This window comes from Bubalus kerabau, chromosome 3 (assembly GCF_029407905.1).
Source record: "Bubalus kerabau isolate K-KA32 ecotype Philippines breed swamp buffalo chromosome 3, PCC_UOA_SB_1v2, whole genome shotgun sequence".
Lineage (NCBI taxonomy): Eukaryota > Metazoa > Chordata > Mammalia > Artiodactyla > Bovidae > Bubalus > Bubalus kerabau.
The window spans coordinates 76,452,930-76,574,825 of NC_073626.1; the positions used below are offsets into that span (position 1 = coordinate 76,452,930).

The window sequence follows — 121,896 nt, forward strand, 5'->3', positions numbered from 1 at the left end:
AGAAGAACTGGCTGTCTCAGAAAGCAGCCTGTTCATAACAGATAACACCTCTAGGGGAAAAAAGTGTTTTTATCTTGAGCACCGGATCAAAAGTAATAAGAGAACACTGAATAGGTACACTAATGAAATAAAATGTTACCTTTTGTATTAAGTTCTGGAACTTTGGAGGCAGGACAACTGAAATGGATTCTGCACAGCAGAGTGTCAATCACAGAGTTCTTGTTAGGGGAGGAGACTTCAAAAAAAAGAAAATCTACCTGGCTTTGGTTTCTTTGAGATTTTTCTGCAGGAGAGAGTAGGGGCCTGGTGAGTGGACAAAAGATCAACAGAAAAAAAATTATTACAGGAGGTCTAATTCTGGCACAATGTGAATGGACACCTGGGCATGGTAAGGGTAAGGGAGACCACTTTTTCTCAAATACCATCTACCAGTTTTTGAACTTATTCTTGCCCGAAGTGTTCTTTCCACATGCAAAAGGAAAAACCAGCAGAAAATGTGAAAATTTCTCTCGAGTTCTGCAGAGCTAATGGCCAAACCAGTATTTGCATTCCCTGACTCTCACGTTTAAAACTTTATTCTGAATGCAGAAGTATTTAGAAGGTTTATGCAAATTTGAAGGTAGACCGGAATGGAGACATATACTGAATTTAAACTGCAAAAAACTGTTTGCAGCCCTTCCCTTGCCTGGAATTCAGCAGATGCCTGATGGGCTAGCTGACAGGAGGCTTGGGTGAAGTCACCAAGGGAACTGTTTGGCTTGTGGCTCATGATTTAAGTCTGTTTAATTGTTTTGGCACGGTCAATATGTTGTTCATGGATGGAAATAGAAGTAATGAGGATATTTAGGTTGATGCTGTTTCTGATTTTCCTGAAGGAGCCGCAGTAGGATTTTTTGATCTTTAACATCCAGAATGGAGATTTAGACCCTCCTCCCCCCCCCGCCCCGCCCCCAGGAAAGAAGATGTTGAGTGATGACATCCACTCCTTAACTTCAATGAAAACTGGATTCCTCCAGGGAAAGAAATCCAATCCCCTGGAAAGCAGTCTTGGAGAGAAAGTGGCAGAGTTTGTGATAACTGATTCATTTGTGAAAATTAAAAACACTCTGTAACTGGACATGGTGAATAGAAGCTTGTACTTTTCTTGATGAGGTTTCCTATTATATATGTGTGTCTTTTCATGGTGACACCTTACTTACTAATACTCAGTTATCTGAGACTTTGCCATGATCCCAAAAGTGAGATAAAATTGGTTGAACTGGATGCCCCTGAGTCCATTAACTAAAGCCCTTGCACTGCATCTGTAGATGTGCTTGAGATTTTCTTCCAGTGTGTTCTCACTTGAGTAGAACACCAGCGCATACTGTCTCTCCACTTGCATGACCCAGACCTCTAATAATCATCCCAAGGCTCTTGCCTTCATCCTGGCACACCCATCCAGGCCATGCTGCACTGACCTGAGTAGCTCTCAAATGGTCTTCTCCCTTTCACCCATAGGAGTTCGTTTATTTTGTGCAACAGAGACCTTTGGCAGCCTGGTGAAGCCTATGAGCCTCTTTTCAGAATAAGACTTAAATTCATGAAATAAAGCACATACGATTACAAAGGAAGCCAATTATGTTAAAATGCAGATATCAAAATATTAAAAATGGAATTATAATCAAATACATGCTTCTTTATTAATGGATTGTATGATAACATGATATAGTGGCAGGCCTGACAGCTGTAGTAATTTCCAAGCAATATTGAGTGTAAATGATATCTTCATGTATCCGCAGCAGCTGTAATGTGACCTGAACACACCTGTGACTCCTCTTGGTTACAAGGTCACAGGTGGTGCTGATACGACTGTCGATTATTATCTATTACACAGTCCTCATGGAAGGAGATTAAATTTCAGTCAGAAGTTGGTGAAAATAAAGAAGTGCTCGTTTTCCCATCTAAGTTCACAGATTCTGTGGAGCCCAGACTGAGAACTCTGGCCTTAGTCTAAGCCACCAGATGTTCTTCCACGCTCTCCTATTAGACATACATATGCATCCAAGCCATCCTGCACTCTGTGGCTAAGGCGGTGTTTCCAAATGCAAAATTTGTCGTCACCGGTCTCTCACACACTTATGCCTCAGCCGCCCCCGTTGCTCTTAGACTAGAGACTGAAAGACCTGGGTCTCAGCCTTGGGGCTTCTGTGTCGTGGGCTCTCTTGGTCCTCTTAGACCATAGGGGTTTTGCACACGTGTTTCCTGCTGCTGGGAATGTTCTCCATGCTTTTCTTCACCAGTTAATGCTTCCAGATTTCAGCTCAAACACCACTTGCTCAAAGAAGCCTCCTCTGGTCTCCCTGATTAGTTCTGGGTTCCCTGCACCCGAGTCTCTCATTCCTCAGAAAGGCTGTTGAATTTATTTGTGCGGTTCTCTGGCTAATCTCTGTCTGCACCCATTGGCTCTGGGTTCCATGAGAATGGGATCTACTCTGTCCCCAGGATGGTGCCTGGCACATAGAAGAGGCTCATTCAGTACTAGCAGGATGAAGAAATGAGTGAATGAAGAGTTCCAACAAGCATTTAGTGTCTAAAATCCAGTGGTGGTGTAGGGAGTGAGATCGAGGAGGAAAGAAGAGCACAGAGGCAGTCTCGTGACAGCAGAGAGAAGTAATGATTATCTCTTGTTCTCTCAGTTGAGGCAACAGAAATCCTCAACAGCAAAGAAGTAAATAAAACAGACACCTTCTCCCCTGAGACTGAAGCCTTTCAGTATAACCCAAGAAAGAGAAAGGTTTATGTACGTGGACAGGATCCTGTAATACAGTACCACTGTTTTACAGGAGAGAATATTAACTTTCATTCTAAGGTCAACTCTAAATATTAAGAAAAGGTTAAGTTCCATTATTATATTCACATATTAAAAAGAAAGGTTACAAAAATGATAATCAAGACTTGCTTTTGAAAAGCAATAATTATTTGGAAAATAAACTAATATTGATCTATGTGGTCAGATGATTACAGCATGTGTGTTTATGCATATACGTACATATTTATTTACTTCCTAGAATTGTATTCTTTAATCTCAATATTTAGATATTTAATTTCCTATTGACATATGTACATATATATATATATATTCCTTCAACGAATTAACTGAGAAGTAGAATAATCAGTGGGTACCAATGGAGATTATTAATGAGGCCAATTTATGGGTAATTTTCTTACAGACTAGGTGATGGCATTGTAAGATTTCAATCCCACCTCCAGCTGGACATGGTACAAATGCAGGCCTAGGGGATTTGATAGAAGTACATGGATGGATGGTATATATCTAACCTCCTTAATTACAAGATGCCTCAGGTTGACTTCTATAACATAATTTTCAGTATAGAAGAAAACAATAGAATGGGAAAGACTAGAGAGCTCTTCAGGAAAATTGGAAATACCAAGGAAACATTTCAGGCAAAGATGGGCTCGATAAAGGACAGAAATGGCATGGACCTAACAGAAGCAGAAGATATTAAGAAGAGGTGGCAAGAATACACAGAAGAACTGTACAAAAAAGATTTTTACGACCCAGATAATCACAATGGTGTGATCATTCACACTCACCTAGAGCCAGACATCTTGGAATGTGAAGTCAAGTGGGCCTTAGAAAGCATCACTACAAACAAAGCTAGTGCAGGTGATGGAATTCCAGTTGAGCTATTTCAAATCCTGAAAGATGGTGCTGTGAAAGTGCTGCACTCAATATGCCAGCAAATTTGGAAAACTCAGCAGTGGCCACAGGACTGGAAAAGGTCAGTTTTCATTCCAATCCTAAAGAAAGACAATGCCAAAGAATGCTCAAACTACTGCACAATTGCACTCATCTCACACGCTAGTAAAGTAATGCTCAAAATTCTCCAAGCCAGGCTTCAGCAATACATGAACCATGAACTTCCAGATGTTCAAGCTGGTTTTAGAAAAGGCAGAGGAACCAGAGATCAAATTGCCAACATCTGCTGGATCATGGAGAAAGCAAGAGAGTTCCAGAAAAACATCTATTTCTGCTTTATTGACTATACCAAAGCCTTTGACTGTGTGGATCACAATAAACTGTGGAAAATTCTGAAGGAGATGGGAATACCAGACCACCTGACCTGCCTCTTAAGAAATCTGTATGCAGGTCAAGAAGCAACAGTTAGAACTGGACATGGAAAAACAGACTGGTTCCAAATAGGAAAAGGAGCACATCAAGGCTGTATATTGTCACCCTGCTTATCTAACTTCTATGCAGAGTACATCTTGCCTGGAAAGTCCCATGAATGGAGGAGCCTGGTGGGCTGCAGTCCATGGGGTCGCTAAGAGTCAGATATGACTAAGTGACTTCACTTTCACTTTCATGCATTGGAGAGGGAAATGGCAACCCACTCCAGTGTTCTTGCCTGGAGAATCCCAGGGACGGGGGAGCCTGGTAGGCTGCCGTCTATGGGGTCGCACAGAGTCGGACATGACTGAAGCGACTTAGCAGCAGCAGCAGCAGAGTACATCATGAGAAATGCTGGGCTGGAAGAAGCACAAACTGGAATCAAGATTGCCAGGAGAAATCTCAATAACCTCAGATATGCAGATGACACCACCCTTATGGCAGAAAGTGAAGAGGAACTAAAGAGCCTCTTGATGAAAGTGAAAGAGGAGAATGAAAAAGTTGGCTTAAAGCTCAACATTCAGAAAACGAAGATCATGGCATCCGGTCCCATCACTTTATGGCAAATAGATGGGGAAACAGTGGAAAGAGTGGCTGACTTTATTTTTCTGGGCTCCAAAATCACTGCAGATGGTGATTGCAGCCATGAAATGAAAAGACACCTACTTCTTGGAAGGAAAGTTATGACCAACCTAGATAGCATATTAAAAAACAGAGACAGTACTTTGTCAACAAAGGTCTGTCTAGTCAAGGCTATGGTTTTTCCAGTGGTCATGTATGGATGTGAGAGTTGGACTGTGAAGAAAGCTGAGTGCTGAAGAATTGATGCCTTTGAACTGTGGTATTGGAGAAGACTCTTGAGAGCCCCTTGGACTGCAAGGAGATCCAACCAGTCCATCCTAAAGGAGATCAGTCCTGGGTGTTCATTAGAAGGACTGATGTTGAAGCTGAAACTCCAATACTTTAGCCATCTGATGCAGAGAGCTGACTCATTTGCAAAGACCCTGATGCTGGGAAAGATTGAGGGCAGGAGGACAAGGGGACGACAGAGGAACAGATAGTTGGATGGCATCACTGACTCAGTGGACATGAGTTTGGGTAAACTCTGGCAGTTGATGATGGACTGCGAGGCCTGGCGTGCTGCGGTTCATGGGGTCGCAAAGAGTCAGACATGACTGAGTGACTGAAGTGAACTGAACTGAACTGAACTGTGGTCAGGGCTTGGTAGCAGGTACTGAGATGTGTGGAAATCCCATAACAGCATTGGGTCTGTTTTCTTATATGATTGGATGCATTCTTACTGAGCTTGGATTGCTGTATGGGGTCTCCTTTACAGGAAAAAGGTGTGAATAGTAGTCCTTGGCTGGCAAAAGGCAGGACATTTTTAATCTGATGGCCCACAGTGGAAGATAAATCATCCGGTACTTACCCTGCACACCCTCTGCATGTGAGGCAAAGCTTGGAGCAGCAACTCTGGAGGGGTTGTTCTCTCCAAGATGTTCCAGGAAGGACAGGAACCACTCTGCATCTCTCAAACACTGTTCAAGATTTGGATGCAAACAAAAAGTTAACTGATAGGCTCGTCTGTTGCTCATCTCTTACTTAAAGTAAAACTACATAGAACCCTCTTTCCTTGAGGAGGAGGCGAGTGCAAGCCGGGAAAGTGATTGACTGTGTGGACTGGAGCCGAGGGCCTGGGCTCCAGCCATTAGTGATTGCTTGGGCCTATCTTCATTCCATTTTTTTTGTGCTGAGTTTGGACTCAGCAGCCTGAAACAATGCCAGTGAAGCTGTCACACGCTGTTGTGTCAAAGGGACTCAAGCATCTTTGGGCTGGGACCCCTGAAATGATGGAGTGTTATGGTTTTCCTTCTTAATGCTCATTTAATGCCTATTCAGGGAGCACTTTATTTACACATCATTTACATGCAATTTTGGGTGAAAATTCAGTATGCTCTTGCATGGGAGCCATATTTTTATTTAAATAAGATGAGCTGTTTATACTCTCTGTGCAGGGCCTGTGTGTATATTTCTAAACTATTTGCAGTGAGAATTTATCATAGAATTACATTACAATTTTTAACAAAAATAATGCTCAGGTTTCAAAGGAAGAAAAATAGGTTGAAACAAGAAAAGATTTATATAATTCTTAAGAATAATTCAGAAGAATTACGGTCTTATGTAAGTAAGCTTTAGCCTAGAGGTTAATTACCTTATCTATGTCTTAGGTTGATAGATAGTAGAAATACAAATGCCAATATAATACAAACCTTGGAGAAGTCAAATCATTATGTATTATATTTACTGGACAATTTCAGAGATTATTTATATTGTTTCTGATTCCTGGTTCATAGAGTTAAAAAGCATGGAATGAGGCTTTATGCATATACAAGAATAATCCAAATATAAAATTAAATATCATAGAAAAGAATAGTAATGGTTCATGGAGATCCCATCATACCCAGATATTGAAACAGAAGAACATTCGTTTTCAAGTCAGAGTTTTATTATCTTGAAGCAATGACTGGCAAACCAATGAGGTGTCTTAGTAGTTAAACAAATAGAGACCTGTATTTCACTTACTTATGATGCTTATAAGTGACCAGGGCGAGAATTTTAAAGCCATTATCACAAGGATAGTATCAATCACTCCTAGTCCATTTCTGTTTTTTAATGGGTATGTAAAGCAACAGAACATGTAATTCATAGACAGTTCTTTTAATTAAAGTTGGAGATAAAAGAGTTATTTGGGAGCTGTTTCTCTAAATGAAGCTTATTGATATTTTTAATTGAATTCTGAATTGAATTTCCAATAAACTGGAATGCAGGGATTTCTCTCCAACTACATGGAATATTTTAGAGATTAATGACCAATCATTTTAAGAGTCAAACGGACTTGAACCAGCTTTTGATGTGAGAGAAGGAACCACTGTATTTCCATTTTAAGTGTTTATTCAGCTGTGGTTTGAGACACATTAAGAATAAATTGATTTCAAAGTTAAAGCTGTTGATATTATTAATTTGTAGCGTAGTTGGCAATTATTTAACCTGTGTAATAGCTCCTCTGTCCTATGCCAGCTTCATTTCCACACCTATGGCTTAGAGATGCCATTTCCCCTTAGTAATTATGAAGCTGGAAAGGACTCTTTGCACCTGGTTTTTGGTGCTTTTTGCCACTCACAGTGTTCGATGACTATAAAACCCTGGCGTTTGGTTGATCTGGGGGAATGTTCATTTCTGGTCCACACATCTTGTGATAGCACGTGGAAATGGGCCTGCTTTTTATAGACGACTGAAGACTGCGAGGGGATTTGTAGTCCCTGCATAAAAGGTATTATAAAGTGGCAGAAGAAAAAAATGGAAAATACAAAAATGCGAAGAAAATTCCCCCAACAGCACAACAAAAAGATTCTCTATAGCCACGGATAGCCCTTCTGCACCCAAATCCCACCTGAATGGAGGTGTTTATTCACACGCCTCATGGACAGCCCAGTGCAGAGCTGCTCTGGAGGAAACAGTGACGCGGGTCTCTGGCTTGTCTTTGGCTTGTTTAACCTCCCAGGTCAGCACTCTTCTCGCCCCTTCCCCATTAGGAGCCTCACTTCCACTCTTCTTCCATGTCAGGGTCTCAGTGTCCCTTTCTCTGTTTTAATCTTTGTTTAGGTAGCAAAGCCTGTTCGCCAGGACCCAGGGGCATAGATCCCAGAGGAGCTGTTATTCAGCCCAGAGACATAGCAGACTGTAAGAATTCCGACAGATACTGTAAGGTCACTTAATCAATTGTGTGCTTTGCTCATTTAGGCTATAATTTCACACACAACCTTTCAGCTCACGTAAAGCAAGAGAAATGATGACTGGAGGCACAAGATGTAGGAACTGAGGCCCTGAAGAAGGAAGCTGAAATGAAACTTTGTGTATTTTCGCTTGTTCATCTTTGTTAAAAATTGATTTCACAAAGAGTTTCTTATTTTAATCTTATAGAGCCAATACTTGGCCTCTTTGATCATCTCTCTATTTTGTGTTTGTTTTCATTTCATTCACTTCTGGGCACTTATATTTTTAACAACTTCTTGTTTTTTTTCTCTCCTGTTTTAAATTGGATACTCAACTCATTAATTTTTGGTTTTTAAATTATCTAACCATAAGCATTTAAAGATATATTATACATTTCTCTCTATGTACTATTTTTGCTACATCCACAGGGTTTGATGTGTAGTATTTTCATTATTATTAATTTCTGAGTATGTCTAAATATCCATGACTTTTATTTTGAGTTATTAGAAGTTTGATCCTTAAAGTTTCAAGTATGTAGTCCCCACCCCCTCCCCACCTCACCCCAATTGCAATCTTTTTGCAATTGACTTCTGATTCTTCTGTATTGAATTGTTTTGTGGTCAGAGGGCAGGTTCTATTTGACATAGATTTCTTGAAATTTGCTGAGACTTGTTTGGCCTAAAATTGTGGTCAGTTTTTATTAATGTCCCATGTGTATACTTGGGAAAAATACATACATTGTCAGATCCAGGGTTCTATTTGCACCTAATGAACTAAACTTGAAAATGATGTTGTTCAGGAACTTCCCTAGTGGTTCAGTGGCTTGGACTCTGCATTCCCAATGCAGGGGGCCTGGGTTCAATCCCTGGTTGGGGAACTAGATCCCACACACTGCAACTAAGAAAATGAAATGAAAAGGATGTTGTTCAGATCAGCTCTGTCTGTGCTGGCTCTTCTCTCTTTGCCCCTCCAGATGCCCTTTCTAAGCTTTCTCACCCTACTTTGTGCCGCAGGAGGCTGACCTGTGTGAACTATACCAAGGACTCCCCACCCCTGGCTCCCTTGGCTCAGCAAATGGGGATGTAGGTAGGAGATCAGAAAGAGATGGAAAGAAAGGTCAGAACAGTAACTCATCCAGCTCTCTCCTTCTGGGCCGTTTTGGCAAAGACTGCAATCCTGCAATCCTCTGAAGAATTCCACTGAGATTGTCAGGCCGTGGTGTTGGTGACCAAGTGCTTTAGGCCTAGGCAGGATAAGCAACCTTGCTGCTAGCCCTGGCTGTTCTCCATCCATCCCTGCTTGGGGTCCCTTAACCTCGCCACACTTTGTGAATATTTAAACTCTCTCTTCACCTCATGTGAGTGTGGCATCACTTTTCTGCTAAGATCTGACTGATAGCATCCTGGGTACATTTTGCCTGTGTGACTTAACAATAATTGAGAGAGATGGAATGAGATCTTCCATTATGACAGTGAGCTTGCTAAGTTCTATGCTTTCTGTATTTGGAAGCACTTCTTTAAAAGTGCATGTAAGTTTAGATTTGTCCTATCTTCCTAGTGAAGTGAATCTTTTATCATACTTTTTGGATTCTTTAACATTCTTAATCTCAGGGTTAATCTCAGGATTCTTTGACATTCTTAAGAATTATTGAGAACCTCAGAGAGTTATGCTTAAATGGGTTATATTTAACCATATTTACCATGTTAGAAACTAAAACTGAGAAAAGATTATTAATTCATTAGAAAATGACAATAAACATTACATGTAACACAACATTTAAAAAATTTTAAAGTTCTATTTTCTGAAACAAAAATTAGTGGAAAAAGTGGCATTGCTTTATATTTTTGTGAATCTCTTTAAATTCTGGCTTATTTAAAGATAACTAAATTCTCATTACTGCTTCTGCATCTAATCTGTTTGAATGTGTTGTTTTGGTTGTGGGTAAAGTATATGAAAAAAATCCAGCTTCACACGGATATGTGGTTGGAAAAGGCAACAGCATTACCACAGCCTTTTAAGACAGCCATGGACATTCATGTTTGTTACCACTCTGAAACTCAACAAGGGCTTCCCAGGTGGCGTGGTGGTAAAGAATCCACCTGCCAATGCAGGAGACACAGGAGACACAAGTTTGATCCCTGGGTTGGGACGATCCCCTAGAGAAGGAATGGCAACCTGCTCCAGTATTCTTGCTTGGGAAATCCCATGGACAGAGGAGTCTGGTGGGCTACAGTCTGCGAGGCCCCAAAAAGTCAGACATGATTGAGTGACAAAGCACAGCACAGCAAAACTCAACAAAGGGTGGTTCCTTAAAGGTTAGTTACAATGTGAAATCTGAAAACAGATCAATGAACTTTTCATATTCATTAAAATTCATTGATCTGTCTTGCACTTTGAATGGATCTCTTGTCCCTCCATGATTTTATGTTGTTATTCATTGTTGTTTGGGAAATATTGGTTCACTGAGCCGTGCACATCCTCTAAATGTTGACACATTTTGTTATATGATATAAAACCCTCCATATTTGTGTTGTGCATTGAACATAAAGAACCAGTTCTAGCTTCCACTCTGCTTCCAATTTACTGTCCTTAGACAGTTAGTTTTCCCATGTGTAAAATGAAAGTGATGCATATGCTTTTCTCTCAGTGTGTCTTGGAGTAAGAAATGATGCCATGGCATGAGGGCATTTTGTGAGTGCTCAGATGCAACTGAAACAGCTTTAAAGATGGAAAGTTTAGAAAATTGTGTTCTTGTTGTCTTTTCTCAAATATGTTTAGATGTTAGCATGTTAATAAACACAATGATTATATTACATTAATATTCTTCTATTCAAAAGTAATTGGTATAATATTCACTTTTTGCCATGGAGAATCAGCAAAGTATTAATAATTTGCATTTTGAGTGAATAAAAGAACACATTTGGCTCATTGATGTATTTGTTTTTCTTGAAATGAGCTCTCTTTTTTTGGCTGCTTTTAATTTCAGCAAAGACTGACTTTAAATTAATTTTTGTATATTTATTTGTTTATTTTTGAATGTACTGTGCAGCATGCAGGATCCTAGTCCCTGGATCAGGGATGGAATCGGTTCCCTCTGTAGAGGAAGCTCAGATTCTTAACCACTGGACCCCCAGGGAAGTCCCTTGAATTAGCCCTTTCTGAGAGAGGCTGCTTTCACTAATCAGTGTTGACCTTTTCATTGTATGGATAAGGTAGATGAGAATCTAAGAAGGTCGGTGACTTCCCCAGGGACCTACATCACGTGAAAGGCAGACTTAGGTCAAAGTCTTCATTTTCTGACTGTTTGCCTCACTATACCATTTCTCAAAGTTCTATTGGTAACATTTTGAGTATCTTCAGAGGGAAGAAGAGAATGTATATGTATGTTTTTAGTTTTTAGGTTTCTGAAATCCTATCATCTGTTCTACTGATTCTTTCCAATTCATGGCAACCTTTTGAATACTTGAATTTTCTGGTAGCACCCATGAAGGTTAAAAAAAAAAAAAAATTGAAAAAAATTTTAAACAGTCATCACATTATTTGCCTACTCTTTTAGCACCAAATCCTGTTTGCATAGACTTGTTAGCTGGCTGGTCTATACAGTCTTTTAAATTTATAGGTGGAAAGGCCTAGTTTTGCATTGAACATGGGATCTCTTCCAGGCTGGCTTGACGTTACCCTATACCTGTTTCCTTCTACTGACAGGAACTTGTACCAGCCCCCAGGCTGCCTACTGTGACCCATTCAGCTCAAGATTTCACCTGGCAGACATTGCTAGTATGTGTTCTCAATTACAGCAAAAGTACAGTTTACACACTGATCAAACTTTGATGGCACCCTTGGCAGGGTTCAGGGTTCACCAAGGTACCATGAACACAGAAGAGAATGAGTGGGCTGCAAGCGGTTGCCATAGTGAAAGCCCTAAGGATGTCAGGCCCTGTCTCACTGCCTCTGCATCACCCAGCTCCTTTCTGAGGGATCAATGTGAATTCCTGTATAATCTGTCCTGCCCTGTCTCCTGAACTAGCCAAGAAACAGAGTAAAGATTCAACATTATCTCTCCATCACTCCTTTGCTTAGTCAGTGGGGTTTAGGATAGGTTTTCTCTCTGCCTGTCCCAACAGACACAATCAGATAGTCTCATTTGTTCTTAAGGCACATTAACATCCATCAACTCTGTCGCCCAAAGAGAGGACACTCAAGTGTCCTAGTTGCTTGTGGACTATCTTCTCCACACCTCAGGCTGCCTCCTCATCCCCAACCCCTTTCCATGACTCAGCAGGCCTCTTCCAAACCCCCATGTGGTCTTCAGGGCCCAGTTTCTGCCCTAATTTTGCTTGTGCTCCTCTCCAAGGTTGGAGTCTTAACCTTGAGAGTAGGCTGGGACAAGGGGGTGGGGCTGGGTTGGGTAGGGGTAGTGGGACTGAGAATTTTTCCTCAAGTGTTGGTTTATTTATAGAGAAAATATTGAAATTCATATTCTAGCCCTAGTGAAATATTTTATGGACTCATTACCAGGAAACCCACCCCTCCACCCCCCCCCCCCCAACACACACATGTTGAGTTTGGCCTAAGGGGCAAACTCTTTATGAAGGATATGCATGTGTGTGCTAGGTTGCTTTAGTTGTGTCCAACTCTTTGTAGCCCTATGAACTGTAGCCCACCAGGCTCCTGTGTCCACAGGGATTCTCCAGGCAAGTATACTGGAGTGGGTTGCCATGCCCTCCTCCAGGGGATCTTCCCAACCCAGGGATAGAACAGGCATCTCTTTCATTGCAGGTGGATTCTTTACCACTGAGCCACCAGGGAAGCCCATAAAGGATATAACTTGGGGCAAAAGGACACATTCTAAACTTTAGCCCCTAGACTGGACCCAAATAAACCTCCTTTCCCCCTAAAATCAGAGGATGAGATGGTTGGATGGCATCACCGACTTGATGGACATGGGTTTGGGTGGATTCCAGGAGTTGGTGATGGACAGGGAGGCCTGGCATGCTGCAGTTCACGGGGTCGCAAAGAGTCGGACATGACTGAGCGACTGAACTGACTGACCCCCTAAAATGAAAGTGAAAGTCGCTCATTGGTGTCCAACTCTTTGTGACCCCACAGAGTGTAGCCTGCCAGGCTTCTCTGTCCATGGAATTCTCTACAGAAAAATACTGGAGTGGGTAGCTGTTTCCTTCTCCAGGTGACCTTCCCAACCCAGGGATCAAACTCAGGTCTCCCACATTGCATATAGATTCTTTACCACCTGAACCACCAGGGAAGCCTTTTCCCCCTAAAAGACTGAACAAACAAAAGCCCCTCCAAACAACAAATTGCAAAGCAGTCTGACAAACAACTGGCAGGTTCACAGACTCATTTTTGCAGTTAATGATACAAATAACCAAATCCGACTGAGTCTTGAGCCATTCATTTGGATGCAGAAAATCCTCTACGGTGTCAGAGAGACCGAAGGTAAAATCACTACCAAATTACTTGAAGAGAAAATGAGTCAAACACCCAACCAACCAAACAAACAAAAATATGGAAAAGAAATAGCTGAATACACTGAGTTATGTAAGAGTCTGAGAAAGAATTCATAGGGTTTCTGGAAACACAATTTCATCAAGAGCTGAAGGAAAATGAAAAGGAAGACAGCGGGCGTAATTGCTGTGAGCAATCGTTTCCTGCTGAGACAGAAGAGTTTTACCATCAGCTCCGTGAGAATACATCCAGGCAAATACAGAAAACATGGAAATAAATACTTCTCATAAAATCAGGATGGGAGGACAAAAGGGCACCCAGAGACAGGCCACGTGTAGCAGAAAAGAGAGTGGGCAAAGGCCAGATAAGGTGATAATAGAAAAAGGGAAGTGAGAAAATTACATCTCTGTGGGCATCATTAGGGTGAGGGAAAGCAGGCAAATGGAAGACGCTTAAAATGTAACAGAGCAAAGCATCCAGAACACCGCAGGTCAAATCCTGTTAGAGCAAATGGTGTCACAAAGAAAATCTCTTTATAACAAAGAAGGAGGAGTGTAAGCGCCGAAGGGAAGGTGGCAGCTGGAAGTCAGGAGAATTGGGTTGGGTTTTTGCTGCTTTCACTGCCTGGCTCCGTTTTGGGTCTGCTTGCTAACTTTTTTTGGTCTGTAACATTGAGGACTTAGCCTTGAGGAGTAAGTAAGCTTTTGGCACCTGGCCCCTTTAAGAATACAGTAAAATTTATTATCTTCTCCTGGGACAAGTTTACATGAGCTTATACTAGATATTTCATATTTCCAGAGAGTCATGTATATTCAGAAAGGGGATACTGGACTTTAGTATCGCAATATTGACTGGTCTCTTATAGTTTTTCCAGTTTGGATAACCAGTGGTTCTATGATTTCCAGAGTGTTGAGTGTCTATTATTTGCAGTAATATTTAATTCAGCATAGCTCCAGCAGAAGACAGGTTGTTGGAGCTTGCATAAAGAGTCCTACGATTCAGTGGTGAAACTCACACAAGGAAGGCAGTGCAGGGATTAGTAAGTGGTTTGCCATACTTCAGCCTTTCTCACTTAGGAGTACTGGATTTAACCCACTCTCTATTTCAGCGAAACGTAACCTCCTGGCAGGACTTGTCTTGGCTCAATCTTCTGTTTTTTTAATCTTCTGCTCTTTGCCTTGCCCCATCATCTCACTTTCCTTTTCTCTGAATTTCTCACCCTCTTTTCTCTGACTTTTGCATGAAGGGATGAAGTGATTAGAGGTGGTGCCTTGAAGGTAGACTCGAGAAAAAACTTTCCATGTGCCAGAACTAGTGCCAAGGCAGGGAGAACTATAAAGAAGTGAGACAGAACCTCCACTGCCAGGGAATTTTCATTGTAGTTGGGAACACATGAAAAGTGAGACAGTCATAAAGCATGAGATTTTAAGAGAGGCGATGACAGGAGAAGAAGTGTCTTCAAAGAGTATATCTGTCATGTGGAGGAACCTCGAGGGGCTGCTGCTGCTGCTGCTGCTAAGTTGCTTCAGTCGTGTCCGACTCTGTGTGACCCCATAGACGGCAGCCCACCAGATTCTCCAGGCAAGAGGGAGGTGCTGGCAAATACAGTGTCTGGTGAGAGCCAGCTTGCTGGAGCAGAGCCATTGTCTCCTCACTGTGCCCTCATGTGGCGGAAGGTCCGAGGGAGCTCTCTGGGGTCCTTTGGTAACCACAGGGGATTGGTTCCAGGAGCCTCCTTTAACCTGAAAATCTGCAGATGCTCAAGTCCCTTACATAAAAATAGCTCAGGAGAATAAGCCCTCTGGCTTCTTATTCCTGAGAGCTCCATCCACCTTCTGACCTAATCACCTCTCAAAGGCCCCATCTCCACATATCAACCTGTTGGGGATTAGGTTTCAATATCCAGGTGGTGCTGCCTGCCAATGCAAGAGACATGAAACTCGAATTCAGTCCCTGGATCAGGAAGATCCCCTGGAGGAGGGCCTAGCAACTCACTCTAGTATTCTTGCCTGGAGAATCTCAAGAACAGAGGAGCCTGCAGGGCGGCAGTCCTTGGGATCACACAGAGTTGATTGTGACTGAAGCAACTAAGCATGCACATAATACGAATTTTGAAGGGACAGAGACATTTAGAATAGCATTCTTATTCAAATTCATCTTGGTTCTCTCTTTTCCAGGACTCTGGCTGGAAGCACTGCCTCCCAGTGTGTAAGTCAAATTACAATTTAGAAGACAACGAACTTGGTAGGCTACATAAAATGGAGCCAACTTTTGGGGTAAGGAAAAGAGCACTTTTTTTTTTACATCTACTAGGAAAAGAAAGAAAAGCTGGGGTGGCTACTTTTTTAAAAAGTGTTTTAAAGTTTATGATCATTATTATTTGCTGTGCCGGGTCGTCGTTGCTGCGCAGGTTTTTCTCTAGTTGCGGCAAGCGGGGGCTGCTCTCTAGCTGTGTGTGCAGGCTTCTCGTTGCAGGGCTTCTCTTGTGGAGCACAAGCTCTAGGGCACTCGGGCTTCAGGAGTTGCACCTCCTGGGCTCTGGAACACAGGCTCAGTAGTTGCGGTGCACAGGCTTCGTTGTCCCGAGGCATGTGGGATCTTCCTGGAACAGGGATTGAACTCATGTCTCTTGCATTAGCAGACAGATTCTCGACCACTGAGCCACCAGGGAAGCCCTGGAGTGCCTAATTTTTTTTTTTAAATTCATTCATTCAGTATTCATTGACAACTAATATCAGTCAGGTGCTGTGCTCCACTGTGGGGGACACAGCAGTAAACAGGACAGGCAGCTTGACCCCTTGAAGCTTAGAGAAGGAAAGCCAGACACCAGCCTACGTTCTGTATGCAGAAGATGGCTGACTGCCACACTGTTGCCGTCCCTGATTTCAGGTCGATTTAGAGGCTTGATACAACCTACCTTTATTCTATCAAGAGCTGTTCTATTATTCAGTTGGTGGTTGGTTAGTGAGGGCCACCGTGAGCAGCACTTATCCAGGGGCAGAAGCTCTGATTCTGGAAAATGACAAACACACCGAGAGAACATATAAATCAAAGCAGTAAGTGGGATTTCAGCATTCGGTTCCAGATTAATGAAGCCAGAAGTGCAGCAAGAATACAACATGGGGATCTTCCCAAGGGTTGGGAGAGGTACGTTATAGCGATTGGTGGTTTTAACCAAGAATACAAATAGCAGGTAGGAACAAGAAGGGCTTTTGAAAAGATGCCCAAAACTAGGCAGCACAACAAGAGATAAATAAAATACACAGTAAAGAAGCAAAATAATAAAATACTGTAATTTGGCCTCCCAGCATGAAAGAGGGAAGCTGAGAGTAGAAGAATGGATTAGAATTCATGAGTCATTTGTTTGGTTTTGAACTGATGGAGCTCTGGCTGGTTGGAAAGGCTGGAGCAAGCTGATTGTTCTTCCTTCCAATCTTGGGATCCCTGCAGAATGTACCTGCTCTCTTGGACTTTCTCCTACGAGGCTAACCATTTTTAAAGCAACAATTTTGGGCCCAGCACTGTGCTTAGGTGTTCATGTGTATTACCCCTCATCTTCACAAAGTCTCACAAGGAATAGATGAGGATTCCAGTGCTCAGAGATATCTCAAAGGTAACTCAGCTAGTGTGGAGGCCACAGCTAATTGCTGTCTTTTCAACTCTGTTGTTGGCTCCTCTCATGTCCCAAATGGCAACCCACTCCAGTATTCTTGCCTAGAGAATCCTGTGGACAGGGGAGCCTGGTGGGCTGCCGTCTATGGGGTTGCACAGAGTCGGACACGACTGAAGCGACTTAGCATGCATGCATGCGTGCATGTCCCATGGCTTCTTGTGTCTTTTGGCATTTGACAAATGACCTCTGGTTGAGATGCAAAGCAAAAGCCTCATAAAAGTGAGCTCCAGGGAGCCTCACTGTCTACAAATATCCTTTCTCATGGATAAAAGTCAGGGACATCCTTTTAATTACCTACTTCTGCTGCTGCTGCTGCTAAGTCGCTTCAGTTGTGTCCGACTCTGTGCTACCCCATAGATGGAAGCCCACCAGGCTCCCCCGTCCCTGGAATTCCCCAGGCAAGAGGACTGGAGTGGGTTGCCATTTCCTTCTCCAATGCATGAAAGCGAAAAGTGAAAGTGAAGTCGCTCAGTCGTGTCCGACTCCTAGCGACCCCATGGACTGCAGCCCACCAGGCTCCGCCGTCCACGGGATTTTCCAGGCAAGAGTACTGGAGTGGGGTGCCATACCTACTTCTGGGGCCACCTTAAATCATGGTCTGTTGAGGATGTGATTTGAGAAGCAAGTTGCTTCTTGTAGTGCCAGAGAGGAGAAAAGTGCTTAAAGCCAAAAACAACCAAGCCCCACATTGACTGGGGGTGTGTCAGACGGAGCCTGGAGCCCACTGAAAGAGCTTCCATGACAAAAACTGAAAGTGTTTGAGTGACAAAATAAAGTAGTGTTGGATTATAATCCGAAGCATAAAATTAGTATCCAACAGTCCAGACTGATATAAATAAAGGATTGGGTAGATAAACAAATCGAGGGAAAGACACAAGTGTCCTATGCAGAATAATTCCAAATAATCTATGTAGGTTCCTCAACCTCAAGGATGTGGCTTTAGCTCCTCCGTCCTTAACTCTGGGCTGTGTGCAGTGACTGCTTTCCAAAGAGCACAGGGTGGGAAGGGGTCAGAGAGAGTAACTTCACAGTGGAAAATCTGACATACCACCTCTGCCAGATGATCAAGGTCAACATCAACAGTGTAAGTCATGTGGTTTGTACACACTCTTGGAATTGTGGTCTTTCTCCCAAACCCACATAATCTCGATAGAAGAGCATTCTACAAAATAACTTCCCAGAACTCCTTGAAACTGTGGAAGTCCTCAAAAACAAAGAAAGTCTGAAAAACCATCAGAGCCAAGAGGAGCCTAAGGAGACCCCACATTAAATGTGATGGTGGGCTGCCGTCTATGGGGTTGCACATGTGGGGTCCTGGGTGGAATCCTGCAACAGAAAAAGGACGTTTGGTTAAAACTCAGGAACTCAGAATAAAAATATGGACTTTAGTTAAAAATGATATACCAATACTGGTTCATAAATTGTTGTGAATGTACCATGTTAGTGTACAATGTTAATAATAGGAAAAACCTATTATAGGGTATATAACTCTATAACTCCATAACTCTATAACTCTTTTACTTTTCTATAAATCTGAAACTGTTCTCAAAAGTAAAGTAAAGTCTATTTTAAAACCAGGCGATTACATTCTGTTATCAAGATATTTTGAGTACGAATTTACAGTGCCTCATGTGGACAGGGAATATTGTCTCTGTGATGTTGTTTATTGCATCTCCAGTCTTGTTCCTGACCTTGAGTGCAAGCCAAGGTTTGGTGAAGGGAGCTGCGTCCTAGGAAGTAAGTGGGCCCAGGAAACTAAGCCTCATTCCTTCTTCTTTTTAAAAAAAAATTATTTATTTTTGGCTATGCTGGGTTTTTGTTGCTGCGTGCAGCCTTTCTCTAGTTGTGGAGTGCGGGAGCTACTCTCTAGCTGTAGGACATGGGCTTTTCACTGCAGTGGCTTCTCTTGTTGCAGGGCACGGGCTCTAGGCGCACAGGCTCAGTAGTTGTGTCTATCAGGCTTAGTTGCTCCATGGCATGTGGGATCTTCCTGGACCAGGGATTCAACGTGTGTCCCCTTCATTGGCAGGTGATTCTTTACCACTGGACCACCAGGGAAGTCCCCTCATTCCTTCTTTGTCTCTAAGACTCTTGCAGCTGAGTAGCATGTGCTGTCTGGAGAGGAGATCAGGTTGAGGTCTTGAAGCTGCATTGTCTGGGGGTAGGGCTGGGCTGGACAGGGTAGTGAGAGCAGCCTCAGAAGCCAGGTGGGTTTCCTGCCTTTCTCCCCACCACACTCATGGGCTCACTTTTATGCCTGCGTGGCCCCTTCCCAGAAGGCCCTTGTGCAATTGTGTAAACCCTAAGCCTATCTTTTATTCTTCCTTCTATTTATTTAAACACGTCTTCATTGAGCACTAATGATGTGCCTTGCATTGTGCTAGGTGTGGGTCTAGAACACCTTATATCTGTAAGAAAGACAGATGATTAAGGCAAACGAATGATTACAGGTTATAAGCCCCTTGAAGGAAACAGAGCACTTAAATAGACCATAAGGGAAGGGGCTCCAATTGAGATGGGATAGTTATCAGAGGCCTTACTGAAAGGAGGACACTTCAGCTGGGCCCTGAAGGATGATGGAGAGAAGTCACGCACAGCTCTTACAGAGGGAACCGCATGTGAGAGTCCTCAGAGGCCAGGATTTTGCGTATTGGAGGAACTGAAAGATTTCCAGAGAGGATGAATGTGGGGAGGGAAGGCGAAGGGCACAGAGGGGGCTGTAGAAATGAATCCAGCCATTACTTGATGGCCAAACAGACACCTCACACGTAACCCACCTACACAGACCTGCTAGTTCTTTCCCCCAGACATGGCCCATCTTGCTAAGTGGCACTGCCCTCCACAAATCAAGGGGTTATCTTTGCTTCTTCACTTTCTCTGGTCTCCACATCTACTCCTGTGGTGGTTCCTGTCGGCTCCACTCCAGAGTGCGTCTTTCTCGCTATGTCCCCTGCCGCAGTCATCCATGGCCCAAGCTGCCATCTTAGAGGGCCTTCTCTCCTGCCTTCTCCTGTTGGCTCCAAGTCTCCTCTGGCCTCAAAGGTGCTGAGCTGGTTTCCGTGTCAGGCGTTTACAGTTCTTTTTCCCCTGATGGTTCCACGGCTGACTCCCTCATCACTTAGGTCTCACCTCAGTTCTCGCTTCTTCTGAGAGATTTCTTCCTCTCAGCTCCAATCCCAGTTATTAATATTTTCTGCTGCATTAGCTTATTTACCCCTTAGAGTGCTTGTCAGAAATGGATATCATCTGACTTCTTTACCAGTTTATTTTCTGTCTTTCACATGACATTTGCTTGAGGGCAGACACTGGCTTGGCCCCCATGGGTGCCGTCACGTCTCTCTCAGATCCCAACAAACATCCGGCCCAGGTGGGCTGTGGCTCCGAGGAGAGCCAGCTCCTACCAGTTAGTGACAGGCCTGAGGCTGAAGACCCGATGACCATGATGGTCTCTGTAAAATGACGAGTTTGAACTTGATGACTTCCAAGTGCAAAGAGTCTATGATTGATTATTACATGTGAACATCAGCTCCAAAAAAGATTTGGTAGAGGAGCTTTTTAAACTACTAAAGAAACCTCACCTGAATTGGGTTGCTTTTTGTTTGTTTATGCCTGTGGCTGGTGTGAGAAAAAAAGTATCGAGGAGTATTTACTTCTCTAGGCTAAATAAAGGCTTTCCCATTGAGTCCATCCCTCTGGGAAACTCCAAGACTGGAAGGCTCTGAATTGAATTCTTGCTCAGTTAAAGACCTGCCTGTAGATTATATGCAAGTCTTCTAAAATCAGGTTTATCTTAAATTTAGAAAATTTAAGGAATTTAGCCTCTGAGTAAATGCACAGGCTTGACAACAGTTTTTTCCTCACTTAGGGTGATTGAGTGGCTAGCTGGCTTTTTCTTGGGAGCCCCTCAAATGTCAGATTAGAGAACAAATTTTCACATTTTATATTTGCCCCCAACATTTCCAGTTGTCTTAATGGTAAATGGTAAATGATATTAATACTTCTATTCTATTCTACCAGTGCCCAGATTAATGGAAATATAAACTATAGTTTATATTTTAAGCAGCACCTCGAATTGGAATCTCACTGTCTTTGGCTCTTTAACTCCTCCAGGAGAGAAAAGAATGGTGTATATGTTCATATGGTATTTGTCTTTCTCTTTATGATTTACCTCACTTGATATGATAATCTCTGGGTCCATCTGTGTTGCTATAAATGGCACTGTTTCATTCTTTTTTGTGCCTGGGTAGTATCCCATTCTACCTATGTACCACGGCTTCTTTATCCATTCATCTCCTTGGTTTGTTCTCTTCCCTGTTTCTGCTGGAGGCTGCACATCCCTGGAGGCTCTCTGGTGATCCCTGGTTTTCCATTTATAGTTGAAGGTGAGGCACTAACAAGCTGATCAGAACCTCTGAATAAATGCATATGCTCGACAGCCGTTTTTTCCCTTTTTCTCACTATAGAGTCACTGAGTGGCTTAGCTGGGTTTTTTTGTTGGGGGACCCCCAAATGTAGGATTACTCTTTGAAGCTGTCCACTTTCTCTAAAAAGGAGTCCTTCAGTCTTTTGGTGGATTGGGGTTGGATGGAGGATGGTGGAAATATGTGGCTGGCCACCAGCATCTGGAAGCAGGACAGGGGCATGAGCCAGGGGTCTCCCCATTCAGCAGGCAGAAACTCATGGAATTCCCATTTCTGGTTCTAGAGCTTGCTCCACCCTCCTTCATGCCTCTCTGCCTTCCTTTTCCCAGGGAGTACACAGTTTTGATCTGGAGAATGGTAGGTGATTGCTGCGTGGGGTCAGCGGGGAGTCTGGGGATCTACCCTACTGTGCTGCAGCCTTCCGCTCAGTTCCGTGTCCCCTGCTCATGTCTCACCCACACCATCCCAGGCCCTGGGGCTCAGCCTCTATGTCTTCCTGGGGCTTTATGGGAGCATCTCAGTTTGCTCCTCATTGTCTGTCATCCCTCTCTGAAGGAACTCTGCTGAGTCAGGTAAAATTCCTCCATCCACTTTCTATCTCCTGAATTTTGTTGACATTTTTTGGATACATTACTATCTCCTTGCTCATACTCCTTGTCCTCATGAGTTTTTGTTTATTTCATTTCTTTTATAAGGGAAATGAGATAAATACATGTGTTCAAGCTGATTATCTCTTGAGGATCCCTAAGCATTAGCTCCAAGAATCTCTCTTATTTCTCATAGCGATATTACTAGGTAGACCCCATTTCAGGAGGGGTATCTAAGGAGGAAGAGGAACAAGTCTAAGGTCTGACATCTAAGAGGGAACTAGGGTCTAGGCAGGGTTTTCTGACTCCAAAGTCCAGGTCCTTGAATTTTGTGCTGGATCGCCTTCTATTAAAATGGAGTCCAGTTTGCTTTCAGCTTAGCTGGATATCTTATGTTCTTACGTAGAAAACAGTATTCTTCTTTTCCCAGGCAGATTAATGGTGATGAACTTTGCTGGTGACTGGGGACAGAAAGAGAGTCAACCTCAAACGTTATTTTCTGTAGGACACACAAAGGTGTTTATTTATTTGTTTTTTCTATTTGAACCACACTATTAATATGGAAACTTATGTAAAAATACATTTGCCATTGAAGAAATTTTCTGGATAGAGTCAGCACAGAACTGTTATCCTTTTTCCCCAAGAGGGCATTTACTGCCCAGGTGATTTTTTTCCTTGGTCCAGAGTCAGCAGTCAATGTTGGTTGGTTTGTTGTTTTGCTTTGTGTGAACCTGAGTCTCATAGCTCTCATACTAAGTTTTATAGATAGACCTTTGGTTGGTTCAGGGAAGGCTTATTCAACTCTCATTGAAATCTGCATTTCTTCTGGTGTGTCAGTATTTCATTAGGGTATTGGTCTCAAGCACATCACTGTTAATACAGAGTAGCAGGCAATGTTTTCTAAATGTTTCTATTGCACTAGAGCATTTTGGAAATGTGAAGTGACTTAAAGTCATCTATAAAACAGTTTTAGGACTGGTATTTCTTACATAAAAACGATCATTTTATGTGCTAAACAAGTCACACCATATTTTATGTTTTACTTCATGTGGTCCTTTTCCTTATACCTCATTCCAGAAATTGGAATGTGTAGCTTTGGCATAATTGTCATTCTTTGTAAAGCATTGCTTTTTTTTTTTTTTTCTTGACCACACCACATAGCTTACAGGATCTTGTTCCCCAGACTAGAGATTGATCCCAGGCCCACAGCAATGAAAGAGCTGAGTCCAACTACTAAACTGCCAGGGAACTCCCTGTAACACATTGTTTTTGATCTTGGCTAAATAAGTGGAAGACTAATGGCTGACTTCTATGCCTGGTTTAGGTGCAGCAAAATGTGTTTCTTTTCTCTTTCTTCCTTTCTGTTGTTTGGGATCTTGCTCATCCGGTGGGAGCAGAGACTTCACAATGAGCACTGCTGCCAGGCTGGGAGAGGTGATTGATACAGCAAGACGATTTGCCTGGTTGCTCCCTCCACTCTGACAGTCATGACTGTTCAGGCCTGCATCCGCCGAGGACTGCAGGATAGCCAGGTGGGGCTCTAACCATAACCTTCAAGGTCTGAAACTGGGTTGCTCCATCCAACCCAGTGGGGACATCCAATCTTCCCAGCTTTTCCTTACCCTACAGATTCCTAGGGGTGTTCACCAGGGAGGTTGGCCATGTGACGTAGGCCGATGGGTCTGCACAAAGCCTTGAGCACCAAGTCCTCCTGATGAAGGATCGGAAGGTGGTGGGTTGTCTGCTGATCAGGTACATGTTCTCCATGCGTTGAAGGAGAACTTGCTGGCAGGGGCGCTGGATGCCAGCGAGGAGGCTCTTGCCCTGCCCCGAGGTGGTCAGTGTGACCCGCTCTCTGCAGGCTCCCTTCATGCATAGCCCTTCCAGGGTCAGCGTCTAGAGTCCCAGACCACCCCCTCATTTTTACCAGGCCCCAGTTCTAACCTCCTCTTAGTCTTGAGGAGACCCAGAGGTTCCTCTTTCCTTCACATCTCCTTCACACGATAGAGGTGGAGAGAGGATGGAGGCTTATCAGAGGGTGACACTGTGGAAAACAAGGTGACTTGGTGGCGGAAGCAGAGTGTAGACCCTGCCTGGGCTCCCGGGTGCTTTCGGTCAGCCGGAAGTGCTCCATGACTGTCTCCTCTCTGACTCTAAGCTTTATCTGCAGACCCTTCAGGGCTTTGTAGATGTCACCTAGGGGTTAGACCGTGAGCCCGAGAACACAAGCCCTCCTCCTAGCCACCCCATGTCCACCTCAGCAACCTCGGTGGCTGCCACATGTTTCATTCTTTTATCTGATGAACCCTTGGGATTTGGTCCACTTGTCTCTCATTTCTGAATTCTTGCTCCCCTGGACCTGTCTTCACAGAAAGCTGCATCTTTTCCATCAGCCCTCTTTCCTTGCTCTCATTGAAATACAATCACAATATCTTTCATTTTTAAGGGCTTTTTTACTGTTAGTCTCTCCAGGGAGCTGATACAAGTAACACATATTTGGATAGAAATGTAGGTTGTGAAGTAGCAGTCATGCATTGTTCTGGGTTTTACCCCGAGTTGTAAATGGTCTGGGCTTCTTCCTGTCCCCTTCTCTGCACCCTCCTTCTGGGCGTCATTGTGATATTGTCTGTAGTGACTGTTCTGTCCAGCCTTCTCTGGGTTGGATGCTGAGCTGAACTTCTTAGAGTTTAGGTGCTTTTAGGTTGGTGTCATTTCCAGGATCAACAGCCACATTTCCTGGAAGGCCTTTCTTTTTATTTTATTTTACTTCTTTTTACTTTTTTTGGCTGTACTGCATGGCGTGTGGGATCTTAGTTCCCCAACCAGGGATCGAACCTGTATTACCTGCATCCTTGCATTGTAAGTGTGGAATCTCAACCACTGGACCACCAGGGAAGTCCTAGAGGCCCTTCTTAACCTGGATCTTGGCTCTCTTCCAGCTTTCTTACTTGGGGCCCCCTTGGTGTCTCTCAGTGAGCCCTGTGGCCCAGGTGCTGGACATTGTCCCTGGGTCCCTGTCCTCTCCTCTCTTCCCAGTTTGGTTTGAGTCTAACTGAGCCATGCAGAAATTTTCCTGCATGTTCTAGCCTTAAGTGGATAGGGCCTGTTCCTTCAGCTATTGCTTTATAACACTTGGCGGGGTCGGGGACAGAGGATATTATGAATAATCATTGTTGTAAAATGACCCCAAAGTGGAAGTAAGAGAGCCTAATGGTTAAAGCAGCAGGCTCTGGAGTCTGATGACCTGGCTTGTAGCTGGGCTCCACCATGGAGTATTTGTGTGATCTTTAGACATTGACTTGGCCCTCAAAGTGGGGAGGGTACATCGACAGATAGTTATTAAATATATAGATGGTTGTTGGGAAGATTACATATCAAGCTCTCAGGTTAGGACCTGGCTGGTGGAAGGTGCTAGATCACCTTCTTTAGAGGTGGGGGAACTGAGACATGGAGAAGCTGGGTTACTTCCTCAAGGTCACCTAGCTGGAAGTGGAGGAATCGAGGTCCAAGCCCAACGTAGGCTGGCTCCAGAGTCTTCTCTCTTAGCCACCAAGTGGTATCAGCTCACCTCCCAGGCCTGACCTACTTCAGCCCTCTGTCACAGCTCCTACATGGCTGTCTAGCTTTTGGGCACGTCCCCTGGCTCTGTTACTGGTGTGCTGACCAGGTTTGGGAGGCTGAGTGGCTGTGCCCACTGAACCCACCAGTTTCTGCTGGCCCATCACTCCCTCCACATGCTTGCTTTGTTCTCTGGGCTCCATCACCCAGATGCATCTCTTGTCCTCAGGGGAGTGCTCTGTAATCATCCCCAAAGCCTAAAACACTCAGCACCACAACTGACATTATTTCCACCCAAGGAAGAAAGGGGTCCCTTGCACAAGTACGGACAAACCAGCTCAGGTACAAAAGAACATCGTTTTGGGCTTTCGTCCAGAACTCAAAACACACAAGCGCACAATTATTTTTCAGGTTTAAAATTGTTCAGGAAACAATGTTCCAGTTTTCCAAGGCCTTGATTATTCAGCTTTTGTCCAGGTTCATAAGGAGATGTTTTGAAATACCACAAGAAAATCTGAGGCTGGGGGAGAGAGAGCTTTTCTTAAGATCAGGAAGAATGGAAGAGCTTGGACCCTAGCCGGGCTTTGCCATGTTTCTGGCCCCATTGTGAAGCCGGAGGTGGTTTGGCCAAACATCAGAACGAGGTGGGTGTTACTTTGAATTGAGCTTTGCTGCAAAGGGAACATACAGGAGGAACTCCAGCTTGATAAATTGCAAAAGTGTGCTTTTTTTCCTTTTCTTTTTGGTTTGAAAGTTCTAGCATTTTGCTAGACAGGGAATGTGGAAACAAGTCGGAGCAGTGACTGTGGAGGCAGGAAGCCTGGGCTCCTGTGCGGGCAAGTCCCTGGGACTCCCCGGACCTGGGGATCTTTCCTGGGTGGGATGGCCGGGTCATGTACCCCATAAGCCCGCACAGCGGCCACATCCAAAGTAGCAGCTTCTTATCTCTTTCCAGGGACACACACCAATGTCAGCAACCAGAGTCAGGTATAATTTCATTACTTGGAATCCCTTACTGATGCTTCATGAGATGTCCATTCAGAATGGAAACCGACACTCCTCGCTTCAGGCACAGTTTTAGTTACATGAATTTGATGAGTGAGCCCAGTCGCTACCTTGATCTTTTAAATGGGGACCCGTTATTCTAGTGCACATCAGGACTAAAATATTTGTTGCTTTATGAAAAGCTTTTTAATGCAATATCTTATCATATTTACAAAATAGAAATTAGGAGAAAGCTTTAAAAAGGATACCTACATAATGCAATATTATTTTTTTCACTTCTAAAAATTTTTAATTATGGAAATTGTACACATATACACAAAAATAGATAGAATACTAAAATGAACTCCTGCTGTGGACTAATTGTTGTTTGTGTCTCCTAAATTCATAAGCTGAAAGTGTAATCCCCAGTGATGGCATCTGGAGGTGGGGCCTTTGGGAGGTGACTAGGTCACAAGGGTGGAGCCTCACAGGGGGATTAGTGCCCTTATAGAAAGAGACAGGAGAAAATTTGCTTCCTCTTTGAGAAGACAGAGTGTACAAACCTGGGGGGGGATGGCTCTCCCCAGATACTGAATCTGTCAGCCCCTCAGTTTTGGACTTCCCAGCCTGCGGAACTGTTGGGGAGTAAAGGTTTGTTGTTTAAGCTATGCTGTGTGTGTGTTAGTCGCTCTCAGTCATGTCTGACTTGCTGCAAACCCATGGACTGTAGCCCACCAGGCTACACTGTCCATGCAATTCTCTTGGCAATAAAACTGGAGAAGGTTGCCATTCCCTTTCCCAGGGTATCTTCCCGACCCAGGGATTGACCCTGGGTCCCCTGCATTGCAGGCGGATTCTTCACCATCTGAGCCACCAGGGAAGCCCCTAAGCTACCTTGTCTGTGGTATTTTGTTGCAGCAGCTTGAACTGAGACCACTCCATGTACCCACTATTGTTCAGTTGCTAAGTCACATCCGACTCTTTGCGACTCCATGGACTGTAGCACGCCAGGCTTCCCTGTCCTCCACTATTTCCTGGAGTTTGCCCAAACTCATGTCCCTTGAGTTTGTGATGCCATCCAACCATCTCATCCTCTGTTGCCCCCACTACCAGTTTCAACAGTTAGGATCTCTTGGCCTGTCTTATTTCCTCTATGCTCTCTCACCCTTGCTTCTCTACATTATTTTGAAGGAAATCAGACATTATATAACTTTATCCATAAGTGTTTAATACGTTTGTCTAAAAGATACGCACTGTTTCACTCTGACATTTTGTTAGGAAAAATTTCAAGCATACAACACAATTAAAACTGTATGCACAACCATCTTGATTCTACTGTTCACATTTCACAGTTTCCCATTCAGGCACATTCCTGTCCACCTAACTATGCCTCTATCCATCCATCAAGCCATCTTGTTTTGTTTTTGATTTATTGCAAAATAATTTGCATTCATCTGTACATTTCCACTTAAATGCTTCAACATACATATGGTTAGAGTTCAGTATTTGTTTACATTTTTTTTTACCATTGGATATAATATTTACATCAATGAAACACACAAATCTGAAATATATATTTGTTGCACTTGACAAATGTAACTCAGCCTCCCAACAAAATATAAAAAGAAGTAATACCCAGAATGTTCCCTCATGCTTCTTTCCTAGTCAATCCCAACCCAATCTGATGTTTTCCCATTTAGAGTAGTCAAAATAATATTTTAGAAAATTTTTCTTATCTGTTGTAACAGAAAATTAACATAATAGAAACTTCTTCTGGAAAGATTGATTTTCCCTCTAAATGTCTGGGATTTTTAAAACATGTTTCCCAGGTTTTGGTTGTGGGGCATGGAGGGGGTGCATTGGTTTCCAGCCTCATTGCCTTGCACTGTGTGTATGTGTAAAACTTTGAGGAAGATGATTTATTGCTAGCGGAGATTTAAAAACTAATGCTCTAGTCCTTTCAGCTCTGAGTTTATGTGCATTTGTAAACATTTTTGGCCACAGGAGTTCCTGAGAAGTTGTATACTTAATAGTGTCCAGAGTTACTTGGTCATGAGAGCCATCTGTCTAATCTTTCCTTGCAAAGAAGTCCAAGGGCTTTCAAGATTTCTTGAAGTGTAGCCAGGAGGTATTCTGTTCAAATTATCTTCTCATCCCCATCTCCAGTCAATAAAACTCCAAACTGAAAACCTCCCCCAAGTTAACAATGAGACACGGGATTTAGACCCTATCTTTCCTCGAAGTACCAGTTTGTTTTGTAATTCCTTGTCCCCTGAAGTTCAAATGAAGTTAGAGAGAATGCCATCCTGAGAACAGGCGGTGCCTCTGCCTCCAAGGAGCTCTCTGGGCAGCCCGGGGCATGACTTGTTTTCCTTGTCACTCTGGCCTGGCTCCAACATCTGCTGAACTCTTCAGTGTCTGGGTCACCTCACTCTCCTCTGTGAGCTCTCTTCTGAGCCCTTGTAAACGTTTAGGAATTTAGAGGTTTACATCAAAGAAATGCAAAAACTTTAACAATTTTAATCCCAGAGATTCCCATTTCTAAAGAACCTCTTATCTACTTAGTCATATTGCTCAGCTATGCACTCTCCTCTCTCCTCTTCCTGAAACTCCTATTTTTTTTTTCCCCATGTAGAATTTTTTTTCTTTCTTTCTTTTTCCTTGCCTTTTTTCCCAAGATGCCCTCACCCTGCAGGCTTCTTGAGACTATTTTTCTTGCTACCACTATAAGAGAAAGTGGAGTACCAACATGAAGATTTTATATATATATATGTATAAAATCTTGGCTTTAAGTTTAGAGATGCCCACTTAACTGCCTGACTCTATATTCTCATTTGTAAAATGGAAATGGAGGCAATGCCAGCCTTCGTGAAGATCAGTTGTGATAACATATTTGAAAGCATTTTGTAAACGGAAAAGTGTTTGTGCAAACAACCTAAATGTCCATCAGCGGATGAATGGAAAAAGAAATGTGGTGTATATGTGTGCGTGTATATATATATATATAATGGAGTATTATTCAGCCATAAGAAAGAAAAGGGTTTTGCCAATATCTTAAAATATGCCTGGTAGTTGCCAGATGCCCAGGGGTTGTCTTCTGAATCATCTTTGCTTAATAGACTGATCGACAAGCATGTATTGACTTGCAAATCCATCCATTAGATTTCTAGTTCAGGTTCAACTGATATTCTCTATATAGCTGAGCAAGTTAAATTAGGAAGTTAAAGGAAATAACCTTGTTATTAATGTGAGTTCTAAGCAAAAATCTGTGGTGATGACAATAATAATAGCCATGGCCACTTGTTGAATGTTTACCAGCTGCCTGGTGTTGCGCCCTTGTGGGTAACCTGCGGTGCTGAGCACAGCCACAGTGAAAGCACAGGGAGGGTGAGAAGGGAGGTCGGGGAGCTGCTGCTGCAGGTGTGGCCCAGCCCAGGTCTCGCAGGAGATGCAGTGGGCCCCTGCTTCGCTCAACTGGAAGATTCTAGCTGAAACAAAGGAGAGTCTACTAGTAAAGGATAGGCACAGAGGGGTGGGGTCTTGTAGCAAGTGCTCAGTCCATTAGTTATATTCTCTTACCTCCTTCCAGGTTTTCTTTTGATTCCTGCCTGTCAGGATAGAGCTGGGGGCCCGAGGAGTACAAGGGGAAATAAAGCACGCAGACATAGATGAGCTGCTAGGGGAGGAGCAAGGACGAACTAGGGCGGGCGGTGGCCCCTCCCTTCTCTATCTCCTCTCTCTCACTCTCCCTCCCATTTCCTTTGGTCCCCCTCTTCCAGAAAATCGAATACCTAAATATGTGCCCAGCTTAGATGATGGAGATACACTGCTGGGTAAGACAGATAAGATCTACGGTCTTTAATTTCTAATGGGAAAGACAAATGGTAAGTAAGTAAACAAAGAAAAGTCAAAGTGAAGTCGCTCAGTCGTACCCGACTCTTGGCGACCCCGTGGACTGCAGCCTACCGGGCTTCTCCGTCCATGGGATTTTCCAGGCAAGAGTACTGGAGTGGGTTTCTTCTCTAAACAAAGAAATACACATAAAGAAATTTGAAGAAAAAAAAAGAAGGTGATGTGACAGAGATGGACTAAACCAGGCTTGTGATTGCCACACCCCTGCATGGCTTTCTCTGAGGTTGACCACACAGGGCACTGCCAGTGGTTTAATGCTCTACATTAAAGTCACCATCTTGCAATTCTTGATGTTTCTAACAAGGGGCCTTGTATTTTCCTTTCGCCTTGTCCTGGGCCCAGCCTGAGGGCAGAGGGAGTAGTGAGGCAGAGCTACCTGGGCACGTCTTGTTGAAGCAGGAATCGTCTGTGCACAGAATCATTTTCTCATACAGCCGTTGGAGGAGGCTGTAGAATCCCCTTTCTCTGAAGAGTTTTAAAAATGGCACAAAGCCTCCCTCTCCTGCCACGCGTAAACGTGTGCGGCTCTGCTTAATGGCGGGCAACATGGGCATTATTCTGGAGGAACCTGCCTCCCTGTCTACAAATGCTTTGTGAGAACAGAGAACTTCAAGGAGGGTCAGGGCATCCACGTGGCATTGAGTTTTTCTTTTCTAGTTGTTACATAAAAGTTTTGTGAAGAAACTATTTCCCCCTTTTTAAAGGCTGCATTGAACTTCACAAAAACTTGTCTGAGAGAGCCTGAAACGATCCAGGAGATGCAAGGGAGTGTTCCCACCCAGCACACTGTGCCAGTTTGTTCGGGGCACGTGAAATGCTGGCCAGGGCTGCTGTAAACCGTTGTCTGGGAAAAGCTGAGAGCATTTTGATGACAGGCCCCACTGCATATTTAAAAAGGAAGTTATAATGACTGCCCTTTGAGATGTGTCCTGGTAAATACAGAAAACCATCTAGTTTTCCAAAAATATTTGAAATAATTTTTTTTGTTTTCCACAATAAGGGGAGAGATAATATGTTCCTTCTAGAAACAGGGCTTCCCTTGTGGCTCAGCTGGTTAAAAAATCTGCCTGCAATGCGGGAGACCTGGGTTTGATCCCTGGATTGGGAAGATCCCCTGGAGAAGGGAAAAGCCACCCACTCCAGTATTCTGGCCTGGAGAATTCCATGGACTGTATAGTCCATGGGGTTGCAAAGAGTCGGACACGACTGAGCGACTTTCACTTTCACTTTCTAGAAACTGAAGGCCTAGTTGTTTCTGCAGATTGCATTTGAAGCAATCAGTTCTGGCAATCATGGGTGTGGGTTATCTGATGCTAACTTTAATCCAGAGGTGGATTTGAATTATTGGCATTCGTATTATTTTAGAAACTTTCCTCTCCCTGTTGAAAAGGATAGGAGGACAACAGCCGAGCGAAGAGACTTCTGTCAAGTGTGTGCTCACACTATGTATGTTAGTCGCTCAGTCGTGTCTGACTCCTTGTGACCCCGTAGACTGTAGCCCACCAGGCTCCTCTGTCCATGGGATTTTCCAGGCAAGAATATTGGTGTGGGTAGCCACTCCCTTCTCCTGAGGATCTTCCTGACCTGGAGATGGAACTCAGGTCTCCTGCATTGCAGGCAGATTCTTTACCGTCTGAGCCACCAGGGAAGCCTGTGCTCATACTATGCTAGGTATTTTGATGGCCAATGAGAGAAGTGTTGATTGAATTTCTTAACCTTTAGTGATACTCTCTTCCATGTATCCTGTTGCTTGGTATGTATTATGTGTGTGCAGGTACTTCGTATCTTTCTATTAGTTGCTTTATTTTTTTTTCCTGAGGGAAGATGATCAATGTTTTTATTTCCCCTCATCTCGGTAGATTTGAAGTACATATCATGATGGGAGAAAAATTACTAGACAGAGGTTTAAGGGAAGTAGCTGCAGGCAATTATAGAAATCGTGTTAGGAAAGAAATACGCCTTCAAGAAACTCCACCTCTTATCTGGGTGGAGAAACAATTAGAGAACAATACGAGACAGTATATAATCAAGTGCTAAATTGTGTGGTAGGGATAATGAGTGCTATAGGAATTCAGAGAAAAGGAGCGGAAGACTATGGAACAATTCACAGCATTTTGTGCCGACGATCCCACTTCCAGGGAGTGATGTCTGCATTTTCTCTGAGAGTTGATTGTGAGGCTCATCTGGCCCGCTTTGTGAATCTATCATTAATGGGCAGGATCGGGTCTTTTGTATGTTCTATTGCATATCAGTTCTGATGGAGCCACGATAAATGGGATGTAGAAACCATTAACTTAGAGCGAGTCCTCCGTCCGGGTGAGTATGCTGACAAGACCGTCTCTGCATGACAAGCGCCAGTTTCAGTCTCCCTGACAACAATTTCTGAAGAGTTGAAAGCCATTAAGGGGTGGATCTCTACAGTGATAGCCTACATTTTCCAAGGGATAAATCTTTTCTGCTACAGAGGTTGGCAGCTGAATTTTGGTTCCCCTTGCCCGCGCCCTTACCCCTCATCCCCAACACACACACGCACTCTTCACAGAGCAGCTCAAAGGCTAGCAGCAGCTGATGGGGATGGTAAATATTTCTTGCAGAGTGCGAGATGGTAGGGGGAAAATCTCTCCTGATTTATAACGAGACATCACCTTCTCAGTGGGAAGGGTTAAAGTCAGTCAGGCTGTGAATGTTTGTAGCTTTCAGCTCTTCCCCAGGAAGTGCAATACCTAGAGATTTTGAAAGATTCTGACATACCTGAAGTTTTGACACACTTATGTCCTAAAAGAGAAATTCTCCACCAGGTATATGTGGTCCATTTTCTCTGACAGATGTAAGTGAGAACAAAAAGCTTCAGGAGAGCTGAACCAGCTTGAGCAATCAGTTTGAATCTATATTCAAGTCAAGCTCCAATCAAAGAATGCTGATTAATTAAGACCCATTTAGCCTGCCTATAGCAGGATGGTTAACTATACCCCATTGCTTGTCGGAGACACCAGTTTGGTTGAACTAATTTGTCTATCATGGTTTGTAGTGGACACAAACCCAGAAGAGGCCCCTTCCCACCCCATTTTATTGCTTTGGTTTTGTTTTGTTTTTTCTGTACTATAGAAATGGTATGGACCTAACAGAAGCAGGAGATATTAAGAAGAAGTGGCAAGAATATACAGAAAAACTATTCAAAAAAAGATCTTCATGACCAGGATAACCATGAGAGTGAGATCACTCTCCTAGAGCCAGATGTCCTAGAATGCGAAGTCAAGTAAGCCTTACTAAGCATCACTATGAACAAAGTTAGTAGAGGTGATGGAGTTCCAGTTGAGCTGTTTCAAATCCTAAAAGATGATGCTGTGAAAGTGCTGCACTCAATATGCCAGCAAATTTGGAAAACTTAGCAGTGGCCACAGGCCTGGAAAAGGTCAGTTTTCATTCCAATCCCAAAGAAAGGCAATGCCAAAGAATGTTCAAACTACTGCACAATTGTACTCATCTCACAAGCTAGCAAAGTAATGCTGAAAATTCTCCAAGCCGGGCTTCAACAGTACACGAACCAAGAACTTCCAGATGTTCAAGCTGGATTTAGAAAAGGCAGAGGAACCAGAGATCAAATTGCCAACATCTGTTGGATCATCAAAAAAGGAAGAGAGTTCCAGAAAAACATCTACCTCTGCTTTATTGACTCTGTCAAAGCCTTTGACTGTGTGGATCACAACAAACTGTGGAAAATTCTTCAAGAGATGGGAATACCACCTGCCCTGCCTCCTGTGAAATCTGTATGCAGGTCAGGAAGCAACAGTTAGAACTGGACATGGAACAACAGACTGGTTCCAAATAGGAAAAGGAGTACATCAAGGCTGTATATTGTCACCCTGCTTATTTAACTTATATGCAGAGTACATCATGAGAGACGCTGAGCTGGATGAAGCACAAGCTGGAATCAAATTTACCAGGAGAAATATCAATAACCTCAGATATGCAAATGACACCACCCTTATGACAGAAAACAAAGAACTAAAGAGCCTCTTGATGAAAGTGAAAGGAGAGTGAAAAAGTTGGCTTAAAACTCAACATTCAGAAAACTAAGATCATGGCATCCAGGCCCATCACTTCATGGCAAATAGATGGGGAAACAGTGGAAACAGTGACAGACTTTATTTTCTTAAGCTCCAAAATCACTGTAGACAGTGACTGCAGCCATGAAATTAAAAGACACTTGCTTCTTGGAAGAAAAGCTATGACAAACCTAGGCAGCTTGTTAAAAAGCAGAGACATTACTTTACCAACAAAGGTCCATCTAGTCAATGCTATGGTTTTTCCAGTAGTCATGTATGGATGTGTGAGAGTTGGACTGTGAAGAAAGCTGAGCGCCGAAGAATTGATGCTTTTGAACTTTGGTGCTGGAGAAGACTCTTGAGAATCTCTTGGACTGCAAGGACATCCAATCAGTCCATCCTAAAGGAAATCAGTCCTGAATATTCATTGGAAGGACTGATGCTGAAGCTGAAACTCCAGTACTTTGGCCACCTGATGCAAAGAACTGAGTCATTGGAAAAGACCCTGATGCTGGGAAAGATTGATGGCTGGAGGAGAAGAGAATGATAGAGGATGAGATGCTTGGATGGCATCACTGACTTGATGGACATGAGTTTTAGCAAGTTCTGGGAGTTGGTGATGAACACGGAGGCCTGGCATGCTGCAGTCCATGGGGTCGCAAAGAGTCAGACATGACTGAGCGACTGAACTGAACTGAACTGAAGTATGGGAATAGGAGCAAGCCCATGGATGCCCAGCAGGTATTACTATGATTAGATTTTAATATGCTTTTAAAAATTAAGTTATTTTTGCAAGGTATTATTTTCTATCTCAGTGGGTTAAAAAAATTGTGATTGCAAAAGAGAGTATTTCATGTTTTTTGTCTACAGAACATTGCTGTTTTTATATCAAGGCCTGAATTCAGTCAATGAGTGGAACTAGACTATGAAAGAGCATCTTTTTAAAATAAATTTATTTATTTGTTTTATTTGGCTGCAGTGGGTCTTAGTTGCAGTGTGGAATCTAGTTCCCTGAAAGTGAAGTCACTCAGTCGTGCCCGACTCTTTGCGACCCCATCGATAGTAGCCTGCACCAAGCTCCTCTGTCCATGGGATTTTCAAGGCAAGAGTACTGGAGTGGGTTGCCATTTCCTTCTCCAGGGAACCTTCCCAACCCAGGGATCGAACCCAGGTCTCTCACATTGTAGACAGACGCTTTACTTTCTGAGCCACCACCAAGGGTTAAACCCAGGCCTCCAGCATTTTGAGCATGGAGTCTTAGCTACTGGACCACTAGGTAAGTCCCTGTGCAAGAGCATCTTGCAATCAGGACCTCCCTGCCCTACCCCTTTTGGCAACCATAGTAAAGAACATTACCTGGCAGTTGATAATAATAATAATGATAGAGGGGAGGAGAAGGCGAGATGTATGAAAAGAGTAACATGGAAACTTACATTACCATATGTAAGATAGGCAACGGGAATTTGCTGTATGGCTCAGGAAACTCAAACAGGGGCTCTGTATCAACCTAGAGGGGTGGGATGGGGAGGGAGATGGGAGGGAGGTTCAACAGGGAGGGGATATATGTATACCTATAGCTGATTCATGTTGAGGTTTGACAGAAAACAGTAAAATTATGTAAAGTAATTATCCTTCAATAAAAAATAATTTTAAAAATAATAATGATAGGTTATATTTCTTCAGCCCTTACCATGGGCAGATATATAGTTTCTTATCATCTTCATAACAATTATATGGTTCATTGTACAGATGAGGAAGCACCTTAAAAGACAGTATCTTGCCCCAAGTTACAGTAGCTAGAGAGTAGTAGAACTGGGCTCCATCCCATGCAGTTTCATGCCAAATACATGCACCTGACTGTCATTCCATTGTGACCAACATGGTCTGGTTTGACAGGTTTTGATGCACTGTGGAAAAATCTCTTGTAAATCTGGACGCAACTGAGAGCAAGGACAACCGGGTCAAGAAATCCAAGGGCAATGGGAGAGCTGCTTCAGTGAGACTGAGGTTGATGGAGCAATGCCTTCTTTTTCTTGAGGTGGATGTAGTAGGCAGTCTGCTTGCCTTGCTAGTAAAGAGTGCTTGTCTGAGTTCTCCATCCCTCAAGATTTTGAGCAGCTTCTAGCTAGCTTAGGTGACAGTCTCCTAAAGTTTTTTACTTCCCATTGAACAAAATTTGAGTCAAGAAACATCTCTATGAGTGAGAAAGGATGAAGTTGGAGTTTTTCCCAAAGGAATTGATTACACATAGGTGTAGGTTGGATATCACCCTGGTGGCTCAGACAGTAAAGAATCTGCCTGCAATGCAGGAGACCTGAGGTTGATCCCTGGGTTGGGAAGATCCCCTGGAGGAGGAAATGGCACCCCACTCCAATATTCTTGGCTGGAGAATTCCATGAACAGAAGAGACTGGTGGGCTACAGTGCATGAAATTGCAAAAGAGTTGGACATGACTAGGCTGGATAACTACTTCTATCATTTATTCAGGGCCAGTGAAGTCACTTGATTGATCCTGTTTACACAGTCAAAGAAGGTTATTCCCAGATCAGCCAATCAAGGCTCTCTCTCACATGCTTAAACAATACTGCCATTATGGTAAAAGTTGGATTTGCCGAGTTATTATCTGACTTGCTAAATTTGCATCAGTCCTTCTCCCATGTGCTTATAACACCTCATCATCCCTGTAAACAAATGCAGCAATTTTTCATGCCTTTCATTCTCACTAAGCAAAAACCATTAGGTATTGATTTTCTTTTAGTGAATGTACCATAGAGATTTCCCTTTAGTGGAAACAGTAGAAACATTATTCAATATATCATATTTCTGGAAAGATTACTACTGATTTTTATTAGATCAAAGGTTGAATTCCTTTAAGCCCATTTTTAGTCTTCTTACAGGATTGGATCTGTTTAGTTTTTGCTTTCATGGTCTTTACAGGACTTGTAAGGCATGTCAAGAATGGAAGTGAAACTTACTTCTGAAGAACTTGTCTTAACAGTAGTGTGGTCAAGTCACACCCTAGAAAGATTTATGGTCTAGGAAGTCTGGTAATAGCTGGAGTTTAAAACTAGTTTAAAACAAAGCCCAAGCTCCCTTACAAATGAAGTGGCCAGTTAACTGGGGCTGAAAAGGAAAAGTCTTTCTAAGTGCTTATTTCACTAACGTATCATTTTCAAGTTGTTATTGGGACAAGCAAGACTTACTCCAGTCTGATTTTGATGAATGGGAGTTGTCATTGCAATTACTTGTTTCTTTGTGGGTTGTCCAGGACGCTTGAGGGTTTGTATCAGTATCATTAGAACCAGCATCTGATGGTTCGAACTTCAAGATCAACTCTAAATCCATTCCTTTATTTGAGGCACCCCTTTCCTGAATGACAATGAGATAAGTTTCCAAACTTGTTGGAACCATGCTGTTAATAAAAGTGTCACTAACAGGAAAGAAACCCTCATCAAGACTTCAGTGTTGCCTCACTTGCAAAGGGAGTTACTAAACACCCTGGAACAGACACCTCTCAGCTACTGCTTTTGAGCTCTCCCTGGGGCATTTTCCAGCAACTGTCTTTTACCTCCATCATCCAAGACTTGCCAAGGAAGCTTACAGTTAGGGAATAGCTCACTCTTGTCTGCCTTTGTTTCCTTGTCTCTAGGACTGAAGGGAGTAATCAAGCCTGAATCTTGGAGAAATTCCCAGTTAATACCAAAAAGCAATCAACCAACTCAAACTGTTGGTGAAGTGTAGGGAATGAGGAAGAGTGGTGGTTAACTTTCTTCCCTCATGTTTTGGATAAACTCCACTCTAATTTGCCTAACACAGAATCAGATCGTGTGCCCCCCAATCCATGTTCATTTTTGAAATCCTTCTCCTCCACTCAGTATCTCTTCCTGTTATTTTTTTCAGAGTCTAGAACTGAATCAAACCTGTGAACCATTCAATAAAAAATATTGGGTATTGATTAAATGAAGGGACTATGGAAGATTAAAAATGGCTGCAAATACCATTGAAAAGTGGGGTCTTTCCCCACTCCCCTTGACTCTGCACAGGCTTTGAGACTACTTGGACCAATAGAATATGGCAGAAGGGTTTCTGTGCCAGTTTCGGGGCCCAGCTCTCAAGAAAGATGCAACTTCCGCTTCCTGTCTCTTGGAGCACTCTCTCTTGGAGCTCGGAACTTCCAACAGAACCCGGAAGTTCTGTTGCTCTGACACGGCTGTTCTGGAGAGACCGCTCTCTGGTCCACAGTCTCAGCTAACTCCAGGTTGGAGACCGTGAGAATAGTCTCTAGAGCCTTCTAAATGAGACTGCCTGTCTCAGCCCGTATTTCCAATCCACAAAATCATGAGATTTCATGATTACTGTTTTAAGTCATTCAATAACCTCAAATTAGGATAAATGTTTTGCTAAAATCTGCGCTCTAATGCCGCTTTGAAAAACTGAAGTGGCAATGAGCTAATGCGAGTAAAGGGCTTATCACAGTGGCTAGAACCCAGTAAACACTCAGTGAAGGCTCGCTTTTGTATCTATCACTGTAATAGTACCCCTACTGTTCTCCCTGTTCTTAGCTTTTGCCTCTAGGTTCCATGTTTGACATCTCTGTCAGAATAAACTTCCCAAATCATAGTCCTATGTTTAGTATAGCAGCTACAGCTAGTTGCCTCTCCATTAAGAAATCTTGTCTTTCTTCTCAGTAACAGAACCTTTGTACGCTGCTTGGGTATATGGAGGCCCAAACTAAAGATTACATTTCGCAGTCTCCCATATGGCTGGGCAGAGCCAGACAACTACATTTTGTCTAATGGTGAAAGTCGCTCAGTTGTGTCCAGCTCTTTGGGACCACAAAGACTGTAGTCTGCCAGGCTCCTCTGTCCATGGGATTTTCCAGGCAAGAATACTGAAGTAGATTGCCATTCCCTTCTCCAGGAGATCTTCCCAACCCAGGGATTGAAGCTGGGACTCCTGGATTGCAGGCAGATTCTTTGCAGCCTGAGCCACCAGGGAATCTGAGGCAATGGTAGTTAAGCAAAAGTGGTTGTGCAACTTTCAGAAAGTGTCTGTCAAGGGAGAGACATGGCTTTCTCCTCCTCTGTGCTGCTTGGAGGTTAAGTATGTTACCTAGAGCCCATTTATCATCTTAGACAAGGTTAGCAAGGGTCTCATCCTTAGGGTGGGCTTCCCTGGTGGTTCAGTGGTAAAGAATCCACCTGCCAAGCAGGAGATGTGGGTTTGATCCCTGGAGGAAGAAATGGCAACCCAGTCCAGTATTCTTGCCTGGAGAATCCCATTAACAGAGGAGCCTTGGACAGAGGAGCCTGGCGGGCTATAGTCCATGGGGTTGCAAGAGATGGACACGACTTAGGGACTAAGCAATAACAACATCCTTTGAGTGGTGGGGGATAAAACTGGAAGGACTGTGGGATCCTGACCCATTTGTGGATTTGCCTTAGTAGCTCTGGATTCTCTTCTCTGGATTTTTACTTAAGAGAAAAAAATCTTGTGGATTTAAGCTTTTTTTGCTGGGGTGGGGGCGGTTGCAGGGTGTCAAATAAATGTAGCTCTATCTAATTTTAACTAAAAGACCTACTACTTATTAGATGCAGACTATGAAGGAGAATAAAAAAATGAGGCTTCTGCTCTTCTGGATGTCCATCTTCATGGGAAGATATAAATGAATAGAATAGTAAAGGGCTATAGAATAGATGAAACAGATTTAATTTCACATTTTATGTGTACCAAGGACAACTTTTCATTTATTCTCTCCCCTTGTCTTCACAATGGTCCTGTAAAATAACAGTTGTTAAATCTGTTTTAGAGAGGAGGAAAAAGACTCAGAAAGTTTGGGTCATTTGCTTAGGGTCATGTTTGCAGGAGGTAAACCCCGAATCTACACCCTTCTCTTCTGGCTCCAGTCTGTCACTATTTCTGCCATATCACATTGCAATAAGGAGGATATTATTGAGTTCAATCAATGAGACAACTTTTACAAAAATAAGTACATATTTAGAAGACACAGATGGATGGGAAGGGGGTTCCAGAAGGGATAGAAAAGCTTAAGTGGTACAGCACCAACAGGGCATGCTGGGAACATGGCAAGTCTAGACGGGCTGCTGGAAAACTGAGGGCGGTCTGATTATGAAGGGCTCTGAGGCTGTACTTTCTTTGCCTTCATACCATGCTTTTCTGCTTTCTTGTAGTCTTAGGCAGGCTCTCCCCTCCGTGAGTCTAGCTTTCTCTCCCTTATAAAATGAAGTTAGTAGGGACTCCCCGGCGATCCAGTGGCTAATACTCCTCACTCCCAATGCAGGGAGCCTGGGTTCAATCCCTGGGCAGGGAACTAGATTCCACATGCCGTAACTAAGAGTTCACATGTCCTGCATGTGAACTAATGATTCCGCATGCCATAACTAAGACCTGGTGCAGCTGAATAAATAAATAATAATTAAAAAATAAAATGTAGTAATAACTTTTGTATCAATCAGGACACCTAATGCTGGTTGCTACAACAAGAAGTCGACAAATCCTGACTGCGTGTCACCATAAAGGTTTATTACCTGCTCCTTGTGGCTCAGATGGTAAAGCATCTGCCTACAATGTGGGAGACCTGGGTTCGATCCCTGGGTCAGGAAGATCTCCTGGAGAAGGAAATGGCAACCCACTCCAGTACTCTTGCTTGGAAAATCCCATGGACGGAGGAGCCCAGTAGGCTATAGTCCATGGGGTCGCAAGGAGTCAGACACGACTGAATGACTTCACTTACTTCACTTATAAATTCTAAAGCAGTTGTCAAGGGGATCAAGGTTATGTGTATGTGTGTGTGTGGTTAGGAGTAGAATTCTAGAAAAAGCAATGACTCAGGTTTCCTTGAGGGTATTTTTTTGTAGTGCTTGTCATATTCTGAGACTTCCTTGGAGTTCTTTGATGAATTCTTTGCATTCAGCTGGCTGCTAAGTAGTAAGAAAGTGTGGAGTATTACATAGGTTTGATGATCAAGCTTGAAAGTGGCATCCTTCTTGTCTGTCCATAGTTCATTGACCAGACTGAGTAACATGATTCCAACCTAACTGCAAGGGGGAAAATGTGATTAGGCACCGCTAGCAAGTATCAGCCACAAAACTCCAACTTCTTCATGGAGGCAAGCTAAGAGTTTAATGAAATCATATGTGTGAAAGTACTCTATAAAATTCCTGGAGTGTAATTTGCATTGGGTTTCATTTCTTCATGTTTGCATGTTCAAATCTTACCTATTCTTCCAGTGTCACCTTCCCTGTGGAGTCATCGTGAATCCCACTCTCTTTCTCTCTTTGAGCATCTTGATAGTTAAAGGTTATCTTTGTCTTTCAACACTTTATTGCACTATTTGAATCTTTATAATTTTCTTTATACATCTTTAATCTGTTTATACATCTTTTTATCCTAAGGACATGTGACCGTGGTCGGCACAGTGTCTTGCATATATAGTGTGCAAGTTTTGATAAATGATTGATATTTTGCATTCCAAAAGATTCACTTTCTAGGGTAACCAGCATATTCACCTAAACATATTTGAGTCTCTCATCACTTTCTCCTACCAAGTTGCTGTGTAAGGAGGACATAATGTTGAATCAAGCATGAAAATGAAAACCAAGATTATATAAAATTGACCATAAACATTAGTTGGTTTAGTGCATATTTAACCAAGAGAGAAAGTAAGGACTATAAGGCAAAGAGACCCATGTTCAACAGTGGACAATCACCTCTCCCTTGACTTCATTGTTCTCATACCAGTCTCCTGGCTGCTGGGAAGGAGGGTCTGGGTTGCTTACAGCAAGACAGAGGGGCTTTGGACATAGTCACAACTGGGACTCTCGCCTACCTCTTGCCAGAGGGAAGCTTTCCCTTGTCTGTCTACCACGCCATTGATACCTAATTATCATGGTTTATGAATGTTTACGGGATTCCCTGGTGGCTCAGATGGTAAAGCATCTGCCTGCAATGCAAGAGACCCAGGTTTGATCCCGGGTCGGGAAGATCCCCTGGAATAGGAAATGGTAACCCACTCCAGTACTCTTGTCTAAAAAATTCCATGGATGGAGGAACCTGGTGGGCTACAGTCCATGGGGTTGCAAAGAGTAATTAAGGCCCTTCCCACTTATGCAGAGACTTAGTTGCACATTTTTCTGGTCTTAATAAAACCAACATAGGTTCTGGTATACCTGTAGTATTCTATTTCCATGTGAAAGCTACATTAAGTGGGTCATTTTGCTCCTTCCAAAAGAATTCTCTACAAAATGGAGGGAACACGTGTACCTATGGCTGATTCATATTGATGTATGGCAAAAACCATCATAATATTGTAAAGTAATTATTCTCTAAAATAAATAATTAAAAAACAAAAGAATTCTCTACCAAATAATTTACTATGTACTCCCTTAAATAACAAGATTCTTTGTTATATTGAGAGTGTGATTCTCTTTACCAAAATGCAATTACATACAGCATTTTGAGAACTCATGTAGCATGAACTCTTGTACTTACTTGGTGGGGTACTGGCTGGGCTTTGGATAGTAGCGAGTCTGTCTTCTGGTCTATCTCTAATTTTTCCTAGTTTTAAATGAAATCATTGGCCCCATTTACTTTTTTTTAATTTTTTTCAATTTTATTTTCCCATTAGGGAAGCACATGGCTCTCAGATGAATGTGCTGAAGGAAATGCACCAGGGAATCCCAAGCAGGGTGCAATCAGTCACTATTAATGCTCACAAGTATCAAAGCTACTTAAAGAGATATGACTGCTTATGAGATGGGTGATAAAATTGAATTCATGAAGCAGTTCCTTCTCCGTGGGTGATTTCTTGGTGCTGAAGAACCAAAATTTCATGCACACTGTGAGTATCAGAACTCCACACTGCAGTTTGCACACTTTAAAGAACAGGTATTGAATTTTAGCTGAGTCTAGCATCATCTTTTTCAATTCCAAGGACAGCTGTTAAATTATAAAATATTTTGAGATTATAAAGCTCTTGCCTCTGAGAGATCTTCTCTTTTTTCTTTAAGATCAGCATCTATGAAATTTTATGTGAAGGAGTTGACAACTTTGAAAATCAGCAGATATTTAGCGACTATCTTTAAGTTGGTATTAAACCTTTTAAAAATCAATGACAAAGTTATAAAAACGGGTTTGATGTTTCAGGCACATCTGCTTAACCATGTAACCTGAAGATAGAGTAATTTGAATCTGGTTGATTGTGAAAAGAAATTAAAATAACATATATCATTTGATGAAACCATCTTCATAGAATTCTAATTTAACTCAAATAATAAGTATTTCAATGGTTCTCCTATGTGCTTATTTTTAGTCTCGTATTCTGTAAGTTACAAGAGAGTTGCTTTCATGCATGTGAAATGTAATTCTCTTCTTGTAAAAACTTGACACAATGCTTATCCATTTGATTTGATTGCATTTGTGTGTTCATTAATATAATTGAAACATGTAGCTTCCCCCAAGTTTTTACAGGTTCATTCCTATCTAACTGTTGGCATTTCTCACATTACATGTTAATATAACAGAGTTAGGCCAATTTATTCATGAAATAGGAAAAAGTTGATCAGAGGAAGGGAGGGGTGGGTTCAGACCACTCAGTACTGATTAGGGGAGCTGTGGGCAGCCCTTGAAATCTCTACTGTTTTAACTTCTGAATTAAAGCTTCCAGGGAGACCTACATGGGCTCAGGTGATATGGACTCAAGAAAGAAGGACTACCTTCGGGAGAAAATCTTCACCAATTGGGCCCCAAACTGAAAATCAATTTCCTAAGTATGTTCTATGTATTGGGCCTCCCAGAGGTAAAGAACCTACCTGCCAATGCAGGAGACATAAGAGACATTGGTTTGATCCCTCAGTGGGGAGGATTCCCTGGAGGAGGGCATGACAACCCATTCTAGTATTCTTGCCTGGAAAATCCCATGGACAGAGGAACCTGGTGGGCTACAGTCCATGGGATCACATGGAGTTGGACACGACTGAAGCAATATACCAGGCATGCATGTTCTATGTATTTTCAGAGTAGTTTGAAGATAGATAGTGATAGTGGTGATGTAGAACTAGGATCTATGAATTTGGAAGGAGAAAATGGAGGTTCTAATTCTTGCTTGGATACTTTTGAGCTCTGTGATATTACATGAGTGAGCTAATCTTGAGTGTATTTCATCACAGGGCTATAATAGGGTTTTAAATATAATAATTATGCAATCAGTATATGCTCTTCTAAACACCTGGCTTTTTTTGGGAGAGGAAAATATATATATATATATATATTCTACATATAAAGGTAGAAAATAAAAGGCATAAAGGAGGTGGTCAATAAAACAGACAAAGGAGTTTTAAATAGGGATAACTTTTCAAACCAAATATTTAAAACCCTATTTTTTGTCATTTACAGAGTAATGTGAGGATACCTGACTAAAAAGAATTAAAGAACTCCCTCTCTTATTTTAGTGTCTCATATGGTAACGAACCTGCCTGTAGCGCAGGAGACCTGGGTTCGATTCTTGTGTCAGGAAGTTCCCCTGGAAAAGGGAATGGCTACCCACTCCATTATTCTTGCCTGGAGAATTCCATGGACAGAGGAGCCTGGTGGGCTACAGTCCAGGGTGTCATAAAGAGTTGGACATGACTGAAGCGACTTAGCACGCATGCATTCTTATTTTTGCTTAAGTATTATACTTGTTTCACCACATAATAGAATTAGATTGGTTACTTAAGCAAAACTAATGTGATAAATTCATAGTAATCAGGGAATATTTCATTTGAAAAGCCCCACTTTTTGTTTTAATGACATGAAAAGAATTTGCTAGGCACCTCCTTTCTAATAATAGCTGTATTACTTTTTATCTTATATTGCTGTCCCATTATATGCTTATATTCTTTTGGAAGGGGTCAATGTAAGTAATAAAACCAAAGATCTCTCAGCTCTTGTCCATACAGAAGGGGAGATCTATCAGGGTTGCTGTTTAAGCAGATGTAATCAGAGGAACAGTAGGTCCCAGGGATTCTCAAGTCAGGGAGGAAGTGATGCCTCAGGACTGGGCCTGTTGAAGAACACCATCAGCATCACAAAGACAGTTTCAGTTCAGTTCAGTTGGTCAGTCGTGTCTCACTCTTTGTGACCCCATGGACTGCAGCACGCCAGGCTTCCCTGTCCATCACCAACTCCCAGAGCTTGCTCAAACTCATGTCCATCAAGTCGGTAATGCCATCCAACCATCTCATCCTCTGTTGTCCCCTTCTCCTCCTGCCTTCAATCTTTCCCAACATCACAGTCTACTCTTTGAAAACTGGTTTGTCCATGACACTGAATAACCACATTCCTCTGTATATCTGAAATGGTCAAAAATCTGTATTGGAATTAGCAGGTATCTTTGGAAGAGGGATTGCTGCCCCTTGTGAAACGAAAAGGCTAAAAGAACTGAGCTTCCTGTCTGGTAGTTTCAGCCCTATCCTGGCAAGATTCATTAGACTAGTGTCTTTTCCATACAGGTAAAGTTTTGAATAAGAAAGGAAGTGTTGAATTTAGATGGGTAATCTTTTTTTTATGTCTAAAATACTAAAAGATTTGCTTTGGTATCTTGCAGTCAAATTCGGCAATTCCTCACTCTGTGTATATCACAAACAACAAGGAAATCACTCCTTATGTTAAGATCAATTAGAATACATGATTTAAAAATGTTTGTGAGACCTGCATCTGAATTGTGCCTAGATGATTTGAAGGAGGTTTGAGATGGATTTTGTTAAGAGCTGTATGGGGAACTGTGATATTTACACAGTAGCTTTAAAAATCTAATTGCAATTTTAAATTAATTAATTTAATTTAATATAATTGATAATTAATTAATTGTTGTTAATAGTTAACAAAACATTCACTTCACATTGCTGGTCCTTCTACCATCACATTTTTCTAACTTCGTTTGTTTCAAATAACTGTTCTATGTGTATTACATTGAATTAAATATTTATCCTGAAGAAACATGCCCTAAGGAAGTTAGAGGTTCATAGTTAACAAAGAATGGTAAGCCAAGTTGCCAGAATGTCATGGATTATTCAGGAATTCAAACTCAGTTCGTGAATCCAGAAATTGTTTGTAGGAACTGGTTTGTCTTTTTTTTTCTTTCACTTCTGGTTTTGAAAATTTTTTTATTGGCTGAGTTTGTTTGCCTCAGAGTCACAGAAGCACAAGCCGTGGACTTATAAAACCCTAAAGTTGGTTGTTCTCTTATTGTTTCACATGAGATGAGAAATATTAGTGAGTTTGGATCACCAAAAAATGGGACTATGGTAAAGACTTAGAGAAAAGGAGAAAATGAAAGCCATGGGCCTTTGAATACCAGGGATTTTATTTGTATCATTTCTTTTTAGATTCCAGATACAAGGGATGTCATGGTATTTCTCCTTCTCTGTCTGGCTTACTTTACTCAGTATGACACTCTTTAAATACCAAGGATTTCAAAAAAGCTAATGGAAAACACAGAGGAAAGCATGAGAAAGAAAAGGATTTAAAAGGCTAGTATAAAAATGAAACATAAGACGGCCCATTCAAGAAGAAGTTGTGCGGGTTCCTTCAAGGAATCACAGGGTGGGAACTTGCATGGAAGAAGACATTGCCAGAGCAACATGGAAGGTAAACGGAGTGCAGTTACCTCCGCTGCAAATCTCAGTCTCACTACAGGGTCCTCTGCCTCCTGGGGGTATGGGGGAAAGAGGGGTGTGGGGGGCTCCCCTTGGTTCTAAGATGAAACTGTGCATTCAAATGGGAGCTGCAGCTGAGTCAATTTGGAGTTAACTGGAACACTTCTTAGTCGAGTTGTATCAGTCAGGGTTCTCCAAAGAAACAAAATCAAAAGGATAAAAAATTATTTAGGAATTGGAGTAGGAATTGGCTCCCACAGTTATGGAGGCTGAGAGGCCCCACGATTTGCTGTCTGCAAGCTGGAGACCTAGGAAGGGTCTGGTATCGGTCCTAGAGTCTGAAGGTGGATGTCCTCGTTCAACAGACAAGAGAAGAAAATACTCTTCCTTTTTGTTCTGCTGGGTTCTCAACTATTGGATGACACCCATCCACCCTGGTGAGGCGGAAGCTTCTTTATTCAGCCTACTATTTCAATACTAATCTATTCCAGGAACACCCTCATAGACACACCCAGAAATAATGTCTTACTGGCTATGCGGGCATCCCTTGTCCCAATCAAGTTGACACATAAAATTAACCACCAAACCTGTATGAAGGCTTGGAAGGTTGGAGGAAATAATGTAAAATACTTTGAAAAATAGGAGAACTGGTGGGTGTAAGAAGAGGTTATCAGTCTCCTTCAGGAGAAAAAGCTCATGAGCCCTTTGGTCCTGGGCTGGGAAGGCCAAGAACAGAACCCAAATGCAGCGAAATAATTTTTCCATGAGCCCGACCGACTGGCATGCCAACCATTTGTTTTTGAAGGGTTAGAAATAAAACGCACTGTTTTGGGAGTATAGATGCTGGAGTTGGAAAGATCTGATATTAAACCTTGGTTAACTCTAACCTTGAGTAAGTTTCCATCTCTGAGTCTTGCTTTCTGTTTGGGAAAGTAGGAGCACTAATAACTTCATTGCGGGGTTGCGAGCGACTTAAAAGAAAAAACGAACGGAAAGCACATAGCTAGTGCTTAATTGTAGTAGCTATTAGTAAACTAGTAAAATTTTCTTGCTCTAGCACGACTCTGCTAACCACCTGTTGTGGGGTCCTAGGCCAGTGAGCTCATCTCTCTGGGTCTTGGTTTCCTCATCTAGAAAGTAGACCAGGTTGGTCTACTCTAGACTTTCTGAGTGTCTCCAACTTGCAAGCGTGGAGGAATCAGCTGGGGATCTTGTTTAAAGGCAAATCCTGATTCAGTAGGTCTGCAGGACGGTGGGTGGGTGGGGCGGGGCGGGGTGGGGGGGGCGGCGGGCGTCATTGAGTCTGCGGTGGGTGGGGCCAGGGAGCCTGCGGTGGGTGGGGCCAGGGAGCCTGCGGTGGGTGGGGTCAGGGAGTCTGCGGTGGGTGGGGTCAGGGAGTCTGCAGGTCCAAAGAGCTCTGAGGTGCTGCCAATGCTGCAGATCAGGCTGCTGGCGATGCTGCTGGCACATGGGCCTTGCTTTCCCCAACCAAGGTCATCATCTAATGTTGAACCTGCTAGGATACTATGAAAAGACAAACTGAAGTTGAACCCCTGAGTCTCTGAGGAAATGGGATGTTGTATTTTTCAATGAATAGAGAACATGGCAGAAGCTGAGGACATCTGGGAGCTGGGGGATTAGGCCTGGGGAAACTGGAGTAAGTGACTGACTAGCTGCAGTGGTAGGTATGGAGATAGGGGTGGAAAAGCCAAAGAGGCTTGTATGTGGCAAATCTAACTTCCTATTATGTTTAGTCTCTAACTGGGACTCCACAGAACAATACAAACCCCATATTCTTTAATACCTTTCAAGGGGGACCACTGTAAAACTTCACTTTTTCTGAATTTAATCCATTACAGGCTCCTATACTTAGTGAAATTGCAACAATTCAACAAATGATATAATTGCCCTAAATACTGCTTTAATATAATTATGTGTAACTCACTGGAATATGCTATTGCATTCTATAATATATTATGACATATAATGTTATCATAAAATTCCGTATCAAATGCAAGCAAATAATGCACTTCATGTGTTACTCAGGTGTTGGTGTTTTCATCTGATGCCATACAGATTTTTTTTTAAATAATAGGAATGTAAATATATTTTTCAGTCAGTTAGGAGTAATGAAGGGGACTGAAGTGAAAGGGAAGATCAAGGTTGTCATTTCTCAAAAGTGTGACCTGCAGATCACCTGCATCAGTATCCCCTGGGTTCCCTGAAGCTCTTACCAAATCAGAATCAACAGGGCAGGAAATCTGGGGCATTCTTAGGTATCCCGAAGTTTGAGACTTTTTGATCTGGATTTTGCCCCTCTTCAGTATCATCTGGAACCCAGGCATTGGTAAGTCTGGTTGGGCAGAGGGGACACTTGTGACCTCTATCCCCAGCTGTCAAGAAGATACCTGCATATATACTCCTGCCAGGCTGCCTCATGCAGGATGTTCCCTGCCTCAAGCCTACTTCACTGCCTTTCTCCCTTGCTCAGTTTATGGCACCACCAAGCCATCCAGGTGCCCAGGTGAGATAGCTGGGAGTTGTCCTGACTCCTCCTTTTAAACATTTCACCAGTTACTGAATCTGGTCAATTTCACCTCCAAAGTCATCCTCAAAAATGTCTTCTTTCCACTGTTTCTGTCGTCTACCACTTAGATCATGACTTTCACCTTTTAATCATTCCTTTAACAAGTATTTGTCTGCTAGTTACCTACTGTAGTCACCTACTGTGTTGTTTGAAGGTGAACTGAAGAAAAGGAAGCGAGGGAAAGAGAAAGGAGTGTTGGGGAGTTTTGGGGTAGAGGAGTGACATGATTGCCTGGTTCTAAAAGGGTCCCTCTGGCTGCTATATTGAAGGAAGCCCAGAGAGGGGAGAAGCAGGGGCAGGGAGAATGGTTAGGGTTCTAATGCAGTATTCCACACAAGAGATGATATAGGCTTATGTCAACCAGAGTGCTAACAGTGGAAATGGCGAGAAATCACTGGATTCTGGCTGTAACCTAGAGGTGGGACCAACGAGAGCATTTGCTGATAGAAAGGACATGGGATGTGATAGACAGTATATAGTCACGGAGTGGCTGAAAGAGTCACTGCCACTAACCACTAACCAAGCTGCGGAAGCTGTTGGGTCATGGTGGGAATGAGTAGGGGAGAGATGGGACATACTTGATCATCATCTCTCACTGGACCACCAAATGTCCTCTGACTTGATTTCTGTGCCTAGAGCCTTATTCTTCAAAGGACTGCCAGAGTGTTTATATTTAAAAAAAAAAAAAAAGGGTTTTCACAGTCCTGCATAAAATCTTTCAGTGGTTCTCTGTTATGTGTAGGGTCAAGTTTAACGGTATGGGATCTATCAGTCTGTCTCCTCCCTGCCTCTGTAGTGTTCTAACTCTCTGGTACCCTGTGATACCGATGTGCTAGCAGTTGTCTGCTGTGCAGGGATATCACTTGTCTTGCCTTTGCTTATGTCTCAACCTCTGCTTAGAATGCTCTTCTCATGTCTGTTCCTTGAGAGCAAGGCTGGTGTCTTACTCATTAGTCTATCCCCAGCAACTGGTACACTGTGTGAGTGCATGCTAATTAGCTTCAGTTGTGTCCAACTCTTTGTGATCCTGTGGACTGTAGCCACCAGGCTCCCCTGTCCATGGGATTCTCCAGGCAAGAATACTGGAGGGGGTAGCCATTCTCTTCTCCAAGGGATCTTCCGACTCAGGGATTGAATCCACATCTCCTGTGGCTCTTGCATTGCAGGAGGATTTTTTATTGCCACCGGGGAAGCCCCATGAGTACAGTAAATAAACCAAACTAAAAGTCTCACTAGTGCTTTCTAAGGTAGGATAATTATAATTACCAACACTTCACAGATGAAGAAATGGAGGTTCAGATCAGTTAAGCAACTTGAGCTTAAATTGATTGTTCCAAGGTCATAGAATTGAAAACACATCTGTAATATTTCAAAGTCATTTTGTTTTCTCTATACCATGCTAAACTACCTCCATTTTTGTCCAGAACCAGATCTGCCAGGCTCCCCTTTCTTGGGATAGCATTTAACAGCCACATTTGCAGTTACAAATATCTTACAAATGAATGGCCTTCCCAGATTTCTTTTTGGTTACCAGACAAACTCTGGCATGATAGCCACTCCCTTACTCACCCATGATAAAGCAAAAATGTCCATAAAACAATAACATACACATCATGTAAGTGCTTGCACACAACTTTCTTTACTACAGAAAAGATCCTTTCTTTTGAAGCTATCTGGGAAGCCAGTTAAAAAAAAAGTAATAAGAAAACATTATAGAAAGTCTGGAAAATAAGAGAAAAAATCATCTACTCTATTAATGTAAAATAGCTTTCACTTGCTCATATTACATATATTTTTACAAAGTTAGATTATATGTGTAATAAATCAACCTTTTTAAACTTAATGTGCTCAGTTGCTCAGTCGTGTTGTTTAGTTGCTCAGTCATGTCCAACTCCTCATGACCCCATGGACTTTAGCCCGCCAGGCTCCTCTGTCCATGGGGATTCTCCTGGCAAGAATACTAGAGTGGGTTGCCATGCCCTCCTCCAGGGGAATCTTCCCAACCTAGGGGTTGAACTCAGGTCTCCTGCATTGCAGGCGGATTCTTTACCATCTAAGCCACCCAGTAACATTTAACTAGAAGCTAGTTAGTTAGATCTCCCCAAATAAAACTCAAGGTTGAGTTTTCACCTCCATCACTGAGTCTGAGGCAGAGCAGAAGCTGCAGTGCTCATGTCAGGAATCTGCTGTTTTCTCAAGTTTAGCTTCTGAGAAATTTGCAGACCTGTAAGAGATGAAAACCAGGGACCTTTCAAAGTATGATTGCTTACTTTTCAATTTCCATCTTTCAAGTAGTCTAATACTTCCTGGGACAAATAGAGTTTACTATGGAAATGTCTTCTTTGAGGATGCAATTTAAAGACAGATTTCTTCTACCCTTATTTACAAAGACACTGTCAATAAATTGCATGTATTTATTCAACTTGTCCATATAAAAGCCAAATAAGGCTCAGAAATTGATTTCTTGGCAATTTGGCTTTCTGAGGCAGGGAGTATAGGAAAGACCTTGTGGATATATTCTCCTTGGTTAAAAATTGAGTCAAACAAAGGAACATGAGGAAATCTGGGAGAGTGATAGACATGTTTATTATCTTAATTGTGGTGATAGTTTCATGGATAGGTACATCAATTAAAATTTATTAAATTGCACATTTAAATAGGTTCAGTTTATTGTATGTCAATTATACTTCAATAATGCTATAAAACCAATAAATAAAAATTTAATCAAGCTGTGTGTCTTTTCATCAAACTTGTTCAATACATTGACCTCCCCCCCCCAATTTATATGAAGTTCATCTGCAATGGCCCAAAGATGACTCTAGTTAAAAACTCTATGTGTGTGTGCTGAGTCCCTCAGTCGTGTCTGACTCTTTGCGACCCCATGAACTGTAGCCTGCCAGGATCCTCTGTCCAAGGGATTTCCAGGCAAGAATACTGGAATGGATTGCCATTTCCATTTCCAGGGGATCTTCCTGACCCAGGGATTGAACCCATGTCTCTTGTGTCTCCTGCATTGGCAGGCTGATTTTTTTTTTTTTTAAGTCACTAGCACCACCTGGGATGCCCCAGTTGAAAACCATAACTCACTATAAATTAAACTGCTGCTGCTGCTAAGTCGCTTCAGTTGTGTCTGACTCTATGCGACCCCATAGACGGCAGCCCACCAGGCTCCCCCGTCCCTGGGATTCTCCAGCAAGAACACTGGAGTGGGTTGCCATTTCCTTCTCCAATGCATGAAAGTGAAAAGTGAAAGTGAAGTCGCTCAGTCATGTCCGACTCTTAGTGACCCCATGGACTGCAGCCCACCAGGCTCCTCCGTCCATGGGATTTTCCAAGCGAGAGTACTGGAGTGGGGTGCCATTGCCTTCTCCGATAAATGAAACTAGGCAATGGTAAATACTGTGTGGGGCTTCCGCAGTGGCTCAGAAGTAAAGAAGAATCTGCCTGTAATGTAGGAGCCACAGAAGATGCAGGTTTGATTCCTGGGTTGGGAGGATCCCCTGGAGGACAGCATGGCACCCCACCCCAGTATTCTTGTCTGGGGTATCCCATGGACAGAGGAGCCTGGCGGGCTCCAGTCCATTGGCTTGCAAAGAGTCGGACATGACTGAAGTGACTTAGTATGCAAATACTGTGTAGAACTTGAGAATCATACAAAATTGTGTTGAAACCGAGAGAATGTACAGGGAGATAGAACATAGAGTTATGCTTTCAGATCTGAGGCCTTGTTTCTAGAAAATCTTGTGTCTGGCTACTATTGGCTCACGTCTGACTTTGTATTAGCTGTGTAAAATCAAAATTAAGCAAAGATGTTATAGAATCAGCAATAGGATCACTAGTCCCTCACTGGAGAAAGGAGGAATATTGGAAATTCATTTCCCTTATGTCCCTATCTTTGGGAAGGTGTATATCTTCTGTGGCTGAACATTATATTTCCATTCTCAAAGCTAGGTATTACAGTCCTTGATCTTAAAGTTGCCTTCTTCTGTATTACCTGTTCACTCTGATTCTCAGTACCTTTTGGCTTTCGAATGGACTGACTCAGACACTAATGAAACCCAACAGTATACCTCTACTATCGTTCCTCAGGGATCCTGGGACAGCACACACCTGTTTGGCAATGTAAAATTAAAACAGGGGCAGTGTTATGATATGTAGATGACATATCCTTATCTGCAGCCTGTCAAAGGAAGATTCACCAAAACACTTTAAGGTCCTTAATTTCCTGGGCTCTGGGAGATATAAAGTGTCTCAGATACAAAGTAGCTGTTAGTTTCTCAGTTGTGTCCAACTCTTTGCAACCCCATGGACTGTAGCCATGGAGTTCTCCAGGCAAGAGTACTGGAGTGGGCTGCCATGCCGTCTAGCAGGGGATCTTCCCAATCCAGGGATCAAACCCAGGTCTCCTGCATTGCAGGCAGATTCTTTACCTGCTGAGCCACCAGGGAAGCCTAAAAAAGTATCCCCACAGAAGTCCAAATTTCCTCCCAGAGAGTCATCTACCTGGGACGTGTTCTAAGCCCAGGGAAGCACATCCTTATGACCCAGCATAAGGAGGCAATCCTCCACTTAAAACCACCACAAAGAAACCACTCAGAACCTTCTAAGGAATGGCTAAATTTTGTAGGATTTTGATCCCTGAGTTCGGTCTCATACAAAACCATTGTACGAGGCCTTGAAGGGACTCTAGAACCTCTAGATTGGACACACAGAACCTCTAGATTGGACAGGGAATTTACAAAGAGTATTTTGTCAGATTAAGACTGCCCTGATCAGTGCCCCAGTCCTAGGAACCCCAAATCTTAATAAGCCCTTTATTTACCTCAGAAAACAGAGCTTACCCTGAAAATTTGCACCCAAAAAGTGGGGCCAGTTCCACAACCAGGGACATATCTCTCCAAGAAACTGGGCTCAGTGGCCTCAGGATGACCAGGCTGTCTGAGAGCCTGGTATAGTCAGGTATAATCAAAGGAAGCAAGAATGGGCCGAGACTATTAAGGGGTGGGTCTTCGGTTCTCCCATTTCTAGGTTCCATAGCCACTATATTTCCCATCCTTCTCTTTAGTCCTTGTATTTTAAACTACCTAGTTGAATTCTCTTGTCTAGAACACAGCAGTTGCTACTTCAAATGATGCTACACCAGGGATTCAATCCATCCTACCTGAAGAAGGGGACCATCAACACCCATGGACAAGGCTGTTGCCTCCTCCTACTCCCTACTCTCCACCTCTGCAGTCTTGAGACTCCTACCCCAACAGATAGCAAGGAGATCTGGACCTGCACACTCAGCTTGAAGCAGTTACACAAGATGGACTGTTGGCCCTCTGCCTCTGAAAAGATTGAAAGGGTCCAGACTCCTTGAGGGGCTGGGATGTTACAGCAGGCAGGTAGCTGGATATGAGCAGAGAAAGTGGGGTGGGGGCCTGATGGCAGGAAAGCATCCAACTTGTAAGCATGAGGGGCAGTCCATAGGCAGATAAAGAGAAGCAGGAGCCTCCAGACTGACGGGAAACCACACATCTTAGGGCGATTGGTATCCTGGAGCTAGACAAAGAAAGGTGGGGAAATGCAGGAATCGCAGAGAAGGAATGTAACCTTTTACTCCTTTGTACTCTTATTATAGTAAAATTAGCCCTGCAGATAAGAAGTACCCATCGTGTACTGATGCCATGATGTTTTTGATCAAAGCTAAAAAAGGACAAAAATCCCTGCTTCCCTTGGGAAGATGGAGCTGGGATGAAAATCAGGAAATACAACCCCCAAACCCCTCCCTCCCCAGTGAATATCCTATCCCTTCATTTATATGCCGCACATAACCAGTTTCCCAAAGAAACTCAGGGGAGCTACTCACCTGAGAGTGCCTGGTCTGCTCTCACCTCGGGCAGGTGCTGCCGCTTAGTAAATTCTCCGCATTACTTCCCTTCTTGGCCTCCCCATCTCCTTTCTAAGGCTTTCTGCAATGAGACACTGAGAACAAGCGCAGTTCGGCTACTAACGAGAATGGTGGAAGGACTCGCAACGCCGAGGTTGTACGTGTATGTACACACTCTTGCACTTGTATGCATGCACACACACGGGTATGCACAAGCGTGTGCGTGGTCATGCGGGTGTGAGTGAGTGGGCATGGCCTGTGGGTTGTTTAATTAAAGTTGGAGGCAGGCTTGGCAGGAGCCCCGTGGGTAAACAGTGCCAACTTGTAGCCTCCTCAGGAATTATCTAGGAAGTGGAAGGACCTGAAAAGATTGTGCATGAAGTACCTCTTGGCAATCCAATGAAGTGTCTGTTATCAGAAGGAAATGTCTACTTTTTGAGGTGAGATCAGTTGTGTGCCCTGAACCGAATGATTTTTCGTTTTTTGTTCTGATAACAAGCTGGTGGTAAGCTTCACTGAACTGAGAAATTGTAAACTCTTAGAAAAGGCTGTCTAAAGATAACAATTCAATGTTTCTCTGTAATGTATTCTGGATGAATCTGATAATTTAAAGCCCACTTCACCAAAATGGGAGTGGGGCTTGCGTCCTCTTTATCTTCAATTATGTCTAATCTGTTTCTAATTCAAACACTCTGCTGCTGTTGTCAGATCAAATATAGATTTTAAATGTTTTATGCTTCTCCGTTGGGAAGCTTTAAAATGAATGCGGGCTGTCTGTCAGGACGGTGCCAGTGGAATCTAATAAAGTTTTAGATAAATTTAAAGGAAATAAAAGAGTACTTAAAAATGAAGTGATTCATGGTTCATGAGATGGAACATGTTTAATGAATGGCAGTTGGGGAAAAGTTATGGTCGAGTCTCTGAGGATCATCTGCCTCACCTCTACAGAACTCTCCTTGAATAAATACATTGTCTTTCAGCTCACAAGGCAGGTTAAACATCAAGTCATCTTTAAGTCTGATGCAAACAGGGCCTCAGAAGTGTGTGGACACGGGGACTATAATCCAAGTGCTTTCATTCCACATCATGACACTCTACCATTGCAAGCAGATTGGAAAATATAGTTGCAGTTTTCAATCACTGCATAGGACGTGGTTGTTACTGTTACCAGAAATCTTTTTCCCTTGTTGATTTATGTAGATGCATTCCAGGTAGCTCAGTGCTGTGGAATATCAAAGCAGAAAAGTGTTCTGGGCATTGGCAACACTGGGCGTCGTCAGACCTGGGACCTGGGGACGTTACCAGGGTTGTATTTGTAGAAATACTACCCCGATAAAACTTTCGAGATCTCTGCTTGGATTTATTAATTTAGGGAAAGCAGGGCCGAAATGTTTCATTAGAGCTCAGACAATGTTTCTGTCTTACAAAATTGCCATTTCCTAGTCAGGAGTGTTTCGGAGAAGGCAATGGCACCCCACTCCAGTACTCTTGCCTGGAAAATCCCATGGACGGAGGAGCCTGGTAGGCTGCAGTCCATGGGGTCGCTGAGGGTCGGACATAACTGAGCGACTTCACTTTCACTTTTCACTTTCATGCATTGGAGGAGGAAATGGCAACCCACTCCAGTGTTCTTGCCTGGAGAATCCCAGGGACGGGGGAGCCTCATAGGCTGCCGTCTATGGGGTCACACAGAGTCGGACACGACTGAAGCGACTTAGCAGCAGCAGCAGCATCCGCCGCAGCAGTCAGGAGTGTTTAACCGGGGCTGAAAGGTGAAGACCCTGGATCAGTTTATTGCCATGTAAATTTTTCTTGGGGTTGCTTCTAATCTTTCCTGGACTGTCAACGGGACTATCCTTTGCTACCTTGGATGTCTCTCCTGCTTTGGTTTTGGAAGGGTTGGTCCAGAGTATCCTTTAAATGATAATTAGAATTTGTGCTTAAAAGCAAAAGCTTTGAAGTTTTAACACCATAATCCTTTTAGGTCCTTGTCCTCTCTCTCCCTTAAGTTTATTTTCAGAACAACAATATTTTTATCTAGGGTAAGACCCTAGCTTGATAAAGAATTGTGGGACTAAGCTGATTCCTAGGAGGAAAAAAAAATCAATTTACTGATCTCTTAGCTCACTTTGGCTTGACCCATTTACAAAACTGACATTAAAAATCTAAGGAAAAGGCTTTGCCTTCAAATTGCATCTTTCTTTGCTTTGAGGTTTTTAAGGTCAAATTCCTATAAACAAGCAATTTTTTTTTTCTCACACAAACTCTGTAGGGATGCAACAAAAATCTCTCCATTTCTTTGTAGCGGCATTTCTCTTTGGTTTCTTTCTGTCTGGTTTATGTTTTCCATCCATCTCAAGATGTGTAGGGTCTCGCAGTGAGGAAACAATTCTATGTTCTGAAAGAGTGTGTTAGATTTCCCCACTGAGCATCAGTTATGCTTTTGTGACTGAAGTTACCTCTGACATTCCAACTAGGAAGAAAAAGAAAGGATGCAGGCATGGCGGGGGGAGAGTACTTGAGTACCTACACACAGGTGGCTGTCTCCAAGGGGTTTCCAGAATGCTAGCGGCAGGTGGGGCCTTTAGAATAGGAAATGCCACCTGAGGTCCCATGTGAACCCAGGTTATATAATTCCCCTCTAACTCGTCTCTGAACAGCTCTCTGCTTCCATCCCAGCACAATTTCTGTCTATGATTATAAGAAAGGGAATCACGCTTATTTCCCGAGGGGTCAACCTTACTCTGTCTAACTGACTCAGGGTGGGTCTGCATTAGTCTTACTTCCCGTTCTTGGAGAGTGTCTCATGTATACCCTTTGAAAATGGAAGTCCCTTTTGTTCCATATAATGTCTATTAAAAAAAGAAAAAGAACTAAGTAAATCTTGGCCTCTAATTCTGAAGTTGTCAGTTTTGGAAGCTTTGCGGTTGAAGACTTTCTTTAAAAGTAATCACGGAACAACTAAGCGAATATAAAAAGGGCTGAAATAGGAGTGTTTTTCTATTTTTCAAGTTTGAGTAGGTTTCTTATGGGAGAAGAAGAGAGAGAGAAAAAAAGACAGAAACAGAGAAAGAAATACCATGTGGTTTATAGTCTGTGAAGAACCTACTTTTGTTACACTCTTTGTCCCCAGAAGGAGAAGGGACTAGGAAATAAGCACAAGAATGTCATGGAAATGAAGGGCAAGAGGAGTGAGCCACGTGTAGAAAACATTGCCCACATGTCAGGAATTGTCACACCAGCATCAGTAGTCAAAGGGATGTGTTCAGGGGATTGTCAGGCGAGTGACATTAATTGATGCCCCAGAGCACAACAAGGAGGAAATATACATTACAGTAAGGATTTTTTTTTTGACGAAGTACATTATGTGTTGATAAGCCATTTACACTTCCCGCCAGACAAGAGTTAATTTGAGGATACAGGACGGTTGCTTTCGAACTGTAATGAAATGACACTCAAAAGTGAAAACACTGCCGTTTCACTGAGAAATGGCAAAACGGGAGAGAAAGGCTAAATTGGCCAGAAGATTGAGAGCAGGCGAGAGAAAGAGAATTAGAAGCCTGGGTAGAGCAATTAATTGTTTCAGTGTTTTCCCATGAAAGCCAGGGGAAGACAGACACACACATATATACATAAACACACACACAAACGCATACATGTACATACAGAAACATACACTCACTGCAAAAGGATGATGAGATATATTGCCAGTACAAAGGTACAGAAAGTGATTTTTCAGAGTATTTAAACGACCCTAGACTACAAGACAACATCTGTATTCTTTGGCATTGCTAGAAAGACATTTCAGAACATTAGTGTGGAAGCATTTGGATGGAACAGCAGGAGTGCTGGTTGTCATTCAAGAGGCTGTTTGATGACTGCACACCAGACCAGAAGGTTCACGCAAAGGGGAAATTTAATGATGCAACATCAATTTCTTGTGTGGTGTTTCTGCGAATGTCACCCCTAAGCCAGCATTTCTCAGACTGTTTCCAGGGAAAGAATTCATCCAGTCTCTGGGTCTGCAGTTACCCACTGGGTATCAGGGATGAATTTAGTACTGGAGTCTGTGACAGATACAGAAAATATTTGTAATGTAATCCTTCTCTTTAAAGAATTGCCAATCAAGGGTGAACACTAAATGGATACACACAAAATAAGTAGATCCATGAGGCAAGTTACCATTCTACCCTTAGACAAGGACAATTGGCCCTCTGCCCCGTGCCCAACACTTAGGGAGCTTAGGGTTTTGGGTGCCCTCCTCAAAAAATTCAGAGTCCCCCTGTGGTGTCTGAGGCCAGCAGGCTGACAGCGTTGTTCCGGCAGGGCTGCCGTGACTCAGGACGAGGGCTTTGGGGGACCTCTGCTTCTCTCTGATCCTCTGCCCTTTCCGTTGCCCCAAGGAAGTCTGGGCCTTGTGTCTGTGGGTCCTGTGACTCAGCTGTGGTTCCTCAAGTGTGCCCTGGCAGCAGTTTGCTCCTGCTGGTTAGTGCATTTCTTTCATCGGATCCTCTGATACTGGCTGCCAGAATGGTGCTGAACTGGGGCTGGTCTGGGGAGCTGAGTGAGAATGAGGTTGGGGCTCTGGATCTCTGGTGGTTCACTGCTGGCCCTCTGGACTTGCACTGTGTTAGTTGCTTCCAGCCATGGTAATACCTCTGGCCCATGGCACCTGAGGGCAGCGGGGGTAGTGGCAGGCATCCTTTAGTCTATGTGATCCCACTGCTGGCCCCCAGGGTGGGCACCCCATACCTTCCACAGGCTCCGTGCCACATGTCAGACAGTGCTCAGGGGGACTCAGTTTATGTCCAAGGATTTTGAGTCTACTGTTGCCTAGTACCAGTGGGCCCCTCCAAACTAGTTCTCTTGCCTTGGATGGGTGTGGCAATGCCATGATTTCCTGAGTCCATCTTGAGTCATGCTGGCCAGGGGATGGACCTTCCTGGAATGAATCAGTTCCTGAGTGATGCTGTAACCAGAATTAAATAAATGATATTCAGTTCAGTAAGGTTCAGTCGCTCAGTCAGGTCCGACTCTCCATGACCCCATGAATTGCAGCATACCAGGCCTCCCTGTCCAACACCAACTCCCGGAGTTCACTCAGACTCACGTCCATCGAGTCAGTGATGCCATCCAGCCATCTCATCCTCTGTCGTCCCCTTCTCCTCCTGCCCTCAATCCCTCCCAGCATCAGAGTCTTTTCCAATGAGTCAGCTCTTCGCATGAGGTGGCCAAAGTACTGGAGTTTCAGCTTCAGCATCAGTCCTTCCAAAGAACACCCAGGACTGATCTTCTTTAGAATGGACTGGTTGGATCTCCTTGCAGTCCTAGGGACTCTCAAGAGTCTTCTCCAACACCACAGTTCAAAAGCATCAGTTCTTTGGTGCTCAGCTTTCTTCACAGTCCAACTCTCACATCCATACATGACCACTGGAAAAACCATAGCCTCGACTAGACAGACCTTTGTTGGCAAAGTAATGTCTCTGCTTTTGAATATGCTATCTAGGTTGGTCATAACTTTCCTTCCAAGGAGTAAGCGTCTTTTAATTTCATGGCTGCAGTCACCATCTGCAGTGATTTTGGAGCCCCAAAAAATAAAGTCTGACACTGTTTCCACTGTTTCCCCATCTATTTGCCATGAAGTTATGGGACCAGATGCCATGATCTTAGTTTTCTGAATGTTGAGCTTTAAGCCAACTTTTTCACTCTCCTCTTTCACTTTCATCAAGAGGCTTTTTAGTTCCTCTTTACTTTCTGCCATAAGGGTGGTGTCATCTGCATATCTGAGGTTATGGATATTTCTCCTGGCAATCTTGATTCTAGCTTGTGCTTCTTCCAGCCCAGCGTTTCTCATGATGTACTCTGCATATAAGTTAAATAAGCAGGGTGACAATATACAGCCTTGATGTACTCCTTTTCCCATTTGGAACCAGTCTGTTGTTCCATGTCCAGTTCTAACTGTTGCTTCCTGACCTGCATATAGGTTTCTCAAGAGGCTGGTCAGGTGGTCTGGTATGCTCATCTCTCTCAGAGTTTTCCACAGTTTATTGTGATCCTCACAGTCAAAGGCTTTGGCATAGTCAGTAAAGCAGAAATAGATGTTTTTCTGGAACTCTCTTGCTTTTTCCATGATCCAGTGGATGTTGGGAATTTGATCTCTGGTTCCTCTGCCTTTTCTAAAACCAGCTTGAACATCTGGAAGTTCACGGTTCACGTATTGCTGAAGCCTGGCTTGGAGGATTTTGAACATTACTTTGCTAGCGTGTGAGATGAGTGCAATTGTGTGGTAGTTTGAGCAGTCTTTGGCATTGCCTTTCTTTGGGATTGGAATAAAAACTGACCTTTTCCAGTCCTGTGGCCACTGCTGAGTTTTCCAAATTTGCTGGCATAAATGATATTAGGGAACTTCAAACCACAAGCAGGTTCTAAAGAGCTATGCATCGTAATAACATCATTTCTACCTTTCTTCATGCATGGACAACATAAAATTATCCAGGTACAAGTGTAATTAACAATAAAGAGCACAATGAGATGGTGCCTGTATCTAACAGGATTAGATGGTGCCTGACTCAATGATGAATCAAATCTTCTCATGCGCTGACAGATGATGACAAATGCATAAATAGCTCCTGTCTATCTATTAGTCTAAGTCATCATTGAGAAAATCACTTTTCTCTTCACATGGGCCCATGGGTTTTATAATATATTTTTAAATCAAAATAAATTATTTTATTTATTTAAAAATAGAAAAAATATTTGCCTAGGACCTCAAACAATCTGAAGGTGACCCTGGCAAGGTCTAATTAAATGTAGAACTAGTGTACTAACAGTTTATCATGGATTTAGTAAGCATTTACTTTATTATAATTTTTTTATTTTTAATTATGAAATGTTTAAAGCCTAGGACATATATAAAATAAAATAAGACTTATGAATCCATTACCCTAACATTTTGCTAATATTTGCTTCAGATTTTTTAAATAAGTAGAATATGATGGATGCAATGAAAATGTACTCCCAGTCTGTTCCCACTTCTTCCTTTTGCAGAGGTAGCCCCTCTCCTGATGGGGGTAAGCATCTTAGTATGAGATCCTCCAGAAGCTAATCCAGAGGAAAGGAACTTAATGCAAGCAGAGACATCACTGTGCTGACAAAGGTCAGTATAGTCAGAGCTATGGTTTTTCCAGTAGGCATATATGAAAGAGAGTTGGACTGTAAAGAAGGCTGAGTGCTGAAGAATTGATGCTTTTGAATTGTAGTGCTGAAGGCTCTTGAGAGTCCCTTGGACAGCAAGGAGATCAAACCAGTCACTCTTAAAGGAAATCATTCCTGAATATTCTTTGGAAGGACCAATGCTGAAGCTGAAGCTTCAACATTTTGGCCACCTGATGCAAAGAGCCCACTCATTGGAAAAGCCCCTAATACTGGGAAAGATTGAAGGCAAAAGGAGAGGGAGGCAGCAGAGCATGAGATCGTTAGGCACTATCACCAACTCAATGGACATGAATTTGATCAAACTCCAGGAAACAGCAGAAGACAGAGGAGGCTGGTGTGCTGCAGTCCATGAGGTCGCAAAGAGTTAGGCACAACTTAGCGACTGAACAACAACAAGTTAATTTGAGAATTGTGGGCTGGGAAAGTGATGCTAGGATGAAAAGAAGCTAATGCAGTGTGCTGATGAGCAGGCTCTCCTTGTGGGCAAGTGAGGCTCAATCCCACCAGGCACTTTGAAGGCCTCAGAGTTGCTCTGTCTGAGGGCTAAGGAAGCTGGGGTATTTACCCATCAACTCCCTATGTTGTTGGTAGTAGACTCTCGGCATTCAGGCCTGTCCTGAAAGGAGTTGAGCATTATCCTCCAGCCTTCAGGTAGAGTGGACATGGTTTGCACTGAGAAACTGGAGGGTTCAGTAATAATAAGCTTGGAGGGAATATGCATGGCATATATGGCAGCAGATGCTGCCAGCATCTGCTATAGCCAGTATTATTCTCCAACCTGGTATACTTTCTACATCTGTATATATCAGAAAGCCAACATATTGTCCTATGGGATTTTAAATTTTTAAATAAATAGCAACATACTGAACATGTTTGTTTGACTTGCTTTTTTCTTAACTAAAAATTATATACTTGAGATTTATCCATGTTGAAATATATAGATGTAAATCATTTATTTTAGCAGCTCTTTGTGTTCAGGTATTTGAATAAACCACTTTTTTTGGTCCACTTACCCAATTGATAGCTTGTTTCCATTCGTTCTTATATAATGGACATCATCACATTCACGTGAGCTCATGTTTTCTCTATGAGATCGCTGGTCACAGGGTAGTAACAACTCCAGCTTTGCTGGTTATTGCCAAATTGTTCTACCAAATACACAGGCCAATTTATACTATCAAAAGCAGTGTGAAGAACTTCTTTGTTTCCCCATCTGTGCCAACATACTGGATATGATGTTATTAATTTTTGTCAATCTGATGGATTGAAATGGTAGTTTGTTATTATGACATTTTAAATTTGCATGCACCTTACTTCAGGAGAGGCTGAGTATATTTTCTTATGTTTATTGGGCATTTGAACATTCTCTTTTGTGCATTTCTTGTTCATCTTCTGTGTCTGTGGGAGAGGGTTCTTCATATTTTTCTTAGCAATTTGTAGACATTCTGTACATATCCTGGACATTGATACTTTGGGAAACAAACCTCTTTTTCTGTCCTGTGGCTTATCTTTCATGGCACTTTTCAGTCGTAAAAGTTTTAAATTTTAATGTAGTAAAATCTAACAGTATCTCCCTTTATGTATCGTTTGGCTTTACATTTAAGAAATGTCCCCTTATCCTTAGGTTTTTGTTTTTTTTTTTTTCTCCTAATTTATTGATTTAGATTCTTAGCTCAATAATTTTTAATCTTTCTTTTTGTCTAATATATTCATTTAATACTATAAAAGTGAAAGTGAAAGTTGCTCAGTTGTGTCTGACTCTTTGTGGCCCTATGGACTATATAGTCCATGGAATTCTCTAGGTCCGAATACTGGAGTGGGTAGCCTTTCCCTTCTCCAGGGCATCTTCCCAACCCAGGGATCGACACCAGGTCTCCTGCATTGCAGGCAGATTCTTTACAAGTTGAGCCACCAGGGAAGCCCAATACTATAAAATTTCTCTCTAATTCTTTAGCATCATTTTTGATACATAGTTGTATTTTTGGCACATAATTTTGTATAATTTTTATCTATTTTATTTACTTAGTTATTTTGGCTACTGAGCGACTTTCACTTTCACTTTGGTCTTTGTTGCTGTATGTGAGCTGTATGTTGCTGTATGTTGTGGCGAGTAGGGGCTACACTCTGGTTGCAGTGCATGGGCTTCTCATTGCGGTGGCTTCTCTTATTGTGGAGCACAGGTTTTAGGTCTGTGGGTTTCAATAGTTGTGGCACACGAGCTTAGTTGCTCTGCGGCATATGGAATCTTCTAGGGCCAGCGATTGAACTGGTGTCCCCTGCATTGCAAGGTGAACTCTTAACCACTGGACCACCAGGGAAGCCTGATACATAATTTTTGATACATCGTGTGTTCATTATCTTTCAGTTCTAATTTCTGCTGTGCTATCCGTCTTTGGCCCGTGAATTATTTTTAAATGTTTGAAAAAAAATTTAAATGTCTCAATATTTGGACATTATTTTTTATTTCCAACTTTATAGCATTATAGTCAGAATATTCTGTCAACAGGATAGAATCCTCACCTAACCACCCAGCTACACAATTCTAGGAGTACTATTTCCAGCCTGGATCTCTCTTAAGCGTCAGTTCCACATATCCAGTTCCTCTCAGGTCACTTCCACGTGGATGTCTCACAGGCCCCTTGACACTCAGGAATACATAAGTCAGTTTCTCATATCCTTTCCTTCCCTCCTGCCCCATACCAGGGACTGTTCCTTAATGTGGTGAAAGATACCACTATCTTTCTGGTCAGTGAAGCTGGAAACCTCGGACCTCGTGCCACATGCATATCAGAACAGAATGCATGCTGTCAGTTTCACCTCCTTGGTATTCCTTCATCCCCTCTCCAGCCCCATCACCGCAGCTGTGAGTCACACCCTGGCCATCCCTCTCCTGGGTTCTCATGCCCTTCCTTTGCTCTCCCAGTCTCTAGGGTGTGGTGTCCTCAATTCTGTTCGCCATGTAACACTACATGAATTGTACTGCAAGGGAAATTTATTTTGTCTCCCCCTGCTTTACACTCTTGGATGGCTCCTTGCAGGGGTCCCCAATATCTGGGACTTAATGCCTGATGATCTGAGGTGGAGCTAATGTAATAATAACAGAAATAAAGTGCATAGCAAATGTAATACGTTTGAATCATCTCAAAAGCACCCCCCACCACCCAGCCCGTGGAGAAACTGTCTTCCACAAAAACCGATCCCTGTTGCCAAAAAGGTTGGGGACCACTGGCAGGATAAAGTTGAAACCCTGTGTCATGTGGCCCCACCTACCTCTCTCTCAGCTCTGCCTCACTCTATGCCCAGTCATGGGAACAAGTTGCTGTTCCCAAACGGTGTCAGTATGTTACAGTTTCTATGAGAGCTCTCAAGCTGTGCCCTCTCTCATGAATGCACTTGCTTTACTTGGTCTACTGAGCAAATACTGAAAGATTCAGCCCAAGTTTCACCTCCCTCAAGAAGCCTGCTTGGTGACCTCCTTTAATGCTCCCTAGAGTTCCAAGTTGGAACTGACTAGACTGACTCGCCTGACTAGACTCGAAGCTCCTTGAGGGCGGGGACCATTTCCAAATTGTCACTCTGTCTTATTCATTGTATAAATGGAAAAAATGGGCACTAATTGTGAAGAAAAATATAGCTTCAGAGCCAGTTGGATGTTTGGGGTCTTGAGAACTATCCTCTCTTTCCAAAGTAAGTTAAGTTGCCTCTGGAATTTCAGAAGAGGTGTGGGCTGAGAAATGCAGAGTGTTAACCCTTGTCTATCATTAAGACTGTAGGAAAGCATGTGGAAATGCTGAAAGAAGAAGCACATGAAAGGAAAGCTTTAGTAAATTACGTCCTGAAAAAACTTCTAGGACATCTAGCTTTAAAAAAAGAAAAAAAGCTCATCACTTGTTCAAAATCCACTTAGTAATCTTTAGAATCATTTTATTATCATTTTTGCTAATAAGCTAAGCTCTAAGAGGGGGAAAGGACTTATAAAACACATAAATAAAAAGTATTTGCTTGTGATACTAGCCTAGTTTTCAACATCACTTTTCAAATCAAAGGAACTTTGTGGAAACATTTTCTCATATTCCCTTCCTTCTTTTCTCCCCCACATCCCTACCTCTGGTCATAGATTTAGTTCCAACAGATTTAATTAAAGAGCAGCACTTGGAAGAAGTATCCAGAGGCATGGTCAGGATGAGACTCCTACTGAATTCAGATCAGGCAAAGAAAACCAAAGAGAAAAATCTAAAAGCAATCTTTTTTCTCCTTTTTTAGTTTTAATACAATTCTAGTTTAGAGCACAAAGTGTCTCAAATAGGGATGAAAAGCATATGCCTGTGTGCTCAGTCGAGTCCGACTCTTTGCGACCCCATGGATTGCAGGCCAGTAGGCTTGTCAGTCCATGGAATTTTCCAGGCAAAAATACTAGAGTGGGTTTCCATTTCCTTCTCCATTGGATCCAGGGTCCAATCGGGGGATGGGACCTAAATCTCCTGCATTGGCCAGTGGATTCTTTACCACTGAGCCACTCGGTAAGCCCAAGGATGGGGTAGCTTTTCCTAAAATGTATTTCACTGAATAGTACTTAACAAGCTTTTAAATAGTATTTGAGGGGATAAAGGTTCGGAAAGAGATTCTTTTCAAAGTACATAAAATGTTCCGAGATGTCCTGCAGTTGAAAACCCGTTTAATTGTATTTAACCCAGCCTTTCCCAACATTTATTTGATTATAAAATCTTTTTGTGTGGAGCACCTATTAACATGCTGCAGAAACACATCATTTGGATAAAAATAGTCTGATTTGAGGGCAGATGTTTCACTTAGTAAAGATTATTCTGAAGTAGTAGAGAGTTAATGAACATCTTAAACAACCTGAAAAGCAGTGTCAGAAGATTTTAAAAATGCTGTCAAGAACTCATAAAATATACATTATATTGGTGGCAATATTGTAAAATGCTGTATGATACATTAAAATCATCAGATTATACACCATTACCCTACAATCTTCTAATCACATATTTATACATTTTACATTGTATCTGCAAAATGAACCCTGTTATAAATATTGTGCTTGAATTATAGAAGTATGCTATAACCCCAACTATGAAGGATTCCATGAACTCGGAAGTAGCAGCTTCAGATAATAAGAGTGTCAGGGCAAAAGAATGATTAAAAATTATAGCATCACAGAACTTTAGAGCTAAAAGGCAATCTAGAGATAATTTTAATCCAACCCCTTCACTTGAGACAAGAGGAAACTGGCTTCCCAGGTGGCGCTAGTGATAAAGAATCTGCCTGTTGGTGCAGGAGACGCAAGAGATGCGGGTTCGATCCCTGGGTCAGGAAGATGTCCTGGAGTAGGAAGTGGCTTCCACTTCAGTATTCTTGCCTGGAGAATCCCATAAACAGAGGGGAGCACAAGAGTCCATGGGGTCACAAAGAGGTGGACACGACTGAGTGACTAAGCGCACACAAGAAGAACAGGCGGCAAAAGTGTAGAAAAGGTGAGTGACACCGTGGACAGCTTTTTTTCACCCTTATGCATGAGGTAGCAAGAAAGAGTCAAGTGCTCTGGGAAGATGAGGTTAGATTGTTGTGAGAAGGAAGCCTGGATATATGATGGTTGACATGCTTACGTATGTCAGGAAGAGGGTGAGAAGCTACTGAGACAAGCAGCATGATCAGGGCGACAGTTAGCTAAGCAGACCCGTGGGCTGTAGGGGGAGGGGAGGGTCCTGAAAAGAAGCATCAAGACAGTGACCTACACTTAACCTGCTGCTTTCAATGACTACCTAAAGTAAGTAGACACACCCATCTTCTCTGAAAACAGCACTGCTCACCTAGAACCCCGCCAAGATCTACTTCAGTCATGTTAAAGCTCCACACAGTGTATGCATTCTCCAGGGCTAGAGACAACTGGATCTGAAGTGGACACTGGCCCAGCTCTAACCGCCTCCCCTCGGTGTGATATACCCAAGCTGCTGATGTGTCTAGAATGGCTACCCCCTGCCAGCTACCTTCTTCCTTCTCCACTTCCCTGCAGAGGAGGCTGCATTCTTCTAGGGACCTGGAAGACACATTCCCAGGGGAAACGCTTTGCTCTCAGCCCTTGGGGTCAGGCTTCCGACAGATTGTGTGGCTGATTTGTCATTCATGGCAATATCTTGAGAGTCTCCATCAGAGAGCAAGCCTTGCACATGTGTTGAATCCAGTGATTGCTTTATATTTAAAGGACAGTGTTTGTGCTCTGAAGCTGTCAAGTGAGGAGGATGCTGCCACATCCTCTGAAGCAGCTCTTTCAGGACGATTTTCAAATGGTAAAGTGTTGGAGTTCTTAAGTGAGAGAAAATTCCAGAAGAGCTAATAAAAACAACCAACGAATAAATCTGTTCTCACACATGAGTTGAGCACTCAGGTGTGCCCAGGATATGGCCATCATAGTAAACATTTAGGTACACTCATTATATTACATATATTATTCCTTTTAAATTTTTAAACATTTAAAAATAGTAACAAAAACTAAATCACTGGGAATTCCCTGGTGGTCCAGTGGTCAGGACTCAGCACTTACACTGCAGTGGCCTAGGTTGAATCCCTGGTTGGGGAATTAAGATCCCACAAGATGCTCAGTGCAGCCAATACAAAGAAACAATAGACAAAATAGGAAAGTAAACTGCTGAAAAGAGTGATATTTTTCTGAAGATATTTCTTAGGCATATATTTGTAAGTTGAGTTTGAGCACCTGGAGAAACAAATACTTAACATAAACAATAAAGTCTGCATATATTTCTTGACTGCACGGTTACAACCAGGGGAAAACCAAACAGGCTTAAGGGAAGAGGACTGTGGAGGGCAGTGAGAGGCAGCCCCAGGTCCTCTTTCAAGGGACTTGTTGTCTGGCTGCTGGGAGTGCTGCTGGCAGATAGCCTTAGCTGTCAGCCCCTGGGCGTTGCCCCAAGAGTAGAGAGCCCCCCCTCACTGAGGTCATGCCCCCTCCAAGGGCAGCCCACAGCCAGTGGCTGATTGATGCAAGAGTCTGAGGCTATCCTGCACCAACACCAGCAGAACTCTCAATTCCTAGGACTGGAGGGCAGAGAGGGATGTGCCCCACATCCAAGACATAATCATTGGAGTACTGAGCTCTGAAGATGAGATCTTTTGACCAAAGGAAGACTGTACTGACAAGGTCAGGGCTCCCATTAGGAAAGAATGGGACCCTGGCTGCCAGGATGAAGACAATGAAGCTGCCAACCTCCCAAATCTTGAATTTTTATGGATGCAATGATTGTCATTTCAGTCAATGACAAGGTCAAAGTGGATAGGCAAGGGAATGTGACTTGCAGAGAACGATGAGATGGCTACTGGAAAGTGATGGATGTGTTTGCCACCAGGCGGGCCACTGGGTGGCTCTGGGTACTCCTTTTCCCATTTCAATGGTGAATGGGCAAGAATGGCAGCTCAGATTTGTCAGGCATGAGGGTCCTGCTCACACCACTTACCACTCAGGTGAACCACTGAGATCAGTGGAGATACAGGCTGAGGGTGAGTGGGATCTAAAATGGTAAGAGGAGGGTGAAGATGAGTGTCATCTGTGGGCCTGAGGCTAGCCACAGCACTGGAGGCTATGGTTTCCTGCAGAAAAGTGGTCCGGAGGAGCTCCTTTCAGGATGTACATGAAATTGTGGATCCCAAAAGTACCAGGAATGGCTGGGGTGGACTTAGAGATGTGCCGTGCAGATCACCTCAGGCAGGACTTGCAAATTGGGCAGACAGCCTTTCCTGGAAACTGGAAATTAGATCTAAAGCTCTGATTGGACTGAAGTCCACCATTTTCGGCAAGAACACGTTTTGAAAGAACTGTCTACTTCCCACTGTGTTCCCATTCTCTGAAGGTTGTCCCACTTGGATTTCAGGTTTGTTTTTTTTCTTGGCAAGACTACTTTGTAGACAGTGGTGGGTTCCTCCCCAAGGAGGCTCATGGTGTATAACTGTCTTTCTGTGACTTGAGCACCAACCAATGATTGCTGTATTGATTCATTTATCTATTAGAAGTTACAAAGTAATGATTTTCTTATTCTACTAATATCCTTTATTTTTCAGCTGGAATGCTTCCCTTGTCTACTGTTTATCATTTATATGGGGAAAATGGCAAAAGTGCTCAGTTTTTTCCCTTTGTTTATCAGTTTTCAAAATAATCATTTTGTTCCCTAGCCTCCTCCAAATGTCACTAAGTCATGGTGATTTCTTTTACTATCATTATAATTTATGGATTACAAATAATTTCAATGCCCAGTTGCTCAGTTGTGTCCGACTCTTTGCAACACCATGGACTGTAGCCCGCCAGGCTCCTTTGTCCATGGGATTATCCTGGCAAGAATACTGGAGTGGGTTGCCATTTCCTCCACCTTTTGACCTGCTCCTGCTGCTGCTGCTGCTAAGTCGCTTCAGTCGTGTCCGACTCTGTGCGACCCCATAGATGACAGCCCACCAGGCTCCCCCGTCCCTGGGGTTCTCCAGGCAAGAACACTGGAGTGGGTTGCCATTTCCTTCTCCAATGCATGAAAGTGAAGAGTGAAAGTGAAGTCGCTCAGTCATGTCCGACTCTTATCGACCCCATGGATTGCAGCCCACCAGGCTCCTCCGTCCATGGGATTTTCCAGGCAAGAGTACTGGAGTGGGGTGCCACTGCCTTCTCCGTGACCTGCCCCACTAGTCTTCAATAGGTATAATCAGATGTTTTATTTACCAAATGTGCAGGCCTGGGCCCATCTGAACCATGTTTCACATTATCAGACACCTGGCTTATTCCTGGAAAGCATTATTTGAAAAAGCAAGTGGCTGGAACTTCTAGCTCAGCCTGTAAGAACTGTGGATTCAGCAGGATTTCCAATTGCTCTCTTTGGCGAAGGGAAAACAAGTGCCCTCAATTAAGGAAAGTGAGATCACCCCATCACAGCCTTGAGCAGCACCAAGGCCATATAGTGCACAGCAAATTACACGTGTCGGGCAGGGGGTCATGTAGATTTATAAATGCAGGCCTGGAAGGCATTGATCATTGATATGAATGAAGATGGTATTTGGAAGCAGGCAGTTCAGGTTTGCTTCACTATCTGAAATCTGTAGGTTTAATTCTGATGCAGTCCACGATACAATCATGGATTATTCCATCTCTGAACTGAACTGTTCATATCATAGAACTGTGATATTTCGAAGGAAGATTTTAGATTTGGTTTTGTCTTGACTTAAAGTGAGCACAGACTTATGATAACTGTGTTCAGGCTGTGTGAGGGCATGGTGTCTACAGGACCGGGGAGTGGATGGCAGGGGAGAGTGTGGTGTGCTGCCCAGAGCTGGTGCTGCTGCTCTGCTCTCTGGCTGTGTTGGGATCCTCTCTCTAAATCCAGAAAGCCACATTCCAATAGTCTAGGCTCTTGAGCAGTTTTTCAGGGTAGCAAATATTTTTTGTTCCTTCTTTATTTTGATAAAGGGATAAAAATGGCGGGTGCCACCATAATCCCATTTGCTCCCCTCCAAGCTTGTGCTTTGTGGAGCATGTGAGGTTGGGCCTCTGCAGTCCCACTTGCTGCTGCAGCCGGCTGTTGAAAACTGTCCCACAGGAAGTGTCACGTCTTTGATTTCTGAGCGGTGGCTCTGCTTCGAGCTGGTGCTCGTCTCAGAAAGGCACTCTTCCTGCCAGGGTTTGAAGAGCATCTCTTGTCATCTCAGCACGAGAGAAAGCAGATCAGCAAAGAGATCAGCAGCCCAGAGGGCTCACGTGAGAATGGCAGAACGCTCGGCCTCAGAGCGACAGCCAGCGCCTTGCCAAGCCCGTGGAGGGAAACAAAGGTCTCCACAGACAGCAAGGGCAAAAGACTTGGTGCTTGATGTCTACTCCTTGAGAGACCACGCAAGCAAAAACCAAGGCCTGGTGCAAGTTCCCTGACACGGGGAGTGAATGTGTGTGCCCAGCTGGAGAGGAGCCAGAGCAAAGGGGATCTCACCGTAACAGGAACGCCTCTGCAGTTTTGGGCGAGGGCCACCACAGTTCCTCAGCCCTGTAAATGCTCTACAGGATGAAGCATGGATAATCTCCCAAGCTTTCTCTCAGTTTCCACCCCAGGATCTGCGACAGGACTTGTTCCACAACTCCCGCTTTCTACCCTGAGGTTCTCCTCACCAACTAACCCTATTTATTTATTTAAAATATTTTGTTATGAATCGCTTTGAACATACACAAAAATAAAAAGAATAGTATAATGAGCCCCCTCCACCCTGTCCAAGTGCGCATAACTTAACTAGAACAACCGAGAACCCCCAGTCAGTCTTGACCCACCTACACTCTTATCCATTCCCTCTCACCTGTATTATTATTATTATTTTGGTAAAGGTTTATTTATTTGGCTGTCCTGGGTCCTAGTTGCAGCATGCTGGACCTAGTTCCCTGACCAGGGATCGAACTTGGGTCCCAGCATTGGGAGCAGAGTCTTAGCCAGTGGACCACCAGGGAAATTCCTCATATGGTACTATTTTGAAGCAAATTCCAGATGACATATTTTTTTCATAGCAGTTAAGGTACTCTCCTTTTTTTTTTCATCTTTCTTTTCCCCATTTATTCTTGAAATCACAGAACCCTCTAGCACACTTAAAAACATTGATTTAAAAATATCAAATATTGAAAAAATTTAATATCATCAGATATTCCGTCAGCATTGAAATTTCCAATTAACCCTGGCTAAGTCACTTATACTGAGTCCTTGTAGATCTTACAACATGGGGCAAGTTTTAAGCTATAATTTTTTTCATAGTTGCCTCATGACACACACACATTTCGAAAACTGGTCCATCCAAGTTCAAAAGGGTACACATAGTAGAGGTATTTCAATCAGGATGATGTTTGTATTTTCTGTCTTTGGAGGCAAGTCAGAACCCCCAGGAAGAACTGTCATGGAAGGATATGTTGTGGATTGAGGGGACTGACAAAAATTCTGAATGAGAGTGGGAAGTGCAGAAGATGCCAAAAGGAGAGACAGCACGTGTCTCAGGGTAAGGTCAACAGAGGCTGAAGAGACATGGCAGTTTCAAGCAGGTGAGTTTTATGATTGGGAAAAACAGCCCTTGGCTACTAAACTGTTGTTGGTATGATTTGTTGCCATTTCTTATGGGCAGTTTCACTGGCTACAATCAGAACTTTCTGGATGCAACATGAATTTTCTGGATCATAATGTAGTTTGCAAACAGAGTAGTGATTTTTGGTAGGAGATGCAGGTATTAGGAATGGTCTAGAAGCCTTATGAAAAGGGCTGAAATGGCCTCAATCAGTAAACAACTTCTGTAAAATTAGGGATAAGTTTAAGTTACCATGATAATGGAGAATAAAAGGAGAAATGACCAGGGATGGGACTCTTGGCTGCAGGCTCAGGGTCTTTGTTGGTGTTTAACTGATACTGCAGGTTTCTACTGGGCTATCTTCAGAGCTGTTGGGAGCTCTTGAGTGACTTAACATCAAGACATACATAATCGGTTGCTAATTGGCATAATTCATCTTTCTTGATGTATTTGCCTTAAGTCAGCATTTCTCAGCCTGGGTTCTGAGCAACACTAGGTATCTGGTGGCTTTTCCAAAGTCAGATTAAGTTTGGGAAACATGGAACACCCCATTTCCCCTCTCGGAGAGTTACAGTGCCCACTGGTATATTTAAAGTTCTAAAAAATCTTCTGCTGAGCTTTGTGCCTGGCTCAAGCAGACACTAATTCTAATTTTTAATAAATTGATAGATGTTACCCAATATTTTGCAAACTTTATTATTTATGGAAACTATTTCTGTGGAATATCTAATACTAATATCACACATTAGATATTTCTATGGAATATCTAATGTCAATATTGAAAATTAATACCTAATATTAATTTCTATGAATAATAACATTAACATTAACATCCAGTATTAATAATGTCCTATATAGGATATACTTATACTAAAATTTTTTTGTTATTTATCTGATCTCAAATTTGACTGGGCATCCTGTACTATAATTTTCAATATCTGTCAACTCTACTCTGTCTTCATGTTCCTCCAACCCATTGCGTCAGTGGGAGCAGCCATGTTTGAACAAAGGGCCCCTCCTCTTGGCCTTCATGGATTGTTTGAGTTGGGCACCTTATCCAAAGTAAGTCAATCGATCCCTGCCTTGGAAAAGCGGAATTAGAGGCAGAGTACATAGATCAGTCTGGATGCTGCCTTGAATGGAGGAGAGCACATCAATGAGGGAAGTGCTCGTGATGAACATTTTCTACCACCAAGACTGGGAAACAAAAGAAGGAGCCAATGCTAAGAGAAGGAAAGAAGACTTTAGGGTCCCCTAAAATGTTCTAATTCCTTCTTCTTGCCCTTTCTGAAGCTTGGTTATTTAACAACCCTTGAATTCCTTAAGATACCCGGGAGTTCTTATAATACACATTCCCTTTGCTTAAGCTAGTTCAAAGGGATTTCTATTCCTTGCAACCAGAAAATATCCTAATAAAGTGTGATTCTTCCCGGAGAGAAATTGATTAGCTCTGTCATTCATGATTTGCTGTAGTAGGTACGGCATAGAGTGCTGACATGCATTTTGAGAATGAGGTAGCTTATCTTTAAGGAGACCATTTAGAAACTTAGGGTGAGCCTGGGTACATGATAACACAGAGGGCAGGGCCTCGTCGTTTTCCCAGCTAGCTCCATCTCTAGCCTGAAGCTCTCCAGCTTCTAGCAAAGAAAGGAAATCTTAGGAAAATTACAAAACCACCACATAGGCTTTTTCTCTGGGTAAACGGACAAGTTCAGTCTGCATGCCAGATTAAGATACTGTCCTTTACAATCCTGAAGTTCCCAAGACTGGAATCCTGAGTCGAAAATTGGACCCCCCAAGGCTCATGGCTGTTGGCGTTGAGTTAAGTGCCACCCTTTGTTCTTACCATGGGAAGTTCAATTTAGAGCAATTTGGAATGATTCCCTCCAGTCCCAGGGCATCATTAGGTATTTCAAGGCTGGTGGTTAGCTTGGTAAAAACCACTTCCCCATATTAGAAGATCACAGGGACTATTGAAAAGACATCACAGAGTGTATGATTTTAAGCAAGTCATAGTTTTCAGATTACCAGTATTTTCAGACAGTTTAAAAAGTGCTCGTACCTTATATATAAACACAATCTATGTAGTAAAGCTCAGATTGACCTTGGAAAAAGCCTCTTTAATGCAGCATGGACGTGCTGTGGTCTCCTTGGGTATCATGAGGTATTCGGGAATGTTTTATTTTATTTTATATTAGTTTATTTTCCTTAAGGTCAAGACTGGAACAAATGACAGTGAACCTTGATGAACAGATACAGACCACTGATTAGGGGTTAGTAGCTCCTTAATCGATCTTCTATTAAATTGTGGGCCTGATTTCTCTTGCTGTGAGTTTGTTATTTTTTAACATGAATTTATTGTTGGTTGGCTCTGGAGTATGATTCTCACTTTAATACTGTAGGATCAGTGTTTTTTAGCCAGACAACCTCAGTGTCTCTGGAGTTTTCAGCTGCTAAACCTTAATATGATGAATGGGGTATGATATTATGCCCGGAAGATATTAATGGATTCATGCACATAATACAATCATCACCACTGACAGGCCACATCAGCGCTGAGATGTCAACCTGCACTGAAACTATATGTTGAGAAGTACATTTATTTAGACATTTGTTACAAATGATTCCTTCTTTTGAGGATCCAAATGAGGTTTCCTTCCATTCCTCAAAGTGTAGCTTAAAGGCAAGAGATATCTACTCTTGAATAGATATTCCACCTCTACATTGGAACCTGTGTTTGGGTGATGGAGGAGGGATATTATGGGAATGCTGTGGTGGCCTGAATCTTTAACATATCCTTCCAACGCTGATTTGTAAGTTTGGGTTTTATCAGTAAAAAGCAATTTCTAGGAAAGAATTACTCTCATAATGATATGATTTTAGACGAGGATAAAAAGTCTGATATCTGAGATCATACACAACATTGATAAACAGCTATGTTTTTATATTTTCTTGGAATATTCTTGGCTTTGTACTTTATTTCTTCCTTTGCTTTATGTTGGAACTTATGTTCCTTGATGAAGAAATACAGACAGGAGAGCCTTCTGTTTAATACTGGCAGTTAAAGATTTGCTGGTATCCTTAAGAGCTGTTTGTTGAACTCTAGTACTTCTGCAGAGAAGCCACACTGTAGTCTACTTTTATATACTTTGCTCTGTTTGCTTTGGACTTGGCATAAGCTTTGGAGGAGTTTAACTGGGTCTTTGTTTTCTCCTTCCTTTTTTTTTCCCTGAGATACAGTGTTTGAGTCTATGTGTTCAGTTCAGTTCAGACGCTCAGTTGTGTCCGACTCTTTGCAACCCCATGAGTCGCAGCACGCCAGGCCTCCCTGTCCATCACCAACTCCCGGAGTTCACTCAAACTCATGTCCATCGAGTCGGTGATGCTATCCAGCCATCTCATCCTCTGTCGTCCCCTTCTCCTCCTGCCCTCAATCCCTCCCAGCATCAGGGTCTTCCAATGAGTCAACTCTTTGCATGAGGTGGCCAAAGTATTGGAGTTTCAGCTTTAGCATCAGTTCTTCCAATGAACACTCAGGACTGATCTCCTTTAGGATGGACTGGTTGGATCTCCTTGCAGTCCAAGGGACTCTCAAGAGTCTTCTCCAACACCACAGTTCAAAAGCATCAATTCTTTGGCGCTCAGCTTTCTTCACAGTCCAACTCTCACATCCATACATGACCACTGGAAAAACCATAGCCTTGACTAGATGGACCTTTATTGGCAAAGTAATATCTCTGCTTTTGAATATGCTATCTAGGTTGGTCATAACTTTCCTTCCAAGGAGTAAGCATATTTTAATTTCATGGCTGCAATCACCATCTGCAGTGACTTTGGAGCCCAAAAAAATAAAGTCTGACACTGTTTCCACTGTTTCCCCATTTATTTCCCATGAAGTGATAGGTCCAGATGCCATGATCTTAGTTTTCTGAATGTTGAGCTTTAAACCAACTTTTTCACTCTCCTCTTTCACTTTCATCAAGAGGCTTTTTAGTTTCTCTTCACTTTCTGCCATAAGGGTGGTGTCATCTGCATATCTGAGGTTATTGATACTTCTCCCGGCAATCTTGATTTCAGCTTGTACTTCTTCCAGCCCAGCATTTCTCATGATGTACTCTGCATATATGCAGCCATATATAACTTGTTTTTTTTTTAAACTTTGTATTTTGAATTGGAGTATAGCGATAAACAGTGTTGTAATAATTTCAGGTGGACAGCAAAGGTCAGCCATATAAATATCTATATCTACATATATTCTCCCCAAAACTTCCTAACCATTCAGGCTGCTACATAACATTGACCAGAGTTCTCTGCACTATATACAGTAGGTTCTTGTTGGTTATTCATTTTAAGTTATATTATTGTCATCATTATTTTGTGAAGATGCAGCTTTATGGAACGTATTACTATCATAACTAATTGTGTGGTCTTGGGTAATTTAAGCTTCTTGAGCTTCAGTTTCTTTGTTTGAGAGCGATAGATAATAATGGTTATTTCACAGTGTTTGTTGTAAATGTTACATGTGGAGATACATACAGAAATACTTTAAACAGTGTTTGGCATATAAATGTGTACAGAATAAATGTTAGTTATTTTCTTTCCTTCAACTGAACCACCTGGAAGAGAGATTAAAAAATACTGTGACTAATAAGGCAAAAGAAATTGCACTGGAAACAGTCCATGTGGTCTCGGTACCGTTTGTAATCTAGCTGGGGCCTTATTGTTGTTATTTTAGGGGGCAGATGGTTATGATAGCTCTCTTTCAAAAAAATTCATAGGTTCTGATGAGAATAACACAAGCTAGAAGGTTCCTGAACTGTTCACACCAAAAATAACGCCAAATGGTTCTGAAACGTCATCAGAGTCTGAGATTTGTAAAAATGGTTAGATTGTCGTTATAGATAGAATCATATAAAGTCTATTTATCATTCAAAGCTTAGGAATTTATCTTTCTTCAGTAAGTTTGAAAACAAATTTGTAATGAATGCAGTTTTGTCATTTATAACAGAGAAAGTTCTCCCCTTTTGACTGGTTTGTGTTCCTTTTTCGCCCAGGCTCTCATGATTTAGAGAACCTGTCATCACCTGGCTGTATCCACCTTGTAAAGGAAACAAGCTGGTTGATTATTTAGGACTCCCATCCCTTTTGCACTTCATCTGTCTCCTGAATCTGTTTAATGAGATGCCTTGCTTTTTTCAGAACACACTGAAAGAGATGCTCTTTTACCTCTGTGCTATTCCTTTCACTTTGGCATACAAAAGAGCCCCATTGAAAGCAACTTTTAAAGGGGTTGGGTGGGGAAAATGAAGGCTTCCTAGAGAGTGACACCTGAGCTGAGGTCTTGAATGGTGAGCAGGAGTTAGTTAGTCCAAGAAATGAGAAGGAGGCATGGACAAAGGTCTAAGGGCATGGAGTGGCTTGGGAATGTGGAAATGTGATACCGGAGTTGCTGGAGCTTAGAGGTAGGGAGATCAGGAGGAGAAGTTGGAGGTGCTGGCATGGGATAAAGTATGGAAGGCCTAGGTTGCCAGGTTAAGCAGCTTAGAACTTATTAAGTAGGCAATGGTGAGCCTTTGATGAGTTGTAAGGTGGTGGGGGTATGGTCTAATTTTTTTTCTAGGCAGATCAGTGGGCCGGGGGAACAGTGTAGATAGAGGACAAGATGGGCAATGTAGATTATGATTGGCCAAGGCTAGGAGCAGGAGACTAGGGAGTTGGCTGCTGCCAGGGTCTAGCTTAGAGATGATAAGAGTCTGAGTCAGGCTAGTGGTTGAGGGAGAGGGTAATGTGTTGGTCTAGATGACTACCCTGCTGCTAAGCAGCTGCTAAGTCACTTCAGTCGTGTCCGACTCTGTGCGACCCCATAGACGGCAGCCCACCAGGCTTACCTTAACCTCGGCCAAATCTAGCTGGGGGCCTAAATTATGAATATTAGCTATCCCCTTTGATGACCTCACCATGTAATCGTCAACTCCTTCAGTCTGACTTGTACAGGTCTTTGGTTCCAATTGTCTGCACTGTGTAGTTACCTGGAGATTTTGAGAGACTACTGATGCCTGGGTCCCAGCTCCAGAGATTCTGACTTAACTGGTATGGGGTGCAGCCTGGGCATGGGGATCTTTGAACGTTCTCCAGCTGATTCTAGAATGTGTAGCAAAGAGAAGCAGTGGTGCAGGTTACACCAAAACAGCATTAAAAAAAATAGGCATTGTGACAATATTTTCTTTCTATCTTCTCAATCTTGTCTATGGGTTTAGGAACTCATAAACAAGGAAAAAAAAAAAGGTAAAAGGACACAAAAAATGTTCACAATTTTTAGTCAGCCAGGATTATTAAGAATGTTGTGAGTCTTACACAATAGTTGGCCAATACAATTTTGGGAGTTACACACTGAGTCCAAACTGAATTGATTCCATTGAACCAATTGCTTATGGTTACAGATGGCGGTTTGTACAAAGTCTCTGGCAGCACTCTCTTTGGATTAAAACGAATTTTCACTGCCAAGGATTTACTTTGCTTCTACTGTGGATTTATTTTTTTGAGTGTAAAGAAATTTATCCTAACTGGGTTATTTGCACTTATTTGTCTTGAGCTAAATTGTTATCTGGTATCATCACAGGCCTCCTCAATGATGGCCTAGCTCAGTCCTTCTCAAATTTTAATGTCTATGAGAATAACCTAAAAATACTATGAAATGCAGGTTCAGATTCAGTCGCTAAAGGGCAGGGCCTGAAATTCTGTACCTAATGAGCTTTCAGGTCCTGCTGAAGTTGCTGGCCTATTGACCTCACTTTGAGAGGATCAGTGGGACCTAGGAAATATTCTAAAGGCTTTGATTATTCTTCTTTCTCTTCAGTCATGATCATATAAAGAGAAGTATAAAGAAAAGAAGTGATAATATTTAATTTGAAAAAAATCTCTAGGTGAAGACTTACTTGTGGAATACAATTAAATTATTAAATGTTTCCATCTGTGTATGACATTTCTACCAATTTTAAACCTCTTTATTATGCCTTTGAGGATACTGGGAGAAATTACTTCAGCCCATACAAATATAAGATGACACATAATTAATAGTTGACATATTTAATGTATGGCAATAGCTGAAAAGTCATCCTTTCAAAATATCTGACAATATTATTAAACTCAAATCTGGAAAATTTGAGAACATCAAAGTTAGACTATGGGTACTGGGAGAACTCACAGCTCAGTGTATAATCTTTGGAGAACCTTGAATCTAATGACACACAGGTAAGATTTAAGATTTTTTCCCCCTCAGAGTGAAAAGTTCAATAAACTTGATTCAAAATTCATAGGAACCAAAAATATTATATCTTTTGAACTTGGAAAATTTTATATTTCTAATATAGCTAAACAGAGAATATCTAGCAAGGTTTCCCCCCCAACCCCTGTAGGCACAGTTCAAAAGGAATCTTGGTTATATTTTTAAAAGGAGGAAAATGGAAGTTTGAGTCTATAACTAGTATATGAACAATTGTGACCAGTAAGATGTAATGTAACAAAACATAATTTTGACCTCCACTGCTTTTTAAAATTTATTTAATGGAGTGTTTTTTCTCTCATGTTGGGTGAAAATTCTGACATCCTCCAGGAATGTTATAGTCACATATGGAACGGAAAGTCCTACCTACTCTCAATCTTAGCCAAAAGACACCATCTTGATTTTGAAATAGAATTCCAGCTGGATGCATTAATTAGCATGTCAAGTGAAGTGAAGTGAAAGTCGCTCAGTCATGTCTTACTCTTTGTGAATCCATGGACTATACAGTCCATGGAATTCTCCAGGCCAGAATACAGGAGTGGGTACCCTTTCCCTTCTCCAGGGAATCTTCCCAACCCAGGTATCAAACCCAGGTCTCCCACATTGCAGGCGGATTCTTTACCATCTAAGCCACAAAGGAAGCCCAGCACATCAATATACATTAAAAGGTAAGACTACTGTTATCTCAGCCATAACCTGTTCTTCTTTTCCTAACCTGTTTTCCCTCTTTCTCTATTTTCTAAACTTTGGGCTCCTCTGAGGTCAGAGCACAAGAAGGTTGGGAGCAAAAAGGTACAGAAAAGTTCTTACTTGAATGGTATGTTTGTGAGCTGGCTTTGCACAGGCTGGGCCTGGCAGATGCTTAGAGGTGAAGCTTTTTCTCGGGTCCCTCCAACAATAGTTCTAGGAGGTGGGCCATCCATACTATCCCCTAGTTGTGCTCTCTTCTTATTCCTTATTTTCTGGACTTTCTACTCCACGGAGACTTTGGAGCCTCATTTCCTCAGGATGCTCTCTGGGAGCAGAATTAAAAATGATTCCAATCCAGCTCTTTCCCTGTGGGATGGGATTGAGAGTCACACAGGGTAGTGGCTGTCTACAAAAAAATTCCTTTTGCAAATGCTCCCCCAGTATCCACATATGCAACCCTTTTATGGCTTCCTTACAGGTTTTAGGGCTGTTTATCCAGTTTTTAATAATGTTCTTTGAAATTTCCACGAGGTGATTTGGAACCTCACTTTGGAATTTCATATTTATGGAACCTTTGGTGCCTCAGTTCAGCTCAGTTCAGTCGCTCAGTCGTGTCCGACTCTGCGACCCCATGAATTGCAGCACACCAGGCCTCCCTGTCCATTACCAACTCCCGGAGTTCACCCAGACTCATTTCCATCTAGTCGGTGATGCCATCCATCCAGCCATCTCATCCTCTGTTGTCCCTTTTTCTTCCTGCCTCCAATCCCTCCCAGCATCAGAGTCTTTTCCAATGAGTCAACTCTTCACATGAGGTGCCTGAAGTACTGGAGTTTCAGCTTTAGCATCAGTCCTTCCAATTAACACCCAGGACTGGTCTCCTTTAGGATGGACTGGTTGGATCTCCTTGCAGTCCAAAGGACTCTCAAGAGTCTTCTCCAACACTACAGTTCAAAAGCATCAATTCTTCTGTGTCAGCTTTCTTCATAGTCCAACTTTCACATCCATACATAACCACTGGAAAAACCATAGCCTTGACTAGACGGATCTTTGCTGGCAAAGTAATGTCTCTGCTTTTGAATATGCTATCTAGGTTGGCCATAACTTTCCTTCCAAGAGGTAAGTGTCTTTTAATTTCTTGTCTGCAATCACCATCTGCAGTGATTTTGGAGCCCCTGAAAATAAAGTCTGACACTGTTTCCACTGTTTCCCCATCTATTTGCCATGAAGTGATGGGACCAGATGCCATGATCTTAGTTTTCTGTATGTTGAGCTTTAAGCCAACTTTTTCACTCTTCTCTTTCACTTTCATCAAGAGGCTTTTTAGTTCCTCTTCACTTTCTGCCATAAGAGTGGTGTCATCTGCATATCTGAGGTTATTGATATTTCTCCTGACAATCTTGATTCCAGCTTGTGCTTCTTCCAGCTCAGCGTTTCTCATAATGTACTCTGCATATAAGTTAGATAAGCAGGGTGACAATATACAGCCTTGACATACTCCTTTTCCTATTTGGAACCAGTCTGTTGTTCCATATCCAGTTCTAACTGTTGCTTCCTGACCTGCATACAGGTTTCTTAAGAGGCAGGTCAGGTGGTCTGGTATGCCCATCTCGTTCAGAATTTTCCACAGTTTATTGTGATCCACACAGTCAAAGGCTTTGGCATAGTCAGTAAAGCAGAAATAGATGTTTTTCTGGAACTCTCTTGCTTTTTCGATGATCCAGTGGATGTTGGGAATTTGATCTCTGGTTCCTCTGCCTTTTCGAAAACCAGCTTGAACATCTGGAAGTTCACAGTACACGTACTGCTGAAGCCTGGCTTGGAGATTTTTGAGCATTACTTTACTAGTGTGTGAGATGAGTGCAATTGTGCAGTAGTTTGAGCATTCTTTAGCATTGCCTTTCTTTGGGATTGGAATGAAAACTGACCTTTTCCAGTCCTGTGGCCACTGCTGAGTCTTCCAAATTTGCTGACATATTGAGTGCAGCACTTTCACAGCATCATCTTCCAGGATTGAAATAGCTTAACTGGAATTCCATCATCTCCACTAGCTTTGTTCGTAATGATGCTTTCTAAGGCCCATTTGACTTCACATTCCAGGATGTCTGGCTCTAGGTGAATGATCACACCCTTGTAATTATCTTGGTCGTGAAGCTCTTTTTTGTACAGTTCTTCTGTGTATTCTTGCCATCTCTTCTTAATATCTTCTGCTTCTGTTAGGTCCATACCATTTCTGTCCTTTATCGAGCCCATCTTTGCATGAAATGTTCCCTTGGTATCTCTAATTTTCTTGAAGAGATCTCTAGTCTTTCCCATTCTGTTGTTTTCCTCTATTTCTTTGCATTGATCGCTGAGGAAGGCTTTCTTATCTCTCCTGCTATTCTTTGGAACTCTGCATTCAGATGCTTATATCTTTCCTTTTCTCCTTTGCTTTTCACTTCTCTTCTTTTCACAGCTATTTGTAAGGCCTCTCCAGGCAGCCATTTTGCTTTTTTGCATTTCTTTTCCATGGGGATGGTCTTGATCCCTGTCTCCTGTACAATGTCACGAACCTCCATCCATAGTTCATCAGGCACTCTATCAGATCTAGTCCCTTAAATCTATTTCTCACTTCCACTGTATAATCATAAGGAATTCGATTTAGGTCATACCTGAATGGTCTAGTGGTTTTCCCTACTTTCTTCAATTTAAGTCTGAATTTGGCAATAAGGAGTTCATGGTCTGAGCCACAGTCAGCTCCCGGTCTTGTTTTTGCTGACTGTTAGAGCTTCTCCATCTTTGGCTGCAAAGAATATAATTAATCTGATTTCGGTGTTGACCATCTGGTGATGTCCATGGTGCCTAGTAGTAAGTTCCAATTTAATATACTATTATCCTATAATCTAAACTTCTATTCCTCTTCCAAAATAGAGCAGTTCCTAGACTACTGACCTATGTCAAGGTATCTTTCTATGTATTAGGGTTTTTCAACCCCAACACTATTAACATTTTGGGCCAGATAATTCTTTGTTGTAGAGGACTGTCCTGAACCTTGTAGAATGTTCAGCAGCATCCCTGACCTGTTACCCACTAGATGACAGAATCACCCTCTGCCTCCCAGTCCTGACAATAACAATGTGTCCAGACATTGCCAAGTTTCCTGGGAGACAAAACTGCCTTGGGTAAGAACCACTGCCATAAACTTGTGAGTACAGGTCAAAGGGCAAACATGTTAAAAACAAGGTATGCATCATGAGGATTACCTAGAATGGTGGCTCTGGAACCAACCTTACACATCCACCTCATTGACTTCCACTTTATAAAGGAGTAAACAGTTCAGAGAGGTGAATAGATTACCTGGTTGCAAAATCCATATTACGGGTACAACCGGGAAGAACGTAGGTCTTCTGACCTTTGTACAGTGCTCATTGTGAGGTTAGGGATAAATAATTATTAAATCTTAACAGCACTGCTAATTTTAAGGTACCTATGCTTAGAATTTTCTGTGCCAAAAATAGAACCTAGAAAACCCTTATCTAATTAGTTAGTGAATGGCACTGAATTAAAATTGGACACCATAATTAATCAATGCTAAATTGTAGTCAAATCCATTACCCTTGAATAGATTATCTCTGTGACCCACAGTCTCCTTCTGACACCACGCGTTGGGGGTCTGAAGGAGCTGATTGGAGGGCTTTGCGAAGGTGGGAGGCTGGGGGTCGAAGGGACCCTGTAAGTGGCAGTAAATCATTTTTGTGTTATCTGTAGCTTGTTTTTATCTGTGTCACTGCTCCTCTCCATTAACAAAGCTAATTGAGAATTGACTATTGCAAACTTTTATTTTAGAAGGCCAGAGATGCAGGAAAAATGGAAACTTTTCAATTGTCTATTCTAACTATGGTCAATTTCAGGACCACATGATCAAATTTCAGAAACTTTTCTTTCTCTGTTTGTTTGTTTGTTTTAACTAGAGTGCCCTTCAAGTTTCTTTTTTTTTAATTGTTGTTTTCTGTTTCTTCCTTTTAATCACTGAACAAAATAAACGCTTTTCAAAGAATTGTTAGTTTTCTTTTTCTCAAAGTCTTGCAAGAAACAGGCTTTGGAAGTAAAATTTAGCAATTTCCCTAGTATTTTATTTCCTGAAGAGTACCTTTCATTTCTGAATTTTACTTGTGTGCTTAGATAGGAAATGCAGTGTTTTTAATTGCATAGGAATCGCCACCTGAATGCTTGCCGTCCACCTGAACTCAGCTTCAGTCTCAAGTTGTTGGGACTCAATGCCCGCCTCCCGAAGGAGCCCCTCTCTCTCAGTCTGGCTGCAGTACTACTCCATTAGAAATGTAGAAATTGGGACTTCCCTGGTGGGCCAGTGGTTAAGACTTTGCCTTCCAATGTAGGAATGTGGTTTGTTTCCTGGTCAGGGAGGGAGCTAAGATTCCACATGTATTGTAGGCAAAAAACCAAAACATAAAAGCAATATTGTAGCAAATTCAATAAAGACTTTGAAAATGGTCCACATCAGAAAAATCTTTTTTAAAACATGGAAATTATCAGTGAGTCTTCTCTCTTACGGAGCTTTTCTAGTGGCTCAGAGGTAAATACTCTGTCTGCAATGTAGGAGACGTGGGTTTGTTCCCTGGATCAGGAAGACGCCCTGGAGGAGGAAATGGAAACTCACTCCAGTATTCTTGCCAGGAAAATCCCATGGACAGAGGAGCCTGGCTATAAGGTTGCAAAGAGTCAGACACAACTGAAGCGGCTTAGCTCACACACATTGTCCATTTATTGGACACTTACTGTGCCCCAGACACTATGCCAACATGTTTCCAGACTTTTAATCCTCACAACACTCCTTGGCAGGCAGGTATCACTGTTCCATGTCTCAGGTGAAGGAACTAATCAGCATGCCCAAGGTCGTTCAGTCACAAGTGGTGGAGTTTCTGGAAATCCCTGCCCATGCTCTTTTTATTCCCCATAGTGCACAGCTTGTAAGATTTTCCCCGACCGGGGATTGAACTTGGGCCCTCACAGTGAATTATCTCCCTTTTTGCCCTTTGGGTGTGGCCCGTGCTTTTAACCACCACATGGTACTGTCTCCCCATTCACTTAGAATCCTGGGCCAGTTGTCTCTTAAAAATGTCTCCAGGGGTTGTCCTTTCCTCTGTGGTCTATGCCTTATACCTGGATTCTTCTCAGAGCCTCCTGTGCAATGGCACATGCCTCACACCATCTGTACCTAAATCTTGCTTTTAATAAGACATTCCTCCCATCTAAATCTGTCAAGTGCATCTGCATTCTTTATTATGTCACTCTAGTAGCTGTCCTGATCCTGTGCTCTTGGAAACCTGATGTCCAGAACTTTAAAAAGCTACTTGACTATGCAAAATATGTCCTGAAACCTATCAATTGAAGAAGCTCCAAGGTTTCTTTCTGAGAGATGGAGGCCTGCAGATGGAAGAACTATGATGAGGTAGAAGGGGGAACGGCGGGCGTGGCAGACTTTAATGGGTTAAGCAGATAAAACAGAGGAACAATCTCTGGAAATAATATGGCACCACCTGGAATTCATCTTAACCCAGAGACTGCACAAGCAATAGGCTGGGACACTTCCATAGCACGAGAGCGTTTGCTCACTAACTCGTTCAGTGTTAGGCTGAACTGTCTAGAGAGTGAAGGTGTCCCCTTCCTCCCTTGGTGCCATGTGTGTGTCCCTCCCACGCATGCTCAGTCTACGAGGATGACTTCTGATAGAGGAGGACCGTTCCTCAATCGGGGGAGCTCCTGCTAGCTTGCTTTTTTTTTTTTTTTTTAATTAATTTTTATTGGAATATAGGTGCTTTACAATATTAGTATGGCAAAATGAATCAGCCATCTGTGTCCATATATCCCCTCTCTTTTGAACTTGCTTTGCATTCAGATCATCCCAGTGCATTAAGGTAGAGTTCTCTGTGCTATAGAGTATGTTCCCATTAGTTACCTATTTTACACTTAGTATGAATAGTGTAATCGCAATCCCCCAATTCAAACAAACTTTCATTTATTTATTCATCCATCCTCACATCCTTCCGTCCAGTTAAATATTTATTAGGCCTGGTTCCTAAGCTGGCAACTCATCAGCAAAGACAGTTCTTGCCCTTTGAAAGTTGATATTCAGTTGAGAGGGGAAATGGGTAGGTGAATGGATACTTCAGATAGTGACAAGTCCTGTAAATGAGATACAGTAGAAGACGGGAGAGACTAAAGAGGACCGGAGGTGCTATTTTAGCTAGGAAGGCAGGGGAGGCCTCTGCGGGGGCTGACTTCGAGAGGGACTGAAGGGTGAGTGTCACCCACTCACCGCACATTTGGGAGACAGGCCTTCTAGGCTGAGGCAGCAGCAGGCAGGCAGGTGTGACAGAAGCAGAGGAAAAGCCTGAGACAGCCCTGAGAATGCGCTGACATCCGTAGTATGGATACGAGATTCTGCACCCCGGCTGGCAGCGAGGTGGGGACAGCACCAGAGCAGCTGCGTACCAGGTGAGGGGCGTGTGTGCTCCCCGCGTTCCAGGCGCCGAGTCATTTAGAAATAGTATCTCGTCTTATTATGTCTTTAAGTTGACTTGTACTTTCATTAAGGTAATGCATGCATATAGTTAATCAAGGAGAAAGGCTTGTAACAAACAGTGGGAAGCCTCTGCTTGGTCCTCCCGCCTCTAATCTTTTTCTTCAGAGGCAACCACTTTCAACTTTTTTTTTTTTAATTTTATTTTATTTTTAAACTTTACAATATTGTATTGGTTTTGCCAAATATCGAAATGAATCCGCCACAGGTATACATGTGTTCCCCATCCTGAACCCTCCTCCCTCCTCCCTCCCAATGCCATCCCTCTGGGTCGTCTCAGTGCACCAGCCCCGAGCATCAGTATCGTGCATCGAACTGTTTCTTCTGCAAAGAGTCGGACACGACTGAGCGACTTTCCCTTTGCTTCCGGTGTTTACGCCTTTATTTCCAGATCCTGTGCTCACGCTGTTACCTCACGCCTTAGTCCTTTCCTGACTTTCTTGTGTGATAGATGAATGCTTCAGCTCTCTGATTCACCTCCCTCCTTTCCTAGCTCCAACCCTTGGATACACTTACCACAATTTTTGTTCAGTTAATATTCAGTGTTTACATGGTGTTGACTGGGTGAATATTGTTTATTGTCAAGTCAACAAACATAATCATTTTTCCTCAAACTATCTTAACCTTTTATTTCCCCTGGAGTAAATAATTGCCCCCCCTCCACCTTTTTTTTTTTTTTTTTTAAACTTGCTCAGTTCTAAGTACAGATCACTACTATTTTTTCCAGATTTGCTAACAGATATGTCACCTGATGTCTGTCAATAATTTGTCCATTTCCAAACACTCATTTATGGTCTTCCTCCTGCCCCACAGCCTTCCCCATTTGGAGGAGTGCTCTTTGGGTGTGGAAAATACCTCTTATCCACTTTCCTGTGCTAGATTTCCTCTTTCCTGGATCCCATTCTTCTTTTCTTTTTGGTTAATTTCCTGAATTTGCTGAAGGATATCCTCCAGGAACTTCCTAAGAAGGGGTGCATGGGAAGAATTTTTTTATTACTTGCATGTCTAAAAATAAATTTATTCAAACCTCATATTTGACTGAAAATTGGGCTGGGTATATCATTCTAGATGGAAAATAACTTTTCCTTGGAATTTTGAAGGTATTTGTCTATGTTTAGAAAAAGTCTTATAACATTCTGATATCTCTGTTTTCATATAAATCTGTTTCTTTCTTCTTTAAAAACTCTTATATTCATTCTATTCCTGGTCTCCTGAGATTTGAGATTGTTGTACACCTTAATCGTCCTTCAAAAACACGCTGGAAATGTGTCCTGAAAAGAGTTGCAAAGTTTCCAGAGATTCTGAGGCCATTAAACAAACAACAATAATAACCAAAAACCCTTTTGGGAGAAGGGTATGATGCTAATGGAGATGGTGATCAGAAGGGAATTAGGCACTTTTGAAAGCAATTAAAATATTCGATACTTTTTTGGCCTCCTTTAAAACAGCGATTCTCAACCAGGTGTGATTTTGCTGCGCAGAGGACCTTTGGCAATGTCTGGAGATACTTTTGGTGGTCACGGCTTTGGATGGGGGAGGCTTGCTGCGGGCATGCAGTGGCTAGAGGCTAGGGGTGATGCTAACCCCCATACAATGTGCAGGACAGCCCGCCCCCTCCCCACAACAGTGAAGAATTATCAGGTCCAAAAAGTCAGTAGGAAGGGCTTTGGCCAGGCTGATGCTCTCTCCCCTCTCCCACCTGTGGCCAAAGGCATCCGGGTGTCTCCCAGTTGGCCTGGGGGTGCCAGTTCACTCTGCTCCACCACTGAAGCTGAAACTCAGACCCCATGCATACCAATGGCTAATTAATTCATGTTAATGTATGGCAAAAACCAACTCAATATTGTAAAGTAATTATCTTTCGATTAAAAATAAATAAATAAAAAGCTCAGTGCTGTGGTTGAGGAAATCTGCTGTAAAGATTTCAAGTTTCTTTCTTAGAGATGTTAGCAACCATAAGCAGATTGGTTTCATTCTCCTCCATGCATCAATTCCACACATGTGTAACTGCATGTCTGGTAAGTAGCAGGCACTGTGCTGGCCCTCACAGAACTTAGAGTCTCCTGAGGTAAACGGGCTTGCTTTTAATTTGGGGCATGTTTAGAGAATCCATGAAATAGCTTAATCTTCTCTCAATCTGGGGGTTGCAAAAACAAGTTTCTTCAAGGAATAAGCCCTCTCTCCAAGTTTTGCTGTATTTGGGTCTATACGTTCCCATCCCAGTGGCACCCCACTCCAGTACTCTTGCCTGGAAAATCCCATGGATAGAGGAGCCTGGTGGGCTGCAATCCATGAGGTTGCTAAGAGTCAGACACGACTTCACTTTCACTTTTCACTTTCATGCATTGGAGAAGGAAATGGCAACTCACTCCAGTGTTCTTGCCTGGAGAATCCCAGGGACGGGGGAGCCTGGTGGGCTGCTGTCTATGGGGTCGCACAGAGTTGGACACGACTGAAGCGACTTAGCAGCAGCAGCAGCAGCAGTTCCCATCCCAGACCCTAGAGAGAGGGTGCTAGGAGTGATGATGAGGTAGGTCGAAGTGCATTGACCAACGATGGAGACATCCACGTACCTTAACATCGACCCTTAGCCCTGGATGAGACCCGTGTCTTTACACTCTGCGCTAAAATCAGCTGAAATGGCTGGTTGGAAATGCAGATTCCTAGGACCTGACTCAGACGAAGTGGAATCAGAATCACTAGGGTGTGGCTAAGGAAAAGTATGTTAACAAGCTGCCTAAGGGGCTTTTTGTGCAGTGATTATTTGAAAGCATCTGGCCCTGACTGTGCTGTGGTGAAAATAGCCTTTGCATTCAGGACTGAAAGTGGTGGTGATTAGCTCACAACAATGTCTTTAATTTTTGGAAGAAGGTGAACCAGTAGCAACAAGTTTGGAGCACCAACACTTGTCTTCACATGGCCCCAACTGACTCTGAGTTCACCGCTTATTAGCTGTGTGACACTGAGGAAATAATCCAGCCTCTCTGAACCCCAGTTTCCCTTTTCTGTAAAATGGAAATAGCAGTGTATATTTCATAAGGTGAATGTTGGGATTCATGTGAAATGTTTAGCACAGAGTTTGGTCATAATCAGTGCTCAATATCACAGTTATGAAGAACCCCAGCTGTTGTGATCCTGAAAAGAAAATTCTTGATCTAAACTTCAGTGATTTCTCAAGGAAAAGATGGTGTCTTCTGTTTCAGTGTTGTTCCCCCCTCTTTCTTCCTTAGGATCATGAGACCTGAGTATTGGTAATGTTCTCAGGAGCCCCCTGTCTCCAGTCTTCATGCCTGTGCATGCTCATATACCTTACACACGAGTGGGCACATGTCCTCTCTCCCACACGCAAACACCATGCATACCTCATGGCTTTCTCCTTTGGGACCTAAGCATCTGACATTCTTTGTTCTGGAAACGTGTCTTGTCAGCACGCTGCTCTCTAAGATCCGCACTAAACAGCGGCTCGTCGGCAGTAATAATCAGTGCCTTTTAGACGATACAGGCTTAATGGTAACAAGTGGGTAGGGTGGGGAAGCTGGAGGCAGGAGCAGTGGGGAGAGCGGTAGACCAAGTAGCACGGCACAGTCAGCAGCTTTATTTGTGGGGCAGCTGGAAAGTGGAAGGTGTCCTCTCCCCCTTATGGGGCCTGCGGTGCCAGGTTTAGGGGTGAAGTGGAGACGGAACACCCTCCTGGGAGCAGGGCTGGCTGGCGCTGAAGGAGTGTGGTGTCATCGGAGCCAGGCTGGGAGCCCTCTACAGGCTCTTCCCATCATAGTTTTGCGATTAGTCACACTTCCTGCAGAAAACAGGCAGATGCAGAGAGGGAATCCTACTGTGAGGTTTGGAGAGGATTTCAAATGGGTCTTTTCTGAAAATAAGGTTGAAGGTAGGAAGAAGAGGAGGAACTTTCTCTGGGTCCGGTGCTAGTTGAGCCTTAGCAGTAGGGATGTCCACAGATCCGGGGACCTCCAGGTCCCTACGTCCACGTGTCGGACTTGGCTGTTCACGTGGCTCTGACCAGCACTCAGATTTAGTGGACCATTGGGATGTGGGTGAAGAAGGGTTTCTTAAGTGGGTTTGACTCTGTTGGTCAGCATCTGTTGAGCACTGCCAGGGGACAGCTAGGAAAACTGGCTAAATCACTGGGCAAAGTACTTAATCTCTCTAGCCTCAGTTTCCTCATCTGTGAATTGGGCTACACAAAGGCTTTATCGCATAGGATTGTTGTGAGTATTACAGGAGAGAAGGCTCAAGAGCACTTCAACGGGGATCTGGTACACAGTGGGCCTTCTGGAGAAATCTGGACTATTATTCTCATGAGAAATTCATCAATACTCGATGTTGTGGGCAGGCTTGCTGAGATATGGTGAAAGTCTATGGCTTTTTATTACATTTTGAAGTCTAAAAGAGTGATTTCTTTATGTACTCAACATTTTCTGGAAATGCAATACAGTTAGTATTTCTGGAAATACAATACAGTACGGTTGAAATTTAGTCCTAAGAGGTAAGCTCAGGGCTCTTGCTGTTGCAGCAGTGATGACTGGTATGTTGAAAGAAAGCAGGTTGCGTTCAACTTGAAGCCAACAAAGAACCTTCTCGGCTTTGAACCTTAAACTTTACAAAGGAACAAATGAAGTGCATTGGAGCAAAAGTTCTTCAGCTCTTCTGCCACCAACAGATAGGGTTAAGGGTCCCTTAGTCCCTCTTTGGACTTAAGGAAAAATGTGGACTTTGGGACCACCTTTGTAAGAAGGCTAACTTTTTGTACATCTTTTTTTTTTTTTTTTTTAACCACAGGACTTTGGGAGAATAGATTCCAACCATAGGGAGATGGTAAACCAAGAATATTTTTTAAAAGAATCTAGCATTTTGTTTTTTCAGAAGTAAAGTGACAACTGCTGGTCGAAAAGCATATTTTTGTTATTAAGGAAGCAAATTAAAATTGCAAGAAAACAATGGAATGATCAGCTTGCAAAAGTTATTTGCTTTGATTAAAAGCACCAATAAATGTGTCTTGGTGCTATAAACTGCTTCATTTAGCACTTGACATATAATAGATTTTTTTTGCAGCGTAATATCTCCATTGAAATATAATTATTTTGCAGATTGCTCAGCTGAATACCCTTATAAACATGCTGTTGGGGGATTCACCCCGGGCGATCATCAGGAGATCCTGACAATGTGCACAGTTGATGGACACATGAGGGATGTAGCAGTCGAGCTTGGAGCAGAGAAGGTGATTTGTTGCAGAGCAATTACCCTAATGCATTTTTAAAAGCATAAAATAAAGTATCGTTTCATTTGCTGAAAAGGTATTTTAGGTGCTTCGGTAAAGCACTGACAGAATATTTTGATTGTCAGCTTTTTCTTTTTTTTTAAGTTAGATAATTACATTTACCAGTTAAAGAATTGCCATTTAAAAATAATATTTTGTCTAAATGTTTAAAGATGTCTATTAAAAATGTATACTGAACATGACAGCGGCCTTTTCATACTGTAATTCTAGTCGGTGGTCTGAAAACAATTAGCATGGAAAAAGAATGTACATTTATTCAGTGTTAGCTGGAGAGTCAAGATCTGTAGAGTGTGGTGAGGGTGTCCTGATGATTTTTAAAATAGCACTATTTTGCTCAGATGACACTTCTAAGAAAGGTTCTGTAGTTATGTGTGTATTTAGTTTCTTCAGTAATCTTTCTAGAGAGCAAAGCACACAGTGGGCTGTGGTCTGGGGCACGCTCTGCCTCATGCATAAGAAAGGAGAGAAGATGGAGAGAAACTTTAATAAAATAGCCAAATGTTACTCATCTATTTAGGCTGGTCTTTCAACTGGTATACACTAGAATGGCTGCACTGGTTGGTACCCATTGCAACATTTGCTCACCTGTAGGTTAAAAGTCCTTCCTGGAGCCCCGCCCTGTGCAGCCCCCTCAGATCCCTCCCTGAGACCTTCCAGCTCGCTCTGCCATCCAGCAACCAAAGGACTAATGCCTGCCCCAACAGGGGGCTGCCAGGCCCTGCCCCAGCCAAGCTGGCATCCATTCCAGTTGGCGGGAGTCTGGGCCATACTGGTTATCACCCCTGTTTAGATGAATCTTTGGCTTTAGCCTAGGAATGTTTAGAATATTTCAAAGCAATGTGTGGAGGCTGGCATGTGGTATGGGGCAAGAAACTGGTAAGAAATGCCATTCCCTGGTCCCTGTAATCTAGGTAGAGTGGTTTAGCTGCAAAGCCAAGTCCGCCTCTTTTTGATCCCATGGACTGTTGCAATCTAGGTAGAGTACATTCAAGCTTAACATGTCTGAGCTTCTGCCAAGAGAGGGAGGATCTGGGGCAGAGATTGGTGCTCCAGGACAGCAGCTTGGGGTCTTTCTCGCTGCCTCAAGCAAGGAATGTTAGAATTGAATTGAATGCCTCAATGGCAGGAATATTAGACAGCTCTCTCAGGTCAGGAATAATCCAGGTGAACGAAGAAGGGAGCTGGTGAGATTATGCAAAAACACACAGTAATGATGGGGTGAAGCAATTAGGTCAGTGCTCTGTCCTTGACTCTTAAACAGGCAAATTGAAATTTTGAGGCAGATTTCTGAGGGAGACCCGATAACTTGCTATGATCTAACTCACATCAAAGAAGTCCCACGGGGCCTGTTGGAGGCTGGCTGTCCATTAGAGAGCACTGAGGTGCTCTTGACATATAATAGAACGTCTTGACACTGAGGTGCTCCTATCTTTCTCCAAATGGACACTGAGAGTCCAAAGCCTCCTTTCCCCTCATGGGACATGTTTTCAATACTAGTCATTGTATGTAAAAACCCAACAGGTCTCAGTACAATAGGAACAGAGCAGAAATTTCTCAACTTAATAAAGACTAAAAAAACCTACAGCTGACATCATACTTAATGGTTAGAAACCTGAAGTTTCCCCACTAAGATCAGGTACAACTTTCAGTATTATTCTGAAAGTCCTTGCTAATGCAATAGGTGAGAAAAGGAAATTAAAAAATGTACTTATTGGGAAGGAAGAAATAAAATAGTCTTTGTTCTCAGGTGATATGATTACCTACTGGATTGTTCTGCCTAAGTATTGACCAAAATATCTCCTGTAACTAATAAGTGTTTATAAAAAGGTTACAGAATACAAAGTTACTATATAAAAGCCAATCACTTTCCTATATGCCAGCAATGAACAATGGAATTTGAAATTTAAAATGAAACACCATTTACATTAGTAACCCCCAAAATAAAATACTTAGGCATAAATTTAACAAAATACATATAAGATCTGTATGTGGAACACTACAAAACTCTGATGAAATAAATCAAAGAAGAAATAAATAAATAAGTGGAGAGATATTTCCTGTTCACAAACAGAAAAATCTCAATATTATCAAGGTACAGTTCTTCCCAACTTTATTGGTTAAGTACCTGGTGGCTCAGATGGTAAAGAATCTGCCTGCAGTGCTGAAGACCTGGGTCGATCCCTGGGTTGGGATGATCCCCTGGAAAAGGCAATGACAACCCACTCCAGTATTCTTGCCTCAAAGGATTTGGAAACTTATATCCATACAGAAACCTGAATGTAGATGTTTATAGCAGATTTTCCCATAACGTCCAAGAGGTAGAAGCAACCAAGATGTCCTTCAGTGGGTGAATGGATCAATCAACTGTGATACATCCAGACAATGGAATATTATTTAGTGCTGAGAGACTGATCCAGACTTGCCGGTGAGTGTCCAGGAGTCTCCAGCAGAGGCGTGGGTTGGTGGTGGCTTGCTGCAGGGTTGGGGGCACTGCGTGCACGGGATCTTTTGAAGGAGGTCACCATTATCTTCATTACCCCCACCATAGTTTGGCCTTAGGTCAAACAACAGGGAGGGAACACAGCCCTGCCCATCAACAGAAAATTGGATTAAAGATTTACTGAGCATTGCTCTGCCCATTATACAAGATCCAGTTTCCTCCTCAGTCAGTCTCTCCCATCAGGAAGCTTCCATAAGCCTCTTATCCTTCTCCAGCAGAAGGCAGACAGAATGAAAACCACAATCACAGAAAACTGTAGTCTGATCACATGGACCACAGCCTTGTCTAACTCAATGAAACTATAAGCCATGCCCTGTAGGGCCACCCAAGGCAGATGGGTCATGGTGGAGAGTTCCAACAAAACGTGGTCCACTGGTGAAGGGAATGGCAAACCACTTCATTATTCTTGCCTTGAGAACCCCATGAACAGTATGAAAAGACAAAAAGATAGGACACTGAAAGATGAACTTTCCAGGTCGGTAGGTGCCCAGTATGCTATGGGAGATCAGTGGAGAAGTAACTCCAGAAAGAATGAAGAGACAGAGCGAAAACAACACCCAGTTGTGGATGTACTGGTGATGGAAGTAAAGTCCAATGCTGTAAAGAGAAATATTGCATAGAAACCTGGAATGTTAGATCTATGAATCAAGGCAAATTGGAAGTGGTCAAACAGGAGATGGCAAGAGTGAACATCAACATTTTAGGAATCAGCAAACTAAAATGGGCTGGAATGGGTGAATTTAACTCAGATGACCTTTATATCTACTACTGTGGGCAAGAATCCCTTAGAAGAAATGGAGTAGCCATCATAGTCAACAAAGGAGTCCAAAATGCAGTACTTGGATACAATCTCAAAAACAAATGATCTCTGTTCATTTCTAAGGCAAATCATTCAATTTCAAAGTAATCCATGTCTATGCCCCGACCAGTAATGCTGAAGAAGCTGAAGTCTAACAGTTCTATGAAGGCCTACAAGACCTTCTAGAACTAACATCCAAAAAAGATATCCTCTTCATGACAAGGGACTGGAATGCAAAAGTAGGAAGTCAAGAGATACCTGAAGTAACAGGCAAATTTGGCCTTGGAGTACAGAATGAAGCAGGGCAAAGGCTAATAGAGTTTTGCCAAGAGAACGCACTGGACATAGCAAACACCCGTTCCAACAACATAAGAGAAGACTACACATGGACATCACCAGACGATCAATACTGAAATCAGATTGATTACATTCTTTACAGCCAAAGATGGACAAGCTCTATACAGGCAGCAAAAACAAGACCAGAAGCTGACTGTGGCTCAGATCATGAACTCCTTATTGCCAAATTCAGACTTACATTGAGAAAGTAGAGAAAACCACTAAACCATTCAGTTCAGTTCAGTTCAGTTGAGTCGCTCAGTTGTGTCTAACTCTTTGCGACCCCAGGAAATGCAGCACACCAGGCCTCCCTGTCCATCACCAACTCCCAGAGTTCACTCAAACTCATGTCCATCGAGTCGGAGATGCCATCCAGCCATCTCATCCTCTGTCGTCTCCTTCTCCTCCTGCCCCTAATCCCTCCCAGCATCAGAGTCTCTTCCAATGAGTCAACTCTTCGCATGAGGTGGCCAAAGAATTGGAGTTTCAGATTCAACATCAGTCCTTCCAATGAACACCCAGGATTGATCTCCTTTAGAATGGTCCTTGCAGTCCAAGGGACTCTCAAGAGTCTTCTCCAACACCACAGTTCAAAAGCATCAATTCTTCAGTGCTCAGCTTTCTTCACAGTCCAACTCTCACACCCATACAGGACCACTGGAAAAACTGTAGCCTTGACTAGACAGAAGCACGCTGGCTGCAACAGACCACACAGACCATTCAGGCATGACCTAAATCAAATCCCTTACAATTATACAGTGAAAGTGAGAAATAGATTCAAGGATTAGATCTGATAGAGTGCCTGAAAAACTATGGATGGAGGTTTGTGACATTGTACAGGAGGCAGAGATCAAGACCATCTCCAAGAAAAAGAAATTCATAAAAGCAAAATGGTTGTCAGAGGAGGCCTTACAAATAGTTTAGAAAAGAAGAGAAGCTAAAGACAAAGGAGAAAAGGAAAGATATACCCATTTGAATGCAGAGTTCCAAAGAATAGCAAGGAGAGATAAGAAAGCCTTCCTCAGTGATCAATGCAAAGAAATAGAGGAAAACGACAGAATGGGAAAGACTAGAGATCTCTTCAAGAAAATTAGAGAGACCAAGGGAACATTTCATGCAAAGATGGGCTCAATAAAGGACAGAAATGGTATGGACCTTACAGAAGCAGGAGATATTAGTAAGAGGTGGCAAGAATACACAGAAGAACTATACAAAAAAGATCTTCATGACACAGATAATCACGATGGTGTGATCACTGACCTAGAGCCAGACATCCTGGAATGCAAAGTCAAGCGGGCCTTAGGAAGCATCACTACGAACAAAGCTAGTAGAGGTGATGGAATTCCAGTTGAGCTATTTCAAATCCTAAAAGATGATGCTGTGAAAGTGCTGCACTTAATATGTCAGCAAATTTGGAAGACTCAGCAGTGGCCACAGGACTGGAAAAGGTCAGTTTTCATTCCAATCCCAAAGAAAGGCAATGCCAAAGAATGCTCAAACTACCATACAATTGCACTCAGCTCACACGCTAGCAAAGTAACGCTCAAAATTCTGCAAGCCAGGCTTCAACAGTACGTGAACCATGAACTTCCAGAAGTTCAAGCTGAATTTAGAAAAGGCAGAGGAACCAGAGATCAAATTGCCAACATCTGTTGGATCATTGAAAATGCAAGAAAGTTCCAGAAAAACATCTACTTCTGCTTTATTGGCTACACCAAAGCCTTTGACTATGTACATCACAACAAACTGTGGAAAATTCTGAAAGGGAAGGGAGTACCAGACCACCTGAACTGCCTTCTGAGAAATCTGTATGCAGGTCAAGAAGCAACAGTTATAACTAGACATGGAACAACAGACTGGTTCCAAATTGGGAAAGGAGTACATCAAGGCTGTATGTTGTCACTCTGCTTATTCAACATAGATGCAAAGTACATTATGAGAACTACTGGGCTGGATGAAGCACAAGCTGGAATCAAGATTGCTGGGAGAAATATCAATAACCTCAGATAAGCAGATGACACCACCCTTATGGCAGAAAGCAAAGAAGAACTAAAGAGCCTCTTGATGAAAGTGAAAGAGGAGAGTGAAAAGGTTGGCTTAAAACTCAACATTCAGAAAACTAAGATCCTGACATCCAGTCCCATCACTTCATGGCAAATAGATGGGGAAACAGTGTCAGACTTTATTTTTTTGGGCTCCAAAATCACTGAAGATGGTGACTGCAGCCATAAAATTAAAAGACGCTTGCTCCTTGGAAAAAAGGTTATGACCAACCTAGACAACATATTAAAAAGCAGAGACATTACTTTGCCAGCAAAGGTCCATCTAGTCAAGGCTATGGTTTTTCCAGTGGTCATGTATGAATGTGAGAGTTGGACTGTAAAGAAAGCTGTGCACTGAAGAACTGATGCTTTTGAACTGTTGTGTTGGAGAGGACTCTTGAGATTTCCTTGGATTGCAAGGAGATCCAACCAGTCCATCCTAAAGGAAATCAGTCCTGAATATTCATTGGAAGGACTGATGCTGAAGCTGAAACTCCAATACTTTGGCCATCTGATGCAAAAAACTGACTCATTGGAAAAAACCCTGATCCTGGGAGAGATTGAAGGGGATGGGGCAGAAGGGGATGACAGAAGATGAGATGGTTGGATGGCATCACCGAATGTATGGACAGGAGTTTGAGTGAGCTCTGGGAGTTGGTGGTGGACAGGGAGACCTGGCATGCAGGCAGTCCTGGCGTGCCGCAAAGTGTCGGACACAACTGAGTGACTGAACTGAACTGAACTGAAAAAGAACTGAGTTATCCAGCCACGAAAGAAACTTAAATGCATATTACCTATCTGTAAAGGCTTCATATTGTATGATTCCAACTATATGACATTCTGTAAAAGGTGAAATTATGGAGACAGAAAAAGGGACAGAGGTTGTCAGGGTGTTGGCAGGTGGGGTGGGAGGACTTTTCGGACAGTGGAAGTACTCTGTGTGTTACGTCCTGTCACCAGCTTGTATCCAAACCTAGGAAACCAGTACAGCACTCGTAGTGAATCCTAACAAACTATGAAAAAGTGTTAAGTGTTAAGTAAGTGTTAGTCGCTCAGTCGTGCCCGACTCTTTTTGACCCCATGGACTGCAGCCCACTAGGCTCCTCTGTCCATGAGATTTTCCAGGCAAGGATACTGGAGGAGGTTGCCATTTCCTTCTCCAGGGGATCTACCCAACCCAGGGATCGAAACTGGGTTTCCTGCACTGCAGGCAGATTCTTTACCAACTGAGCTACAAGGGAAGCCTAGTGATAAGTGATAATGATATATTCATCCATTGTAACATGTGTACTACTCTGGTGAGTGATGTTGATAAAGGAGAAGGTTATGCATGTGGGGCAAGGAACATATGGAAAGGCATCTGTACCTTTCTCTCAATTTTGCTGTGAACCTAAAACCTGCTTTTAATAATAGTCTAAAAAAATCTTCCCTGACCAAAAAACCTAACAGATCTCCCCACCCTCTGTCTTGCCCTCCTCCAATCAGCTTACCATGCTACTGGCTTCCAGATCAACTGTTGAGCAATAAATCTGATCATGACCCTTTCAGCATAAAAGCCTTCAGTGCCTTCCTGTTGCCCAGAGTGAGGAGAGGTCTCCAGATGTTTCTGAGCATGCACCCAATTTATGTATGCATTTATTTGTAAATTATATGCAGGTAGCATTGTACTGATATGCTATAATGGATATAAATATGCTGAAGTAGACTTTAAAAGTATAAGATGAATAATAATAATAGATATTTCACTATTTTCTTCCCACACTCCTAGCAGACTATTTTGTGTACAACACTTTGGGTGTCAGTGGTCTAGAATCATGCTACTCAAATTATATTGCTCATGCTTAGACGTTCAGTCGTGTCAGACTCTCTGCAACTATTGGAGTGGGTTGCTATTTCCTCCTGCAGAGGATCTTCCCAATCCAGGGATAGAACCCTTGTCTCCTACATTTCCTGAGTTAGCAGGAGGATTCTTTACCCCTAGAGCCACCTGAGAAGCCCCAAATCATACTATATTCTGCTTGTGCTTAGTTGCTCAGCTGTGTCTGACTCTTTGAGATGCCATGATCTGTAGCCAGCCAGGCTCCTCCCCAGGAGCTTGTTAATGCCGAGTTTGAGTCGGTAAGTCTGGGGGTGGGGCTTGAGCTTCTGCAGTTGTACTGTTGGCTCTCAGGTGATGGGGTTGTTTCTGGTCCAGGGAACACACTCACAGTAGCAGGAACCTGGAACATACAGTCCAAACTCATTAGAATGTCATTAGAAATACCATCAACTGGTCTCTGTTACTTCTTTAGTTATTTGTGATCTAGACATTACATAAATTTGCGGGTTCTCCAAACATGCCATGTGGTTTTGCTGGTTGGTGTTCATGCTTCTTCTTTCGCCAAGAATGCTCTGCTCTTTCTCTTCCCATCCTGGCACTGCCAGGAATTATTAAGACTTGGTCTGAGGCTAAACCTCCCCTAAGAAGTTTTAAAACATGACCTTCCTTCTGCCACATCCATTCTCCTTGCCCGCCTCGACCCACCCATGCAAGCAGACTGAGGTGCCCCAAGCCAATGGGAGCACCCCGTTATCTGTGCCCTCCCTGAATTCTAACAGAATGCCCTTGAAAGATTGCACTACGCTGTTGGTAATATGTCGTCACGGACGTGTTAACATGTCTGCATCCCGTTGAAATCAACGTCTGTGGTAAGAAGGGAGGAGGAAGCTTGAGCGGCAGAGGGAGAGTGCAGGCCTAGCCAAGCCAGGGACAGCCTGGCTGAGCCCTGGGGAGCTCTGGAGGTGGCCTTTATGCCCACTCAGCAGTCAGTCACTGGACATGGGCACACCCTTGGGTGGGGCTCTCTACTGCTGAGCAGGCCCTAGACAGCTGATGGCTATCTCCCCACAGCATTCCTAAACCTTGCTGCAACAGCCCTTCCTGTCAGGGGAATCTGGACAGAGCATCCCAGAATTCACCTAAATATTTCTCCCCTTTGCCTAGGACTCCAGCTCCCTGAGGGCAGAAGTGTGGTTAATTAGTCATTGTATTCTAAGGTCCAGCAAGAAAGGTGGAGCTCTTAAACTATGGGCTCAGTGAACAGGGTCTGCAAATGGCAGACAGACCAGTGCGGTCACCCTGGGTGGGGTGCACAAGATGGTCAGTCCTTTGGGGCATGGGAAGAAAATTATAAGAAAATTCTACTTATGTATTTTAAACCTCTTCTTTTGGTTCTATTTTTGTGTTTTAGAACATACATATGCTAGTATAGTATTACATAAGTGTTTCGTAAATAAACATAAATGAATGGGGAGATGCTCAAGCATCTTTTGGTAGAGGTACATGATCAATAGCTGTAAGGAGACCAGTTGGTATTTTTAGTAAAGTTTTACCAGAAAGAATATTGAAAGAATACTGGAACTCTAAATTATTGTGGGATGGGGCCTCACAGTTAGCAGCAGTTGTTTCTCAGATGCTGAGAGAGGGACAGCTGTTTGCTTCTCCAATATCCATTCTTCCCCTCTTCCTTAGTAATAGCTAAGTGCATGGATGCCTAGAATAAAGACTCCATTTTCCAGCCCTTCTTGCAGTTATTAGGACCATTTCAGTCTGGCGAGTGGGATGTTATGTGCAGCTTCCAGGGAGCAGCCTTAAAAGGAGTGGTCATGTTCTTCTTCCTTTCCTTCTTCGGCCGGCTGGAATGTGGATAAGATGGCTGGAGTCTGAGCAGCTATCATGCACTATACAGTGAGATATATTGAAGACATTATAGCAGGAGCTTAATAGGAGGAGGCCAACTCCCTGGCAGTGACATGAAGCCAGCAAACCAGTTTTGGATTCCTGCTTCTATATCCTTTTAACAAGGAAGAGAAATAAGCTTCTATCTTATTTAAGCCATTGTTAGCTGTGAATCTGAGAGAGTTTCTTTTTACTCATGGATGAACATAATTCTAACTGATTTGGATAGATCTGTAATCTAGCAATCCCCCAGATGGTTTCCATTTTGGATTATGTGCCACTTCTTCCAGGAGGTGCTTTGCACCCCGCCTCCCCAACTCCCATCTGAGTTATTTCAGCTAAAAAGCTAAAGTTCACAACTGTGAGAACATCACTGAAGCATCTGTGCATTGATGAAACTGTGGGTAACCAAGAAGGGGACACCTGAGCTTGGGCTGGGATGGGTCACTGTGTAGGGATTCAAATGATACTCTTGAAAATTTGGGTGTTTTTTTCCTTAAAAGAGAAATGTTCTTTACAGCTATATTTGTGTGTATTTTCCCATTTCTTCAGAGACTTGACTTGTATAAATAATCCTTGAGTCTTTTTGTTTTTAAACTTTTAGAACTTTTTCTAAGTAAATACTCTAATTACTTAGCTAAGTGATAAATGTTTTCCTGGCTGTGTCTAACTTTATTACATAGCACTGAGAACAATCACTTAGATTCTACAACACCCTTAATAAAGAATTAATTGAGTACATCTTTTTGACTAGAGTAATTTATTTAGAGTCAGAATTTTTGAAGAAAGTAATTTTTATTTGTGCTCACCACAAAGTAATTAGTGACAGTCTTTTTACTTAAAAGAAGGGTTTTCAAAGAGTCTTTTTTTTTTTTTTTAAGGTATCATTTATTATGGAAGAGCCTATGAGAGGAACCCTTTGTCCAGGACAATAGTCTTTTAGCCTTGTTAGTGTCTTATTCTGTATAAATATGCCTAATTGTTACAGTTGCTAAACAGAACCCATCCTTCTGAGTGGGATCATTTAGCTGTGAGGAGGCATAATAGCACTTGCATCCAAAATTTGCAGCAATTTTACATATTCTTTCTGCAGATTTTTTTTTTTCTTGTTGCCAAAGGCACGGAGGAAGTGCCACTGTTTCCCCCATTGTCGGGGGCAGCTGCCTGTCTGGGCCGAGGCTGCGCACCCACCAACCAGGCAGATGGTGGATGGGAGCTGAGGCATGTCTTCTGTGTGCAGAACCCACTTCGCTGGCTTCGGGGAACGCAGCTGCCATGCTCTCGGGATGGTGACAGCGAGGGAGACAGCGTCTGCATTTCAGGAGCCCTTGTATAGAGACATGTGCACTGAAAGGGTGCTTGGGATCTTTGGAGCATTGAATATGCCCTTGCATATTCAAACTGCCAGAGCTGTGTGAAAATATGAATTCTGTTAATTAGAATTTTGGATAGGAATCAGGCAGGAGGTGTGTTGCAAGGCCGAGGGGAAACCGTTCTGTCAGATCTGCATGTTAATGTGTTCCTGCTGGAGAGGCCAGCCCGGGGAACTGCAGCCGGTTTAATGTCCCCAGGTTTCTAAGACATGATTCACTCCTCTTCCTCCACCTGTATGATCCTTTATGCTAGTCAAACCCTTCTGAAGTCAGGCTATGACAAAGATGCAGTTGTCTGGGGGAGGGATGGAGGAAGGGGAAGGAATTTTTATTCTGCATGAGGTGAAGAAACTTGCATGACCCTGCTGGTGTGACCTGGCCCTCCAAAGAGAGTGGTTCAGTGAGGAAATCAGCCTGAGGACCATGACCCCGTGTTTCCTTACTGTCAAGTCCAGGCCTCAAGGCATAACTTCAGCTCTGTTCTTCCTTCTGTATCCTCCTTTCTGTCCCATCCACCGTCCCCAAAAGTAGACCTTCAACTTGAACCCAGATATATTCCAACAACAGCTTTATTGACTTTAATTCAGTTCTAAGTGAATTGTATTTTTATACCATACAATTTGCTCATTCAAAGAATGCAATTCAGTTGTTTTTAGTATGTTCACAGACATGTGCAACAGTTACCAGATTCCACGGTAGAAGAGCTCATCACCTCCACCCTTTAGCTATTATTTCGTGTTTCTCACCCCTCCCTTGGCTTGAAGCAATCACTAATCTACTTTCTGTCTCTGAAGACCCAGATATTCTTATGTGTGAGTAGTTTGGGGGTATGATGGAGAGTGTATGTGTGTGGGTCTGTGCGTAGGGTGAGGTCAAGAGGAGAGGACAGGGAAAACTTCCAGAATAGATGAGAAGCTAGCCCTGGCATGTAAAGGCATTCAGCTTAATTGTCTTCTCTTGAAATCAAAGCAATCCATTTCTACTCTTATCCTAAGCTGATATAGTACCCATCACTAAGTCTTTGTCAATCTTAATAGTTTACATAATCAGAATATATTGAGAAAAGTGAATTATATATTTTACACCATGCCTGAAGCAGGTTCCATAATTTTGTTTGGTTTATCAATATTGCATATGTTTCACTCACATTTTAGAAGTAAAGAATCAAAGGCTGGCCAGTCAATCCTAAAGTGGTAAGAGTGTTAACTCATATTTGAGGAGATCATGATAGAATTTGCATCTGATAAGTCTCAGGACAGGGCTTTAGTACCTTTTGAAGTTTTTATATTTTGTCATTTACTTCAGTTCAGTTCAGTTGCTCAGTCATGTCCAACTCTTTGCTACCCCATGAACTGCAGCACACCAGGCCTCCCTGTCCATCACCAACTGCCAGAGTCTACTCAAACCCTTGTCCATTGAGTCAGTGATACCATCCAACCATCTCATCCTCTGTCGTCCCCTTCTCCTCCTGCCCTCAATCTTTTGGAGCTCAGGGTCTTTTCGAATGAGTCAGCTCTTCACATCAGGTGGCCAAAGTATTGGAGTTTCAGCTTCAACATCAGTCCTTCCAGTGAACACCCAGGACTGATCTCCTTTAGGATGAACTAGTTGGATCTCCTTGAAGTCCAAGGGACTCTCAAGAGTCTTCTCCAACACCACAGTTCAACAGCATCAATTCTTTGGTGCTTGGCTTTCTTTATAGTCCAACTCTCATATCCATACATGACCACTGGAAAAACCATAGCCTTGACTAGATGGACCTTTGTTGGCAAAGTAATGTCTTTGCTTTTTAATATGCTGTCTAGGTTGGTCATAGGAGAAGGCAATGGCACCCCACTCCAGTACTCTTGCCTGGAAAATCCCATGGATGGAGAAGCCTGGTGGGCTGTAGTCCATGGGGTCGCTAAGAGTCAGACATGACTGAGTGACTTAACTTTCACTTTTCACTTTCATGCATTGGAGAAGGAAATGGCAACCCACTCCAGTACGATTGCCTGGAAAATCCCATGGACAGAGGAGCCTAGTGGGCTGCAGTCCATGGGGTTGCTAAGGGTCGGACATGACTGAAGTGACTTAGCAGCAGTAGAGAAGGAGATGGCAACCCACTCCAGTGTTCTTGCCTGGAGAATCCCAGGGATGGGGGAGCCTGGTGGGCTGCCATCTATGGGGTCGCACGGAGTCGGACACGACTGAAGTGACTTAGCAGCTACAGCAGCAGCAGCAGCAGGTTGGTCATAACTTTGCTTCCAAGGAGTAAGTGTCTTTTAATTTCATGGCTGCAATCACCATCTGCAGTGATTTTGGAGCCCCTGAAAATAAAGTGAGCCACTGTTTCTACTGTTTCCCCATCTATTTGCCATGAAGTGATGGGACCGGATGCCATGATCTTCCTTTTCTGAATGTTGAGCTTTAAGCCAACTTTTTCACTGCCTCTTTCACTTTCATCAAGAGGCTCTTTAGCTCTTCTTCACTTTCTGCCATAAGGGTGTTGTCATCTGCATATCTGAGGTTATGGATATTTCTCCCAACAATCTTCATTCCAGCTTGTGCTTCCTCCAGTCCAGTGTTTCTTATGATGTACTCTACATATAAGTTAAATAAACAGGGTGACAATATACAGCCTTGACGTACTCCTTTTCCTATTTGGAACCGGTCTGTTGTTCCATGTCCAGTTCTAACTGTTGCTTCCTGACTTGCATACAGGTTTCTCAAGAGGCAGGTCAGTTGGTCTGGTATTCCCTTCTCCTTCAGAATTTCCCACAGTTTATTGTGATCCACACAGTCAAAGGCTTTGGCATAGTCAATAAAGTAGAAATAGATGTTTTTCTGGAACTTTCTTGCTTTTTTGATGATCCAGCAGATGTTGGCAATTTGATCTCTGGTCCTCTGCCCTTTCTAAAATCAGCTTGAACATCTGGAAGTTCACGGTTCACGTATTGCTGAAGTCTGGCTTGGAGAATGTTGAGCATTACTTTAGTAGCATGTGAGATGAGTGCAATTGTGTGGTAGTTTGAGTCACCTTGCCTTGAGAACCCCATGAACAGTATGAAAAGGCAAAATGATAGGATACTGAAAGAGAAACTCCCCAGGTCAGTAGGTGCCCAATATGCTACTGGAGATCCGTGGAGAAATAACTCCAGAAAGAATGAAGGGATGGAGCCAAAGCAAAAACAATACCCAGCTGTGGATGTGACTGGTGATAGAAGTAAGATCTGATACTGTAAAGAGCAATATTGCATAGGAACCTGGAATGTCAGGTCCATCAATCAAGGCAAAGTGGAAGTGGTCAAACAAGAGATGGCAAGAGTGAATGTCGACATTCTAGGAATCAACGAACTGAAATGGACTGGAATGGGTGAATTTAACTCAGATGACCATTATATCTACAACTGCGGGCAGGAATCCCTCAGAAGAAATGGCATAATCATCATGGTCAACAAAAGAGTCCAAAATGCAGTACTTGAATGCAATCTCAAAAATGACAGAACGATCTCTGTTCGTTTCCAAGGCAAACCATTCAATATCACAGTAATCCAAGTCTATGCCCCAACCAGTAACACTGAAGAAGCTGAAGTTGAACGGTTCTATGAAGACCTACAAGACCTTTTAGAACTAACACCCAAAAAAGATGTCCTTTTCATTATAGGGGACTGGAATGCAAAAGTAGGAAGTCAAGAAACACCTGGAGTAATAGGCAAATTTGGCCTTGGAATACGGAATGAAGCAGGGCAAAGACTAATAGACTTTTGCCAAGAAAATGCACTGGTCATAACAAACATCCTCTTCCAACAACACAAGAGAAGACTCTATACATGGACATCACCAGATGGTCAACACCGAAATCAGATTGATTATATTCTTTGCAGCCAAAGATGGAGAAGCTCTATATAGTCAACAAAAACAAGACCAGGAGCTGACTGTGACTCAGACCATGAACTCCTTATTGCCAAATTCAGACTTAAATTGAAGAAAGTAGGGAAAACCACTAGACATTCAGGTATGACCTAAATTGAATTCCTTATGATTATACAGTGGAAGTGAGAAATAGATTAAAGGGCCTAGATCTGATAGTTAAAGTGCCTGATGAACTATGGAATGAGGTTCGTGACATTGTACAGGAGACAGGGATCAAGACCATCCCCATGGAAAAGAAATGCAAAAAAGCAAAATGGCTGTCTGGGGAGGCCTTACAAATAGCTGTGAATAGAAGAGAAGTGAAAAGCAAAGGAGAAAAGGAAAGATATAAGCATCTGAATGCAGAGTTCCAAAGAATAGCAAGGAGAGATAAGAAAGCCTTCTTCAGTGATCAATGCAAAGAAATAGAGGAAAACAACAGAATGGGAAAGACTAGAGATCTCTTCAAGAAAATCAGAGATACCAAGGGAACATTTCATGCAAAGATGGGCTCGATAAAGGACATAAATGGTATGGACCTAACAGAAGCAGAAGATATTAAGAAGAGATGGCAAGAATACACAGAAGAACTGTACAAAAAAGAGCTTCACGACCCAGATAATCATGATGGTGTGATCACTCACCTAGAGCCAGACATCCTGGAATGTGAAGTCAAGTGGGCCTTAGAAAACATCACTACGAACAAAGCTAGTGGAGGTGATAGAATTCCAGTTGAGCTATTCCAAATTCTGAAAGATGATGCTGTGAAAGTGCTACACTCAATATGCCAGCAAATTTGGAAAACTCAGCAGTGGCCACAGGACTGGAAAAGGTCAGTTTTCATTCCAATCCCAAAGAAAGGCAATGCTAAAGAATGCTCAAACTACCACACAATCGCACTCATCTCACACACTAGTAAAGAAATGCTTAAAATTCTCCAAGCCAGGCTTCAGCAATATGTGAACCGTGAACTTCCAGATGTTTAAGCTGGTATTCAAAAAGGCAGAGGAACCAGAGATCAAATTCCCAACATCCACTGGATCATGGAAAAAGCAAGAGAGTTCCAGAAAAACATCTATTTCTGCTTTATTGACTATGCCAAAGCCTTTGACTGTGTGGATCACAGTAAACTGTGGAAAATTCTGAAAGAGATGGGAATACCAGACCACCTGATCTGCCTCTTGAGAAATTTGTATGCAGGTCAGGAAGCAACAGTTAGAACTGGACATGGAACAACAGACTGGTTCCAAATAGGAAAAGGAGTACATCAAGGCTGTATATTGTCACCCTGTTTATTTAACTTATATGCAGAGTACATCATGAGAAACGCTGGACTGGATGAAGCACAAGCTGGAATCAAGATTGCCGGGAGAAATATCAATAACCTCAGATATGCAGATGACAACACCCTTATGGCAGAAAGTGAAGAAGAACTAAAAAGCCTCTTGATGAAAGTGAAAGAGGAGAGTGAAAAAGTTGGCTTAAAGCTCAACATTCAGAAAACGAAGATCATGGCATCCAGTCCCATCACTTCATGGGAAATAGATGGGGAAACAGTGGAAACAGTGTCAGACTTTATTTTTCTGGGCTCCAGAATCACTACAGATGGTGACTGCAGCCATGAAATTAAAAGACACTTACTCCTTGGAAGGAAAGTTATGCCCAACCTAGATAGCATATTCAAAAGCAGAGACATTACTTTGCCAACAAAGGTTCATCTAGTCAAGGCTATGGTTTTTCCAGTGGTCATGTATAGATGTGAGAGTTGGACTGTGAAGAAGGCTGAGCGCTGAAGAATTGATGCTTTTGAACTGGGGTGTTGGAGAAGACTCTTGAGAGTCCCTAGGACTGCAAGAAGATCCAACCAGTCCATTCTGAAGGAGATCAGCCCTGGGATTTCTTTGGAAGGAATGATGCTAAAGCTGAAACTCCAGTACTTTGGCCACCTCATGCGAAGAGTTGACTCATTGGAAAAGACTCTGATGCTGGGAGGGATTGGGGGCAAGAGGAGAAGGAGATGACAGAGGATGAGATGGCTGGATGGCATCACTGACTCGATGGACATGAGTCTGAGTGAACTCCGGGAGTTGGTGATGGACAAGGAGGCCTGGCGTGCTGCGATTCATGAGGTCACAAAGAGTCGGACATGACTGAGTGACTGATCTGATCTGATCTGAGGCTGCTGTAGCAAAATCCCATCAACTGGGTGGCTTAAATAACGCAAATTTATTTTCTCACAGCTCTGGAGGCTGGAAGTCTCATATCAGGGTGCCAGCATGGTTGAATTCTGGCAAGTTCTTTTCCTGGATTGGACACAGCACTTTCTTGTTGCATCCTCATATGGTGGGAGTGGAGGGGGCAGTTAGGATCAAACATGTAAATTTGAGGGGGGACACAATTCAGTCCATAAAATCATTCATTCTGGTGTTTTTTTTTTTTTTTTTTCATGTTACCATAAAATTAAAGCATTTGTTTTAGAGAATTCACTACCTTTCTGGAGTTGGTTGTATATTTGTGAAGATGAAACATGTTTGTAGCTCCCCACTTTGGAGCATTATTGTCAGTTCTTGAAAGTTCCTGTTTGCTTAGAACTGATGGATCTGGAAGCAGAGTCTTGGAAATTATGCCAGAGCAGAAGTGAAAAATGAAGATGCAATGAGAATCTTGGAGGTGGGGCCAGGGGAATCTTTGAAGCTTCCACCCAGAAAGGATAGGGAAGAGAGGACCCTGAAGGGAGGATTGTCCTCCAGAGGGACTGGGTGGAATGCTGGAGTAAGATTTCAGGTGGGGATAACCTGAGAGGAGCTGAAGAGGAGGAACTGTCCAGGAACGTGGCTGTCTTCACAAGGCCTGCCACCTTACTCTGAGAGCGTGAACACCTGGGCAAGGGTCCCCTCATTCTCTCTAAGGCTGTTTCCTTTTCTACCATGGGTGAAAGGTGGTGATGCTCAGAATAGGTGTTCTCTGCCAGCTGGGGCATCAAGTTAGTCCTGGCTGTTATTTGGGAGTCGTTTCTGGAGTGACAACTCTGGCTTTTGTCTCAGCGCCTTTCATCTGTGAGAAGGACTCTCTATTATTGAAGACTGGGAATGACACCCGGAGAAGGCAGTGGCACCCCACTCCAGTACTCATGCCTGGAAAATCCCATGGACGGAGGAGCCTGGAAGGCTGCAGTCCATGGGGTCGCGAAGAGTCGGACACGACTGAGTGACTTCACTTTCACGCATTGGAGAAGGAAATGGCAACCCACTCCAGTGTTCTTGCCTGGAGAATCCCAGGGACGGGGGAGCCTGGTGGGCTGCCGTCTATGGGGTCGCACAGAGTCGGACACGACTGAAGTGACCTAGCAGCAGCAGGGAATGACACCAGTGGAGGTAAGACACAAGCCTGATCTTGATAATCATTCAAGCCAGAAAACTGCAACACTGACCTACAGTTTGCCCTTTCGTATGAAAATTAGAGATAGCCAAGATTTACAGTGAAAGGCCTCTCAGAATATATGCTTTAGGATAACTTGATAATTAAATTCTGTATATAGAAGGTATATGAAGCAAATAAAGGTTATTCAGCAGAAAGTATGTTTAAATACAGTAGCAAGTTCTCTTGATACTATTTAGGCAGATTGAGACTGAAATATATGCACTACTAGATGTAAAATAGATAACTACTTACCATCCTTATGGCAGAAAGTGAAGAGGAACTGAGAAGCCTCTTGATGAAAGTGAAAGAGGAGAGTGAAAAAGTTGGCTTAAAGCTCAACATTCAGAAAACGAAGATCATGGCATCCGGTCCCATCACTTCATGGCAAATAGATGGGGAAACAGTGGAAACAGTGTTAGACTTTATTTTTTGGGGCTCCAAAATCACTGCAGATGGTGACTGCAGCCATGAAATTAAAAGATGCTTACTTCTTTTTTTTTTTTTTTTGCACCATGTAATTATTTTTAATGTCCAGAGTTTATAATTCCAGGGCCAGAGCTGTCTCCTGGACTCAAGCTTATAAGGTCTCAATTGGCCTGTGAGGCCAGTAGGCGTACTTCTTCTTGTCTAATTTGGTTTCTGGGAAGACTTCATTCAAGTCCTCAATGGTCATCTGATCAAATGGAATTATGTTCCTCATCTTCTCCAGCTCTTTCTCATATTCCTCAATCCTGGTCTTTGAGTGAGTCAAAAACTCAGCACAACTTTTCACATCTTCTTTTTCTTCCGCATCCACCTGGGCAATATACTTATTCTCTGGTATAGGAACCTTCAGGGCATTAAACTTCTTCTCAAAGTCATCCACCAAGCCAGCCTTTGCCACGTTGGCCTTGTAGTAAGCCCAGTTGATGGCATGTGGCTTCTCAGGCAGAGTAGCCAACCTGGAGGTTAGGGTCTCATTCCAGGACTTCAAGGAGTTAGCCACAGCCTTCTGGTTTCGAGGGATGATCTCCCCAAAAGCTACCCAGTCAATGGTTTTTAAAGCAAGTTTCCGTCCAGCCATCTTGAGATCCTTCACCGACCCTGGGCGGCCCACAGTCAAGATGCTTACTTCTTGGAAGGAAAGTTATGACCAACCTAGGTAGCATATTGAAAAGCAGAGATATTACTTTGCCAACAAAAGTCCGTCTAGTCAAAGCTATGGTTTTTCCAGTGGTCATGTATGGATGTGAGAGTTGGACTGTGAAGAAAGCTGAGTGCCAAAGAATTGATGCTTTTGAACTGTGGTGTTGGAGAAGACTCTTGAGAGTCCCTTGGACTGCAAGGAGCTCCAACCAGTCCATCCTAAAGGAGATCAGTCCTGGGTGTTCATTGGAAGGACTGATGTTGAAGCTGAAACTCCAGTACTTTGGCCACCTCATGCGAAGAGTTGACTTATTGGAAAAGACTCTGATGCTGGGAGGGATTGGGGGCAGGAGAAGGGGACAACAGAGGATGAGATGGCTGGATGGCATCACCAACTCGATGGACATGAGTTTGGGTGGACTACGGGAGTTGGTGATGGACAGGGAGGCCTGGCGTGCTGTGATTCATGGTGTTGCAAAGAGTTGGACACGACTGAGCGACTGAACTGAACTGAACTGAAGGACCTAATGTATAGCTCAGGGAACTCTACTGAATGCTCTGTAATGACTTGTACGGGAAAAAAAAAATCTAAAAAGGGTGAATATATGTATATGTGTACTGATTCACTTTACTGTACACCTGAAACTAACAGCGTTGAAAATCAACTATACATCAATAAAAATTAGAAAAAAAGTTCTCCTGGTGCATTTAAATGTGATATACTCCACAAAGATGAAGGTAACACACAGACATTTAGGTCTCATCTCTGTGGACGGCAAGGTGTACCTTTTGTGTGAAGACAGCAGACAGTGGCAGCCTCTGCATTTGGTGGCGTGGAGAGGAAGAGCCAGTAGGCACTTTTTCAGCTGAACCATGAGAACACTGACCTGTAGAAACCCAAGGAGAGGCGTTGATTTCAGAAGATGCACTTTAGTTATTTGGGGTGATTTTTTTTTGTTACCAGCATGTGTAATATATTATAAAAACAGATCACAAATGTTGGTTTGGAAAGAGCCTACTTAAATGATGGAATCAAGGATTCATCAAGAAAAGTAGAGCTCATTTACTTTATGGAGACCACATAATATTGCTAACTCTAATGATCTTTTATGGGCTTCCCAGGTGGCTCAGTGGTAAGAAATCTGCCAGCCAATGCAGCAGACATGGGTTCAATCCCCGGGTTGGGAAGACACCCTGGAGAAGGAAACAGCAACTTCAGTATTCTTGCCTAGGAATTCCCATGGACTGAGGAGCCTGGTGGGCCACAGCCCATGAGGTGGGAAAAGAGTCAGACATGACTTACTGATCAAACAACAACAAGAATGGTGTTTTATAATTATTGACACTTAACACATAGGAGATACAACATATCTGCTAGACAGTCTTAATAGATACTTGCATAAATGGTAAATATGCCTTTAAATGTTGGTTTTCACACTGAGTATGAAAATTACTCACTGGTTAAGTTTATGACTGAAATACACAGTTAAGTGAACCAGCAACTCAATTTCTGTTTGGCTGAGGAAATGGCTCCCTGCTTTCTCATTAGCACATGCCTGTTTTGGAAGTGGCTGACCGTTTTCACTGTGCTCACACTGACCTAAATCATGCAGCCCACACTGTCTTGATTCCTGACAGATGGAACTGGGGTATGTGTGTGTTCATGTTGTGAGTGTACGTGAGAGAGACAGACAGACAAAAACAAAGATGAAGAAGCGAGCGAGTCTTTAAATCATTTTCAGATTTGTTGTCATTTTCCCATTGTATGTTTTTATTTTTTAAAACCATATTTTAGTGCTATGAATGGCTGTGTTATTTTTGTTATTGTTGTTGAGCTACAAGGAAAACATTGGCAGTTCTGACAAGATCATGAAGCCAGAAGAATTTCTTGAGGAAAATATTCTCATGTGTTTTGTAAGAACTTTCTCATTTTGTTTTCTTAGTAAAAGGACTCAACTCAATTAGCTATGAAGCGCCAATAAACATCTGTTATTTGAAGAAAAATACAGAATGAAGATTGTCTACGTAAAAATGCTCACCAGCAAATATTTGTTGAGTGTCTACGATGGGTGACGTATTGCATCAGGTGTTCCGAGGCATCATGATGAATCGATGAATAAGACCCAGAAATGTACACATGGTGTTTCCTTTGCATTGTTTCCAAAAGGATTTACAGTGAGAAATTGATGGAGTAACTGACTGCGTTTGAGTTCTACAGTATATACATAGACTGATACAGATAGTCTCCAATGCAGAATGGATTCAGTTGCAAAACTCCATTTGAAAATTGTCTGAGGACCAGAAAGCATTTCCCTATACCAAAAATTTTGTATAAGGTAGGTTCCTAAGCTTGTCTGTAAGGACTTCTTTAGCTTGTAGATTTAAGCCCAAATTAAGATATAAACTGAAATTATGACTCCTTTTCAGGAGTACTTCATCTGCTTTTATAACATTTAAGGGACTCAATGACCAGACCTGCGCTAGGGTGTAAAGGAATCCCACTCAGGTTTTGCAGGGCACCTGCCTATATAAACAGTTTGTATTACACAAAACTGGATGGTCAGTGCTATTCTGATGGTCAGGCTTATCTGATTATGTTGGAAAAAATGCCATTCTGGCAACAGAGCATATACATTTGCCACTTCAGCTCCATAACCCAGTCAGTTCAGCAGATCTTTGAGATGCTTTAGTCTGACTGTTAATGATTCATCATTATTCCTTGAAAAAAGCGCTATGATGACTGATTTCAGTTCCTCAAGGCCTCAAAGTTAGCTTATTTCCATTGTAATACACTCTAAAGCACAATGCCTCATGCCACATGTGGGCAGACTTCTCCTCCAGACCTCACACCCATCTGCTAGGTCTTGCTCCAGTGATATTTTGGCCATAGAGGAGTTAGAGCAAGGCTTCCCAAAGGGCTCTCATTAATATCTGCAGCTTCTTTTCCTGGAAACTTTGCAGACATTCTTGTATGAGCCTAAAAGTATTAGGGAAGCAGACGGGATGATTAACTGAGTGTGTGTGTGTTTCTGTCATCCTTCAGAGTCAGGGAATGTTCATGACTGGGTGAGTCTCCCTTCCTTTGGCCATGTGTTAGGAAGAGTTTTGTTTTTAAGATGTTTCAGAATTCCTCCCCCTCCCTGGTGGCTCAGATGGTAAACGACTGAGCGATTTCATTTTCTTTCTTTCCACCACCCCCGCAGGCACATACTGAAGTAAAAATTACAAGACAGCAGAATTCCCTCATGCCTGTTGATTTATGTGTCTGTCGTGCTCTGCCTCCACCTAACCACAAGTAGGGGATCTACTCACTTTCACTTCCGGGACTGGAGAGGCTGGATACCAAGGACCTTGGGCATGTGATGGGTTATGTGTGCACCAAAAGATGTCAAGACCAAGTATATATAAGAAATGGTTAGGTATTAGCTCTCCAAACTGAGTGGAAAATATGAATGGTCCCCATAAAACTTAAAACATAAAAAGTAGAGAAAAATTCCTTCCTCATACCCTGATAAAACTTCATGCTAAAATAATGCAATATTAAGAATTTATACATCATTCTTAGAAAATAATCTGGAGGACTCTGCATTAAAAACAAACCAAAAAGATCAACCAGTCTTGATCCAGTGCCTGGCTGCTGCTGCTGCTAAGTCGCTTCAGTCGTGTCTGACTCTGTGCAACCCCATAGACGGCAGCCCACCAGGCTCCCCCGTCCCTGGGATTCTCCAGGCAAGAACAGTGGAGTGGGTTGCCATTTCCTTCTCCAGTGTGTGAAAGTGAAAAGTGAAAGTAGAGTTGCTCAGTCACATCCAACTCTTTGTGACTCCAGGGACTGTAGCCTACCAGGCACCTCCGTCCATGGGATATTCCAGGCAAGAGTACTGGAGTGGAGAGCCGCACAAATACAGTCATTCAGGCCTCTCCCCCAAACTCCCCCTAAGAGGGCGGGAACAGAGCTGTTGTAAGAAAGGGTAGAACGACGCAATCTGCAGGTTACAGGGAATGACTCAGAGAGCAGAGTCTCCCTGAGCCACAGAAAGTTCTGGGAAATAGACCTGCTAGACAACATTATTAGAATGTTATAATAATGACAGAATATATATGATAATGACATTAGAATCCATTTTAAACGTATAGTCCTTTGAGTATCACAGGATGATACAATCTTTATCTTGTTGAAAGGACTTGCTTCCTTTCTCTCACCACCCCTCCCTGCTTTCTTTCCCTTATGTGTCTGTAGGGAAGTAATTTTTTCAATCAGAGTTGAGTAAGCAGTGTCATGAAATACTTAAAAAATATATATTAAATGAATAATAAAATCTATTCTGGCTCATTTCTACGGTGAAAGAAATGAACAGTTCTTGTAGCCATCAGACCACACACCATTATTTTATGACTTAGTTTAAAAATGCAGTTCATTGTAAAGATCTAAGTGGTAAAGTAAATCTATCCTAAAATTTTCATTACATCTACATTACAAAATCCAGAATTTTTGATAAATCATAAAATTGGTGAAATAGCTCACAAAGCAAGTTCTTGATCATGAATACTTCATTTTGAAGTTTTAGCATCTTGGATAGTTAAAGATAGAAATAATGCTTAATTTGAGAACAGCCTCTATGTTGAATGCATATTTTGCAGTACTTGACAAAATTTCCAGCTAATACTGAGATATTTTTGATAATTATTCTTTATTTTGACTGCAGAATTTAACTGATTTGAAAAGAGGCTAATTTAATTAGTTCCTTTTCTAATAGACTTTTAAATAGAGCTGCCTACAGTGACAAAACTATGGTTTTCTGCTTTGCAAATTGATTCTCTTTAAATCTGATTGTTCATTCACTTGTTGATTCATTCATTCATAACTCTTGGAATGACCTTAAATCAAAACCAAAGCAAAATATTTAGGTGAGTAAAAGTGATTTCTCTAAGAGCTGAATTCAAAAGCTCCACACATTTATCCTTCCATCTGTCCAATCCACCTAAGGCTAGAACTTCAGAGTCCTTGATGACTGTGTATTAATAGATTATACAGTCCTTAAACAGTCTTTTCTAAATATCACTGGTCTCAGTCAACCTTTGGTAGGTGCTGAAGAAAAGACTGGACTCTATGACAAAGATTCAGAATATATTGCTGAATGAAAGCAGACCTTCTGACTTTGGCAACTAAGAGAACAGAGATGGTGGGTGAAGCCTGGTTTGGGAGCCTGAGAAGACATGGTAGGTTGTAGACCACAAACCTACAAGGAAATGGGTCCCAGGGATTTCTGCAGGCCCAGCCAGCAGTTCCTTTAGGAAACAGCCTGAATTTGTCCCAACTTTGAACAAACAGTCTATTGTCTTCTGAGTTTCATACCCAATGTAGTGATTTTCAAAACAAATTTTTTGTTTTTCATCCAGGAGTTTGCTTTCAAATGAAATGGTACGTAGAACCTCGTGTATGAAGTAGCAAAAGCAATGATGCTTTGGTTGAAAGAAGGTGGAGGGCTGGTACACAAGGGGTTTGGGACAAGACATTTCTTAAAGCTGCTCTGCCAGTCACTCACCACAGTCAAGAAGCTTTAGTAATTTTCTCATGGATTATTCCATTACCTGTTTATAGACCAAATTAATTGCAAAATGTAGACTCAGGAAACCGAATGGCATGACCTATAATAATTTAATGAAGATCGGTGAATTTTGGAGATTACAAAAATAATAGTTTTATTTGCATTGTGGTTAGGGTAGTAGTTGGGCTTCCCTGGTGGCTCAGACTGTAAAGAGTCTGCCCACAATGCAGGATACCCAGATTTGATCCCTGGTTTGGGAAGACCCCCTGGAGAAGGAAATGGCAACACACTCCAATATTCTTGCCTAGAAAATCCCATGGGCTGAGGAGCCTGGTGGGCTACAGTTCATGGGGTCGCACAGAGTCGGACACGACTAAGCAATTAACACTAGTAGTTAATTGGCAGTGCAATAAAGTCACATCAGATGTGACTTCAAATATATGTGCTCAATCAGAAAACAAAAGAAACAAAAAACTTAGAAATCCACCAAGAATTAAGTAAGATTTATATGCAGTAAACTACAAAACTCTACTAAATGAGAGGAAAGGAAACCTAAATAAACCCTAATGGAATTTTCTTGAGAAATTTGTCAAGCTAGTTCTGAAATTCATCTGGAAAAGAAAATGTATGAAACATCCAATGTCACCCTATTGGGCATTAAATGTATAGTTAAGCTTTAGTAATTAAAACAGTTCCTGGCTTAGTAATAGATTAGTGGGAGAGAATAGGGAGTTCTGAAGCTGGCCCATGATTAATGGAGATTCATATAGGATTTTGGATGGAAGTTTAAATCACTGTGGAAAAAAAGGGAATCTTCAATAAATTATGGGCAGATTACTGACTTTCCATTTGGAAAAAAAATAAATAAAATTAGAGTTTTTCCTCATACCAAAGTATGCAGTGAAAATAAACTCCAGATGGACCATGGATTTAATTGGAAAAACAAAGCTATCAAAGAAGGAGACTAAAAAAAAGTAGAAACTGGCAAAGAAAACAAGACAGTGGAAAATCACTGCTCACCCTTACACTTCTTCACTCAGGGAAATGAAACTACCCATTGGGTTTCCAGGAAAACCAATAATGTCCAGTAGTAGTGAAGACTGGGGAAACTCATTTATGAGTGTGAATTGGTATGGCCTTCCGGGGGAAAAATTTTTATTGAAGCTGTTACAATTTAGAGAAGTTCCACTTAAAGACATTGGCGTCAAAGAAAGACTTGGGCATGTGCCCAGAGTTTTACATATAAGAATGTTCATTATTGCATTGTTTGTGATAGTGAAAAATTGTAAGCAGTAGGGGAGTGGTTACATAAACTGGGATACCACAGGCTATGCACATAGCAGTTACCCACACAGCAGTTACCAGGAATGAAGTAGATCTGGGTAGACTGCCAGGGAAAGAGTTCCAAGGCAGATTTTTAAGTGAATGAAACATGTTGAAGAACAACATGCATGGCATGACACCATTTGTGTAAAAGATATCACCATATAATTACATGTTTATGGACACATATACCTTTTAGATGTATTTTAAAAGGTCTGGAAAGGTACCCAAGATTAATTATAGTGTTTTACCTCTGGTGGTTTAGTTGCTAAGTTATGTCCGACTCTTGTGACCCCATGGACTGTAGCCTGCCAGGCTCCTCTGTCCAATGGATTCTCTCGGCAAGAATAGTGGAGTGGGTTGCCATTTCCTTCTCCAGGGGATCTTCCTGACCCAGGAATTGAACTCAGGTCTCCTGTATTGCAGGTAGATTCTTTACCGATTGAGCTATGAGCTCGGGAGCCAAGAATAATGTTGCTTCAGTGCTAATAGTGATGGTGGGATGGGGCTGGTAGTCAAGGAAGACATTGTATTTTGCGTATTATAATGTATATTATTTGGCATAATAAATTCAACAAGAATATGCTTATTGCTCATGCACTTAAGCATAATTTATTTTTGAAAAACAAGGGAAAGGGCTTTCCTGGTGGCTCAGTGGTAAAGAATCCTCCTGCCAAAGCAGGAGACACAAGTTAGATCCCTGATCCCAGAAGATCCCACATGTTGTGGAGCAACTAAGAATCAGCTCCACAGCTACTGAGCCTGTGTTCTAGAGCCAGAGAGCCTCAACTGCTAGGCCCACGAGCCTGGAGACTCTGCTACGCAACAAGAGAAGCCACAGCACTGAGAAGTCCAAGCACTACAACCACGGAGTAGCCCCTGCTTGCTGAAACTATAAAAAAGCCTGGACCTCAACGAAGACCCAGCCCAGCCACACACCCTCCCAATTTATTAATTAAATGAATGAGGAGAAGTATCAACTACTTTTTATTACTTGATCAATTCAGAAAGCTACAAGTTTGAAAATTGAAATGAAATCTAGTTGAAAGAAAAAGTGTTAAAAGCCAGGTAGTGACACAAGATCCAGAAGCTTAATTGTGTCACGTGGAGGAGGGCAGTGATTTTGGACTGAGACATAGATAGCCGACAGTCCGCTCATCCCATGGTCCTCAAGTGAGGAGAATCCAGCAGGGATCTAAGAATAGACATCCTGGCCATTTGTCCTCAAGGCAGAGAGTTCTGGTTAGCTCTGGACTTCCTTTAATGCTTCTGGGAGAGTGAGCTGCAAGGACTTGGGACACAGTCACTTTCCTATTTAGGCAATAAACTCACAGAGTACCTGTCTCCAGCAGGTACTCTGACAAGATAAATTGTCATCCTTTCTTTCTTTTTTCTTCCCTTGTCTGCATGTTGCATGTTTTGAGAATAAGCAAATGTTTGAGAAATATTGTGTGATGTACTCTTACGTTATTTCAACTTATTTATTCATTCAGAAGGCTGCATGTTGCACAACTTCCAAGGACATAGACACACTGAATGAGGTCCCACCCCCACTCTATGTTGTGCAAATTGGGGGTCTTCGGTTTCTTGCTGCTGCTACTGCTGCTGCTAAGTCGCTCAGTCATGTCCGACTCTGTGCCACCCCATAGACGGCAGCCCACTAGGCTCCCCCATCCCTGGGATTCTCCAGGCAAGAACACTGGAGTGGGTTGCCATTTCCTTCTCCTATGCATGAAAATGAAAAGTGAAAGTGAAGTTGCTCAGTCGTGTCCGACTCCTAGCGACCCCATGGACTGCAGCCCACCAGGCTCCTCCATCCATGGGATTTTCCAGGCAATTGTACTGGAGTGGGGCGCCATTAAGAGCAGTCTTAAGCGGTTCAAGACCACAACTCTGATGACATTGATTACACACCCTAACACTGCCTTGGTTTTTCTCCCTTCTTCTCCTCCT

General features: G+C 42.6%; 1 protein-coding gene and 1 long non-coding RNA gene across 3 annotated transcripts; one reads left to right on the forward strand and one right to left on the reverse strand.

Moving 5' to 3' along the window:
- Positions 1 to 56,003: 56,003 nt before the first annotated feature.
- LOC129646280 (uncharacterized) lies at positions 56,004 to 101,126 on the forward strand. Of its 2 annotated transcripts, XR_008711819.1 has the most exons (4): positions 56,004 to 56,147; positions 73,826 to 73,996; positions 93,674 to 93,804; positions 101,027 to 101,126. It is a non-coding gene; the product is annotated as an uncharacterized LOC129646280 (long non-coding RNA). The 2 variants fall into 2 exon arrangements; XR_008711818.1 differs by lacking the exon at positions 101,027 to 101,126 and having other exon boundaries at positions 93,674 to 94,276.
- Positions 101,127 to 112,440: 11,314 nt separating this feature from the next.
- LOC129646278 (ATP synthase subunit d, mitochondrial-like) lies at positions 112,441 to 113,040 on the reverse strand. The gene has a single exon (XM_055572197.1). The coding sequence runs from the start codon at positions 113,007 to 113,009 to the stop codon at positions 112,524 to 112,526; it is 486 nt and encodes a 161-aa protein (XP_055428172.1). The 5' UTR covers positions 113,010 to 113,040; the 3' UTR covers positions 112,441 to 112,523.
- Positions 113,041 to 121,896: the final 8,856 nt, after the last annotated feature.

Excerpts from the sequence above, each read along its gene's own strand:
- LOC129646278 (XM_055572197.1), bottom strand. The coding sequence starts at position 113,009 with ATGGCTGGACGGAAACTTGCTTTAAAAACCATTGACTGGGTAGCTTTT.